Here is a 144,179-nt window from a genome sequence, read left to right as displayed (position 1 = left end):
CTTCAAGAGTCTCCCCAAGAACATGGTTGAACATATTGAACTTTTGACGGAGCATATCATGCCTGCTCTGTTTCATATCATCGTTTCCCTCATAAACTTCTATCAAGGCTTCCCAAAGAGCCTTTGCAGAGTGATATTCCCTGAATCATTGAGCAATGTCAGGAGACAATTGTGGTCAAACTTGCAAGTGCCTTTTCTTGTTCCTCAATCTTCTCAAAGTCATCATCAGTGTAGTTCTCCACTTCTTTGTCAATTATTATACCATTGTAACATCCCAAAATTTCGAGTCCAAAAAAAATTCATTTTTAATTAACTAATTATAAAAGCATTCATAAGAGAACCACATAAAAGATATCATTCCGTAAATCAATATATCATGTCTGAAAACCCAAGTCATAAAATAGCATCATGTCAGAGTACAATCCTAGAATATCTGAAGTGCGGAAAATCGATGCGAGTGTGTATGATGTGTTGCTACCGCGCCAGCTCCTTCCCCTATGAGGAAGAGGTACGTGAAACCAAAACTATAAACTGTAAGCATGAAGCTTAGTGAGTTCCCCCATCGTACCGCATACCATACAATCACATAACATACATATACTGTCAGGCATATTTGGGTGCCCGACCTACCCCTTCGGTCCTCTCGACCGGATACTGCCTAGCATATCTGGGTGCTAGCCTCCCCTTCGGTCCTCTGGACCGGATACTGCCTAGCATACCTGGGTGCTGGCCTCCCCTTCGGTCCTCTCGACCGGATACTGCCTAACATACCTGGGTGCTGGCCTCCCCTTCGGTCCTCTCGACCGGATACTGCCTAGCATATCTGGGTGCTGGCCTCCCCTTCGGTCCTCTCGACCGGATACTAGGGACTATTTCACTCCACTACTACTACCACATAACATGTAACAGATAATCATATTCTATCTAGCATGGCTGGGTATGACTACCCCCTTCGGCCCTATCGACCGGAAATCTTGGGGACTATCTCCCCTACTGCTAACATCATATCATACTAGCACATAACATATCAGGTAGTAGAAAACCTAGATGAATATCACAAAGACAATCATCTAACATACAACTCCTACTAGTGGGCCGGCATTGTGGCCGTAGACCCACCGCTACTGGAAGGTAACTCACCTCGTACGAGTAGCTGCTGATAACCTGCGCGGGAAATCTCTGTCTGCGGCTGCTCCGGAAATCCTCTGACTATAATCCCCACAAAACACTCAGTCAGAATCCGATATCTACTTTTAGGGTAAAATGATTGTTTTACCCCTGACCAAGTCCAAGTCAAGGCCAAAGTCAACTTCCAGTTGACCTGACTCGCCGAGTTGGGCCGCCAACTCGTCGAGTCCTTATGCTTTTAACTAACCTCCTCTATGACTCTACTCGTCGAGTTTAGGAATGACTCGACGAGTTCTCCTACCATATGAACCTCGAATGAACCTTCATCCGACTCGTCGAGTTGTATGAACAACTCGTCGAGTCCATCTCCCTCCTATGAACAAGTCTTGTCCTCGACTCGCCGAGTTGTATGAACAACTCGTCGAGTTCATCCTCAAGAGTTGGGAGATTGCCTTGGACTCGTCGAGTCTGTTCATGCACTCGCCGAGTCCTATGAACTCCACGACTTTGGATTATCCCAAAACGTTAGGTTACTCCTCCGGACCCTCTAACACCTTTCCAGCACTCCACTGGGTCTCCTTGACCCATAACAGGAAAGGGGAGTCTACCTTCGGACTCGCCGAGTCCCAAGAACGACTCGCCGAGTCGATACAGTCCAAGTCTTATTTCTTCGATTTCTGGCGTACAACTCTTGTCCAAATGGTAGATCTGAGTCCCTAAACTCGATCTAGCACATAAAGTTACGAACTTTACGTGCATGCATAGGACTTTGAGCCTAAAAGGCTCTAAAAGGGACTCTTGAGTTGCATGGGGGCTTCCATGGGTGCAAAAGCAGCCCCTTTCTGCCTTGTAATTCCTCCATGGACCTAGATCCGAAGCCTCAACCCCCAACCATGCTTGCAATCATGGTTGGTTACCAAGAATAGCTTATAAAAGCCCTAAATCTCCCCAAAAAGGGATCTAGCAAAAGAACAAGCAAGGTATTGACTTTATACCTTCTGTGAACTACAAATGGTGCATAAAATTGAACTCCCTTGGTCTCCTCTTGATTCCTCTAGGCTTTTCCTTCTCCTTTGAATTCAAAATCACCAAAAAGCACCACAAAAGCGTTAGCTCTTATACAAACGGCTAGGGTTTGCTATGGGGGTTTTCTGGATGCAATAGGGACGAAGGGTGGCTGAATGAGATGTTTAAATAGGGTGCAAACCCTTAGATTATGGTTTTGTCCAGTCAGAGCCTACTCGTCGAGTCTGCAACCGACTCGACGAGTCCGTCATTTAAATCCCGAATCAAATCTGTTTCTACTCGACGAGTTGGTCTTTCAACTTGCCGAGTCCCAGGCCAAAAATGCAAATTACTTAAATAAAATACGTACCAGGAACCAAATGCTACAAATCTCCCCCACTTATTTAAGACTTCGTCCTAGAAGTTTGCTGCTCGTTCCTGGAAAAGCTCTAGGTAATGCTCCATCATCTCATCCACCGGCTCCCAAGTCCATTCCGAGCCCTTCCGGTGCTGTCATTGCACCTTTACCAGCTCGACCCTCTTGTTCCTCAGATCCTTCGACTTCCGGTCGAGGATGGCTACAGGTCGCTCAATGTAATTCAGGCTGCCATCGACCTGAATATCCTCTAAGGGTACCACTGGTGAGTCGTCCACCAGACACTTCCGCAGCTGGGAGACGTGGAATGTGCTGTGGATCTGACTGAGCTCGGCTGGCAGGTCCATCCTATACGCCACTTTGCCCACCCAGGCTATAACCCTGAAGGGTCCAATATACATGGGGCCCAACTTGCCCTGCTTCCTGAATCGGATGACGCCCTTCCATGGCGACACCTTCAGGAGAACCATATCCCCGACCTGAAACTCCAGGTCTGATCGGCGCTTGTCGGCATAACTTTTCTGCCGACTCTGAGCAGTCTGAAGCCTGCTCCGAACCTGCTGAATCCTCTCTGTCGTATTGAGCACCACTTCGGTGCTCCCCATGACTCTCTGGCCAACCTCACCCCAACATATCGGGGTCCTGCACTTCCTCCCGTATAACATCTCGAAGGGAGGACGGTCAATACTCGCGTGGTAGCTGTTGTTGTACGAGAACTCAGCCAATGGGAGGTAAGTATCCCAACTACCACCGAAATCTAACATACACACCCGTAGCATATCCTCTAGAGTCTGGATGGTTCGCTCCCTCTAACCATCTGTCTGTGGATGAAATGCAGTGCTAAAGTGCAGACGAGTACCCAGCTCGTTGTGAAATTTCTTCCAAAATCTAGAAGTAAACGGAACATCCCTGTCAGAAATCACGGAGACTGGCACTCCATGCCGAGCCACCACCTCCCGAATGTAGATGTCGGCTAGCTTCTCGGCCGATATACCCTCCTGGATCGGTATGAAATGAGCACTCTTGGTCAATCGATCCACGATGACCCATATAGAATCTACTCCCCGCGCGGTCCTGGGAAGTTTGGTGATGAAATCCATGGTAATATCTTCCCACTTCCACATGGGAATATCCAACGGCTGCATCTTGCCGTGTGGTCCCTGATGCTTGGCCTTGACCTTCCTGCAGGTCAAGCACCGCTCCACGTACCATGCCACATCCCGCTTCATGCAGGGCCACCAATAGTCGACACGAAGATCCCTATACATCTTCGTCGCCCTGGGATGGATAGAAAATCTGGACTTGTGCGCCTCCTCCATCAACGTCTGACGCATGCCTCCATGATAGGGGACCCACACCCTATGGTGAAGGGTCAACAATCCCCGGCTATCATAGTCGAAGGAGGAAACCTGACCCACGATACGCTCACTCTTCCGATGTTCCTCCTTCATAGCCTCCTGATGGGCCTCTCGGATCTGCTCCAGCAACGGAGTCACCATGGTCATCCGCATTCAAATATCCCTGATCGGTGCTGCCTTGCGGCTAAGCGCGTCTGCCACCACATTGGCCTTCACCGAGTGGTAAAGTATCTCACAATCATAATCCTTCACCACGTCAACCACCGTCGCTGCCTCATGTTCAGATTCGGCTGATCCATGAGGTACCTCAAACTCTTGTGGTCCGTGTAAATGGTACAACGGACCCCATATAGGTAATGATGCCAAATCTTGAGGGCGAACACACAGCCCCCAACTCCAAATCATGCGTCGGATAGTTCGCCTCGTGAGGCTTCAGCTGCCTCGAAGCGTAGGCGATGACATGCCCCCTCTGCATCAACACCGCGCCCAAACCCGAAATAGAGGTGTCGCAGTACACAACAAAATCCTCTACGCCCTCTGGCAGGGCTAAGATCAGCGCCTCGCACAATCTCTGTCTCAGTGTCTCAAACGCTGCCTACTGCTCAGGCCCCCAACGAAAGACTATGGCCTTCTTCGTCAGCCGCGTCAAGGGTACGGCTATCTTGGATAAATCCTGGATGAATCTCCGATAGTAGCCGGCTAATCCCAGGAAACTCTGAATCTCAGATGGAGACTTCGGAACCTCCCATCTCATCACGGCCTCCACCTTGGTCGGGTCGACCAAAATACCGTTCTGGTTGACAAGGTGCCCAAGAAACTGCACCTCACGCAACCAGAACTCACACTTGGAGAACTTGGCGTACAAGCTCTCTCTCCTCAGAGTATCCAAACCCTCTCGCAGATGCTCCTCATGCTGCTCCTGCGTCTTGGAATGGACCAAGATGTTGTCAATGAAAACTATCACGGACCGATCCAACATCGTTCTACACACGCGGTTCATGAGGTCCATGAACGCGGCACGAGCATTGGTGAGCCCGAAAGGCATCACCACGAACTCGTAGTGGCCATAACGCGTCCGAAACGCAGTCTTCTGCACATCCTCCTCTCTAACCCTCATCTGATGATACCCCAAAACCAAATCAATCTTGGAGAACCAAGATGCTCCCTGTAGCTGGTCAAAGAGGTCATCAATCCTCGGGAATGGGTAACGGTTCTTCACCGTTACCTTATTCAGCTCCCTATAATCTATACACATCCGATGCGACCCGTCCTTCTTTTTCACGAACATAATCGGGGCTCCCCATGGTGAACTGCTCGGCCTGATGAACCCCTTGTCTAGCAGCTCCTGCAGCTGTGTAGACAACTCCTGCATCTCAGGAGGAGCCAACCGATATGGTGCCTTGGCTATCGGAGCCGCACCAGGGACTAGGTCGATCCTGAACTCCACCTGCCGCTCCGGGGGTATCCCAGGAAGCTCCTCTGGGAACACATCTGCGTAGTCTCGCACCACTGGAACATCGCTCAGTGTCGCCTTACCCACCTCCCGGGTATCCATAACATAGGCGACATACCCAGCACAACCCTGCTAAAGGTAGCGCCTAGCCCTTGCTGCTGAGCACACGGTGGGTCCACGCTGTGGTCTCTCGCTGTGGATCACCAACTCTCCCCCACCTGGGGTCCTGACTCGCACTAACTGTTGTTCACAATCTATCACCGCCCCATTAGGGCTCAACCAGTCCATGCCTATAATCACCTTGTTCCCACGCAACGGAATGGGAACCAAGTCTACTAGGTTACGCTCCTCGAATAACCTCAGCACACAATCTCGGAAAACTGCTGATGCTTGCACCGATCGATCATCGGCAATCTCTACCTCTAAAGGGCAATCCAACACGCCCGAAGACTCAGAAAACCTCTTGCTGAGCGCAAGAGAAAAAACTGATCGAGTGGCACCTGAATCAAACAACACCTGTACCGGAATACCATTCACATGGGACGATCCTAACATGTATATACAGAGCACATATCAATATCATAAACATCATATAAATAGATCAGAGGGAAAGAATCATACCCGTCACCACATCGGGTGCGGCGCGCGCCTCCTCAGTAGTCAACTGGAAAGCCCGGCTCCTCACCACTGGAGCCTCTGCCTTGCCCTGTCGGCCATCAGTAATCCGTAAGGTCGCTGGAGTTGGCGCCTTCACTGGCGCTGCTGCTGTCAACTGGGGACAATTGGCCTTCTTGTGGCCCCTTTGGTTGCAGTGGAAACACAGCAACTCAAATGTCTAAATAGTGGGTGCAGGGGCGGTACAATCCCTGCTGAAGTGCCCCGTCTTGCCGTACTTGTAGCAGCCCGACGATCCCAACCTGCATGCTCCCTCATGTGACTTGCCGCATTTCCTGCAGCGGCCTTGGCCCTGCTGGCCTTTTGGCCCAGCGTCTGATCCCTTAGGCTTCTTCCCCGAAGCCCCAGTCGTTTGTCCCTCCTCTACCTTCCTCTTCCGGATATGCTCCAGATCAATCTCCCTCTCCCTTGCCCTGGCAATCATGGAATCCAGGGTAGGGCAAGCTGTAAAACTAACATGCTCCCGAATGTCAGCTCGTAGCATGTCATGATAGCGGGTCCTCCTCATATCCTCATCTCCCGCATACTGGGGCACCAGTAACGCCCTCTCCCGGAACTTGGCGGTGATCTCCGCCACAGTCTCCGTAGTCTGTATCATATCCAAAAACTCCCTGGCCAGCTGCTGAAGCTCCACAGCTAGCGCGAACTCACTCCTGAATCGGGTCACAAAGTCCATCCATGTCATAGCCTCAACAGCCGAGGCTCCCAGAGAGTCACCAACCGACTCCCACCAATCCCTGGCCCTGTCTCTCAAGCACCCTGCTGCATATCTCACCTTCGACCCCTCGGGGCAGAAGTTGGTCAACTGTGCAGACTCAATGTCTGCAATCCACCGTCTGGCCACAATGGGGTCCTTCGCCACATGGAAATCCGGCGCACCGCTGCCCCTGAAGTCCTTAAAGGACAGTGTGCGTGATCCCGACTGGATGGTCGCCATGTCGCTCCTGAACGCCCGGAGGCAATCCTCCATCAGCTCGACAATCCCTTCCTTGATTGACCCAAAGATGATCGGGGTCGCATCAAGGATGCCTCTAGTGATCTCGGACGTGATGAACTCGCGTAGCCTCTCATCCACTGGTTCGGAACTTGAGCCCGAACCCGATCCCTCTCTTGAACTGCCAACTGTTGGCCTCGAATGTAGTACCACCATTCTGCAATACATAATGACAACCGTCAGTGATACTGATACATCTAGAGGGATCACACCCATCACAAGTTCCCTGGTCTTGCCTCAGCCTTCCTCGATTCAAGTACGGATCCTCTGCTTTCAGTAGTACGGGCCCATACTACCTTCCACATCTATCCGTACTTTCCTCAAGAACCGCCTCGACTCCACCAAGTCCCTTCTACTACTACTGATCTCTGCTACTCTCATCCTAGGCTTGCCCTAGGGAAATCTCTGACTCTACCCAAACCAGTCCTCGGCCGCTGAAGGCCTCCTCGTAATGCCAATTAGTCATCACCTGAATACCATCACATGTGACGAGGCTCAGATAATCCTTCGAGTAAAAGACTCGTCCCTACAATGGTTAGACTCAGACAAGAGCTGCGCAATAAGGCCAAATCCAGCACTCTGAGATTATTCAACCCTGATCACATGTGACGTGACGTATCCACCTAATGGCTAACTCCCATCACTCAGAGTCCCACATAGCACAAAGCGTGCAGCATTCAGACAAAGGGAACGATCTCAAGCAATCCTATTCTCATAACAGGAAACTGTACTAGCATACAATGCTAAGCTCATACTATCAGGTATAACCTAAACAGGCTATCCTACTGCTGTCTACTCAATACTAGCATGCAATTCTCATAAGCTGAAAAACATAACATAAACTTCTATGGGTACTTTGGGGAATACTTACTTGAGCTCGGCCGGTCGCGCACATCACACACTTCGTTCTTTCTCAAAACTCCTTTAACTTATCTTTTAGAAAACCATTTTCTTGTAAAAAGCTTTTAATCCCTCGATTTGAGTCCAGACACCCCCGAGGGTGTGTCCGAATCCCTCAAACCAGGGCTCTGATACCAACTTGTAACATCCCAAAATTTCGAGTCCAAAAAAAATTCATTTTTAATTAACTGATTATAAAAGCATTCATAAGAGAACCACCTAAAAGATATCATTCCGTAAATCAATATATCATGTCTGAAAACCCAAGTCATAAAATAGCATCATGTCAGAGTTCAATCCCATAATATCTCAAGTGCGGAAAATCAATGCGAGTGTGTATGATGTGTTGCTACCGCGCCAGCTCCTTCCCCTCCGCGGACAAGGTACGTGAAACCAAAACTATAAACTGTAAGCACGAAGCTTAGTGAGTTCCCCCATCGTACCGCATACCATACAATCACATAACATACATATACTGTCAGGCATATCTGGGTGCCCGACCTACCCCTTCGGTCCTCTCGACCGGATATTGCCTAGCATATCTGGGTGCTGCCCTCCCCTTCGGTCCTCTCGACCGGATACTGCCTAGCATACCTGGGTGCTGGCCTCCCCTTCGGTCCTCTCGACCGAATACTGCCTAGCATACCTAGGTGCTGGTCTCCCCTTCGGTCCTCTCGATCGGATACTGCCTAGCATATCTGGGTGCTGGCCTCCCCTTCGGTCCTCTCGACCGGATACTAGGGACTATTTCACTCCACTACTAATACCACATAACATGTAACAGATAATCATATTCTATCTAGCATGGCTGGGTATGACTACCCCCTTCAGCCCTATCGACCGGAAATCTTGGGGACTATCTCCCCTACTGCTAACATCATATCATACTAGCACATAACATATCAGTTAGTAGAAAACCTAGATGAATATCACAAAGACAATCATCTAACATACAACTCCTACTAGTGGGTCGGCATTGTGGTCGTAGACCCACCGCTACTGGAAGGTAACTCACCTCGTACGAGTAGCTGCTAATAACCTGCACGGGAAATCTCTGTCTGCGGCTGCTCTGGAAATCCTCCGACTATAATCCCCACAAAACACTCAGTCAGAATCTGATATCTACTTTTAGGGTAAAATGATTGTTTTACCCCTGACCAAGTCCAAGTCAAGGCCAAAGTCAACTTCCAGTTGACCTGACTCGATGAGTTGGGCCGCCAACTCGTCGAGTCCTTATCCTTTTAACTGACCTCATCTACGAGTCTACTCGTCGAGTTTAGGAATGACTCGACGAGTTCGCCTTCCATACAAACCTCGAATGAACCTTCATCCGACTAGCCGAGTTGTATGAACAACTCGTCGAGTCCATCTCCCTCCTATGAACAAGTCTTGTCCTCGACTCGCCGAGTTGTATGAACAACTCGTCGAGTTCATCCTCAAGAGTTGGGAGATTGCCTTGGAATCGCTGAGTCTGTTCATGCACTCGCCGAGTCCTATGAACTCCAGGACTATGGCTTATCCCAAAACGTTAGGTTACTCCTCCGGACCCTCTAACACCTTTTCAGCACTCCACTGGGTCTCCTTGACCCATAACAGGAAAGGGGAGTCTACCCTCGGACTCACCGAGTCCCAAGAACGACTCGCCGATTCGATACAGTCCAAGTCTTATTTCTTCGATTTCTGGTGTACAACTCTTGTCCAAATGGTAGATCTGGGTCCCTAAACTCGATCTAGCACGTAAAGTTACGAACTTTACATGTATGCATGGGACTTTGAGCCTAAAAGGCTCTAAAAGGGATTCTTGAGTTGCATGGGGGCTTCCATGGGTGCAAAAGCAGCCCCTTTTTGCCTTGTAATTCCTCCATGGACCTATATTCGAAGCCTCGACCCCCAACCATGCTTGCAATCATGGTTGGTTACCAAGAATGGCTTATAAAAGCCCTAAATCTCCCCTAAAAGGGATCTAGCAAAAGAACAAGCAAGGTATCGGCTTTATACCTTCTGTGAACTGCAAATGGAGCACAAACTTGAACTCCCTTGGTCTCCTCTTGATTCCTCTAGTCTTTTCCTTCTCCTTTGAGTTCAAAATCACCAAAAAGCACCACAAAAGCCTTAGCTCTTATACAAACGGCTAGGGTTTGCTATGGGGGTTTTCTGGAAGCAATAGGGACGAAGGGTGGCTGAATGAGATGTTTAAATAGGGTGCAAACCCTTAGATTATGGTTTTGTCCAGTCAGAGCCTACTCGTCGAGTCTGCAGCCGACTTGATGAGTTCGTCATTTAAATCCCGAATCAAATCCGTTTCTACTCGACGAGTTGGTCCTTCAACTCGCCGAGTCCCAGGCCAAAAATGCAAATTATTTAAATAAAATATGTACCAGGAACCAGGTGCTACAACCATTTTCCAGTGTTGTGGTAATTCTGACCGGACCTCTAAGGATGCTTCTCCATATCTTAAAGTCTTTCATCTTAATGTACTTTTCAATCCTATACTTCCATTCTGGAAACCCATCAGCAGATAAAACACGTGGAATTCTCGTAGTGGTTCCCATAATTGAATCCAGTTCTTGATGTAATGCACTGTGTTGAGGGTCCATTTTTTTAATTGATTAAAAGTAAAACTGTCCAAAAATCAAGGAGTGTCACACCGAAAACTGAGAAAATAAAACAGATGAGGTTGACCGAAAACAATAGATTTCGGTCGAAGACGTGATTTCTACCAAAAACGATGATTTCTGCCGAAAATGTGATTTCTGCTGAAAATGAGAAACGCGCCACCGAAAACACTGTCGAAAATAGTAGGTTTCGGCCGAAAATGTGATTTCTGCTGAGAAAGAGAAACGCGCCACTGCAATCACCTACCGAAAACGTCTACCGAAATCACCCAGTTCCACTGAAAATGACGATTTCAAACAGATTTTTGATTATTTTGCCTTGAATCCTCGATGAACACCAAGAAAACAGCAGCATCAGCGAATAATTTCTAACAATAAACTCAAACAGTTTTCGATCAAAGATTAAATCAAATAAAAACAGCCAAATTCGAGCTTCTTGAACACGGTTGACACTAGATTGGCTCTGATACCAATTGTAAGTCCCAAAACTATGAACCAACTAGTGATCAATCGAATAAGCTAAACAAAGGCGGAATCAATGCAAAGCAAATCAAGAAGAAGAAGCGAAATCAATCCAATGCACACGATTATATTCAAGAAATCGTCTAGTACAATGGAGCCTTCATAATGCTATGACTGAAAACGCTAGCTGAAATCCAGCTATACAAGTCTCCTTATATCGGGAACACAAATGAACAAGCAAACTCACAACCGAAAACACCAAGGGACCGAAATCAAGGCTGATTTCGGTCCAACCAACCAAAAACACAAAATAAGCCCTAACAAAGAATAATAAAGCCTACAAAATATATATGCCTAGCACAAACCAACAAAATAGGTCCTAACAGGTTTCATATCCAATGTAAACATATCACCCTTCCTTTTTTACTTTAACAAAACTTACTTTGTTGCTTTATTCGAAATTTAACTTCTTTCCTCATCAAAAAGCACTTGGTACCCAGTTCCTACTACAAGTTGACATACACTTATTAGGTTATTCTTTAACCCTTCGACATAAGAGACTCTTTTCACTATGAACTTTCCATTTGTAACTTTCTCATATCCTTTGACTTTGCACTTTTGGTTGTTTCCAAACTTTACTACTTCAACATTCTCTAACTTGCGAAAATCTCTTAAGTTCTCCTTTCATCCAATAATATGTCACGAGCATCCACTATCGATATACCAGTTTTCGTCATATTGCTCGTCACATAGTACCTGCGATCAATTAGAGAGATTTAGGTCCCAAGACCTTTTGGGTCCTTGGACATTAGCTTGGAATGTAGTGTTCAATGAAGAACTAAAAATCCAACTACGAACTTCGGTCTTAATTTTTTCAATTAAGTCAACTTCGTCAACTTTAAGCATTTATATGTAATCATTCAATGATGAAGTTTCAACTTTGTGCTTCATTTTTTCAACTTTCCCTTGAGAAACATCAACTTTCTTAGCTTTAACTTCGTTCCATTTTGACACTTTTGTCACTGATTCTTGAGAAGTGGTACTTCCATTCAAGAATTCATTTAATTAATTCTCATAAGCCTCTTGGATTTTTTCTTGAGAATATTTTTTCGACTAAAATTGTTTTCCTGTACCCTATAAACAACGATTTAGATTTTTTGTGTCATTTTTGCCTTTAGTAAATGATACTTTCGACTTTTGCTTCAAATCACGATGGAAAATGTGGATCATCAGGTTTGAATGGTACATTTTTCCTTATAAAGTCTTTCATTTTTGTAAAATCCATTTGAGATGATGGTTTTTGTGGTCGTTGTTGAAAATGATTTTGATATCGATGTTGATACCCAAAATGGGAATCCTTTTGAAAAACTTTCTGATTTTGTGAAAAATTCCTTTGTCCGTTGCTCTGAAAACGATTTGAGAAATTCATTTTATTGTTTTGAAAACCATTCGTCTTTTGAATATTTTTATGAACAGGAGTCAAAACTTTGACATCTGTTTTCTCATTCGCTTTTTAAACAACTTTCGCTTTTTGCGAAAAAACACTTTTATTGACATCATTTCTTTTTGATGTTTTTCAAATCAACTTTTGAGAAGTATTTTGAAGTATAAGTTTTTGATGTTTGAGAAAACTTCTTTTCAGGTATGTGTGAATTCTTTTGTTTCAAAAACTTTTCCTTTTGAATTTCCTTTTGTTTCTTCCAATAAGCCTTCTTTCGTGCTTTTATTTTAAAAAATTTACTTTTCAATTTGGATTTATCAACTCCTTTTTCAAGATTTTGACTCTTTTTCTCTTCAGTTTTGAAAGAAAATTCTTGTGAAACTGGGTTTTCTTCCTTTTTAAAAGAATAAACCTTCTCCTTTAGATTACTTGAATCTTTACGTAAAGGTTTTTCACACTTTTCATCAGGTTTGCTTTCGACATCTGGTTTATCTGTTTTCACAACCCAAATTTTATTTGTTTTCTTTTCAATTTCTTTGAAAAAAGGTGTTTGACTCTTTTGACGTTGAAAAACATGTGATCTTTTATTTAATTTGTTTTCCTTAATGTTCTTATTTGAGTAAAAACCTTTATCAGTCACAATTTCATTATCTTCTTTCAACAATACATTTATCTTAGGAACAAGATTATCTGCATTTCCTTTTGTTACAAAAACTTGATTGGGAAAACCTTTAATGCATTTTAGATAAAGGATTCTATTTGTTTCAAAATAATGTTTTCCTTTTTCTTTCAAAATTTTCGTGAATTCCTTTGTATCATCATACACTTGAGCTTCAACAACTCGAGGGATTTCCTTCTCATACGAATCATCATCACTATCACTTTCGTTGTTTGTTTTGTCCTCGACAATAACCATCTCCTTTTGAGAATCACATGTTTCAGTTGTCGAAGAAGACTCATCTTTTAACTTTGTTGTTGAGTCAACATTATCATTGCCTTTTGCTAATGTAGTGACATTAATGACAGACAATTTTGAGCAATCAATACATTCATCTTCCTTAATTTCACTGATATTATCATAATCATCTTCGACATCATCAAAATTTTGTTGAGTAATTTGTGTCAAATTCTCAGTCTTGTTCAAAATTTTAATTTGTTCATTTTTTTTTTGTCAAAGTCTCATTCACAGTATCAACAAGTTCATCAGGATTCAAACATGCATCTATGTTAAATACACCATAAGCATATGAATCATTAGGAATTGTGTCATAGTTAGCTACTTTACTCTCACAGTCGAAAGTAGTCTCATCAACTAAATCTCTTTTGAAAGTAATATAGGCAAGAAACTTCCTCTGTTGTTCAACAAAAATATCAGCAGAATGATATGGGTCTGTTAACTATCCACACAAGTGTTTCGCAGTATTACAATATATGTTTCGATGTTTAACTAACATACAGTTATCCATCCTAATTACATCCTTATCATACATGATATTAGTCATCTTAAGTTCTAAGCACTCAATCTTACTATTCTTCTCTTCCAACCTATTTTGTTGTACCGTCCCATTTTCACGGCCAAAAAATTTCACTTTTATTTAAGTAAAACTCCTCAATTATAAAACCATTTTAAAAAAAAAAACCATTTATACTCAATTACAATTTATTAAAATCAGAGTATTATAATGAACGCGAAATCCTCAATGTTGTTGATGAGTGTGTACAGTCCCGCATTCGCCTTCCCATAAACACTGATGATACCTGAAACAATAAACAACTGGATAACCATAAAGCTTAGTGAGTTTCCCCCAAAATACCACCACACAAACGGATAACATATACAATCAAACATGTCAGGTCCAATCAACCATTGGGTTGGAATACCCCAGGCCCAGTCAACCTCCGGGTCCAGTCATCCTCGGGATGGAATACCCTCGGGCCCAATCAGTCATCGGACTGAAATACCCAATTATACCGGGTTTATTGGCCTTACCGCCTCAACCCAACTGCTCATCCGAACCTCCGTGCCTATGGCTTACAGTTGGCCCGCACTGGGTATCTTGGCCTACAACACAAAGAAGGACCGCTTCAACCCAAACCAAACACAACATGTCGACATGTGAACAATCAAGGATAAAATAGGCACAAAATACAGGCAACATCAATCATATAGCTCACTACTGCCTACTAGTCCTCTCACAACATATAGTCTCGCTACTAGCTAAACTCCATGAAATGCATAACCATAAGTAACGAGAGGTGAGATAGCCACCCGAACAGATGATCCTACTCTAGAGCCACAACCAAACAAGGAACATGCAAGAGAGCCTAGATCAAGAGTTCTTAGGCTATCCTGCATGACCACAGTCAGTCCCTAAGGGCACTCCATAGATGATAACCAGCAATCAAAAATAACATACATTTCTATAGATTATTACGACAAAGCAACATACTCAATACCTGGAGACAGATCTAACAGATCACTAAAGCATAGTAGCATACTCGATACTAGAGCACAAATCTAACAGATCACTACAGCATAACAACATACTCGATACCATGACACAGATCTAACATATCACTACAGCATAGCAGCATACTAAATATCAACAATCTAAGGAATGCATGGTCGTATATAGTCAGAGGTGAGATAGTCACCCGGACAGGTGATCCTACTCTAGAACCAAAACCAAACAAGGAACAGATAAGAGAGCTTAGATCAAGAGTCTTCAGTCTATCATACATGACTATATACAGTCCCTAAGGCATCCCTCTACTAACAGATAACCAAACCTAGTGGGTCGGCATTGGTGCCTTCGACCCACGGGTACAGTGAGGCAAAACTCACCTCGATATGCGTATAGGAAACCACCATAGTAACGAAGAACTCTACGAGCTTCAACTCACTTCCAATCACCTACATGACGATACTTTAGTCAATACCCGATCACAGGTTATAGTCACTTGCAACAGTGACTACCTCACATGAAATAACGATTAGGGTTCCACATAAAATGACGATTAGGGTTAAGTAAGGACACTTAACCCATTAAGGACTTAATCACCAAAGGGTAGGATTGATTAAGGTTTGAACTAGTCATTCTCGAGTATAATAATGATCCAAGCAATAACCCAAATACGCGCCCGATCATTGTCCAAAATAGAGCTCCCCGATTCTAGGGTTTTCCACATAAAATCATAACTAGGGTTAATGTTCCACACTTAACCCCTTAAGGACTTAACTCATTAAGCCCAAGACTGCATTAAGTTAACCGCAGGGCATTAAAGAGTATAATTTTAAAGTTCAATTAATAGTTCAACGCAGGTCCCGACAAAACTCCAAAACTAGGGTTTTCTTGACATTAGGGTTTTCTAAACCCTAATTAGGATTTCCAACCCAAACACGTGCCAATCTGTCTAAGGTTAGATGCTCATGAAATTTAATGTTTAATAAGTCGGGCACCGCCCACTTCTACATCGGGCAGTGGTGGTCGGCGGTGGTCCATGGCGGCGGGAGGCGGCAGCCACCACTTTTAATGGCACGAGTTATAAATTTTTAAGCCAAAACACTATCCAAAACATCCCGGTTCACACAAAACGTTAATCCAACACCCACACACTCACACAACTGTCACACCCCAAACCGGAACGGCGGAAACGTTCGGGGGCAGAGGACGTCATGTCAAGTATCACAACACATGCATTATAGTAATCAAAGTACAACAACCATTGCCTTAATAAGGTATACGTTTTTACATAAGTGTTTAAATATTACATATTCAAACATCAAAAGTAGATATAGTAAACGACAAAAGACACAGCACGGTACTAGGCTGTCTTCTCAAAAGCTCTGGGAGTATACCTGTCTACAGGATTCCTGAGAATACAAGTTATTTTGAAAGAGAGGATCAACATTTAAGTTGGTGAGTTCATAAGTATTTTTTTATAAAAAGTACACTCTAAGTTCTTTGGAAAATTTCGCATGTTCCTCCAGAAAATCCTATATTTTCTGATGTGATGAATGACAAGTAAAAATGACTCTTACAATTCCTTCTATGAGTACATAATGAATACAAGTTATATACAATCCAAATCAAACAGACACTCGATTGTGTGAATCTGCCCTAATCCCAGAACCAAACAAGGAACAGGAAACGAGACGGAAGTCACACATCCCATTGTTTGTTAAATCCTTATTGTATATAACCCTAACGTATTCACCAGGTGCTTACGGAGTTAACTGTAATAGTTCTTTTATATTTGATGAAAATATTTCTTAAGAAAATCATATGTTTTCTTTAGTATAATGGTAACCACAATAGTTCCTTTTATAATCACTTAGTTTATACTAGCTATATATAATCTAATATCGAACAGACAGTTAAATGTGTGAATCTGCCCTAAGCCCACAACCAAACAAGGAACAGGAAGTATGGCGGAAGTCACACATTCCACTGCCTATCAGATAGTAGTTATATATAACTCTGATGTATAAACAAAGGAATTATAGAATTAACCATTTAATGTCCTTTATGTTATACTAGTTTAATAATACGTATTAAACCTTTTATAGATAAGTTTCTAGTTTCACTAACTCTATTGTGAAACATTGTTTTCGGTAATAAATGTTATTGTTTTCAGAAAGTTCTATCGAAAACTGTTTATCTTAAAAGAATGATGTTTACCATAGAAAAACCTATATTTTCTATAAAACCGACTGGTAGTCTATGTTGTTTCAAGATTGAAAAGCACAAGTTTAATCCATATACTTACTTCAATGATATCTAGATTTGTTGATATGTTAAACTGAATAAAGATTTGTTTACCCTGAAAACCTGATACGACGATACTACCCTCCTATGATCACTTAATACATACGAGTTGTATATAACCGAGATCGAACAGACAGTTGAATGGGTGAATCTGCCCTAAGCCCACAACCAAACAAGGAACAGGAAATGAGGCGGAAGTCACACATTCCACTGTTTATCGGATTTCAATTTTATCTAACCTTATTGTATATACTGATTATCATATAGTTAATATCCCTTGGGAAATTTTAGGAAAAGTATATTACTACGTAAATATATCGTTATTTTCTCCTTGTGAGTTATATGACGATACTGATTGATATGACGTGAATCGGACGTCGATATCGTTTATGACGTTTGTCACCCGCAGACCTGCCGGTCCAACTGTAGCTAACAGTAGAGGTGAGGGATTGTCGGTCCCATATAGATCTATACACAAACTCACGCTCTCCATCCAGGAGACTCTGGTTCAAAAAGGTGAACTTCCACTGGTATTTAAGTAAATACCAAAGATGCGTCTCACAAACTACATTAACGACTTTACAAGTAATAATGCGAAAACCTTTTATAAATAACTGGTAGTTTTGTAAAAAGATTTTTTTGTTCCATAAACTATATCTATCATAGTTTATAAGTTTGTTTCCATGTTTTGACAAGTTTCATGTTTTAAATACATTTTAAAGGTAAGAAAGACATAATAAGAAATTGATATTTTTCAACACAGGATTCCTTGTGTTATACTTGTATTCCCCCCCTTAAAAACATTAAAATGTTGGAAAAAGATATGGGGGTATGAACTCACTTGATAAAGTGGTGATTTGGGCAGCACTTCGCTACTAGAAATGAATTTCCTTGACGAAACCGTGAGTTTTTGATGAAAACCGGGCTTTACGCGGGCAGAGTTTTGACTGGAAAAGATTATTTTCTCGAGGACGTCGGGGCTCCAGGCTTTCTTCGGGTGTTAGGGGGTTCTGTGTGCTTTAGGGGTTTTAGAGAGGCTTAAAGTAACGTTTGTGGCTGTAAAAGTGATTCAGAATTCGTAACCTAAGTGAAGAGGTCGATCCCTCTATTTATAGGCTGTTCTGGCCTATTCCACGTCGTGGAATACATATGGCCACGTCGTGGACTTTCATGAGTCACCCCATAGCTTTAACACGTGTTTTCTAGCCCCGATTAGTGTCCCTGACAAATTCCACGTCGTGGACCTTATTTCCACGTCGTGGACTTAAGGCGGCTAGGGTTTCTGCCACGTGTCATGCCTGCAGACAGTTGTATCTTCGAAAGGCCATAACTTTTGCATACGAGCTCCGTTTTTGACGTTCTTTATATCCAAGCGTAGGTGGATACGTACTCTACAACTTTCATTTAGCTTATTAAGGCTAAAAACTAATCTATCGTAAACTCACTTTTTACGATTCCCGGTGTCGTGCCCGTTTTGTCGCGAAACTTCGACAGGTCATAACTTCTTCGTTATAACTCGGATTTCGGCGTTCTTTATATGTACGGAAACCTTGTGACATATACTACAACTAAGTTCAGATTATTTATTCTAAGTAATCTTGTATCAAAAAGTTATTTTTGACGTGAAATAATGGGTTGTTACAACAACCAAACGAGGTGGTGGTTGATGGTTGTAGAACGACAGCAACCACCATGGTCGGCTGCCATGGTGGGTTTTTCTTTGTTTTCCTACCAACAAACACACACACATTGCAGAATATACTGAAACACGCACGCACACACATGCAAAACACCCACAATGCAGCTGCAACCTCACTCATGGTGGAGGACGACGGCCGGAGGGACGACGAAAGGAATAGTAGCACGAAGCAGCGGGGGCGACGACGACGTAGCAACAGAAAAGAGACGGTGAAGAGAAGGTGTGCGGCCCCAACTGAGAACAGTCGTAGCAGCAACCAAAAGCCTCGTTCTTCCGGTCTCCCTGACTGATCTGACATCGGGTTTGTGACTCTCGTTTTCGTCGGCATCGGGAACAGCGACGATGGTTGCTTCGGTGGTTCACGATTGCGACGAGGAGGTGGCAGCGGCTGGAGGCTGGAGGGATAAGGGTGGTGGCTGAAGGTAGAGATTTAGGGTTAGCGTTTTGAGTTAGAAAATAGGAGGCAAGGGAGGGGGTGTCGAGTTTTAGTCCCGCCTCCACCTGTCAAACTTAATTCCATTTTTACACTTTTAATCCCTCCTTCTCAAATCATTTTCAAATTAACTCCATAATCTACTCTATAACCCCCTGATTCCAAAATTCCTTTTAATTCAAGTCTGAAAGTTACCAAACAGCCCCCAACTTCGACAAATCTATTCATAACTAATACGGAAGTTACACTTTAACCCCCGATTTCCAAAATTTATAACATTTAACTCCTTGTGCTAATACTTTAATAAATTATTACGGATCTAGGGATAATATAAAATATAAAACTACATCTCAGGGTTTTAGGGTTTATTATTTATTTATTTATCTTATTTTATTTATTTTATTTTAAACGAGATGTTACATTCGTGCTTCGTATAGAGATGCCTTAGATATTTCAGCTTCACTACTCATCGAAATCAGCATGTCATTCAAATAAGAACAAGTTTCATCAAATTTGCATAAAAATAGAATGATAAGAATTTAAAGGAATATTAAGAGAGATAAGAAGAACACGCACCTTTGTTGTCATTGGAGATTTATGCGCAGTCGAAAGAAGGCACTTCCCAGTAGTCTCCATATCTTATTTGTCACTCTCCTCTCCTTTCGCATGCTCCAACCTCTCATAATCACTAGCTTCTACATCACTCTCAAACCAGCACCTTCCTCCTGATCTATCTTCCTCCTGATCTATCTTCCTCCTGTTTTGCAAACAACACTCCTTGGGTGGGATGACGCATTTCCTCATCATCTAACTTAGAAGACCATATCTGATATGTACCATCATTTCCATCACCTCTTTTAGCCATCAATAAGAGATTCTTTGTTTCGACTCGAACTTCTTCAAGTCTTTTTGCATAGTAGGCTTCGGCCCCGTTTGATAGACATCTTTCTAGGTCCAAACAGATCTTTCTGTTTGAATGGACCGGAAAGATTGTTTGATTTGCACAAAAAATGGTATATCTCGATAAGATATTGTTGGTTTTTGTGCATAACATCATTCTTATGGTGTACATGCAACCCTAATTGCTTTGGATCTTGGTTTTTCTAATTTGAACATACAACTATGAATACCAAAGCAATAACCCTATGACTAACATACATATATCAAAAATCAGATATGATTAGGGTTAGAATCTTTACCTCTCCCATGCTTTCGATCCTTCAGGTAGATATGGAAGCTTCGTAACCAATTCCCCTTCTCTTGGCAGTAGAAGCAAACAGATTCTTTTGGGATAGCACATGGGACAATCTCAGATTCAGCCTTTCTCTTTACCATCCGGTCAAACGGTTTGACCATGGCCAATCCCTTTTCCATTGGGAATAATAAGTTTTTCTGGACTTCCAATGTTGCCATTGTCAATGTCCATGGAAGTTTGGGAGGTTGATCTACCATTCAAATTTGCTTGACCAGTGTGCCAAATCATTGCCGATTCACTAGCAATAAGCAAATAGGTGAGATCAATAAGGGTCACATCGTGGTCCATCATATAGTCATCTTTAATTAACTCACTATCTGAGTCAGGAAGTGATTGAAGAACCAAGTCAACAGCCAGCTTCCTTGAGACATCGACACCCAACATTCCAAGCTTGTCAATGTGCTTCATGTTTGCTTGCCAACAGGGCTTGAGTGACCTTGAACTTTTCAAGACTTCGAACATGTGGGTCAGGGAGAATTATTGGAGGAGGTGGAGCAAGTGAAGCATGATTTCCATTTCCACGATCTAATCGTGGAACATCATCTTCATGTGGAAAGCTTTTTCCAAAGGATTCAGGAAGACCATAGTTGTTAGAATTTGACATCTACAAAACGGGAGAAATTCAAGTTAGTTGATTTAAGTCCTTAATATATCACCCAAATGAAATATTAAGGCTAGGACCCAACACAATATTCTACAATTCGGAAGAGGGATGCCGTAATCCAATTGCAGAGTATTTGAAGGTAGGTAAATGACGATTTACCAAATTCCACTATGAAAAACAAAAAGGAAAATTAGGTTTTAAATGAATTTAAATTCCTAGATCTTTTGAGATTCATTGAACTTTTCAATGGCATGTTTAATCTTGATTATGCCCTTCAAGTTTGTGACTGGGATACCGAGGATCAGAAACAAGGTGTGAATAACCATGCAAATTAGCTTGGTACTCTCGAAGACGTTTATCACCTAATCAATATGCCGGTTAACCACACATGCTCCATTGATCTATGATAATCTACGAGCTACCCATTTCCATCCTTCATTAGTCCCATATTAGTGTGCCGGTTAACCACACACGCTCCACTAACGACCAACAAGGTGCAAAGTGCAATTTCATTGATTAGCACCAAATTCACATTTTTCCTAAAGTAACTAAGATTTGGAAATTTGTAAAAGCGTTTAGTTACTTCGTATTTCATTATGCTTATAATGGAAGGGTGTGTCCTATCCTACCTGTTCGGCTAACGACCCTCCACTAGTCAAGGGTGCGGTGGGTAAGAGTGGATACCCAATGACGGTCATTTTACAGGCCGCTTCCTTAAACACCCCTTATAGACCAGATTCGTGAATGATGCCTACTAACGGTAAGAATGACCTTTAACTTATACATATAATATATTAGACTTTTAATTTTATATAGTATAAGGGTGTATTTTACACTTTTAAAATACTAGGTGGTTTAAACTATAAATTATACTTTTAATTTAAACTATGTCATTATTGATTCATTAATTCTATCTATTAATCAAACACTTAATTAATTTAATAAAACCATAAGGGTGTAATTTGCACTTTTCAAAACACTAGGGTTTTAGAATTTAATATTTCAAAATTAAGATTTTTTAATTAAATTTTAAATCCCAAAACTTGAGGACAAATTTTGAAACTTTTTTAAACTATTTGGGTTTAACGGTATAAATTTCAAAAAAAAAAAAAAAAAAAAAAAAAAAAAAAAAACTAAAACTTTCAATTTCAAATTTCAACTATAAAACCTAAAGGGTGTAATTTAAAACTTTTTCAAAATACTAGGTCAAATATTTGAATCATAATAATCCTATATTATCCATATTTAACCAAATCCATCAATTTTTGATAAGGATATCTCATACCAATCATAAAATCGATTTTAGGCAATAAAAACAAGTTTTGGGTAATTATCCTAATCAAAATCTGGCCAAAAAATCGAAAATCTTGGCAACAGAACCCTGGACTCGTCGAGTCCACTATGGAACTCGTCGATTTCATGCAACTCGTCGAGTCCATACATGGACTCGTCGAGTAGACCTGTCAGACAGCAAAATTCTCGACTTTTTGATCTTTTGGCACTTCACTTTTGCTTCTATTGTAACAACGTAAAATTTCCAAAACAATTTTTCATTTTTAATTCATACTTTTAATCATCAAAAACAATATCCAACAAAATGTATCCAATGTTATCATCGCAGAACAAATCCCAGAATCTCAAAACATAATCTCTATGAGTGTGTACGGATCATGCCGGCGCCTTCCCGCGATCCTCGCTAGTACCTGAAACACATAACACAACAACTGTAAGCATAAATGCTTAGTGAGTTCCCCAGAATATCACATACAACACATACGCCACTCGAGGCTACAATACGACCCTCCGGTCGCTGTGTCTCAGCGGGACCCTCCAGTCCCATAGCTCGTTGGACCCTCTGGTCCGGTCATAGCTCGTCGGACCCTTCGGTCCAATCTGTGTCGTTGGACCCTTCGGTCCGGTCTATGTCGTTGGGCCCTCCGGCCCGGTCTGTTCCACACATAGCATACGTATAACACAAATACCACTCTAGGTAATGTATAGTGAGAAGACTCACCTCGACTATCTCGGATAATCTCGCACACGTATATACTGATCTAGCCTTCGTCTACACTTAAACAATTATCTCAAATCAATAACGGCTCTCCAGGCTAGACTAGTCTCTTCTATATCCTTTAAGAAGGCTAAAAGACCATTTTACCCTTCAAATGGTCCATAAGTCCAGTTGTTGACCAAACCCTAAAAGTCAACAAAAGTCAACGGTCAAACTTTTCAAGCCTAAAAAGGTCTAACACAACAAGGGACCATAAACTCAACTTTTCAAGCCCAAAAAGGTTATAGAAAACCCTAGATCATAGTTATTAACCCAAAACAGAAAGGAAGTTCGATTTGATACCTCAGTAGTGTAGATCTGAACTTGAAAACCCTGGATCCACAGCTCCCTTGACCTCCTCTTGCTGGAAACAACTTCTCCTTTGCTAAAACACACAAGAAATGGTGAATTAGCCTTCTTCTTGCACCACAAACGATCTCTCTGCTCTCTAGGGTTTCTCAGGGGTGAAGTGGCCGCAAATGACGGCCATAAGGGCCTTTAAATAGGGCTCAGGCCCTGAGATTTAGGGTTACACTTAACAGCGTGGACTCACTGAGTCCACTCATCGACTCGTCAAGTCCGGTCATTAATCCAGACAAGAACTCGCGGTCCTACTCGGCGAGTCTGATCGTCTACTCGCCGAGTCCCTCCATAAAACTCAAGATAATTGAACTTTATAGAATACCTGGAAATCCGGATGTTACAATTCTCCCCCACTTGAATCAGACTTCGCCCTCGAAGTCTTGCTCCGCAAACAACTTTGGATGCTGCTCCCGCATCTCCAACTCCGGCTCCCAAGTCAACTCGGACCCTCTCCGATGTTGCCACTGGACCTGCACCAGGGACACCTCCTTGTTTCTCAGAACCTTAATCTTCTGATCCCGGATTGCGATGGGCCTCTCAGCATAATTCAGGCTCGCATCCACCTGAATATCCTCCAGCGGTACCATCGCCGACTCGTCGGCTATACACTTCCTCAACTGAGACACGTGGAAGGTATCATGAATCTGGCTCAACTCCGCAGGTAGCTCCAACCGATATGCTACCCTGCCTACCCTCTCGATCACCCTGAATGGACCGATGTACCGGGGCCCCAGCTTCCCCCTCTTCCTAAATCGGATCACTCCCTTCCAAGGAGACACTTTCAGGAGTACGAAGTCTCCCACCTGGAACTCAAGCTCGGATCGTCGCCTATCCGCATAACTCTTCTGAAGACTCTGAGCCGTCGACAACCTCTGTCTAACCTGCTGTATCTGCTCGGTCGTCTGAAGCACTATCTCAGTGTTGCACATCACGCGCTGCCCTACCTCTCCCCAGCAAATAGGAGTCCGACATCTTCTCCCGTACAACAACTCGAAGGGAGGCATACCAATACTCGAATGGTGGCTGTTGTTATAAGAAACTCATCCAATGGTAGATACGTGTCCCAACTTCCCCCGAAGTCCAACACAGATGCTCGGAGCATGTCCTCGAGCGTCTGAATCGTCCGCTCACTCTGTCCGTCCGTCTGGGGGTGGTAAGCGGTACTGAAATGCAGCCTCGTGCCCAACTCCTCTTGGAGCTTCTTCCAGAACCTGGAAGTGAAACTTACATCCCGATCTGACACAATCGAGATCGGCACTCCATGCAGCGATACCACCTCCCTCACATACAACTCTGCCAACCTCTCAGCAAAAGAGCTCTCGCTGATAGCAAGAAAATGCGCGCTCTTCGTCAACCGGTCGACGATCACCCAAATTGCATCGACACCCCTCGCGGTCCTCGACAATTTGGTGATGAAATCCATAGAAATCTGTTCCCACTTCCATTGGGGAACCTCAAGTGACTGCAACTTGCCATGCGGACGCTGGTGCTCGGCCTTAACCCTGCGACAGGTCAAGCACCTCTCAACAAACCATGCTACATCCATCTTCATACAGGGCCACCAATAGTCCCTCTTCAAGTCCAAATACATCTTAGTGGCCCCGGGATGGATCGAGAACCTCGATCGGTGCGCCTCCTCCATCAAAGTGGTGCGCGTCCCGCCTGCATACGGCACCCAAATCCGACCCTGAAAGGTCATAAGCCCACGACTATCGGTAACGAACTCAGGTACCTGCCCAATCACCCGCTCTCTCTTGCGGTTCTCCGGTCTCACGGCCTCTGCCTGGGCCTCCCGAATGGTGTCCAACACCGGAGTCATCACTGTCAATTGCATACAAGTGCCGCGAATCGGGGCACTCTCTATCCTACGGCTCAGAGCATCAGCTACAACATTAGCCTTGCCCGGGTGGTACAGGATCTCACAATAGTAATCCTTTACCACATCCAACCATCTCCTCTGGCGCATATTCAGGTTGCGCTGATCCATCAAATACTTCAAGCTCTTGTGGTCCGTGTATATGGTACAACGAACCCCATACAGCTAGTGACGCCAGATCTTGAGGGCGAACACCATTGCCCCCAACTCCAGATTGTGGGTGGGATACCTCGTCTCATGAGGCTTCAGCTTCCTCGATGCATGCGCTATCACATGCCCTCTCTGCATAAGCACCGCACCCAACCCCGATATCGATGCGTCGCAGTACACCACAAAATCCTCCATTCCCTCTGGAAAGGATAACACCGGGACTTCGCACAACCTCTGGCGAAGAGTCTCAACCGAGGCCTGCTGTGCAGGACCCCAACTAAAAGCCACGCCCTTTCGGGTCAACCTGGTGAGAGGAACGGCAATTTGTAGAAATCCTTGATAAATCTCCGATAATAGCCGGCCAACCCCATAAAACTCCTGATCTCTGTGGGGGATCTCGGCACCTCCCAACTCATCGCAGCCTCAATCTTGGCCGGATCGACCAAAATCCCATTCTGGTTAACGAGGTGTCCCAAGAACTGGACCTCTCGTAACCAGAAATCACATTTGGAGAATTTGGCGTAAAGCCTCTCCGATCTCAAAACTCCGAGGATCTCCCTCAAATGCTCCTCATGCTGCTCTCTGGATCTCGAATACACCAATATGTCATCGATGAACACGATCAGCGATTGATCCAACATCGGCCTACACACCCTGTTCATGAGATCCATGAACGTTGTCGGTGCATTGGTGAGTCCGAAAGGCATCACCACGAACTCGTAATGTCCATAACGAGTCCTGAACGCCGTCTTCTGGATATCCTCATCACGCACCCTCATCTGATGATATCCAGACCACAGATCAATCTTGGAGAACCAAGACGCTCCCTGCAACTGATCGAATAGATCATCAATCCTCGGCAGTGGGTAACGGTTCTTGACCGTTAACTTGTTCAACTACCGGTAATCAATGCACATCCGGTGTGAACCATCCTTTTTCTTGACAAAAAGGATCGGCGCTCCCCACGGTGAGCTACTCGGCCGAATAAACCCCTTCCCCAGCAGCTCCTGCAGCTGTGAGGATAACTCCTGCATCTCTGGTGGCGCAAGGCGATAGGGCGCCTTGGCGATAGGCGCTTCCCCCGGAACCAAATCGATATGGAACTCTACCTGCCTCTCGGGAGGCACACCCGGCAACTCCTCGGGGAAAACATCTGGGAACTCTCGCAGTATCATGACCTCATCAACCGACCTCGGTTTCTCCGCATCTACTCTCGTATCCACCACATAAGCCACAAACCCACTACAGCCCTGCTGTAGACTCTGCCTCGCTCTAGCGGCCGAACAAAATGCTGACCCCGAACGGGTACCCTCACCATAAACCGTAAGAACTCCCCCACTAGGGTCTTGTATGGTCACCAACTATCGCTCGCAGTCGATAACCGCTCCAAACCTGCTCAAGCAGTCCATGCCCACGATGACACAGACATCTCCCATCGCAATCGGGACCAAATCAATCGGAAACTCAACGCCGAAGATCTCGAGTACACATCCTCGGATCACATCAGTAGCATACACCGCTCGCTCGTCGGCTATAGAAACTCGTAAAGGTCGACTCAACGCCTCTCGCTGAACACTGATGTGCTGACTAAATGCTAATGACACGAAAGATCGACTCACACCCGAGTCAAATAACACCAACGCAGGTACAGAACTCACAAGAAAAGTACCTAAGCATACCACAATATAAGCACAAAATCTCAAACTCAAAATAAGTAAGTAAAAGAATACATACCGGCCACGACATCGGGCGCTGCACGGACCTCTTCCGCTGTCAACTGGAAGGCTCTCCCGCAAGCCTTCGGTGCCTCGGCCTTCGCTGGTCGGACCTCGGTAGCTCTAGCAGCAGGTGCAGATCCCTGTGCTGATCCCTGTAGTAGCTGAGGGCACTCAGCCTTTCGATGGCCGGTCTAGTTGCAATGAAAGCAAACCGAGAATCCCTTGGGGCAATCCCTCACGTAATGCCCCTCCTTCCCACACTTGTAACACACCCCCAACTCTGCACACCCCCTCGTGCCTCTTGCCGCACTTCCCACAAGTGCGGCCCTTCGGACCCCCAGATCTCGAATCAGCTGGCTTTGCCCGCTTGGCTGCCGGCTGCGCCTGTGCCGATCGACTGTCCCTCCTCTGAGACTCGGCCTCCTCCCTGACCTGAGTCTCCAGCTCAATCTCTCTCTTCCGGGCATTTTCCTGGAGCTCGGCAAATGTCCGGTATGACGAGTTCGCCACGAACTCATAGATATCCCTCCTCAGTATGCTCAAGTACCGGCTCATACGTGCCTGCTCAGTCGACATGTGCTCAGGGAAAAACAACACCCTCTCATGAAACATCCTCGTAATCACCGTCACAGACTCGGTTCCCTGCTTGAGGGATAGGAACTCCTGGGCTAGACGTTCCCTCTCCACAGGGGGAACATACTCATCTCGAAACATCGTCGTGAACCCCTCCCAGGTCACCGCAGTAAGCTCTGCCGTACTGAAGTCTGTCGTCACAAACTTCCACCAGTCCTTCGCTCCCAAGCGAAGCTGGTTCAGCGCAGACCGAACCCTCAGATGCTCCGGACACGAGCAGGTGTAGAAGCACCCCTCGATATTAGAAATCTGTTGGATTAGTGTCTAAGCCCGTAACTATATTTGGTAAGTACTTGACCCGGTTGTGCATGGTCCTTTTGGGTTGCCTTCACCATAGCAACTTGACAGGTTGATTTATATAGAGAGAAGAGATATTATTATATTAATATGTTATAAGAATAATATATTAAAGGAATAATAATATTATTTAATTAATATTAGTAATAAATTAATTAGGAATTAATTTGGTGGCTAAAAGAGGCTAATTGAATAAAGGGGCTTAAACTGTCAAATGTGTGATAGTTGTGTTTTTGGGCTATGATTCCTTATGGATATTAGGGTGGCCGAATTTTAGGGTTAGGATATCTTAAATTCGTCCAAGCCTCGTATCTAGAAGGATCCTTGGATTGCTTAGGGCCTAAGTTATTCAATTAGGGTTAAGGATGTAACCCTAGTAGCTCATAGTATAAATAGACCCTATGTGTGAGGGAAATCGGACACTCTTCTTAGATTGAAACCCTAGAGCCGATTTTCTCATCTCTCCTCTCTCTCCAAATCATCCTGTTGCTAATCGGTGTTTGTAAGCCATTAGAGGAGTGACAATTGTGACTCTAAGCTCCAAGAACAAGAAGATTCAAGCAAGCAACTTAAGGTATTCTTCTAGATCTGATTTCATGTGTTATGATTCAATTGTTATCCCTAGATCTAGCATTGTAAGCCTTAGAAACATTGCATGTTCATTTAGAGAAACCTAGATCCAAGCATTAGGGTTTGCATGTGCACATAGGAAAGTTCTTATGGCTCAAACCCATCAGTGGTATCAGAGACTTGATTGATTTCTATTGAATTGATGCTTTGGTTGATTGCTTTTTGCATGAAAAAATCGTTTTTTGTGCCCCTGACTGATGAACTCGGCGAGTCCCATTGTGGACTCGGTGAGTAGCATGAACTCAGCGAGTCCATAGTGGAATTCGGCGAGTTCGAGCATCAGTTAGAGCAGATTTCGGGATTTCTTGTTGTTTTGCTTGAGGATACTTGCCTTAATTGCTTTGGGTCATTAATATCCGAATTTTATCATATATTTGAGTATATGCTTGACCAAACAAAAGATAATTACCATTTAATTGAATAATAATTTCCTTATATGATAATAATTGATTATTTGAATTAAATTGGTAACTTGTCTTGCAAGTAATATTGACTAGGTCAAATTTAGATAATCATTAAATTAATTAGTTGATTTATATTACTTGCTATTTGATCCTTTATGTTTTGAAAAGTTCAAAACTTGTCCTCAAGTTTTGAAATTTAAGTTTTGTGATTAAAAGTTTAATTTGAATAATTTAAATTTCAAACCTTAGAAATTTACAAGTTTTAAAATTCAACCCTATACTTATAATATTATAAGATTAATATATATATATATATATATATATATATATATATATATATATATATATATATGTAACTTAAATGCTAGTCTTACCGTTAGTAGGCCTCATTCACGAAGCCAATCTATAAGGGGGGTATAAGGTTATAGTCTATAAAATGGCCGTTTAATGGGTGTCCATTCTCACCCACCGCTTCCTTGATTGGTGGAGGGTCGTTAGCCGAACGGGTAGGATCGGGCAAACCTTTCCTCATTAAAAGTATAATGAATCTATATTAAGTAACTAAATGTTTTTACAAAATTCCCAATCTTAGTTACTTTAGTCAAAAGTGAATTGATGAAATTCCATGAAATTACACTTTGTACCCTTACTAAGACGTTAATGAAGCGCGTCTGGTTAACCGGCACATTAATTGGGTTCTAAGCAAAGGTGGCAAAGGGTGACTCGTTGTTTCTTATAGTTTAATGGAGTGTGTGTGGTTAACCAGCACATTGAATAGGTAACTGTATCAATGAGGGCACCATGTACATTTGCATGGTTATTCACACTCACTTTGTGATCCTCGGCGTCCCAGTCACAAACGAGAGCGGCATATCGAGATTTAAACATGTCATTGAAAAGTTCAATGTATCTCAAAAGATCTAGGAGTTTTCAATACATTTAAAACCTAATTTCTTTTCGTTTTTCATGGTGGAGAATTAGTGAATCGACATTCACTTGCCTTCAAGTTATTTACTTATTAGATTACGGCATCCCTCTTCTAATTAGTGAATAATGTTGTTGGTTCCTAGCCCTAATTTTTCATTTAGGTGATTAATTTGGGAAATTCATTTCTAATCAACTTTGTTCTTTTTCCATTTCAGATGTCAAACGCAAAGAACAACGCTTCTGGGTCAAACTCCTCTGGTTCATTCTCACTCATGAGCTTGTGTGGGAAAGTGATCTTCGATGGGACCAATTTCAGTAATTGGATCCGCAACATTCGCATGGTCACTCGCTACGAGGACAAAGAGTATGTCCTCGACGAGAAGCTTAATGAGATTGACATCGAAACTGCTACTGCCAATGAGATCGCGGCCTACGAGGCCCACGAGCGTGATGCCACGAAAGTCCATTGCATCATGCTCGCGACTATGACTGCTGAACTTCAAAAGTCCTATGAGGACAAGTACCCCTACGAGATGCATCAGGATCTGCTGGAACGCTACCACCAGAGCGCCAGGCAAGAAAGGTATGAGATCATCACTTCGATGATCACTACCAAAATAGGAAATGGAGAGTCTCTTACTGCCCATCTGCAAAAGATGCAGAGATATGTTGATCGCCTGCTGAAGTTGAATGTGAACTTCAATGAAGAGCTAGCAATTGACATTATCCTTCACTCATTGCCTTCCTGCTATAGCCAGTTCCGCATGACCTATCACATGAATAAGGAAGAAGTATCCTTGAGCAAGCTTCAGGGCTTGTTGAGGACAGCTGAGAGCAACCTCAAGGATAAATCTGTTGCATCACCTCCCACTCCAGCTGCTGCCCCTGTCTTGGCAATAGGGCAAGGGAAGGGTAAGAAGAGGAAGGCCTCCTCAAGGGGCCACCACAATGGAAAGTCTCAAGATGGCACCTCTTCTAGTTGAACCAAAGTTGGTTCTGCTAAACCCAACTCAAACCCCAAGGAGGCATAGTGCCACCACTGCCACACGATAGGGCATTGGAAGAGAAGCTGCCCAGAATATCTGCAGGCCATCAAGGATGGAAAGATCAAGCCATCTTTCGCACGTATTTACACAATTAAATCTAATAGTTTGTCACATGCTACTTCTTGGGTTCTTGATACAGGATGTGGTTTTCACATATGTTCTGATTTGAAGGGACTAAGAAGAAATAGGAATGTGGAGCGTGGAAGGATGAATCTGATCATGGGAAACAGAAGATCGTCGCCTGTGACCAAGACTGGAGTTTATTCCTTAGTGCTTAGTAATGGTTTAGATTTAAATTTCAATAATTGTTTCTATTCGCCAGATATGGCTAGAAACATCATTTCATTTCATGGTTTATATAAACAAGGCTTTAGATATTCATTTGATAATGAAAAGGGTTCTATTTATGCTTATTTTAATAATGTTTTATATTTTGAAGCATTGCCTTGTAATGGAATATATGAAACCTGATGGTTGTAGACAACTTAGGAAATGATGTATTATGTGTGGATTCTTCCAATATTATGGATAGAGCATGCTTGTGGCATTTTCGTATTGGACATGTCAATAAGAAATGCATAGCCCAACTCCAAAAGGATGGAGTGTTGGAGTCATTCGACCTTAGGGACGATGACGTATGCGAGTCTTGTTTACTTGGAAAGATGACCAAGTCACCCTTCACTGGCACTTGTGCGAGGGGTGAGGGTTTATTGGATCTCATACATACAGATGTATGTGGACCCTTTAGATCCACCACAAGGGATGCAAATCGCTTCTATGTGACTTTCACAGATGATTATAGCAGATATGGGTATATCTACTTGATCAAGCAGAAGTCAGAAACCTTTGAAAAGTTCAAAGAGTTTAAACAAGAAGTGGAGAATCAATTGGGCAGGAAAATCAAGATGCTTCGATCTGATCGAGGTGGAGAGTACCTAAGTCTTGAATTCCACGACTACCTCAAGGAATGTGGAATAGTTTCACAATTGACGCCACCTAGGACACCACAATTGAATGGTGTAGCTGAGAGGCGTAATCGAACCTTGCTAGACATGGTTCGTTCCATGATGAGTCGTGCTTCACTATCTATTTCTTTCTGGGGGTATGCCTTAGAGACTGTCGGCCATATCCTTAACTTAGTACCTACGAAGAAGGTTGCCAAAACACCTCACGAGATGTGGACAGGGAAGGCTCCCTCGTTAGCACATATCAAGGTTTGGGGTTGCGAGGTTTTCGTAAGACGGGAAACTCACGACAAGCTCGAACCTCGTAGTGAGCGATGTATTTTCATCGGCTACCCACAGAAATCCTTTGGATATCTCTTCTACAGACCGAGTGACAATGTTGTCTTCGTTGCGAGGAGAGGGGTTTTCCTAGAGCGAGAACTCATAAGCCAAGGAGACAGTGGGAGGCAGATCGATCTTGAAGAGCTTCAAGAATCGAGCGATGAAGGAACCTCTAACACTGGCGCTCAACCCAAGGAGGAAACTCCAGTTGAATCGATTGACGAATCCTTACCTCTTAGACGTTCCGAAAGAGTTAGTGTTCCACCCCAGTTTTATGGTTTTCATATTACTATGGAAGGGGATACGTTCATTAGTGATAGTACACTAGTGAATATAGACGAACCTAACAGCTATAAGGAAGCCATGGCAGGCCCAGAGTCTGCAAAGTGGAAAGAGGCTATGGATAGCGAGATCCAATCCATGTATGACAACCAAGTTTGGAATGTGGTTGACAGTGTACCAAGTCGTAAGACGGTCGGGTGCAAGTGGATCTTCAAGAAGAAGACTGAAATAGATGGAAACGTGCACACTTATAAGGCGCAATTGGTTGCGAAGGTTTTCACTCAAACTCCTGGAGTTGACTACGACGAAACCTTCTCACCAGTTGCGAAGATAAAGTCTATCAGGGTGATGCTGGCCATTGCTGCATTTCATGACTATGAAATATGGCAAATGGATGTCAAAACCGCTTTCCTTAATGGGAAGTTGGCTGAGGATGTTTACATGGTTCAGCCAGAGGGTTTTGTCAATGTGAAGCATCCCAATAGAGTGTGTAAGCTTGAGAAGTCTATTTATGGACTTAAGCAAGCGTCTCGCAGATGGAATCTTTGTTTCGACGAGAAGGTCAAAGAGTTTGGTTTTCTGCGAAGCGAAGATGAGTCTTGTGTATATGTCAAAGCCAGTGGGAGTGTAGTAAGCTTCCTCGTATTGTATGTCGATGACATACTACTCATAGGAAACGACATCCCGACACTGCAGGAGGTTAAGTCCTTGCTCGGGAAGTGCTTCGCTATGAAGGACCTCGGAGAGGCTTCCTATATTCTGGCAATAAGGATAGTGAGAGACAGAAGTAAGAGACTAATAGGACTTAGTCAGAACACTTACTTGGACAAGGTACTAAAACGTTTTAGTATGGAGAATTCAAAGAAAGGGTAGTTACCAATCCAAAGTAATGCCAAGTTGAGTAAGACTCAGAGTCCAAGTACAGAAGTCGAGATAGCAGAAATGAGTCGAGTACCTTACGCTTCCGCAGTCGGCTCGATCATGTACGCTATGACTTACACTCGCCCTGATGTGGCCTTCGCTTTGAGCATGGTCAGCAGATATCAAGGGAACCCTGGCAGAGCGCATTGGATCGCAGTCAAGAACATTCTTAAGTACCTTCGGAGGACCAAGGAATGGTTTCTAGTCCTCGGTGGGAGTGATGACTTAAAGGTGCGAGGGTACAGTAACTTGGAAGAGTTCCAAGCAGGAAACTGTAGTTGATTCAACGTGTGAATCAGAGTACATTGCAGCAAGTGAAGCGTCAAAGGAGGCAATATGGTTGAAAAACTTCATTGGAGACCTTGGAGTTGTGCCAGCCATAAAGGAGCCCATGGAGATTTTCTGTGATAATGAAGGAGCGGTTGCCTTGACCAAGGAACCAAGAGATCACGGTAGATCTCGACATATCGACAGAAAATATCACTTTATTCGACATCGGGTGGAAGAAGGACTCCTCGTAGTGAAGAGGGTATCGTCAGAAGATAACCCAGCAGATCCGCTTACGAAGGGACTGAGCAGAGTTAAGCATTTGCAGCACGCTAGGAGCATTGGGCTAAAGGACGATATTAGTTTAGATTAGATAGTTTGGAAACATGTAATAGATAAGTTGTTATTAACATTTGATGATTAAATAAAGGAGTATTATTTATTAGCAATGTTACTGTCTTATGTTAATATTTTACCTATTGTTTCATTTTGCATGTTTTGACTTCCTGAATAATTAAGTTATTTGATAATAACCGAATTATTCGAACGGTCCACAGTCGTTCATATGTTGGAAGTAGATATGAATGAGGACTGTCATGAATTGGTGTGTAGATTGTCTAAAGTGTATTAGACATAGCAAAGGTTTGCTACAACGTTCATGAGTGCTTATGAACTTGATTTGAGCATTGGAATAAACCCACACTTGCTGGAATTACTTCATGGAATTTATCACGAGTGATCGCAAGATGGTAATATCATATGGTCTTAAAACCTAGATATATGGTTTATTGTTTGTTAATTGGTTATGCATTGATAATGCGCAAACGCATCAGTAACTTGATGTTATAAAACGCATTGTTGTGTGTGATTTGATTAGTGGATAGTAGATGCATATAAGTCGAAGTTTATCTGTTCCTTTTATCCTAAGAGGGTAAAAGCGATATCAGGGCCCCTCGATGATTTGATTTGACTTATGTGCCGGGCCCGGTCAGGACTGAATTGATGTGTTCAATTAAGTTCTATGTCAAATGAATCTGAGATCGAGAAACCAATTGCAGGACAATAAGTATGACCATGTTCCATGTAATTGTCCGTATGATATGTAGAACAGAGGATTATACGATCCTTTATCTGAAGGACAGGATACTTATAAGATCAGAGTTTGACAGCGTCTTTGAGAGCTACGATTGCTAATCGGATTGTGTTTGCATTTATAGTTACTAGACTTATCCAAGTGGGAGACTGTTGGATTAGTGTCTAAGCCCGTAACTATATTTGGTAAGTACTTGACCCGGTGGTGCTTGGTCCTTTTGGGTTGCCTTCACCATAGCAACTTGACAGGTTGATTTATATAGAGAGAAGAGATATTATTATATTAATATGTTATAAGAATAATATATTAAAGGAATAATAATATTATTTAATTAATATTAGTCATAAATTAATTAGGAATTAATTTGGTGACTAAAAGAGGTTAATTGAATAAAGGGGCTTAAACTGTCAAATGTGTGATAGTTGTGTTTTTGGGCTATGAATCCTTATGGATATTAGGGTGGCCGAATTTTAGGGTTAGCATATCTTAAATTCGTCCAAGCCTCATATCTAGAAGGATCATTGGATTGCTTAGGGCCTAAGTTATTCAATTAGGGTTAAGGATGTAACCCTAGTAGCTCATAGTATAAATAGACCCTATGTGTGAGGGAAATCGGCCACTCTTCTTAGATTAAAACCCTAGAGCCGATTTTCTCATCTCTCCTCTCTCTCCAAATCATCCTCTTGCTAGTTCGTGTTTGTAAGCCATTAGAGGAGTGACAATTGTGACTCTAAGCTCCAAGAACAAGAAGATTCAAGCAAGCAACTTAAGGTATTCTTCTAGATCTGATTTCATGTGTTATGATTCAATTGTTATCTCTAGATCTAGCATTGTAAGCCTTGGAAACATTGCATGTTCAATTAGAGAAACCAGAATCCAAGCATTAGGGTTTGCATGTGCACATAGGAAAGTTCTTATGGCTCAAACCCATCAAAATCCACCTCATCGCAGCAATCGGGTCATGCGTCCCATCAAACTCTGGTGGCATCGTGTTGCGGAACTCTCGGTACAACAACGAGTCACCCCCTGTAGCCTGGCAGCAGCAACGGCTGCGGTGACCGCAGCAACAGCAACATCAGTAAGAGCAGCGTACTGCTCATCAAAAGTCTCAATCAGCGTGGTCATGATAGACCCGAACATCTCTGGTATCTCAGCTCGAATGGCCGCATCCACCTCCTCGTGAATCAACCTACGGATCTCCTCATCACTGGTACCACTGCCTCCTGGGTGGTGGCGCGTCCCAACCATGATTTCTCTAAAATACTACACAAAAGAAATCAGAGACTCACTCGAGTATACTCGCACTCGATACCCAACCCTACTTGCTCTTTAGTACCCTGAGGATTCTTACTTGGACTGCTCACCGATCCGGTGTTTCCAGTAGTACGGGCCCTTATACTACCTTCCACAGCGCATCGGTATTCACCCCAAGTCCTCCTCCTAGGATCCCAGATCACAAGTACTCTATATCTCACTAAACTCAGGCTACTCTCTGGTAGACCACTCATAAGTTCCTCGTTGCTACCTACTTACTCTCGAAGTATCTCATAGTAGAAGTAACTCCTAGGCTAAGGCATCACAAATCAGGCCCACTCTAGTCCTAACCATTAATACCTAGCCTACCCTAGCATGCATAACATATCACATAATATCTCATAACACATAATGTAAGGGTATTTTGGGAAATCACCATTCGGGCACTGGCTGATCGTACACACTGCTCCGTTTCGTTTTTCTCAAAAGTCCTTTACTCTTTTGGAAAAATTGTTTCTTTTATGAAAAATTCTCTCAAAATCCTCAGTTTGAGTTCAGATACGCCCGGAGGTGTATCCCAGTCTCTCAAACCAAGGCTCTGATACCAACTTGTAACAACGTAAAATTTCCAAAACAATTTTTCATTTTTAATTCATACTTTTAATCATCAAAAAAAATATCCAACAAAATGTATCCAATGTTATCATCGTAGAACAAATCCCAGAATCTCAAAACATAATCTCTATGAGTGTGTACGGATCATGCCGACGCCTTCCCGCGATCCTCGCTAGTACCTGAAACACATAACACAACAACTGTAAGCATAAATGCTTAGTGAGTTCCCCAGAATACCACATACAACACATACGCCACTCGAGGCTACAATACGACCCTCCGGTCGATGTGTCTCAGCGGGACCCACCAGTCCCGTAGCTCGTTAGACCCTCTGGTCCGGTCATAGCTCGTCGGACCCTTCGGTCCAGTCTGTGTCGTTGGACCCTTCGGTCCGGTCTATGTCGTTGGGCCTTCCGGCCCGGTCTGTTCCACACATAGCATACATATAACACAATGCACATAAACTCATTTATACACATAGCATACAAGACCCTCGGGTCTACACACAAATACCACTCTAGGTAATGTATAGTGAGACGACTCACCTCGGCTATCTCGGATAATCTCGCACACGTATATACTGATCTAGTCTCCGTCTACACATAAACAATTATCTCAAATCAATAACGGCTCTCCAGGCTAGAATAGTCTCTTCTATATCCTTTAAGAAGGCTAAAAGACCATTTTACCCTTCAAATGGTCCATAAGTCTAGTTGTTGCCCAAACCCTAAAAGTCAACAAAAGTCAACGGTCAAACTTTGACCAGACTCGTCGAGTGCACTCGGGCGACTCGGCGAGTTCACATTGGTCCTCTGAATTTTTCTAAGCCCCACTTGGCACGACGAGTTCCCTCCCTACTCACCGGGTTTCTCAGCAACAAATCGTGGGGCAGCCCCGACTCGACTCGTCGAGTCCACTTATGGACTCGGCGAGTTGCTCCCATAACAACTCTCAAATGACCTTCTAGGGTCAGATCTACTTCTCTAAACTATAGATCTGACTTCCCCACGACCAATAACCACGTAAAGGTCGAAACTTGACTCACATGCAATGCACCCAAGGCTTTCCTTGATGAAATGGTTCCTAAAATGGCAACCTAGTCTCCTTTCCTCCATAAACCAACATAAAGCAGAATGGGGAAGGCTCTCTGGACCTCTATGGGTCCAGATCCGAGGTCTAACACAACAAGGGACCATAAACTCAACTTTTCAAGCCCAAAAAGGTTATAGAAAACCCTAGATCATAGTTCTTAACCCAAAACAGAAAGGAAGTTCGATTTGATACCTCAATAGTGTAGATCTGAACTTGAAAACCCTGGATCCACAGCTCCCTTGACCTCCTCTTGCTGGAAACAACTTCTCATTTGCGAAAACACACAAGAAATGGTGAATTAGCCTTCCTCTTGCACCACAAACGATCTCTCTGCTCTCTAGGGTTTCCCAGGGGTGAAGTGGCCGCAAATGACAGCCATAAGGGCCTTTAAATAGGGCTCAGGCCCTTAGATTTAGGGTTTCACTTAACAGCGCGGACTCGCCGAGTCCACTCATCGACTCGTCGAGTCCGGTCATTAATCTAGACAAGAACTCGCGGTCCTACTCGGCGAGCCTGATCGTCTACTTGTCGAGTCCCTCCATAAAACTCAAGATAAATGAACTTTATAGAATACCTGGAAATCCGGATGTTACATCTATTCAATAGAAAAACAACCTAGGCTCTGATACCATTGTTGGTTTTTGTGCATAACATCATTCCTATGGTGTACATGCAACCTTAATTGCTTTGGATCTAGGTTTTTCTAATTTGAACATACAACTATGAATACCAAAGCAATAACCCTATGACTAGCATACATATATCGAAAATCACATATGATTAGGGTTAGAATGTTTACATCTCTTGTTATGTAGCAATAACAAGTTTAATCCTTCTTGATCTTGATATTCTGAAAGCCTAGTGCCCCAAGTGTTGCACCTCTAATGGAGTCACAAACAGCCAATGCAAGGAGATGACTTAGGAGGGAGGTGAAATCGGCTAGGGCAACTCAAAGAAGACATAGGTCGATTTCCTCATGTATCAGGGTCTATTTATAGTTCATGTTATTAGGGTTTTAAGGTGGAAACCCTAATTTCCTTGCTTGAGCCTTAAGCAATCCATGGAACCCTTCTAGAAGGCCCCTTAGACGAAATCTTTATGGGCTTCCAATAGATTTCGTCTAATCCCTTCTATTAGGAATCCATAGCCCAACTAGCAACTATCAGATAATTGCAATATCAGTCCCCTTTATTTAATCAGTCTCTTTTGATCACCAAATTAATTTCTGATCAATACTAATTAAATAATATGATTTCCAAATAATATATTAATCTTATAATATATTAATAAAACCATTTTGAGTACGAATTTATTATTTACATAATAAATTCTACTTTCTCTCCTCTTGTCATCCTATCAAGTTGCATTAGTGAAGGCAACCCAAAAGGACCATGCTCATAATCAAATAAAGTACATATCAAAAATAGTTATGGGCTTAGACACCTAATCCAACAGATATGTCTTTCCCACAAAGCTACAAAACCATATATTTCTTGTTGGATGGGCTCGAAAGACAATTGTACCCCAAAACCTCATTTCTTTCTTTCTTGGATTTTTAATTTTTTTTTAAATAATTTTTTAATTTTTTTTTAAATAATTTTTTAATTTTTTTCTCGAATTATTACTTTTTTACCGGATTATTATATATTAATAAATATGACTTTATTGAATTATTAATTTCTTTTAGTTAATTTTTTTAATTCATTTTTAATGGAATAATTCTTTTTTTTTGGACAACACCACTACCACCCTAATTTATTTTAAAAAAATATCATCCATCCCATCACTATCGGACATAAACCGAGTCAAAAACCACACGTTGGGTTATAAAAAAAAACTAAAATTTCTAGAAACAATAACAACGAAACATCAACTTGAAAAACAATAAATTAAAAACAACGAAATCAATATTCTATTGGGATTTTAATTGATTTGTGTTTAATTACTTTGTGTGACAATTTGTATTTGGATTTATAATGATTATTGTGTAATTTTGATTTTTTATGACAATTTGTATGTTTTTATAATTATTCAGCAACTTCATCCATCACAGTATAAAACAACGGGGTAATATGGTCATTTTTTATCATTCAACACAGTAGATCAAATGTATAATCAAATAGCATGGTTTCTTTCCCAGTTAGAAAACTTTCACAGGCAACACTTTCCTAAATAGCACTTTCCCAGACAGAAACTATCAAACGGAACCTTCATCCTTCACTTTCTCTTTATTTTCTTCCTTTTTCTTAACATACAAGCTTTAGCCAAATGATTGCGATTGTTGCATTAGTTGCAGTTGTACCCCGAATCACCTTTCAATTTCACTTCAGTCTTATTCTCTTCTTCTTACTTCTCAAATTTTGTAACTCCTTTATGACCTTCACCATCATTGGACATTGGCTTCTTCTCCATGTTGTTCTTGAAATTTCCACTTATCGGCTTCTTGAAGAACTTTTTCACCCTATTATTCGAATAATAGGCAACAGCTTCGTCGTCAGAATTAAGGAGAAAACCTTTTTCATCTTCTTTCACATCTACTTCGGTCTCATCTTCTTTCACATTTCTTTTAGACACCAACTCTAAAGGACCTCCAAAATTCAATTTGTTTTCTTCAACTGTATCCATCACCTCTGATTCGTGTGCTTTCAGAATGTTGTAATGATTCGACAAGTAGTATGTGTCGAAATTCTCGTGTGTGTTTATCATCAAACAAATGTTTCTCCACTCCTTTATGACTCCAAAAACAAAAGTGAGATTAAACTCCAGAGTTGTACGACTTAGTCCATATCGATTGCATTTGAAGATCAACTCGTTCAGCCTATCATAGTATGCCTCGATACTTTCATTTTCCTTATGCTTAAGATCTGCTAGTTCAGACAAACACTTAGTTACCAAACTCTTATTTGTTCTTTCATTTCCTTAATATTTTTCTTTCAAAGTATCCTAGATTTCATTAGCATTCTTGCATCCACGAACGAAATTGTAAACTACAAGAGGAAGAGCTCCTCGCAGTTCACAAAGACACTTTTTCTCGTTTGCTTTCTTCTTATTCCCTTATGCAATCATATCCTTAGCTTCTCCGGCATTACCAACGGGTTGAACCAAATATGCATGATAAGGTCCAGTCTCGATCGATCTCCAGAGATCCTCATCGATACCGTTAAGGTAATCCTCTATGTGATCAACCCACTGATCATAGTACTATGGATTTAGCATCGGGATCTTGGTTCCAGATCCAAGTAGATTCGTGAAGTTCATCATTGTGTTTGCATTGAGATTTTCCATCAGAATCCATGAAAAGAAGAATTCCTTGATGAGAAATGTAATGATTACTAGATCGAATGACAAAAATGGAAGCAAAATCGATTAATCACACTTGATTAAACGAATAATTATTCTTTTATCTTGCATAAAATTGAATCAAAAAGATCGACTCAAAAAGATGAAAAACGTGAATAGATTCTTCAATCAAAGTAATGAATCCTATTCTGATACCAATTGAAAAGAGTTAAGAAATGAGTTTAAGTCAATCGATTAAGGAAAGCAAGTAAGAACACATATATCTAAATAAGATATGGTTTTCAGCTCAATATATGTCTGGAAGGTACAAAGAGAATGAGAGTACAAATGACAAAGACGTATGTGAAAGTTCTTACCCACCTTCTACGTACTTACCCTATTTATAGGGTACTCACGAACCAAGATATACAAGGACTAATCTTGAAAATACGAAACATACAAATGCCTTGTAAATACAATAAGATAACGAAAGTCTCGTGGACTTTTGCTATTTACAGACAGTTTTTACTAAAGACATTACAATTCGACTCTCACAATAACTTTCGACCTAAAAATAAAAACAATGTACTTTTTTTAGTAATAGCAACATACTTGGATTCAATACTGACATGGGCAATGTACTTTTCTTGTTGCATGTTGTTATTACTGGTAAAAAAAAATGTAAGTAAATTTTAATAATGGGTAAGTAATTCTATGTATCTTGCTATTATATTATTATGTAGAGAAATGTAAGTATATTGCTAGTATGTGTAGAGAAATTAAGTACATTCCCTTATGTGGTTAAAAAGTAAACTACATTGCTATTTCCTACAACTTTTTCTTTTCAAATATTATGATATTTCATCCAACTAAAATAGTTAGCAACTTGCCTTGAAATTGTCCCTGTCTTCCTAGAGCTCTTAGATCTTTTACCAAGCTAACCATTTTTTTTAACTCCATGATCATCAAATAAAGCTTCATATAATTCACCACATTAACTAACAAAGGCCCATTGAATAAACTAATTCCCATTTTGAAAGTATTTTATAGTAGAAATAGCAATATTACCGTTTTGACATCCAGTATCTCAGTGCCAACAAATGTTTTTTGTAATAATATTTGATTTTTGCTGATTTGGGTATTGTTGTTATTGTTGTAATAAATAAACTAGAAATAAAATAAATTAAAGAAAAATAAACGTGAAAGAATGTTCATAAGTACCTTTCAAGTTTGGATTCCTTTGACTCACATTCTAAACTCTGAAACAATGTTGACAGTGATTCCCAGCTCTTACTATTGTTGTCTGCCTGAGGCTTTGTGCTTAAACATGTAGTAAAATGGAATGCTAATTAATTATCTAGATATCCCACTAAATATTTTTCAATATTAAGAATGTCATCTATTTTCCATAATTTCTCCACACATTCACCTACTCACAAACCAAGAGAATTTTTTTACTCAAAACAATCGTATTTTCCAACCAAGAATTGAATGTTACTGAAAAAATCAACTTTCATTTGCGATAAGTAAGTTAATAGATTTCTTTTTTGAATCACTTTAAGTCAAATGCTTATGCTTATGACTAACATATTCAATATTATCATGGTATGATGGTATCAAGGAGGCTAGTCAGTTGTACCAAACCAATTATGAGCTAGGGTATGAGGACATGACAGAGGGAAGTCATTTTCCTCATACCAAATTATCAGTGAGGTTCTAATTTTTAGTACATGTAATACCCAGATTACAACAAAGAAACATACATTTGGTTTAAGGGTTTGAACATCAGTATCTCCATAGTAAGTCAATCGAAAAAAATCTAACTGGATGAAATAGACAAATCAGAACATAAAAATAGGCCGAAAAAAATTCCAAACGTACCTCATCAAATGGAATTCAAAGGGATAATGGTTTGATTTCTTTAGCTTCTTATAAACAAAAATTAAGTTGAAATGAGACCGGTGAAAATTTATATAAACCTTTCAAAAATTAAACAAAAATAAAAAAGAACAGAGGGAAAAATGGTTTATAGAGAGAGACCTCACCTCATATCTGTGTTTTCATCTTCCGACAGAAAGAGAAAGCTAGCCCCCAGCAAGCAATCGAGCATTATCCAAATCAATAATTAAACAAAAATTTAAATTTAGACATTGTAGCAAAACAAAGGCGAAGAACCCAAACAAATGAAATCCAAATTACCTTCCATCTCTTCACAACAGTAAAATCCATTTTCAGAAAATCAATTGCATAATCCAATTTCAGACATTTTAGCATAAATTTGCCCCCAACTTTGATCAAGCTAAATCACATGACTTAGAAAATACCCAAGCCGGTGCTGAAAGGCCTCAAATTTTAAACCAAATTTTTCGTTTTTAATTTACCAAAATATTGTTCATAAACCAAGTCAACAAAGTTTAAGTGTCAAATACAAATCACCATCACAAAATATCAGAGTATCTCAAACTGCCCCAATAACAAATCTCCCAGCGAATGTGTACAATCAAACCTTCGCCTTCCAGCGATCGTCAGAAGTACTTGAAACCCATAAAACAACAACTGTAAGCACGAAGCTAAGTGAGTTTCCCTAAGATACCACATACAACGCAACATAAATAAACAACTATGGGTTATCAGCAATCATGGGGACTATTAGCAGTCCCAACGGGCAACAACACGCCCTATGGGTTATCCGCAACCCTGGAGACTATCTGCAGTCTCAGTCACACATAACCAACATCATACAAAATAACAATTAGACCCAACTAGTCATCACAAATACAACTATTCTACTACACATGTTCGAATAAGTGAGGAGACTCACCTGATACTGATGATAGATAAATCTTACACACGAACTGTCGGAACTAGACTCCGCCTAATATCTCAATAATTAACCCTATGTAGAAATTAAGGTCCATAAATCAACTCCCAAGTCCAAATTCCACAACTAAGCCTCTTAAGGGCAAAATATCATTTTGCCCCTTCAATGGTTCAAAACCCTAAACTATTGACCAAAAGTCAAAGTCAACCGTACTCCTTCTTACGCGAGGCGTACAATTCAAATCAGCGACCAACGGGAACGCACCTGGCTACACGGGGCATAGCTAGGAGTATGCCCGGCGTACTCTTCCTGATCCATATTCATCAACTTTTATGTCTTAATCCGTTAAGACACCTATCCTAACTTCAGATCTGGCCATAATAGGATGTCTTAGCCCATAAATTCATCGACTTTGAGCCTTTGCATGGCTAGGAAGGGCCCTATACACAAAACTCTAACTTCCATCACACTCTAAGTCACTTAACTCATGCATGGGCTAAGGGAAATGATCAAGCAACCATTTTTATGAATCTACAAGACCTAGAACACATAAAAGGACAGCTAATATGCTATGGAGTACTCCATACTCACAAAGGTCCAAGATTTGGGACAACAAGATCATAAAAACTCATCTATGGAGATCTAAAAGAAAACACATTAGGGTATAAACTTTATACCTTCAAAAGATACACAAGATGAAGTAATTTCTAGATCCACAATCTTGCTAGCAACACCATCTTCTTCACTAGTCTTCTTGTTCAACACCATCAAAATCACTACCAAGCTTCAAGATCTTCACTCACAAGCAATATACTCTAGATTAGGTTTAGAAGGAGTGAGGCTGATTATGGGAGGTCCAAGGGTGAGTTAATGTCTTTAAATAGGGGTGAAACCATAAAATTTAGGGTTTTGAACCATTGAAGGGGCAAAATGGTTTCCTCGATCTCGGGCTTCTCTCGAGTATGTTGCACGTACCCTTACGTATGCCCAGCGTACAGGCTAAAATGTCAAACTTAAACCCAAGGGACCAAATGTGCACACTTTGATTAGGTCAAGGGCTAAAAATGAAAATACATGTTAATCGGATGTTACAGGTGCTCATTACACCCAAAAGCAATGCAACACATTCAATAACCAAACAATTGAAGATTTGATCAGAAAATGAACAATTTGAAGCATTAATCAAGAATTACAAATAAATCACTAAACGTGCTCACAGTGCTCATTCACAAGTAGGTTCCTGCATATGCTTACAAATAAAGCTTTAATCAGAGGGTGAAAAATAAGGATGAAAAACAAAAATATAAATCAAAATCAAACCCACCCAAACGCTTGCAAAAAACCTGCAACAAAAATAAGGTCAGATTAAAATTCAGATAAAAAAAGTCTATGTGTGTACATATATAGAATCCTGTGTCCCTTTGACATTGGTTCGTCGTCGTTAGTCTCTTTCAGGAAAAAATTAACACATACAAACAATATTTTAGATAAAAAAAAATAAAGAAACATACCCATATCGTGCGTGTCAGTATTTCGTAGGTCTAGGGTTTTTCAATGAGAACAATAGGGATAGTTAGTTGGAAGCGGAGAAGCAACCGTCTAAAATTTTTAAACAACCCAAACGTGATTCAGCCGAAGCCAATAATCTCGGTCTCAAGGTCTTTAAAGTCCAGGGTTTTCGGTTGTGCAATGGAGGTACGATATAGAGTATGTGTGGTCCACTGGAGCTTCGGTGGTTCCACACTGCCAAACAATTTCCGAAAAATCAGACAAAACATCGATGTCGAGATTAGGATATATGAAACAAAGTTGATTTTGTATTGCAATTGATATTAGGGCTTATGTTGGGCATCATCGATGGTAGCAGAAGACGACCAAACACACGGAAGGGAAATGAAGGTATATGAGCAGAAGCGTGGAGACGGTGGACATCTGGCTTACATCTGTGTACTTATTTGATTGGAAAGCCGGTGACAGTGGAGGGAGTAAATTTAGCCGGCTCCAAAATTTAGTCACAAACCAATAAATAGTAAACGGCTATTCCTAAACATGCTCCTTTTTACTGTATATATAATGAAAAACAATATAACAACTTTTAATAAAGTACATTTCTCTATTATTATAATTATATAATATAACATTGTTTCTCTAGTTCAAATCAAGTAAACAAAACTAACTAATGAGGCGTGTGGGACAGTTTTAGTTCACTTTTAGAAGCACATTCGTATAATTTTATGACTCCAATGGTGGATTTTAGCTCACCAAAAACACTGCTTGCATTTAGCCCAAACCCTTATAATGATCTATTTTTCCTCACTCGAATCAATAAAACCTTCTGCCCGCCATTTTTTTTTCTGTTTCCATTTTTTTAAAGCTTTCGATATTCGATCATTATTTATACTGATCAACAATTATATAGTAAAATGATTACTCCACCCAAAAAACATATAGTAGGAATTAGATTTCGTTTTATGAACCAAAACTGAAACATCAAAACTCATAATTTAAATTGGTTTTTTTATCAAAACATAATTATTCAATTTAAACATACAATATGAATACATGAACACAAAAGAACTAACTGTTGGTACTAGATCCTAGATTTTAACTTTAAAAACTATCCAATAAACACTTTAAAGTGTTTAGATGGAATAGAATATATATATATATATATATATATATATATATATATATATATATATATATATATATATATATATATATATAAAGGTTCAAATGAGAACCACTAAAAGTTAAGAACCATTAAGAACCATTTTCATTAATGGTATTTTTGTCCATTTCAAAATCACCATTAGAAAAACAAACCCACTTTTTTTTACTCATTCATATTATCTTTCTCATATTTCAGAATCTAATAATATCTTTCACCTTTTCTAAAAGCTCCAAGACCACAACCACCACCAAAGATCGAGACCATTGTCGGAGATCGCTACCACCACCTGAAGCCGCCACTACCACCGAAGACCATTGTCTCTCTCGTTGCACCAGATCTGAAGTCCTCCTACTCCACATTTTCCGCTTCTTCCCTTTCTGTCAAACACCTCCGTCAGACACTGTTGTATCACCGTCGCTGCTTCAGATTTGCTTCGGCAAGGATCCACCAAAAACCGCCGGATTTTCACTCAGATCTGGAATCTATTAGCTTACTCAGATCTGGTTCACTTCCACTCTTCGCCTCCAGATCTAAGCTTAAACTAACGTCTTTGTCTCAACCGACTGCAGATCGTCTCTAGCTACCGACCGTCGCTGCCTCTGAAGTCAACAAATCCCTATATTTTAACTTAGATTTGGTATGATCTGATTTGTGATGCTCATGGATCAGAAGCTAATGTAAATGACACTCTAAGATCTACTCTACCACCACTGATAACCTTGATCTTCATCATGCATATTAAAAATCTCAGATCTGATGTTTTTTGTGCGATTTCTTCATATATGATACTGCCTCCATATCCATCAATGACGGCTCCACTACCACCGCCTTCCTCCCTGTTGTTGCCTTCTACCGCTAGAGAAAAAAAACACTAACCTTATTGCCCCACATCACGATCTTCACATCTACATTTTTCGGTGACAGATCTATGATTTGCGCTTCTAGATCTACGATGTATGCTTACAACTCTATGAGCGCCAGTAACAGGTCTATGATTTATGCCTCTATATTTATGATTTACACCTTCAATCTATGAGTTTCGACGAGATTGGGGGACCACAACTGATATCACCTTCAACCGCCACCATCGCTTCTGCCTCGTTGTTCCAGTGAACCACCGATAACTCGCCTCTAGCTCTTTCTATCTGATCTCTAGTGAAACACCACCATATCTACATCAGGTATGTCAATTTTTGTGTTGATTGTTTTCCTTCTGTTAAGGTGTGAATTCAATAAGTTAATCTCTCATTTGTTGTTATTTTTTCTAATCGTAGTTTTACATGCTATTAAGTTGTGAATCAAAATTTGTTTTCTTATTTGTTAAGGTATGAATTTAATGTTTTAAAAAATTTATATTTTATGGTTGTTTACTTGTTATGGTGCGAATGAATTCAAACTATGTGTTATTATGTTAATTTTTTTCTCAAATAATGTGAATTTAGGTCTTTTTAAGTTGTGAATTGTGATGTTTTAATTATTGTTTAGTTGTGTTAATGTTAGTTTTAACTGTTATGAAATAGAAAAATATCAGTTTTAAGTTGTGAATTCATGAGTTTTTATATGTTTTAAGTTGTGAATTAGTCTTTGAACTAGCCTATTAAGCTGAGAATATGACTGTGAATTTATAATTGTTATGTATTAAATTGTTCATTTATTACATTAAGGTGTGAATTTTATGTATGAAACTGTGAATTAACTGTTAGGATGTGAATTGATTGTATTAAGCTATTAATTAACTATATTAAGTTGTGAATTTTGTATATTAAGTTGTGAATTTATTATCTTAAACGATGAATGTTTTATATTAAATTGTGAATTGGCTGTATTAAGTTGTGAATTGATTGTATTAAGCTGTGAGTTGACTAAGCTGTGCTTTTTTAAGAATTTTGTGTTTGGTTCTGAAATATGAGAAGAAACAATCATTATACACATATATGATTTTCTCTAATCTTAACTAAATTATATAAAATTTAAACTGTGAATATTATGTAAATTTAAATTTAAAAGAAACACTCTACCATATCAAAAGGTATAAATGTAAGTTTTAAGTTAAGAATGAGAGGTTTCTGTTTGTTAAACTTTGAACTTATTGTATTAAGTTGTGGATTTTGTGTATTAATATATGAATGTGACTATATTAAACTATGAATTGACTGTATTAAGCTATGATTTTTTTTATATAAATTTTGTGTTCAGATATGAATTATTTATGCTTGAATGTTTGTATTAACTTTCTTGTAAATATATTTATTTTTTGTGTTGTATAAATATGTAAGAATGTAGTAGTTTTCATAATTGTTTTGCATTAAACTCTAAATTAGTGAATTAATAGGTTTCTTAAATTGTGAACGTCGTATTTAAACTCTCAATACATGATTTTATATACAGATCTAATTTGGATAGTAGGATGATTGTGAAGGTGACACATATGGTTGATGGTGACGTGTGGTAGTTGGTGGTGGTGGTAGTAGAGTTTGGGTTTAACTTCTTTAATTATGTGAATTACTATATAATTAACTGTATTATGTTATGTTGTAAAATTTTATATATTAAACTAAAAATAGATTGTATTAAGTTATATATTTTATATAAATTTTGTGTTAAAATATGATTGAATGTATGCATGAATATATTAAACTGTGTATCAGTGAATTAATGTGTTTATTACATTGTGAATATGATTTTTATATACTATGAAAATGTCTTATACACAATATTTATTTTAAAGAAATCTACAATCTAGAAAAAAGAGAAAATTAAATATGTCAAGGCATATATATATATTTTTTTATTAAAATTTTGTATATTTGGCTGCAAAAATAAAATTTTATTTATTAAAAAATATTACCAATGAAATGAGAACTACAATCTTTGTTCTATTAAGTTGTGAATACGATCAGAAAAAACGATTAAATTTAGTGTTAGTCCAGCGGTGGTCCGACGACGGTCTGGCGGCGGTCCGATGATGGTCCGACGACTTTCCAACAACAAGTGGCAACTAGTTGTAAACTAGGGAATGAAAAAAGCTTTCTTAACATAATATTAATTTTTGATTTGTCCAAAATACACTTAATAAAACATTTTAAAAAAATGGTTCTTAGGGTTCTTAACATTTTTAGGTTCTCATTTGAACCACTCCCTATATTTTTTTTCAATTTTTTTAAGGTGTCCTCACGAGTCCTCACCCGATCATGTTATATATATATATATATATATATATATATATATATATATATATATATATATATATATATATAGTTTTCGAAAAACTATATTCTTCTAACTTATATTAGTGTTAATGACTAATTTGAAAATGTTTATTATACATGTAAACCATTTTTGCTATTGTAAAGGTCCAATCAACCATCGGGTTGGAATACCCCAGGCCCGATCAACCACGGGGTTGGAATGCCAATATACTATGGGTCCAGTCAACCATTGGGTTAGAATACCCCAGACACAATCAACCATCGAGTTGGAATGCCAATATATAATGGGTACTGTCGTCCTTAGGATGAAATACCCTCGTGCCCAATCAACCATTGGGTTGGTATGCCCCGGCCTGTTGACTTACGCACAAAGCAGAAAAGCCTCAACCACCAACCAAATATGTGCACATATAACAGATAAAAATATAAACAGTCTACAGACAGTCAGCCAGATCTACATATCACTAAGCATAGCATCATCCTATATACCAGGATACCGATCTAATAGATCACTACAACACGATAACATACTATCACATAACAGTATATTGAATCCAAAGGGTCGGCCTTGATTCCTTCGAGTCGCAAGTACAGTGAGGAAAACTCACATCACAGACTGAACAAAATTTGATGAGGTATCGACTCCGAATCTCAGCTCTAACCGTCACCTATCCCAGCAAATGACCAATCACAATCAAAATCCCAAAATACCCTTAGGTCAAACTTGGTCAAAGTCAAAGTCAACTCACCTCACGTCGTGGCCAAGGATTGGTCACGTCGTGACAGTGTACCCAGTCCCATTCCCACTCGACTCGACCCAAACGAGTCAACTCAGTCAAAAAAACCAACTGAACTGTCATTACGACGTGAGCACCCATTCTCACATCGTGAGCTCTAAGGGTTCTAACAGAAGACGGGGATGCTCTGAATCTCACGTCATGAGATCTTACATCATCATGTCATGAGCGATGTCTGAGGCTAAGGGTCAACATCTTAAGTCCTTATGCCATTAAGTATTCAAGTCTACTTCATTCAGAAGTTAAAGGGGACCCCTAAGTTCCATAAAAATGTTTCCTTTATGGTCATGCGTGCACCAAACATGATCATTCACTTTCTAGGTCAAAAGTGGAAGAAATGAGATTCAATCTTTCATGCATGCCTCAAATCCATACCAACTTCCTGATCTGATCAATATAATGCTCTAGGGACTCTTAGAATCCATAAAGTAGCCAACTTTATGGATTTACTCCACTCAAGCATGCAATAACATCAATAATCTAGATAAAAAAAACTCAAGATCCATCCATGATAAGCAATAGAGTTGGAGCCTTTGATACTTATAAGAGTCCAAAAGCAGTAAAAGATGGTGATGATGATGATACTTTTCCCACACCGCCACTAGAGCACTTCCTTCCTCTTTGTTTCTTCTTCTTCAAGCTAGAAATGCACCCAAATGACAAAGGATCTTGGGAGGACTGATATTAAGGTTTCTGAAGGTTTACAGAGTGAGAGAGGTTGAGGGTTAGAAACCCTAGCCCTCTCATTCCTTTAAATACCAAAAACTTAGGGTTTTTAGTCATCAGCCGCCCTCACGTCGTGAGCACTAGACTGCCCACGTCGTGAGCCTTAAAATGTTGCACAGGTCTAAATCACTCCTCACGACGTGAGAAGGCATTCCTCACATCATGATAAGGGATAATATTGAAACTTTTAACTTGACAATATTAAAGATAATGTGCACCTGATCCAGGTGTTACATAATTGGTTATGTTTATAATATCGTCCCTTGCCCATCACCACTGATTGAACAATCATCCTCATCAGACAAAGATGCTTCCATAAAATCCCAACTGAATCCTAACTATGTGAGATGGGTCGCTAGTGATGCCCATGTCAGAATGTTGATCATTTCTACAATCTCAAAGGCTGTCTTTCATCATGTTCGAGGTACTACTACATCTCGTGAAGTCTGGATGAACTTAGTGTTGGATTAATGTCTAAGTCCATAACTATAATTGGTAAGACTTGACCCGACCCGGCATGGTCCATTTGGGTTGCATGGCATCATGCATTTGGATAGACTATAATGAGAGAAATAACACTTAAGGTTGGTTAATATATTATAAGTTCTAATATATTAATAAGGTTATTTAATTAGTATTGATCAAGAATTAATTTGAAATTAATTAAGTGATCAAAAGGAGACTAATTAAATCTATGGGTTGATTGTGTAAATCATTCATTCTTATATATGTGGGCTTGTGATCCAAGATTCCTTATGTTGGACTAAGTCCATGGGGTGACCCATGGATACTCCATGGAGGTTAAAATCCATGGAGCATAAGGAATGGGTAAAGTTATGAGTTACATGGTGTAACCCTAATAGCCACCATATAAAAGAATCCCATGGCTCAAGAAATGGTGCACTAATGTGTGAGTGTGAGGGCTAGACGATTTCAAGGAGTGTTCAAGTTTCTCTCAAGTTATTCCAAGTGTATTTGGTGTTGTGTGAACCATTTGAGGTGTCACACTTGGGGCACTAGGCACTCAAGCTTCATGAAGACATTCTACATCAAAGAGGTATGTATTCTATCTTGTTATATTTATTATTTTGTATGCTAGATTAGGATAATACCTTGGATGTTCATAATTGTATGTATAATAGAGAAAACATAGATCCAACGTATTTAGGGTTGCATGTACACTTAGGAGTGTTAGAATGCTTATAACCCAACAGTGGTATCAGAGCCAGGTTTGTTTTCTTGTTATACTTGCAAAAGTAGCTGAAAAATCGAGTTGGATGCATATATTCGATTGTTTTGGCTGGAATTGGACTAGGAACATTACCCTAAGATGTTTTTGGACTTATAAACTTGTTTTTGATGTGGTAATGTTCATGCTAATCCAATTTCTAAGATAATTGTCATAATTTCAAGATTTGTATTAGTTTGTATGTTCATGCTAATTTCTTGAAGATTGATGATTTGAATTATCTTGTTCTTATGAGGTTCTTAGATTAATAGAAAAGTTGTGTGAAATAGTTGTTTTCAATCCATTTTAATCTAAGAGTTGATTCCAAAGTGTGTTTTTGTAACTTGTCCTCAAGCTATATGAAAAGTCACATTTAAGAATCATAAAACTCATAAAAGTTGGCAAAGGTTACAAAAATGAAGAGTCTTGTCCTCATTAAATGGTTTTATGACTCCATAACTTGTCCTCAAGTTATGGAGGTTCAAGAGTCACTTCATTAAATGATAAAATGTGTAACATTAATTAGTTCCATAAGTTACAAAAATAAAGAAAAGTTACATTCTTTTATTAGTTTAAAGTCTTCCATAACTTGTCCTCAAGTTATGGACCTTGAAGAGTTTTTTTTTAATTAAAACTACTTTAAACACATAAGTTATAGAATTAATTAGTTTTGAATGGTTTCAAAACTTGCGCTCAAGTTTTGGAATTTGAAAAGTTTTCACTTATGAATACTTTAATTCCAAGTTAGCCCTTAGAATTTTAAAAGTTAAAATTCAACCCTTATACTTTATAATATTATAAGTTAATAATATTTAAATATATGTATAAGAGCAAGTCAGTCTTACCGTTAGTAGGCCTCATTCACGAAGTCGGTCTATAAGGGGGGTATAAGGTTACTGCCTATAAAATGGCAGTTTAATGGGTGTCCACTCTCACCCACCGCTTCCTTGACTGGTGGAGGGTCGTTAGCCGAACGGGTAGGACAAGGACTATAATTCTCCCTTCATTAAAAGTACTAATGATAAATACTAAGTAACTAAACACTTATAAATTCCCAATCTTAGTTACTTAGGAAAATGTGAATAAGGTGCTAATCCATGAAATTACACTTTGCACTTTGTTTAAACCGTTAGTGGAGCGTGTGTGGTTAACCGGCACACTAACCTGGACTTAACAAGGTAGGCAAAGGGTAACTTAATATTTATCATAGTATCGGTGGAGCGTGTGTGGTTAACCGGCACACGGATTAAGGGGTAAATATTAAGGGTACCAAGTATATTTGCATGGTTATTCACACCTTGTTTTGTGATCCTCGGCATCCCAGTCACAAAACCTGAAGGGCACACTCGAGATTGAAACATGCCTTTGAACAGTTCAATGAATCTCAAAGATCTAGGACTTTCAAATCCAATTAAAACCTAATAGATTATTTCGTTTTTCATGGTGGAAATTGGTGAATCGTCATTCACCTACCTTCAAATATTTTATAGCTTGGATTACGGCATCCCTCTTCTAAGTTATAAAATAGTTTGTTGGGTCTTAGCCTTAATATTTCATATTGGGTGTCATGTTAAGGACTTTAAATCAACTATCTTGAATATCTCCCAAAAAGATGTCTGGTCTAGACATTTATGATCTTCCCAAATCTCTTGAAACAAGCTTTCCTAAATGAAGATGATGTCCCATGGATATCATACTTCTTTCACCTCCTCCAATTATTCTCCCTAACCCACAAGTTCCTAAAAAGTTTAAGGTCACTCAAGCCCTATTGGCAAGGCAAGGTCTAGGTGTGATCACATCTTGGAGATGTAGTCACATATTGACAAGCCGGGAGAGTTGGGTGTCAAAGTCTTGAGAAAGTTGGTGGCTCAACTACTTTCTAAGTCACATAGTGAGTTCTTCTGGGAATCCTATGAAACAGACTAAGACAAGACCCTTAATGATCTTATCTATTTGCTAAGATCAACTTCCTAAAACGCTACGGACATTGACAATGATGACATTGGATATCCAGTAAAGCTCTCTCTTCCCAATGGAAAGGGATCGGCCATAGTCAACTCGGTTGACCCAATGGTAAAGAGAGAGGCAAAGTCTGAGATAGTCCCATTATCAAGGGTCCATAGGTAACTATTGCCAAAGGAAGGGGCATTGGTTACGAAGCTGCCAAATTTACCTAAGGATGTTAAAGTCAATAAGTTTGGCTCTACTTCAGGTAAAGTCCATTGTCTAACTCTATTAAGTACATGCTGATTCTGATCGCGAAGATGGATTTCAATCGCATGGTTCGGTGATCAGAATTTTGGGCTATTACTTAAGAGTTATGATATTTATATTGCTTAGGAATAGATAACAACAAGGTTTTCATATGGATTGTAAGGATAAGTTTTTCCGCAAAGTTTTAAAATAAAAGAAAAAGGTTTTGATTTTATTTATTTTAAGTATCCTTACAATGGCATTTGTGAAAAGTTGTTGCTTATAAGATTCCATTGATAGCAATATTGGAAAAATGTATTTGATTCTTTCGGTTGTGGTAGTGTCTAATATTACCAAATAAGGAAAGATTCTCATCACCCAAGGTTCAATTGGACCGAAACATGGAATCATGCAAGTTGTATAGTATGATGAATGAGAACTTGCAGCTTGGAAAATTAAGACTAATTCCTTATGTGAATAAGGAAAGGACTAAGGGATCGAGTACACATTCTTGTGCACTGGTTAAGTCCACCACAAAAGATCAAGAAGACTATTCGTCATGATTTACTTAAGTTCAGTAAATATGGTTATACTTATAAGTTTAAGTATAAGTCTGTAGCATTGGAGAAGTTTCAATGTGAGACAGAACGAATAAGCAGAATCAAAGTATGGCAGAAAGATAAAAGTTTCTCAAATCTGAAAAGATGGGAGAGTACTTTAGTATCATGTTTATGATCATCTTAATGATTAAGATGCCATATCACAATTGGTCCTCTAAAGTCATCTTAGTGTATTCTTATGACTAAGAAGAGGAGTCATGAATTGTTGAAATGGTTAAATCAAAAAGATGAGTCATACTTCGTTCCAAAACAATTCTTAGAGTCATACTCCAAGATTGTAACTTGAGTGACACATCTTAAAGAGGGTTTGTTAACACTAGTCAAATGTAAGAGTAAAAGGTTATCTACTCTTGTACATTTGAAATTGATAAGTTGTGATGTTTTGGATAAAACAGAGACCAACTTAGGCCAATTGTGTAAAGTGTTAGTCTTGATAAAGAATCTGCACTATCTCTTGAATATTTGACAAGGGAGTCTTATATGTCAAGAGGAAAGTGGGAGTCTTAAAGCTCTTGAAAGTTTCAATACTTAATCAAGAATAAAACCTAAAGTCCTTCACTAGCACATGACTTGAGGTTTATAACCTATCGTGTTGAAATTTTTGTGCCTATTCAAGTTGGCTTTGCATAGGAGTTCTGAGAGTTCTCAATTGGTTGCACAACTACTTGGAAGCAATGGCAGGCACCTGAGCTGCCAAATGGCAAGAATTTAAGATTGCACAAGTTTAATCAATATGAGTTTGGATTTGTCACTAACCTTGTCTTGTGATTATGGTTTTGACAAATTCACATGGATAAGAACACATACACTATTAAATCTAAGTGTCATAAGGTTTCTCTCCGATTCATGAAAATGATGGTGAGGAAACACTTTCACTAAGTAGATTTTAGCTAGATAGCAATTGTGATATTTGCATTCTCAAAGTCGTTAGTGGAGCGTGTGTGGTTTAGCGGCACACTAACATGGACTTGTGAGAAGTGGCAAAGGTCTAAACAATTGAGACTATGATTACGGCATCCCTTTTCATAGTTCTAAAATTGTTTAGACACACATGTGAGCTATCTAAGAGAGGTGTATGATTTTGATAAAGTTTTATAAAAACAATCTAGTATCAGAAATCTGAACTTTGGTAAGAAAGTCAGCTGATTTATGAGTACATGTCAAAGCTAGTGGGAGCATAAGTGTTATGCTAATAATCATCATGTTAGTGGGAGCATGATAATTATGACAAAGGTTGCAAGTTAGCAATGTTAATTATAGAAAACAAAAGTTTCAATTCGTGAGGTTGAAGGGGTTGAAAAAGTTGTTTTGCTATAATTAAGGGAGAGGAAATTATACTTCATTTCAATTCTAAAAGCTTAGATTGAGATTTTAATCGTATTTAATCAAGGATATATATATGAATTTCATGTTGGAATGGCTCAACATAAAGAAATTCTATATATGGGTCCATTATTTGCGTTCTAAAATTCGATTATGATTACGGCATCCCTTTTCATAATCTGAATTTTGAGAACTTAGCAAAGTCAGTCTTACCGTTAGTAGGCCTCATTCACGAAGCCGGTCTATAAGGGGGGTATAAGGTTACTGGCTATAAAATGGCAGTTTAATGGGTGTCCACTCTCACCCACCGCTTCCTTGACTGGTGGAGGGTCGTTAGCCGAACGGGTAGGACAAGGACTATAATTCTCCTTTCATTAAAAGTATTAATGATAAATATTAAGTAACTAAACTCTTATTAATACCCAATCTTAGTTACTTAGGAAAATGTGAATTTGGTGCTAACCCATGAAATTACACTTTACACTTTGCTTAAGTCGTTAGTGGAGCGTGTGTGGTTAACCGGCACACTAACCTGGACTTAACAAGGTAGGCAAAGGGTAACTTAATATTTATCATAGTATCGGTGGAGCGTGTGTGGTTAACCGGCACACTGATTAAGGGGTAAATATTAAGGGTACCAAGTATATTTGCATGGTTATTCACACCTTGTTTTGTGATCCTCGGCATCCCAGTCACAAAACCTGAAGGGCACACTCGAGACTGAAACATGCCTTTGAACAGTTCAAGGAATCTCAAAGATCTAGGACTTTCAAATCCAATTAAAACCTAATAAATTGTTTCGTTTTTCATGGTGGAAATTGGTGAATCGTCATTCACCTACCTTCAAATATTTTATAGCTTGGATTACGGCATCCCTTTTCTAAGTTATAAAATAGTTTGTTGGGTCCTAGCCTTAATATTTCATATTGGGTGTCATATTAAGGACTTTAAATCAACTATCTTGAATATCTCCCAAAAAGATGTCTGGTCTAAACATTTATGATCTTCCCAAATCTCTTGAAACAAGCTTTCCTAAATGAAGATGATGTCCCATGGATATCATACTTCTTTCACCTCCTCCAATTATTCTCACTAACCCACAAGTTCCTAAAAAGTTTAAGGTCACTCAAGCCCTATTGGCAAGGCAAGGTCTAGGTGTGATCACATCTTGGAGATGTAGTCACATATTGACAAGCCGGGAGAGTTGGGTGTCAAAGTCTTGAGAAAGTTGGTGGCTCAACTACTTTCTAAGTCACATAGTGAGTTCTTTTGGGAATCCTATGAAACAGACTAAGACAAGACCCTTAATGATCTTATCTATTTGCTAAGATCAACTTCCTAAAACGCTATGGACATTGACAATGATGACATTGGATATCCAGTAAAGCTCTCTCTTCCCAATGGAAAGGGATCGGCCATAGTCAACTCGGTTGACCCAATGGTAAAGAGAGAGGCGAAGTCTAAGATAGTCCCATTATCAAGGGTCCATAGGTAACTATTGCCAAAGGAAGGGGCATTGGTTACGAAGCTGCCAAATTTACCTAAGGATGTTAAAGTCAATAAGTTTGGCTCTACTTCAGGTAAGTCCATTGTCTAACTCTATTAAGTACATGCTGATTCTGATCGCGAAGATGGATTTCAATCGCATGGTTCGGTGATCAGAATTTTGGGCTATTACTTAAGAGTTATGATATTTATATTGCTTAGGAATAGATAGCAACAAGGTTTTCATATAGATTGTAAGGATAAGTTTTTCCGCAAAGTTTTAAAATAAAAGAAAAAGGTTTTGATTTTATTTATTTTAAGTATCCTTACAATGGCATTTGTGAAAAGTTGTTGCTTATAAGATTCCATTGATAGCAATATTGAAAAAATGGATTTGATTCTTTCGGTTGTGGTAGTGTCTAATATTACCAAATAAGGAAAGATTCTCATCACCCAAGGTTCAATTGGACCGAAACTTGGAATCATGCAAGTTGTATAGTATGATGAATGAGAACTTTCAGCTTGGAAAATTAAGACTAATTCCTTATGTGAATAAGGAAAGGACTAAGGGATCGAGTACACATTCTTGTGCACTGGTCAAGTCCACCACAAAAGATCAAGAAGACTATTCGTCATGATTTACTTAAGTTCAGTAAATATGGTTATACTTATAAGTTTAAGTATAAGTCTGTAGCATTGGAGAAGTTTCAATGTGAGACACAACGAATAAGAAGAATCAAAGTATGGCAGAAAGATAAAAGTTTCTCGAATCTGAAAAGATGGGAGAGTACTTTAGTATCATGTTTATGATCATCTTAATGATTAAGATACCATATCACAATTGGTCCTCTAAAGTCATCTTAGTGTATTCTTATGACTAAGAAGAGGAGTCATGAATTGTTGAAATGGTTAAATCAAAAAGATGAGTCATACTTCGTTCCAAAACAATTCTTAGAGTCATACTCCAAGATTGTAACTTGAGTGACACATCTTAAAGAGGGTTTGTTAACACTAGTCAAATGTAAGAGTAAAAGGTTATCTACTCTTGTACATTTGAAATTGGTAAGTTGTGATGTTTTGGATAAAACAGAGACCAACTTAGGCCAATTGTGTAAAGTGTTAGTCTTGATAAAGAATCCGCACTATCTCTTGAATATTTGACAAGGGAGTCTTATATGTCAAGAGGACAGTGGGAGTCTTAAAGCTCTTGAAAGCTTCAAGACTTAATCAAAAATAAAACCTAAAGTCCTTCACTAGCACACGACTTGAGGTTTATAACCTATCGTGTTGAAATTTTTGTGCCTATTCAAGTTGGCTTTGCATAGGAGTTCTGAGAGTTCTCAATTGGTTGCACAACTACTTAGAAGCAATGGCAGGCACCTGAGCTGCCAAATGGCAAGAATTTAAGATTGCACAAGTTTAATCAATATGAGTTTGGATTTGTCACTAACCTTGTCTTGTGATTATGGTTTTGACAAATTCACATGGATAAGAACACATACACTATTAAATCTAAGTGTCATAAGGTTTCTCTCCGATTCATGAAAATGATGGTGAGGAAACACTTTCACTTAGTAGATTTTAGCTAGATAGCAATTGTGATATTTGCATTCTCAAAGTCGTTAGTGGAGCGTGTGTGGTTTACCGGCACACTAACATGGACTTGTGAGAAGTGGCAAAGGTCTAAAAAATTGAGACTATGATTATGACATCCCTTTTCATAGTTCTAAAATTGTTTAGACACACATGTGAGCTATCTAAGAAAGGTGTATGATTTTGATAAAGTTTTATAAAAACAATCTAGTATCAGAAATCTGAACTTTGGTAAGAAAGTCAGTTGATTTCTGAGTACATGTCAAAGCTAGTGGGAGCATAAGTGTTATGCTAATAATCATCATGTTAGTGGGAGCATGATAATTATGACAAAGGTTGCAAGTTAGCAATGTTAATTATAAAAAACAAAAGTTTCAATTCGTGAGGTTGCAGGGGTTGAAAAAGTTGTTTTGCTATAATTAAGGGAGAGGAAATTATACTTCATTTCAATTCTAAAAGCTTAGATTGAGATTTTAATCGTATTTAATCAAGGATATATATATGAATTTCATGTTGGAATGGCTCAACATAAGGAAATTCTATATATGGGTCCATTATTTGCGTTCTAAAATTCGATTATGATTACGGCATCCCTTTTCATAATCTGAATTTTGAGAACTTGGCAAATTGAAATGGAAATATTATAGCAAAAGACTGGTTTAGTCTTTATGTGAGACATCATGAATCGTGTCCCATATGCTTCGGATATAGGATCGATTACATGTGCTATATTCATCCTTTCTAAAATTTTCCAAATGCCTGGGGCATTATGAAGGGAAAAGGTCTAGAATTGGATTTGACTAAAATGATTAAGCAATTGTCGAGGACAATCTAAGGGTTACCAAAGATTGGTTGCTCAAGGACAGTTGGAAGTATAATGTTAATTCTGGAAGGACCATATTGACATAATCTGTAAGGAGGCAACTCTTGTTCAGAAGTGATAGTCAAAATGGAATATGGAATTGTTTCAAAGTTAGAAATTATTCAATCTGTGTAAGATTAGGAAACTTAATGAAAGAAGGATGTTTCCAAGGAGCTGATCTCCTTTGAAATGCTTTGTCATGATTGTTGTCAAGTCTTTCTGACTTCGTGCATAATCATTAAGAGGATCAATGCATATAAGTTTAGAATCTAATAGATTTCAGTAAATGGCATGAATTTGGAATTCTTGCATTTGCAGTAAGGATTTGGGACTGTGAAAAGAGGATCATTGGAGTGATGTTCAATTGACCTATTTTACAAAGTAAAGATCATAGACAAACATAGTATGCATACTTGGTGTATGGCATGACTAGTGTTTAGAAAACATAGTGTACATGCTTGGAGCATGGGACAACTATTGTTTTAAATTCAAGTATAAAGTTGATAAAACCGAAACAATGAATAATGAGTAATCAGTATGGTGATAAATAAAAGTGTTTATTTATATTCATAGGGTTTGATACCATATTTGATTCATTTATTCTTGTGTTTCACTTTGCATGTTTTGACTTCCAGAATAACTAAGTCGCTCTTCCTGAATGATTAAGTTATTCAAACCATCCACAGTCGGTCATATGTTGGAAGTAGATATGAATCAAGACTGTCATGGGTTGGTTTGTAGAGGTCCAAGTTGGTGGACAAAGTGGTGCTACAACACTCATGAGTGCTCATAAGTTCTGAGTATTGGATTCAACCCATGCTCATTTGAATCACTTCATGGATTTTATCACGAGTGATCATGAGACGATAATATCTTATATTCTTCAAACCTAGAGATATGAGTTGTTACTATGAGTTGGTTATACATTGATTGCACGAAAACGCATTGGTAACTCGATGTTATAAAACGTGCCTTTGTGTATGATTCAACAAGTAGTAGAACAAGCCATATGAGTCGAAGTTTATCCATTCCTTTTACCTTCGGGATAAAAGCGATATCTGTGGGCCCCTCGATGATTTAAAGATGATACATGTGAGTGCTTGGCCAAGCCAGGACTGATTTGATTTGTTCAATCAGTCAGTCATCATGAATCGGAAATCGGGAAACAACAAATGGACAGAGAGAATGATTTATAATCCATGTCTCAGTCCATATGATATCGAGAATGGAGAAATATATGATCCCTTATCTAATGGACAAGACATTGACAAAGGTCAGAGATCATCGGCAAGGTCAGAGTTCGACGGAAGCTTTTGAGAGCTACGATTGCCAATCGGTTCTTGAAGTCATACGCAAGAATAGTTTTAGACTTATCCAAGTGGGAGACTGTTGGATTAATGTCTAAGTCCATAACTATAATTGGTAAGACTTGACCCGACCCGGCATGGTCCATTTGGGTTGCATGGCATCATGCATTTGGATAGACTATAATGAGAGAAATAACACTTAAGGTTGGTTAATATATTATAAGTTCTAATATATTAATAAGGTTATTTAATTAGTATTGATCAAGAATTAATTTGGAATTAATTAAGTGATCAAAAGGAGACTAATTAAATATATGGGTTGATTGTGTAAATCATTCATTCTTATATATGTGGGCTTGTGATCCAAGATTCCTTATGTTGGACTAAGTCCATGGGGTGACCCATGGATACTCCATGGAGGTTAAAATCCATGGAGCATAAGGAATGGGTAAAGTTATGAGTTACATGGTGTAACCCTAATAGCCACCATATAAAAGAATCCCATGGCTCAAGAAATGGTGCACTAATGTGTGAGTGTGAGGGCTAGACGATTTCAAGGAGTGTTCAAGTTTCTCTCAAGTTATTCCAAGTGTATTTGGTGTTGTGTGAACCATTTGAGGTGTCACACTTGGGGCACTAGGAACTCAAGCTTCATGAAGACATTCTACATCAAAGAGGTATGTATTCTATCTTGTTATATTTATTATTTTGTATGCTAGATTAGGATAATACCTTGGATGTTCATAATTGTATGTATAATAGAGAAAACATAGATCCAAGGTATTTAGGGTTGCATGTACACTTAGGAGTGTTAGAATGCTTATAACCCAACACTTAGAACGTGTGTACGCCCTACATATGTCTTCTAGGGATTATACCCTAAAAACACAATTGCTAAAGATCCAGAGGAAATGAGAGGAAACATCTCTTGCATATCTCTATAGAAAAAGAGTATGTGATGCTTTGGTTGATATTGGTGAATCCTTTAAAGTAAAAGATTGCCATTCTAGTGATTGTAGGTCTTCGTGATGACTATAAAGGCTTGAAATCTATTCTTCTTACTTGACAGGTTCCCACAACCTTCAACGAGTTGCACGGGCTTCTTTTAGGTAATGGTTACATGATAAAATAATTAGTCACTGTTCTCCCATTACCATAGGTCTTTCATATTGCTGACATTGGAATGTCTCATAAGATGGGGTCCTCACAACAGGATTCCATGCAAGCTCTCAGTTAGCTTGATTCACAACTTGGCTTCAACCAACAACCAATTACTCAACATTCACAAGCATTTATCACTTCTTACTCTCACAACAATCGAGGTCATGGTCGGACTACAAAAAACCGTAGTCATGGTCGTGGTCCAAACAATCGAAGCAATATACGACAATCCAGTTGGGCATTTAATCAGAGTACATTTTATTGGACATGCAACCGGTGTGGCATTGGTCATATTCCCTCAGATGCCCTAACCATAATCCTACTACTTTTTGGACTATGCAACAACGTTGAACCTTACTATGGTGCGGATTTTCTCCAGGTTGGCAATAGTAAGTGTTTACCTATTTTACGCATTGGCTCAACTCACTTTCACTCTCCAAACAAAATTTTTTCCTTAACCAATAGTCTTCATGTTCCACAAATCAAACGACGCCTTCTTTCTGTTCAGCAGTTTTGTCATGGTAACAATGTTTTCTTTGAGTTTCATGATAACTTTTATGTGGTGAAGGACGAGATTTCATGCACTACCCTCCCTATAGATCTAAGTGAACATGGGTTCTGCTCATTTGATCTTCCATCTTTTCAACCGGTCTCCAGAAGTGTCTTCACAACTATTCGTTCTCCTATCCATACATGGTATCAACGACTTGGTCATACATATCCATAACTTTTACATTTCGTGTTATCAAAATAATCTCTTCATGTTTTGCATAAGAATTCAAATTTTTTCCTTATAATTCTTGTCGTATATGGAAATAATCAAAACTATCATTGGCATTATCCAATTTTAAGACTCAAGTATTCTAGATTTGATCTTTTTTGATATGTGTGGGCCTAACTCCTGTTACATATTTGGATGGACACGATTATTTATTACTTTGTGTTGATCAATTTACTCGTTATATGTGGTTATTTCATTTAAAACAAAAATATGATGTTTATACCACCTTTAAACACTTTCTTGCTATTTTTAAACGACATTTTAACACCAAACTCAAATTTGTTCAAATAGATTGGGGTGAAGAATTCTTAAACCTTCCTATTTTCTTTTCTCCACTCAACATCATTCATCGTCGCTTATACCCACACACAAGTGAGCAAAACGGTTTTGTTAAGCGTGGTCATATACAAACCCCACCCACCCTACTCAATCATCCCCTTTCATTCTCCCATCATCCTCTTTCTCTCTTACTAGAAAAACACCACCAACTTCATCATTGTTCTAGCCACCGCCACACCGGAAAATCCAACTACCGCCTTCTACCAGTCTATAACCATTGACAAAATAAAAAAAATCCCACCCACACCTTCCACTACAACTCGGACATCACAGAAAATCCAGTAACCTAATTTATAGAAAAACATAAAAGCCATACACTAGAAACAATAAACTACCACCACAACCATCAGAGAAATCTGATGTCTAAATCTATTTACAAATCTCAGTTATCAATCTATTTATAAATCAAGTCTCAATTTATTTACAAATCAAATCTCAATATATTTACAACTCTGAAGTCTCAATTTATTTACAATCCCGCAAAGTCCAAATCAGATGTATACATGATGAAACCCAAATGCAAAAACACAATCAAAGTTAAAGAACATAGAGCAACAAAATTAGATGAACGTGGAACAACCAAATTGGGGGGGAGGGGATTATATTTTCCATAAAATAGGTTAGTTGGTGTTGCTACAAAATCAACATGAAGAGTACGACCCAATAATAGACGCTTGAAGATGAACTTTGTGATTGAATCTTTAACCACAATATTTGTGCAAAAAGCGTCATCTTTTCTTTCTCTCAGGAAATCACTTCATTGTGTGGTTCTATGCAAATATAGTCACATGTCCTTCCACCCATTGATGACGTCGTGTGGTTCTGATCCGTTGTCATGTCGAGCGATAACTGTTGGATTAGGTGTCTAAGCCCATAACTATAATTGGTATATACTTGAATTGATAGTAGCACAGTCCTTTTAGGTTGCCCTCGAGACTAGCAACTAGACATGATGATATCTGGAGAGTGAGTTTTGATTAATTATTGAAATAAATAATTTGTTAATATATTATGAAAATAATATATTAAGTAGAAATAGTAATATTTAATTAATATTTAATCAGAAATTAATTGGAATTAATTTTAGGATTAAAGGAAGTAATTAAAAGTGCAGGGACTGAAGTGTAATTGTTCAATAGTTGATAAAGAGGAAATCTAAAACCATCCATATGGGTTGGACGGTTTCCTGAAGCTTAAGGGCTTCTAGAATTGTCCTAGGTGGATAATTACCCGTTTTAAGTTGATCATGGATTTGGGTTTATCTAGGGTTTTCTAGACTGCACTATAAATAGGGTTTTCACCCTAGAATTTTTGGCCACTGGTTTTTGGAAGACTAGCTGAATTGTTGGAGCCTCTCTTCTCTCTTCTCAATCATCTTCCTTTGCTAGTGTTGGGTTTGAACCATTAGAGGTGTGACATTTGTGACGCTTGCTCTCAAGGCTTCAACAACACAAGGATTTTCATTGTTATTACTAAATAGCAATCAATGTATGTTTCTCCTAACCCTAATTAGTTCAAATTAAAATATGCTAGTGTTCTAGGATTTCTATTTTGTTGTTCAAGTTGTATGTTCAATTAGAGAAAAAATAGATCAATTTTTAGGGTTGCATGCACACATAGGATTTATGTGTTTTGCATAATACCCATCAGTGGTATCAGAGCGTAGGTTCAGTTTTCTATTGAATTGATACAATGGTTGAACTTGAACAAGAAGAAGAAAACAAAATTGTCATCCTGTTACGCTAACACGGCGTGGTGTTCTTCCACCACGGCGTAGTGTTCTTCCACCACGGCGTGGTGATTGTTTACCACAGCGTGTTAGACAGTCAGATCCACAAAATTCGGATTTTCTGCTTATCTCATGATTTGATTAGGATAACTACCTTGAATAATGTTTTAAATATGTAAAACTGAATAATTATCTAAGTAATTAGATATCCTTATCTTGAATTCATGATTGGTTTATTTTTAAATTAAAATTAATTTTTGAATTTTCGAAATTTAAAAATAAACCCTTGTATTTTGAAAAGTTTAAAATACATCCTTATGGATCTTATTATTAATTTAATTAAAAGATAATCAATAAATCCATAAAATGGTTTAAATTTAATTAAATTAAAAGTTTAATTTATTAGAAGATTAAACTCTTGCTATTTTAAAACGTTTTAAAATACACCTTATATTATGTATATAATTAAAAGTTTAATATATATTATATGTATAAAAGTTAGTCGAACCACTAGTACGCCTCATTCACGAAGCCATGCTATAAGCAGAGTTTAAGGAAGCGGCCTATAAAATGACCGTCATTAGGTATTCATTCTTACACACCGCTCTCTTATATGGTGGAGGGTCGTTAGCCGAACGGTTTTGATAGGACATTTAATTCTCATTAATAAGTATAATGCGATTTAAAAGTAACTAAACTTTTTTTTAAATCCCACTCTTAATTACTTTAGAAAAAATGTGACTTTGTATCCTAATCCATGAAATTGCACATTACACTTTATAAGTCGTTAGTGGAGCGTGGGCGGTTAACCGACACACTAATGGGGGACTAATAAAGAGTCATAATGGGTGTCTCGAAAATTATCGTTGATTAATGGAGCGTGTGGTTAACCGGCACATTAAAACGAGATGATAAATGACATCGAGAGTACCAAGCTAATTTGCATGGTTATGCACATCTCGTTTGTGATCCTCGGCATTCCAGTCACAAAAGTGAGAGCATAATCGAGATTAAACATGCCATTGATTAAATTCAATGAATATCAAAAGATATAGGAGTTTCATAAGATTGAAATTAGTAAAAGCTTTACCTACCTAAAATAGATTTGAATTTGATTACGACATCCCTCTTCAAAGTTCGAATCGAAAATATGGAACCTAGCCTTAATTTAAATTTATGGGTTAATAATTAAGGATTAAAATCACTAACTTGAATTATCTTTTTCTCCTATTATAGATGTCAAGTCCAGACAACAATGGTCTTTCTAATCCTTTTGGAAATGTTTTTCCTCTACCATATGAAGATGATCTTCCACATTCTGATCAAGGTCAAAGTGAAGGGTTTTGAGCATTCTAACACTCCTATGGTGTACATGCAACCCTAGATGCTTTGGATCTATGTTTTCTCTATTATACATGAAAACTTTCAATTTTCCAAAGCATCACCCTAACTAGCATATTATGGAGTATATACAATACAAAAATCTAGTTGGAAGACATACCTTTTGATGTAGCTTGTAACCTTGAGCCTTTAAAAACTTAGTGGCCCAAGTGTTGCACCTCAAATGGAATCACACAACACCACCAACAAATGGAGGAACTTGAGAATATGTCACTTGCACTCATAAAGCCGGATTACCCTCTTGTGTTTCCACTCTCTTAGGTCTAGGTACCGATTTCATAGCCTTGGGGTTTCTTATATAGTGTGGCAAACTAGGGTTACACCATGTAAACCCTAATGAATTTCCATATCCCTCATGCTCCATGGGTTAAAACCTCCATGGAGTATCCATGGTTCACCACATGGGTTTAGCCCAACATGAAGAAATATGGATCATAAGCCCACATTATAAGAATGAATGATTTACATAATCAATCCCCATATATTTAATTAGTCTCTTTTGATCACAAAATTAATTCCAAATTAATTCTTGATCAATACTAATTAAATAATATGATTTCATATTAATATATTAGAACTTATAATATATTAATAAACCATAAATAACCTCTTCTCAATTATCCATCCTTCAGATTGTTCAGGTGTCATGCAACCCAAATGGACCATGCTACTCTCGGGTCAAGTACATACCAATTATAGTTATGAACTTAGACACTAATCCAACAGTCTCCCACTTGGATAAGTCTAATAACTATTATTGCAAAGTACGACTCCACAACCCGACTAGCAATCGTAGCTCTTAAAAGCCGTTGTCGAACTCTGATCTAGTCAATGATGCGTCCATTAGATAAGGGATCATATATTCCTCCATTCTAGATATCATATGGACTGAGACATGGATTATAATCATTCTTTCTGTCCATCTGTTGTTTCCCGATTTCCCATTTATGACGACCAACTAATTGAACAAATCAAATCAGTCCAGGCCTGATGGCATCACTAAATCATCGAGGGACCCACAGATATCGCTTTTATCCACATGGGGTAAAAGGAATGGATAAACTTCGACCCAAATGCTTGCTTGTACTTACTCATCGAATTACACACAACGATATGTTTTATAACACCAAGTTACTGATGTGTTTACATATGTCAATGTGCAACCGACTTGAAACTACAACTCACACGTCTTGGTTTCAAGAATATAAGATATTATCATCTCACAATCACTCGTGATAAAATCCATGAAGTGATTCAGATGAGCGTGCGTTGAATCCAATACTCGAATCTTATTCCAGGAGCACTCATGAACACTGTAGCAAACTTGAGCTATGACTAACACACCTCAACAAACTCATTCATGATAGTCTTGCCTCAATACCTACTTCCAAAGTATGATCGACTGTGGATGGTTTGAATAACCTAGTTATTCAGGAAGTCAAAACATGCAAAGTGAAACACAAGAATAATACAAATCCTATATGGACCAAAGCTTTTTAGCCCCATATTGATTACTCATTATTCATTGTATAATGTTTCGAATAATCAACTTAATACTTGAATTAAAACAACAGTTATGCCATGCTCCAAGCATGCACACTATGTTTGTCTAAACAATAGTTATGCCATGCACCAAGCATGCACACTATGTTTGACTAAGGTCCTTACTTTATGAAATAGATCAATTGAAAAACATTTCAATGATGCTCATTTCAAAATTCCAAATCCTTATTGCAAGTGTAAGAATTCCAAATTCTTGTCACTACTAGAAAGTGTTAGATTCTAAACAATCATGCAAAGATTCTTTTGTAATGTCTAGGTGCCAAAAGTCACAGAGACTTGACCAATGATATTACAAAATATTCCTATGGAGATTGTTACAAGACAATTCCATGGGAATGAAGTCTCAAATTCAAAGTACATTCCTTTGAACATCCTTCTTGCATAAAAGTTTCTAACTTTTTCATCTATTCTTCAACTCCCAATATGGAAACATTCCATATTTTCCATACGACAACTCATTATTAATAAACTCCTGTCTATTCATCATAATGTCAATATGGTCCTTCCATTATTATACTTCCAACTGTCCTTAAGCGACAAATCGTTGGCGAACCTTAGATTGTCCTTAACAGTTGTTTAACCACTTTAGTCATATCCGGTTCTATTATTTTTTCCCTCTTAATGCCCTAGGCATTTGGAAAATTAGAACACGAGAATATTATAGCATATGCAATCGATCCTATACCCGAAGCATATGGGATACGATTCATAATGTCTAACATAAATACATGATACTTAATCAGTCTTTTGCTATAATATTTGTAAGTCCCCAAAATGCTTGTGTATCAATCAGATCCAATTGATGGTGCGGAATCCCAATCAATTGGATGATGTCAGATCAAATAGAAGAGAAGGAAAAGAAGAAGATGATGAATCTTGAATGTATTGATTAGAATGAAGTTCCCTTACACAAGATTCACACACTTACACACACTAAAACTCCTCTCTCTCTCTCTCTCTTGGCCGTACACTCCTTTTTTTGTTCGTCAATCCCTCCTCAACCACCTAACACCTATATATATATATATATATATATATATATATATATATATATATATATATATATATATATATATACTTGGGGAATATGGGCCATAAAGGGGTTTACGGTCGTAAACACCCATTGGGTCGTAAACAGGGTTTACGGCCGTAAACATGTTTACGGCTGTAAACATCCCCTTGGCCATAAACCTGACCGTAAACTCATAAAACATTACAGAATAATATAATCAACTAGAAAAGCAAAGTATAAACCAATATTTTCACCCAAAAATCTCCCCCTTGGTTTATAGCTTTCTTTTCTTAATTGACCCAACAAGCTCCCCCTAAAAAGTAGCTGGCTTTTCTTGTTAATCTTCATCGAGAGTTTGGCTTCAACATTTATCTTCAATGAATGACTTCATCTTGAGCACTTGAGCTTTTCATCAGAATTTGGCATTGAACGCACATTGGGTGAGGAGGCTTGATGTACTGATTCTTGAAAGATAGCACTTTCAGCTTGAGAATCTTCTGAGAGAACATCAGAGAGAACAAATCTTCTGGATCACTTCAGCAGGTTCAAGTCATCAGCAGACTGATTGAGGAGGCTTCAATGCAATCCGCCACATAATCTTCAACTTCAGCTTCACCTTGCTTCTGGGGTTGAAAGATTGAATGTCGAAAGAATAATCTTCATTTCTTGCTCCTTCGAATGAGAATTCTTCGATGATCACGGATGAAGCCTTGGCTCAGAAATCTTCAATACAAACTCCATGAGTTTCATCTTCACCTGAATTCACTTTTCAAGACAAAACAAAACTAAAAGAAAATTTAGCACACAATATTTTTGGGTTTTTCATATTTTCTAAAAAAAAATAAAACAGAAACAACACTATTTTTGGATTTTTAATTTTTTGATTTTTGTTTGGTTTTCAAAATTTTTAATTCTCTCCTAATATTTAAATTAGAAGAAAACTATGAACAAATTTAACAAAAATAAAAAGATATCTAACTTTAAGAGTGATTTGGGATCAAAGTTTTTAGACAGCCTTTATCCGTTTATCAGTACCTCTCCCTTCATGAATAGATCTGGTCAATCACCGGTATTGTGGTCCACTTAAACAAGAGAGATTGTGACAAAATTAGGACATACTATAAGTGACAAGACAATGTGATCCTATGTTCCTAGATAATATTCCTTAAGGACCATTCAGCTGACGACGACCAAAGATATTGTTGTCCACCTAAATTGAGCAGCGAGATCTACAGACAACCTAGTAATTGTTCAATTTTAAATGTACTAGAACATGTTTCCGGCTTCCTGACATACCCCAATAATCAGGAACTTCCAAAGTACTCCTTACTTTAGGTGAGCAGACAATTATTATGAGAGAAGTCAGATTTAGAGTGCATATGCTATACACCCAGGTCGGATCTCTTCCAATCTCACAGAGGGTGAAACATATGACTAACCAGATTTAGAGGGATTGAGAAGTAGAATGGTGCATATGTTGTGTACCAGGTCGGATGTATTTCAATCACGCAAAGGAGACAACATATGACTAACAGACAGGAAGAATTGCATAGATAGAAGATGCAGAGAAATAGAATTGCATATGTTGCAGTCCAGGTCGGATGTATTTCAATCACGCAGAGGAGGCAACATATGACTAACAGAAAGAAAGCAAGAAAATAATTTCCGACAGACCTACTTTATCGGAATTCCCCAGTCGCCCCATCAATACCGGAATTAAGGACAGAGTCCGTACATCGAGGAAGAGTTAAGCCACGGTTCTAGATACAGATTATTTTAGTGTGACCGGTGGATTATCATGTATATCTCCCTGCTCAACCTATCCGGGCGTCGTATTGTCAGGCTAAATGGATCTATCTAGGTCAAGATTTTTCAAGTCTCTAGATTCCTTAAGTTCATTAATTCCTAGTCAAGTCCATTTTAATCTCTCGTGCCTACCAGCGCATCGAACACAGAGCCTAGACAATTCAGATTCAGTCCCTTACACAGATTCAGATTGCCTGTTATCACATGATTATATCACTTCCCAAAACATCTCCCTCAAGCACATTTCATTAACACCATATTTGTTTTTTAAAATATTCTAATTTTTGTTTTGTTTTTATTTCTCCCCCTAAATTTGTGCATAGGAGAGAAACGAAAGTAAATGCGCAAATTTAAACTATCCTAAAACAAAAATTAGTCTTTAAAGCGAATCAGCTTAAGGAAAACTCAGGAGTATAGAGAAGAAAACTCAAACCGTAAGTCACCGATTGAATTTGCATCCAGAAGGTCTGTGAACAGCACGCGTAATCTCAGAACAGATTCGAAAATTCTTCATGTCATTAAGCACTAACCTCGTTTGTGATCTCTTCCTTTCTTCCTTTCCCGCAAAAGGACACATACTCTCAAACAAAGGTCTGAATGTTGTACAGTTGAGAGATGTCCCCTATCATGTGCCTGTAACAGCCACTACCAACAAACCGAAGTATCATGATATGCCTCCATGGCTGCTCCGACACAGATCGGGATTAGTTGGTTTTTGGAACCCAGTCCATTTTGAAACTGGGTTGACCTTTTTCATCCTTGCACGATACTCTCTCCCATGACATATCCTATTTATCACAAACAGAAGATGAAGAAATATTAGAATCGTTAGAAGATTTGGGAGAGTGAGCCTTTGGAACCCATTTGTAGTTGGGTTTAACCCATTTCTTTTTCGATCTGATGGGTGGCTCAGTACTTGCTTTTGATCTTGATGTCGGCCGTTGAGATGACTTTGACCTAACTGGTCTTTGTTTCACTGGCGCATCTCTTGGATTGGGCTTCTTGGCCGACATTCCCTTCTTGCCCTTGGGATTCGGATTCTTGGCCTTGTAGGTTTGATTCTTGACCTTCTGCGCGTTCCAATCACCATTGTCTGAACGTGACCTTGAGGGGTTCCTTTTGGAGTATCTCCCTCTTGGCGCGTTCTGCCACCCTTGTGTATAGTAGGGAACGTATGCGCGATTAGGATAATTTTTGGCAATGTGTCCAGGTGTTCCACAGTGAAAACATGCATTTTTCTTCATTGTGAAGTTGTTTCTTCCTGCCCCTGGTGGTGTATCCTTGCCTTGTCGCTTGTTGTTCCTACAAGCACACTTACAACAGGCACCCTGTTTCACTGGAATTGGTGGCCTGTATTTCTCAACAGCAGGTTGATCAGAAGCAGCTGAGTTCGAAGCAACAGATTCAGAGCTCAAGGAGATGTTGGTTTGTTCAATGGTGTTCTCCTTGTTCTCATCCTCTGCTACTTTACCTGCACATGAAGTAGATGTGCTAGAAACAGGAACATCAGTATTTTCAAACAAATAATCAAATATGTTAAAAAAATTTAACTCAACATGATCCGATGCAGAAGCATCACAAGATGTATCATCAATTTTAACATCAGAAACAAAAGAGTTATCATTTGAAACAGAAACATCAGGTTCAGAAACATTTCCTTCAGCTTCTTGCTTTGACTGATTTATGAATTGATCTGCAGGGGAAGTAGAAACGTTAGTACTTTCAACATTAATAAATCATCCTGAAACAAAACCAGATGGCTTGCCATAAACCATGAATGGTTCGTTGGCAATCTCCTCTTTAGACAAGGGTTGATACTGATATGTATGATTAAAAGGAGGAGGTACATTATCGTATCCTAAACCCTTTTGATGGTTTCGTTTGAACTGCATGCAATGGTCAATCATGTTGGCAACCACCTCGCTTGATACATCAAATCTTCTAAAATCAAAATTTGTAGTTTCAAATTGTCTCTTTAATGTATCAAGCTCAGTAGTTAACTCATCATTCAGTCTTTTGATATAATCATAATTTTCACATTTTTCACTGTATTCTGTCTGAATTCTCTTAAAGTCCTTTATTTTTGTCTCTAACTGGGCCTTTAGGGGTTTCTGTCCTTTCCTGAGTTGATATCCTTCATATCTCAGGTCCTCAACTTCTCTTTTTAATAAATCAATTTGTTCCCGAAGAAACTTAATCGTAGTTTTACAAGATGGATTACATGAAACTTCATTGACTGGAACGTTTGAAGAACTCATTTTTTTTTTAAATATGCCATTTGACTAAAAACTCAAAAGTAAACCTCAAAAGTCAAATTTAAAAAGTCAAACTCAAAAGTCAAACTTTAAAAGTCAAACTTAAAAGTCAAACCGAAAAGTTAAATTTAAAAATTTAAAAGTTAAACGAGAAAGTCAAAGGTCAAACTTTAAAAGTCAAAGTCAAAATTTTAAGTAAAAAGTCAAAAATAAAAGTCAAAAATTAAAAACTAAAATTTTTTTGGTTTTTTATTATTATTTTTTTTTGGTTGAAAATGGAATTTAAAAATAAAAGAAAATTTGAATTTTGGGCTAAAAATGTCAAATTAGCGAAATTAGAATCGAAGAAAGACGCCTTTTGAATTAGATTTCGAAGAAATGAACCAAGAGGTCCGCTAGTCGAGTTGGTAAAACGTTGTGTTGCTCAACCAGAGGTCCCGGGTTCGATCCCCGGCATCCTCAAATCTGTTTCTCCCCCCCCCCCTTTATTTTAGTGTATGCGAGGCGAAGATGTTGCTGCGAGGACGAGGACGAGGCCGATGACGCGATGCGAGGACGTGCGAGGATCAACTCCGAAGCGAAGACCGAGGCTGCTGGACCGCAAACTCCGAGGACCGGCCGCAAACTGCCGGCCGTAAACTCCGAGGACCGGCCGTAAACTCCGGCCGCAAACCGCTGGCCGTAAATTGTTTCCGGCCGTAAACTCCGGCGGAACCCTAGCCGTAAACGCCGCCGCCGCCTCGCTGGTTACAACCAAAAACAACGATTTTGCCCCTTTTTGCTCCAAAACTCGATCAAAAACCCGTTTTTATGAAAAACGCGAAGAACAAACCCCCCTAATTTTCAGAGATCTATCCAAAAACGCAGGAATTTTTCAAAAATAAGATCAAATATGTTCCAGATCTGACAAAATTGACTGATACAATCTAAACTCTTATACCAATTGTAAGTCCCCAAAATGCTTGTGTATCAATCAGATCCAATTGATGGTGCGGAATCCCAATCAATTTGATGATGTCAGATCAAATAGAAGAGAAGGAAAAGAAGAAGATGATGAATCTTGAATGTATTGATTAGAATGAAGTTCCCTTACACAAGATTCACACACTTACACACACTAAAACTCCTCTCTCTCTCTCTTGGCCGTACACTCCTTTTTTTGTTCGTCAATCCCTCCTCAACCACCTAACACCTATATATATATATATATATATATATATATATATATATATATATATATATATATATATATATATATATATATATATATATATATATATATATATATATATATATATATATACTTGGGGAATATGGGCCATAAATGGGTTTACGGCCGTAAACACCCATTGGGTCGTAAACAGGGTTTACGGCCATAAACCTGTTTACGGCCGTAAACACCCCCTTGGCCATAAACCTGACCGTAAACTCATAAAACATTACAAAATAATACAATCAACTAGAAAAGCAAAGTATAAACCAATATTTTGACCCAACAATATTTCTATTTGTTCTCAAAATTTTGATTATGAAGAGGGATGCCGTAATCATAGTCAAATTTTTTGAGAACGCAATTAACATTTCCTATAGAATTTCCTTAAGTTGAACCATTCCAACATAACATTCATATATATGACTAAATTTGATTAAAACTCAATCTAAGCTTTTAGAATTTGAAATGAAGTATGAATTCATCTCCCTTAATTATAACAAAACAACTTTTCAAACCCTGTAACTTTGTGAATTGAAACCTTTGTTTTGTATAATTAACATTGCTAACTTGCAACACTTACCATAATAATTATGCTCTCACTAGCATAAAAATTATTATTAGCATAACACTTATGCTCCCACTAGGTTGACATGTATTCAGAAATCAGCTGGACTTCTAGAAATCAATACTTATTGACTTTCATTACCAAAGTTCAGATTTATGATACGAGATACTTCGATAAGACTTTATCTAGGCTTCTCAAAATCATACACCTTTCCTTAGATAGCTCACATGTGTGTCTTAACAATTTTAGAACTTACAGCCATAAGTCTGAAATGTTTAGACCTTTGCCATTTTTCTTAATTCGAATTATGAAGAGGGTTGTCGTAATCATAATCGAGTTTGAGAATGCAAATATCACAACTGCTATCTCCTTAAAATCTACTTAGTGAAAGAGTTTCCTCACAATCATTTTCATGAATCGGAGAGAGACCTTATGACACTTAGATTTTATGGTGTATGTGTTCCTATCCATGTGAATTTGTCATGACCATAATCACAAGACATGGTTAATGACAAATCCAAACCCATATGGACTGAACTTGTTCAATCTTAATTTCTTGCCACATGGCAGCACAAGGGCCTACCATTGTTTCCTAGGTTGTTATGCAAACAACTGAAAACTCATAGAACTCACATGCATAGTCAACTTTAACTGGAATGGGCACATAAATATGAATATGTGAACACGATAGGTCACGAACCTCAAGTCGTGTGCTAGTGTTTAACAATAGGTTTTATTCTTGATTAGTTCTTGAAACTTGTCAAGATCCTTAAGACTCCCACTGACCTCTTGACATATAAGATCTTGACAAACAAATATTCAAGAGTCAGTGCGGATTCTAATCAAGAGAAACACTTCACACAATTGGTCTTAGTTGGTCTTTGTTTTATCCAAAACATCACAACTTACCAATTTCAAATGTACAAGAGTAGAAAACTTTTACTCTACATTTGATAAGTGTTTTAAACCTTTCTTAAGATCATGTCACTCAAGTTTACAATCTTGGAGTATGACTCTAAGACTTGTTTTGGGAACGAAGTATGACTCATCTTCTTGATTTAAACTATTTCAACAATTCATGATTCCTCTTCTTAGCCATACAAATGCACTAAGATGTCTTTAGAGGATCAACTGTGATATGGTTTTTCCATAAACACTAAGATGATCATAAAACACGATACTAAAGTACTCTCCCATCTTTTCAGATTGAAGAAACTTTTATCTTTCTGCATAATTTGATTCTTCTCATTTGTTCTGCCATACATTGAACCTTTTTCCAATGTTTCAGAATTATACTTAAACTTGTAAGCATAACCATGTTTACTAAACTTTAGTAAATCATGACGAATAGTCTTATTGATCTTTGTGGTGGATTTTGACCAGCACACACCCAGTGTACCCGATCCCCTAGTCCTTCACTTAACTCACATATACATGTGAACAAGGAATTAGTCTTAGTTTACCAAAGATGAAAATTCTCATTCATCATACAATACAACTTGTATGATTCCAAGTTTCTATCCAATTGAAACTTGGGTGATGAGAATCTTTCCTTTTTTGGCAAATACTCGACACTACCACAAACGAAAGAATCAAATTCATATTGCTAACATAGAAACATATAAACATCAATTTTCACAAATGTCATTGCAAGGAGATATAATAAAAATAAAAACAAAATTTTATTTATTTATAAAATGCGGAAAAACTTTTCTTTACAATGCAATTACAAGTGAAAACTATGTTATTACATATTTCCTAGCAATCTATCATAACTCCTAAGTAGCAGCTCAAAAATCTGATCTTCGAACCATGCGACTGACATCCATCTTCACGACCAGATTCAGCATACTCTTCCTTTAATCTTCCGTCCCTTTGCATGATCCTACAAAACATCAAAATGTAACCTTGTCACATCATGTATTAAGAATCAACAATTAGGAACTTAATAGAGTTAGACAGTAGACTTACCTGAAGCAGAATCAAACTTTTTGACTCTACCTTTTCTCAGATCTTTCAGGTAGTCAGGGCAGCTTCGCAACCAATTCCCCTTCTCTTGGCAATAGAAACATATAGACTTTTTGGGAATGGTACACGGGACAATGTCAGACTTAGCCTTTCTCTTTCCCTTGGAAAGAGAAATCTTTTTTGGACTTCCAATGTTTCCATTGTCAATGTCCATGGAAGTTTGGGGAGTAGATCTTCTAATCAAATTTGCTTTTCCAGTGTGCCAAATAATTGTTGATTCAGCAGCAAGAAGCAAATAGGTAAGATCAATAAGGGTCATGTCGTGGTCTGTCACATAGTAGTCCTTAATGAACTCACTATATGACTCGGGAAGTGATTGAAGAACCCATTCAACCGCCAATAGTCTTATCGTTCTTTGTGGTGGACCTGACCAGCGCACAACCAAGTGTACCCAATCTCCTAGTCCTTCACTTGACTCACATATACATGTGAACAAGGAATTAGTCTTAATTTCCCAAAGATGAAGGTTCTCATTCATCACACAATACAAGTTGCGTGATTCTGAGTTTCTATCCAATTGAAACTTGGGTGATGAGAATCTTTCCTTATTTGGTTAATATTGACTCTACCACAAACGAAAGAATCAAATCCATTTTCCAATATTGCTATCAATGAAAACATATAAACAACAATTTTCACAAATGCCATTGTAAGGAAACTTAAAATAAAATCAAAATTTATTTACTAAATTGCGGAAAACTTTTCCTTACAATGCAAATACATATGAAAACTATGTTGTTATCTATTCCTAAGCAATCTATCATAACTCTAAAGCAACAGCTCAAAAATTTTGATCACCGAACCATGCGATCGAAATCCATCTCTTCATGATCGGAATCAACTTACTCTTCCTTTAAGCTTCCTTTCAATCCTTTAAAACATCAAAATGTAATTACATTACATCATGTATTAAGAATCTCCAAAATAGGAACTTAATAGAGTTAGATATTGGACTTACCTGAAGTAGAGTCAAACTTTTTAACGTTACCATCCTTATAATCTTTCAGGTAAATAAAGCAGCTTCGCAACCAATGCCCATTCTTTTTGCAATAGGAACATATGGACCTTTTGGGAATAGTATATCGGACTATCATAGACTTAGCCTTTCTCTTTACCATTTGGTCAATTGAGTTGACTATGGCCGATCCCTTTCCATTGGGAAGAGAAAGCTTTTCTGGACTTCCAATGTTACCATTGTCAATGTCCATGGAAGTTTGGGGTGTAGACCTTCCAATCAAATTTGCTTTACTAGTGCACCAAATCATTGCTGATTTAGCAGCAACAAGTAAATAGGTAAGATCGATAAGGTTCATGTCGTGGTCTGTCATATAGTAGTTCTTAATGAACCCGCTATATGACTCAGAAAGTGATTGAAGAACCCAGTCAACAGCCAACTTCTTTGAGACAACGACACCCAATACTCTCAGCCTGTCAATATGTGACTTCATCTCCAAGACGTGAGTGCACACTGGCCTTCCATCTTAATGTTTCATTGCAAGTAGGGCTTGAGTGACCTTGAATTTTTCAAGTCTTTGAACTTGTGGGTTAGGGAGAATTATTGGAGGAGGTGGAGGAACTGAAGTATGAGTTCCACGATCCAACCACGTGACATCATCTTCAAGAAGAAAGCTTGTTCCAAAAGATTTGGGAAGACCATAGTTGTACAATGGGAGAAATTCAAGTTAGTTGATTTAAGTCCTTAATATAACATCCAAATGAAATATTAAGGCTAAGACCCAACACAATATTTTACAATTTGGAAAAGGGATGCCGTAATCCAATTGCAAAATATTTGAAGGTAGGTAAATGACGATTTACCAATTTCCATCACAAAAAACGAAAAAGAATTTTAGGTTTTAAGTGAATTTAAATTCCTAGATCCTTTAAGATTCATTGAAACTTTCAATGGCATGTTTAAATCTCGATTGTACCCTTCAATTTTGTGACTGGGATGTCGAGGATCACAAACAAGGTGTGAATAACCATGCAAATTAGCTTGGTACACCCAATGTTACAACCACCTAATCAATTTTGTCGGTTAACCACACACGCTCCACACACGCTCCTAATCAATTCTGGAGCACCAACTCGTCGAGTGCAAGAACAAACTCGACGAGTTGGTCAGATTTGTGTTGGGACTCGGCGAGTCCATAGTCTAGAACAGCAGAACATTGATTTTTCAAGCTTAAACAACAAGTAGCATCAAGTATAATTGAAAACAACCCTAGGCTCTGATATCACTGAAGGGTTTTGAGCATTCTAACACTCCTATGGTGTACATGCAACCCTAGATGCTTTGGATCTATGTTTTCTCTATTATACATGCAAACTTTCAATTTTCCAAAGCATCACCCTAACTAGCAGATTATGGAGTATATACAATACAAAAATCTAGTTGGATGACATACCTTTTGATGTAGCTTGTAACCTTGAGCCTTTAAGAACTTAGTACCCCAAGTGTTGGACCTCAAATGGAATCACACAACACTACCAACAAATGGAGGAACTTGAGAAGATGTCACTTGCACTCATAAAGTCGGCTTGCCCTCTTGTGTTTCCACTCTCTTAGGTCTAGGTGTCGATTTCATAGCCTTGGGGTTTCTTATATAGTGTGGCAAACCAGGGTTACACCATGTAAACCCAAATGACTTTCCATATCCCTCATGCTCCATGGGTTAAAACCTCCATGGAGTATCCATGGGTCACCACATGGGTTTATCCCAACATGAAGAACTATGGATCATAAGCCCACATTATAATAATGAATGATTTACATAATCAATCCCCATATATTTAACTAGTCTCTTTTGGTCACAAAATTAATTCCAAATTAATTCTTGATCAATACTAATTAAATAATATGATTTCATATTAATATATTAGACCTTATAATATATTAATAAACCATAAATAACCTCTTCTCAATTATCCATCCTTCAGATTGTTCCGGTGCCATGCAACCCAAATGGACCATCCTACTCTCGGGTAAATTACATACCAATTATAGTTATGGACTTAGACACTAATCCAACAGAAAGTATGTTCCCTACTTTGAGAAATGGTGGTAATGGATATCATGCTTCTCCAACTCTATCTCTTCCTCCTCCAATAACTCTCCCCATGTCACGAGTTGAAAGATACGAAACTACTCAAGCCCTATTGGCATACAAGCATGGAGATGGATATTCTGTGTGTACGCATGTTCTAAAAATGAAATCGTACATTGACAAATTGGACAGAATGGGTGTCGTTTTCCTAAGGGAGCAAGTCATTTATTTGGTTCTACTTTCGCTTCCTAAGTCATATAGTCAGTTCATTGAGAACTTTTATATGAGTGACCACGACGTGACCCTAATTGATCTAACACGTATGTTGATTCTTGTTGAAGCAGAAATGCTTAAGAGCACAAGTGAAGCAAAAGTGTTTGAAGGATCTAATTCCAAAGTTTCCATGGACATTGACGATGGTGACAATGGTGGTCCAGAACAGATTTCTTTTCCCAATGGAAAGGGAACGACCAAGGTCAAACCGTTTGATCGTATGGTAAACAAAAAGGCTAGTTCTGAGATAGTTGCATGTGCTAATCCTAAAAAGTCTATATGTTTCTATTGTCAATTGAAGGGACATTGGTTGCGAAATTGCCCTGACTACCTGAAAGATCTCAGAGACGGTAAAGTCAAGTTACGTTACTCTACTCCAGGTACATCCATTATCTAACTCCATTAACTTAACAAGTTCCTATTCATAATACATGATGTGATGATCACATTTTGATGGTATTGCAGGATCTAACAGAAAGAAGGAAGTTTAAGAATAGTGAGTTATTTCTGATCATGACAAATTGATTTCGATCGCATGGTTCGACTGTTAGAATTTGGAGGTGCTGCTTGGAAGTTAGGATAATTTAATAGATTGCTTACGAAATATCTGGGAACATAGTTTTCATTTTATGCATTGTAAGAACAAGTTCCAAATTTTCGTTTACTATCAACAAAAGTGAAATTTTGGTTTATATATATAGTTGGTTTACTTTATATTTCCTTGCAATGACATTTATGAAAATGTTGGTTACATTTCTATTATTAGCAATATTAATTGTGGATTATGATTCTTATTATTTCACTTGTGGTAAATGTCATAATTGACTAAGTGATAAAGGATTCTCATCACCCAAGTTTCAATTGGATAGAAACTTGGAGTCATGGAATTCGAATTGTGTGATGTATGAGAATCTTGATCCTTGGAAGATTATGACTAATTCATTGATCAAATGTTTTATGTGAGTCAAAGTGAAGGACTAATGAATCTAGTCCATTGATATGGACGATTCAAATCTGCCACAGACGATGAAAATTCTATTCGTCATGATTTACTGATGATACAGTAAATATGGGTGTGTTTCTAAGATTTAGATTCTAACATTTTGAAAAGGGTTTTTCAAAGGGTGATAGAACGAATACGAAGAATTTGTTAGACAGAAAGATAAAGGTTTCTCCAATTTCAAAGGAAAGGATAGTACTTTAGTATCGTGTTTTGTGATCATCTTAATGATTGTGGAACTATATCTCAATTGATTCTTGAAGAACATCTTAGTGCAATTGTTTGACTAAGAAGAGGAATCAGATATTGTTAAAATGTTTCAAATAAAAAGCTGAGTCACACTTGAACTATATCTCAATCGAACCGAAACAGAAAAATAAAATGAGAATTAGCTGAAGGATTCTAAATGAAAGTTGTAGTAATCATTGATAGATACTAGGGATGTTCGTTTGGATGGATCGGTTTGATCCGATCCAATCAAGTGAATCCAGATTGATTTCGGTTTTCAAAACCTGGATCCGAATTGTCCAAACTAAATTCAAATCCGATCCGATTACAATTCGGTTGGATCGGTTTTTATAATTCGGTTTTCAAAAACCAAAACATTTTAAAACGACATATAATTATAATATTATCCAACTTTACACAATAAATGAAAACAAATTATTTAGTTGTGATTTAAAATTTATAAACAACTACTAAGAAGATATATTGTAGTTAAATATTTTTATAGATAGAAAACTTTTGAGAGAAAATGAATATTAATGTTTTTTTATCGGGTGAAACGTTTTGAACCTTTTTGAAAAAATAAATTACAAAATTAATAAATAACTATAGATATATATTATCAATAAATAAATAATAAATATTTATTCGGTTTTTTTTGGACTATTCGGTTCTTATTTTATAAACCAAAACCAATCCAAAATAATAATTCGGTTTTGTTGAAAACCAATCCAAAAATCCGAATATCCGAACCAAATTGTCCAATTGGACAATTCGGTTTTATCCAATTAGTGAACAGCCCTAATAGATACACATCAATATAAATACCATAAAAACGGAGCTTGTATGTGAAAATTATGAATTTTAGAAAAATAACAAATTCGGACCGTTGAGATCGCGACATGTGGCACCACAGATGAGAGACACGTGGTACGATCTGCTTGAACTCTTAGCCCCCAAGCCTTCCGCCAGATAAATGACATGTGGCCTAAGGAGAGGCTGCCACGTCACTAAGTGTGGTGCCTCCTCTTGAATCCTTATAAATACCTCATTTTTTTGTTCATTCCTTGCCAACTTCTTCCAAATCTTTCCTTTCTCAAATTGTTCCCGAGGTCCCGAGGACCGGTACTAGTACTTCTTAGGTGTTGGTAGAGAATATAAACAGTGTTAAAGAGCCCCATGAAATAGAGCTTTCGGTTTTGAAGTTTTGTTCGCGTAATGTCCGGTTTTTCGTCACGCAACCTGTCATTTTAAAAGGGAATCTGAAGTGTCAGTCAAATATCTGATTTTCCCGCGGGTCTTCCACATATATTCAGGTGAGTGCATCGTTACTTTCAAGAACATAATTTTAATACAAAGTATTTATTTAAAAGTATTAATTATTTATTGAAATTTTATACGTGAATTAATTGCTTATTATCTAGAATATTCGTTAAACGTATATTTGATAACATAGACTGTGTGAACCAGATATGGTTAATTACGTGTTAAGTGAATATATGGTAATCTTAAGAAAAGTCTTATTACTTAAAAAGATTAATGTGTATTAAATAGCTGATATTTTGTGTTAGATATATACACTGAATTATGACAGTGTTGTATGAATATGGTTAGTATTGGAAATTGATTTAAGGGATTATAGACTCGTCTACTTTTAAACTAAGACGTATAAAGGATTTTTAGATCCAGTTAATTTGGATAAAAGTATAGTCCTATATTGTATTGCGATAGTATGGTATAAAACAGGAAAACAGTTTTGAAATTTGATTATAAGCATTATATTCATGTCTACAAATAATAAGACTTATAAAGAATGTTTAGTTTGAGTTATGTTGGAAGAGTATTAGTTATACTATGTATTGTAAAGATATTACATAGGCAGGAGATTTGTCTTGATTATCGATATTGTAATCTTGTTTAGTTATACCCTAAGACCTAAACGAGAATACTTAGTTCAATTAAGTTTGGATATTGGGTAGCATAATAATGAGTGTATGTGTGTGAGCTTGGAACGGAGAGTAGAACTTTGTTCTCAGGTGCTACTTGTGTTGGGGTACTATTATGTGCCAGAAGTACTATTTTGTATAAAGTCTTTTTTGACACTATTACGTGTCGAGGTATGGAAGCATACCAGAGTACTATATTAGTACCCCACCCCCCCCCCCCTTATTTTCTTTTCGACTGCTGGATAGGGTGCCCCTAAGGGTGGAAATATGTATAATAACACTTGGGATCGTACCACTTCTAGGCACGTCTAAGTCATCTAGTGAAGTATAGATGACCACCCCTGACTTAATTGTCTTGTGGTGTTAATGAATTATACTAATCCGAGGAGAGTGGATCGTATGTTCATTCGAGTACTCACTTCCCATCAATCATTGTCTTTCTTCATCCTCGTTGGTTGTCAGGGAATCCCCAAAGCAGTATAGTCAACTCATTATTTATAGTGATCCATCTAGATAAGTCTTAAGATCACTGTATAGGATTAGTATGTGAGGATCGAGGGGATGATGTAAATTGTTTTATAGATATTAGATATATCTGTGTTGTTTAATAACAGTTGGTTTTGCCGGTATGAGATATATGATTTATTATCATTAAATTATTGTGGGATTGAAAACCCTATGTGTCTCACCAGGTGTAACATCCCGAACTTCGCCGGTATATTTCGAATCCCTTCTCTTTATTTAATTGCCATTGTAGTCCCTGGAGTTGGTTGAGTTGGGCAATGAGGAGTATAAGTAGTAAAGTAACAACTTTAAGTCATGAAGGAGTACGCTGAGCGTACATAAGGGTATATTGAGCGTACTAGGCGCGCCCTAGTACGCTAGGCGTACACTCATGTACGCTGGGCGTACTCATGTCAGGAGAAAACCCTAATATTTAGGGTTTGGGGACTATATAAACACCCTTATGGATCATTTCCTCTGATTATTCTCAGCCTCCACTGCCTACATTCGTCCTCCCCAAAACCCTAGTTCTTCCTTGTGGGTGTAAGCTTATTTGGTGTGTTTTAGAGTGTTTCAAGAGGAAGGCATTGCATCCACGTGTTGGAGAAGAAGACCAAGTTCATAGATCTGAAGATAGTTTGTGCTCAAGAAGCTCCAGAAGGTATAAAGTTCCAAACTTTATGCATATATGCTTAGGTCTCATCATTTTACTTATTAGAAGCATTTTTGTCCCAAAAGCCATAAAATAGTAAATAAGATGTTATGGGTCAACTAGTGGTAGTGGATCATGGGTTTAGGTCCAATAAGGAGATTGGGCCCAATTTAGTAAATTAGGCCAATAGTGGGCCTATATATATAGACTTCCAAGTTGAGGGCTTGGTGTGGGACTTTGGCCAACAAAAGGGAATGGACTTAATGAGTTATGAGGACACCTAGTCAAGGGAGCAATGTTGGGTATTAACCTAGTATTTATTATTATGTGACAGTTCGCGATTCCCGGTGAGACAGCAGTCAGAGAATTACAGTGTTTCAGCACTACTTGCGAGGTGAGTTACCTCACTATACTAAGGGGTCTAAGGCACCAAGGCCGGCCCATTGGATATGTTATCCTAGCAGTGTTAGAATGTTGAGTATGAGTTAGTGTTGCATGTCAGTTAGGTAGATCTATAGGACTACCTGTGTTGTTATATGATTATCTGCATGCTCAGTAGTTATGTTATATGTTTATATGTTATATGGGATGGGTTGAGGATGTACTGCTTCGTGCGGTGACCAACAAACCCTAGGATCATTCCAGATACGAGTTGTGGGCCCGGTAGGCAATCCAGACTCGTACTGTGGGCTCGATGGCAATCCAGATGTGAGCTGTGGGCTCGGTAGGCAATCCAGACTCACACTGTGGGCCCAGGGGTATTCCAGTCTGTAAAGCTATGGATCCAGTACATGCTGTTATTTTTCATATGTATTATGTGCACTGTATCGGTATTTTGGGGAATCCACTAAGCCTCGGGCTTACAGTTTCAGTTTATTGTTTCAGGTACATCAGGGGATCGCGGCCAGGCGAAGGCGTGATCGTACAGCTCCTCATATCTATGTTTATGTTTCTGGGATACTCTGATATTATACCTTTTGAAAACAAGTTTTGTAATAACTAATGGTTTTTGGATTGTTTAAAAAGTTTTAAATTGGCTTAAATTTTATGGGTGTTACAAGTTGGTATCAGAGCCTTGGTTTGAGTGAATTAGAGGAACACTCGTGTAACTCCAGTCTCAAATCAAGTAAAGGATTTTCAAAATGATTTTTTCAAAAGGTTTTCAAAATAAGTAAAGGAGGATGCAGGGTGTACGATCAGCCGGAGCCAGTAAGTAGATCCCAAAATACCATACAGTTATTTGATATTGCAATGTGTTAGAACAACATGCTAGTACTAGGCTAGGGATCTTCAGGAATTGCATGATAGAATTGGATTGTATGATGCCTGATAGCCTAGGGTTTTCCTTATATGAAATTGACATCATTATTGTAGTTGCTTATTGTATGCATCTCGGCCGTACATAATTAAGATCTTGTAGCCTGAGAATGTTTGCTTTAGCCTTAAGTTCTCTTCTTATTGATTAGGGCTTAGGGTAGGATTGGATATTCGAAAATCTATAGGGTCCAGCGTTATATATTGCTAGCATACACTAGTGCTGCAGGGTTGGTGAAAGTTTCAAGGATGGGTGAGTTGTGTGAGGCCGGGAGGCCAGTTATGAGATATTAAGTATTGCTCTAGGAGTGAGGATTGAGCGCTTGCCAGATTATGTATGCAGTTAGGGCGTTGTGGTGATACTTGAGACAAATATGGGTAGGTGTGGAAGGTAGTATGGGCCCGTACTACTGAAAGCACATGACCCATACGCGTATCAAGGAAGTCACAACCCCTAGGGTTTAGTCGGGAGTTGGTTCCTAGTTCTTATATGGATTATCTGATATCTTGTGGTATGTTTCAGAATGGTGATGACGAGACGCTTTGTGACTGGATCCGATTCGGGATCAGGATCAGGAGACAGAGGCCAGGAGGTTCCAACAGCACCGGAGCCTGTGGTGCAGATGGGTATAGAGGAGTTGGATGCCAGGATTCGAGAAATCCTGCATGATGAGGTTGCTGCCATGTTCCGGGTACAGCTACCAGAGATGTGTGGGTCTATTAAGACCGCTATGGTTGAGTACTTTGACGAGCGTTACGCAGCCCTTGCAGAGAAGGCTGCCGCTGCAGCTGCATCGGCTGTAACAGCGGCAGGAGGAGGTGGAGCCAGTCGGGAATTCCAGTACCGGGACTTCGATAACACGAAGCCCCCGACATTCGATGGTACCCATGATCCGATTAGAGCTATGAGGTGGTTATCCGACGTGGAGGGCTGTTTCTTCATGTGTTCATGTCCTACTGACCAGAAGGTCAGATGTGCCCTGAACCTGCTGAGGCTCGGGGCCAAGGACTGGTGGAGATTGACGACAGGGTCGTACACTGATGATCAGAGAGCTTTTGTTACTTGGGAGCAGTTCAGGGATATGTTCCGCGCTCGATACATTCCTCGGGTTAAGCGGGAACGATTGGCTCATGAGTTTTTGAGTTTGAGACAGGAGGGAGAGTCGGTGACGGAGATCACCCGGGTGTTCACGGAGAGGGCGAAGTTCTGCCCAGAGTTTGCATCGGAGCAGGCTCAGATGACACGTTATCTGAGCATGCTCAAGACTGACATTCGTCAGTTTGTTGCCACACAGCGATGCGATACTCTACTGGAGTTACAGGAGGCCGCTAGGCGGTGTGTGAGTTGGAGATTGAGATGCAAATAAGGGAGAAGCGATAGGCCCCGGCACAGTCTCAGCCGGCGCCAAAGCGGTCTAAGACCGTTGATTCTAGGGTTGGGAGCCAGCAGAGCCGCACTTGTGGAAAGTGCGGCAATGGTCATTCTGGGGTTTGTCGAGCTGGTAGTGGGTGCCACAAGTGTGGCAAGGAAGGGCATTATGCGAAGGATTGTCGCCAGCCCGCCCCAGTTCTGAGTATGAGGTTGTGTTATCACTGTGATCAGGTTGGCCATATGAAGGCCAACTGTCTGTTGCTTGCCGCTAAGCCGGCACAGACTTCCGCTCCAGCTACCTTGAGGATTGCAGATGGGAGGCCAGCTAAGGCAGAGCCTCCGAAGGCTCAGGGGCGTGCCTTCCAGCTTACAGCGGAGGAGGCCAGAGCAGCACCAGATGTGGTTGCTGGTATGTTTCTATCCTCTATCTTATTTATTATATATGTTTTATGCTTATCTGTTGTACCTGTGATTAGGTACGTTTTTAGTGAACTCCTTGCCTGCTTTGGTTTTATTTGACTCGGGGGGCGAGTCGATCTTTCGTATCTCAGACTTTTAGTATGGAGTTTGATGTGCCAGTGGGCGAGCTAGAGTGTCCGTTGCGAGTCTCTATCGCCAACGAACACGACGTTTCTGCTTCTTTGGTCTACCGAGGATGCGAGTTGGAGATCTTCGGAGTGTCCTTTCCGATAGATTTGATACCGATTCCCATGGGGGAGGTGTGTGTGATCGTAGGAATGGATTGACTTAGCCGTTTTGGTGTCATGATAGATTGCGAGGGTCAGCGAGTTGTAGTTCGAACCCCAAGTGGGGGAGAACTGATTGTTTATGGCGAGGGCACAAGGTTGGGTTCAGGGTTCTGTTTAGCTGCCAGGGCTCGACAGTACATTCAGCACGGATGTGCGGTTTATCTAGCGTACGTGGTAGATACGCGGACCAGAGAACAGGTTTCAGTTTCAGAGGTTCCAGTGGTCAGGGAGTTTGCTGATATGTTCCCAGAGGAGTTACCCGGAGTACCTCCGGAGAGGAAAGTCGAGTTCAGGATCGACCTAGTGCCAGGTGCGGCCCCTATCGCCAAGGTGTCGTACCGGTTAGAACCACCAGAGATGCAGGAGCTGTCATCACAGTTGCAGGAGCTGCTGGGAAAGCAGTTCATTCGTCTGAGCAGTTCTCCATGGGGAGCACCGATCCTCTTCGTCAGGAAGAAGGACGGTTCGCACCGTATGTGCATTGATTATAGGGAGTTGAACAAGTTGACGGTGAAGAACCGTTATCCACTTCCGAGGATAGACGACCTCTTTGATCAGTTGCAGGGGGCATCTTGGTTCTCCAAGATAGATTTGAGGTCGGGGTATCATCAGGTCTGGGTCAGAGAGGACGACGTGGAGAAGACCGCGTTCCGGACTAGTTATTGTCATTACGAGTTTGTGGTGATGCCGTTTGGGCTCACCAATGCGCCGACAGTATTTATGGACCTGATGAATCGGGTCTGCAGACCGATGCCGGATCGCTCAGTCATCGTGTTTATAGATGATATATTGGTGTATTCCAAGACTCGAGAGCAGCACGAGGAGCATCTCAGGGAGTTGTTGGGAGTTCTGAGACGATAGCGGCTATATGCCAAGTTCTTAAAGTGCGATTTTTGGTTACGGGAGGTCCAGTTCCTCGGGCACGTCGTTAACCAGGATGGGATTTTGGTCGACCCGGCCAAAAGGGAGGCAGTCATGCAGTGGGACGTTCTGAAATCTCCCTCAGATATCAGGAGTTTTCTGGGATGGGTAGGGTACTACCGGAGATTCATACAGGATTTCTCCAAGATTACAGTACCCCTCACTCGTCTGACGAGGAAGGGGGTGGATTTCCGGTGGGGCCCTGAGCAGCAGAGGGCGTTTGAGACCCTCCGTCAGCGTTTGTGTGAGGCTCCAGTTTTGACACTCCCGGAGGGAGTTGAGGATTTTATGGTATTCTGTGATGCGTCCATCACGGTACTAGGAGCGGTCCTCATGCAGAGGGGACGAGTGATAGCTTATGTGTCGCGGCAGTTGAAGCCGCATGAGACGAGATACCCTACACATGATTTAGAGCTGGGAGCGGTGGTGTTCGCTCTCAAGATATGGAGACATTACCTATATGGAGTTTGTTGTACCATTTACACGGATCACAAGATCTTGAGACATATCATGGATCAGCCGAACTTGAACCTGAACATGGATTCTCCGCTTGTGAGTCTGATCAGAGATGCTCAGGCTAAGGGCATGCGGCTAGAGAATTAGAAGCTGGAGAGGATCAGGGGTGAAAACACTCGGTTTGTGCAGGATAGCCGGGGATTATAAACCCGATGCGGTCGGGTATGGGTTCCGATGTCTAGTGGGGTCAGACAGACAGCCATGGAGGAGACTCATAAGTCTCATTTCTCTATTCACACGGGGGCCACCAAGATGTACCAGGATTTGAGCTTGAGCTACTGGTGGCCATGGATGAAGCGAGAAATCGCTTGGTACATCGAGAGGTGCTTGACCTGTAGGATGGTCAAGGCTGAGCATCAGAGGCCGCATGGCAAGCTGCAGCCCCTGGAGATCCCCATGTAGAAATGGGAGCAGATCATGACGGATTTTATTACCAAGTTGCCGAGAATGGCGAAGGGGTTTGATGTTATATGGGTCATCGTGGATCGATTGACCAAGAGTGCCCATTTTTTGGCCATACGAGAGAGTTCATCGGCCGAGAAGTTGGCCGACGTGTACGTCCGCGAGATCGTGGTTCGCCATGGGGTTCCGGTCTCCATCGTCTCCGAACGGGATGTTAGGTTTACCTCCCGTTTCTGGCAGAAGTTCCACGAGGAACTGGGCATGCGGCTGCACTTTCGTACAACATTCCATCCGCAGACCGATGGTCAGAGCGAGCGGACCATACAGACCCTCGAGGACATGTTGAGGGCTTGTGTTATTGACTTCGGTGGGAGCTGGCATTCCCACCTACCCCTTGCAGATTTCGCCTACAACAACAGCTACCATTCCAGAATTGACGCTCCGCCTTTTGAGCTGTTGTACGCTCCGCCACAGAGTGATCGTACGGACAGAGGTAGTTTTGCAAACTACCGAGAAGATTCAGCAGATTAGACAGCGACTACAGACCGCTCAGAGTCGGCAGAAGAGTTACGCCGACAGACGCCGATCTGAGTTGGAGTTCCAGTTAGGTGACATGGTGCTACGGAAGGTTTCACCCTGGAAGGGTGTGATTCGCTTCAGAAAGAGGGGAAAGTTGGTTCCCCGATACATCGGACCATTTCGGGTTATCGCCAGGGTTGGCAAGGTTGCATACAGATTAGATCTTTCGGAGGAACTCCGTCAGATACACAGCACATTTCACATTTCGCAGTTGCGAAAATGCATTATGGATCAGGAGGCAGTAGTACCGTTGGATGATATTCAGGTCGAAGAGTGCCTAAATTATGTGGAGAGGCCCGTGGCTATTCTGGAGAGGAAGATGAAGGTTCTACAGAACAAGGAGATACCTTTGGTAAAGGTACAGGTGGAGCATCAGAGAGGATCCGAGTGGACTTGGGAGCCCGAGTCCGAGATGCGGGAGCATTACCCGGATCTATTTGTTGCAGCAGACTTCGGGAATGAAGTCTAAGTCAAGTGGGGGAGAATTGTAACATCCCGAACTTCGCCAGTATATTTCGAATCCCTTCTCTTTATTTAATTGCCATTATAGTCCCTGGAGTTGGTTGAGTTGGGCCATGAGGAGTATAAGTACTAAAGTTGCAACTTTAAGTCAAGAAGGAGTACGCTGAGCGTACATAAGGGTACGCTGAGTGTACTAGGCGCGCCCTAGTACGCTGGGTATTCACTCATGTACGCTGGGCGTACTCATGTCAGGAGAAAACCTTAATATTTAGGGTTTGGGGACTATATAAACACCCTTATGGATCATTTCCTCTGATTATCCTCAGCCTCCACTGCCTACATTCGTCCTCCCCCAAACCCTAGCTCTTCCTTGTGGGTGTAAGCTTATTTGGTGTGTTTTAGAGTGTTTCAAGAGGAAGGCATTGCATCCAAGGGTTGGAGAGGAAGATCAAGTTCATAGATCTGAAGATAGTTTGTGCTCAAGAAGCTCCAGAAAGTTCCAAACTTTATGCATATATGCTTAGATCTCATCATTTTACTTTATTAGAAGCATTTCTTGTCCCAAAAGCCATAACTTGGTGCATGTTGTGTTGTGAACGAAAAGAGTTATCCTTCCAGGCTCTTGAAGGGATCTTGAGTGATAAGAATAAGGTCTCATAGGTTGTACGTGTCCCATGCAAGAGAAATAAGGTCTTAATGGATTAAGACCAAGCATTTAGGACTTTATGGACGTCCAAAGTGATAAAGTTTGTGACTTTATGGACCCTGGGCATGTTAGGCCTCTGGATCTGAGATTAGGACTTAAGTGTTTAATCTATTAAGCACTTAATATGGTTTTAGCTAGTTATGGAGTACGCCCAGCGTAAATCCAGTACGCCCAGCGTACTGGGTCAACCAACCCGATGGTGGTCAACATCAGGTTGCGTACGCCCCACATACCAGAGGAGTACGCCCCGGGTACGTCCTCTGTTGGGCCATTGACATTTGGGCTTTGGGTATTGGGCTGTTTATGGACTAAAGGGACTTGGGCCTTTGTTGGACTTAGTAAATAAGATGTTATGGGTCAGCTAGTGGTAGTGGATCATGGGTTTAGGTCCAATAAGGAGATTGGGCCCAATTTAGTAAATTGGGCCAATAGTGGGCCTATGTATATAGACTTCCAAGTTGAGTGCTTGGTGTGGGACTTTGGCCAACAAAAGGGAATGGACTTAATGAGTTATGAGGACACCTAGTCAAGGGAGCAATGCTGGGTATTAACCTAGTATTTATTATTATATGACAGTTCGGGATTCCCGGTGAGACAGCAGTCAGAGAATTACAGTGTTTCAGCACTACTTGCGAGGTGAGTTACCTCACTATACTAAGGGGTCTAAGGCACCAAGGTCGGCCCATTGGATATGTTATCCTAGCAGTGTTAGAATGTTGAGTATGAGTTAGTGTTGCATGCCAGTTAGGTAGATCTGTAGGACTACCTGTGTTGTTATATGATTATCTGCATGCTCAGTAGTTATGTTATATGTTGATATGTTATGTGGGATGGGTTGAGGATGTACTGCTTCGTGCGGTGACCAACAAACCCTAGGAGCATTCCAGATACGAGCTGTGGGCCCGGTAGGCAATCCAGACTCGTATTGTGGGCTCGATGGCAATCTAGATGTGAGCTGTGGGCTCGGTAGGCAATCCAGACTCACACTGTGGGCCCAGGGGTATTCCAGTCTGTAAAGTTGTGGATCTAGTACATGTTATTATTTGTATATGTATTATGTGCAGTGTATCGGTATTTTGGGGAACTCACTAAGCCTCGGGCTTATAGTTTCAGTTTATTGTTTCAGGTACATCAGGGGATCGCGGCAAGGCAAAGGCGTGATCGTACAGCTCCTCATATCTATGTTTATGTTTCTGGGATACTCTGATATTATACCTTTTGAAAACAAGTTTTGTAATAACTAATGGTTTTTGGATTGTTTAAAAAGTTTTAAATTGGCTTAAATTTTATGGGTGTTACACCAGGTTTCCCAACTTGACCCACTCCATTTTTATGAATCACAAGTAGCGGTATTAAGATTGTTGGAGATTTGAATAGGATGCTGAGTGATTAAAGAGAAGACATGCACTAGTGTTCAAGACCGTTAGGTCTTCACGTTGTAACTATGTTGTGTATTGATTATGACATCCTTAGAGTTTTATTATTTTGACACAAACATCTGTACTCAAAATGTTTTACTACACCGAGATTTTCCACAAATAAAGATGTTATGGTTTTTAAAGTATAAAGAAAAAGTTTTTTCGGTTCTGAAAAATAGAGGATGTCATAGTTGGTATAAGAGGATTAGTTTTAGCGAACTAGGAATAGTAATTATTTCTACACTTAAACTAAGAGATTAAGCGATGATGGTGAGAATGTATCTAGAATATTTTAGGTTGTATACCTAAATTAAAAATAAAGACACAAGCACTAGAATATTTTAGGGTATAAGCCTTAATTAATATTATGTGCTAATAAAGTTATTGTATAGCATGCCTTAAGTTGTATACCTTACTTGCTAATAGGTGCACTAGCATACTTTAGGATTAATGTCTTATGTGCTAATATGTGGTTAATGTTATGTGTTATAGCATTCTTTAGGTTGCCTACTGTAACATCCCGTTATTTTTCTATATGTAAAGTCAACTATAGTCAACCAAAGTTAAACAAAGGTCAACTAAAGTCCTTTTTATTGTTTGGGTTTTGATTTAGGTTATGAAAATAACCTTTATTTGCTAAAATCCTTAAAATATCTATAATTGAATTTGGAAGGAAAAGGCTTAAAAACCGAGAAACTTCGCATACAATTCATTCGCCTCGGACCGTAAACACTTCGGGCCGCAAAGAGTTTACGGTCGTACACTCTTCGGACCGTAAACCCCTCGCAGCCGTAAACGAGGCTTCGGCCGTAAACATCAAACCGACTTCAGACCGTAAACGAGGTTCACGGTCGTAAACCCTCGGACCGTGCACCCTCGCACATATATATAGATTTCCTTCATTTTTTCACCATTTCTCACATTTACAACCCAAGAAACTTGATTTTTCTCTCAACTATCATCATTATTTACACCTTGATCTTCAAATAAGTAAGTGTTTCTCCTATTTTATTAGTTAATACCTTGCTTAATCTAGTGAAACCCTATGATTTCATCCATAAAATCATCTATTTTGCTTAGATCTTCAAGAACACCAAGAACACACACTAGTTCTTTAGGCCGGGAATACCCAATTCAAGCTTCAAAACGTAAGTATTCATCCATATACTAGTTATTCTATAGAAGCTCATAACATACACCCTTGAAAACAACCATTTCCCAAGAACATAAGAGTTTACGGCCATGAGCATCTCCCTTGGCCGTAAACTCAAGATCTTTTATGGCCGTGAACATCGTTGGACGTAAACTCCATGGCCGTGAACACATTGTATGGCCGTAAACCCCTTTAGAGCAATCACTTGTGATTGTAACACTTAAATTCAAGTGTTTCCTAGTCCCTAAAGTGGTTTTCTATCATAATTAGTTGTTACAAACACTAATTATATCCATATATGTATCATTATATGCTTAATAGGATCCGTTGTGTTCAAGACTACACTTGACACTTAGCATCCTACACCAATCTTACATTTGAATAACTACAACATGTGAGTTCATACCCCCCGTATTTTCATAGTTTTTACTGTTTTACGGGGGGGGGGGGGGGAATACAAGTCAAACACAAAGTTTTTGTGTTATAAACAAGTGATTATCAAATATCTTATTAAAAAGGATTTTAGTTATCATTAAATCAAATACTTTTAAATGATTGTTTCAAAATGACATCAAGTCACCAAAATGGATTTCAAAATATCAAACTTCTTTTAAATGTTTTATAAACTTATATTTTTCCCCAAAAATCATACTAGTATACATATATTTATATAAATAAGATTTAAAAGATTTAGGACTGATAACCCACTTTGGTTCCTTTTCCTTGTTTGGATGTGGGATTACAAGTATCAGTTATTTGTCCGAGTGTCATTTAAATGTTACTTATATATATTTGTATATGTATAAAAGTATAAAAGTTTGTTCAATTAGTTTCAATTACCCTTTGTAACAAGTTGAGCAAGGGGTTGCATTCATACTAACTATCAATACAAAAAGTACTTATAAATTATAATAGGTATAATTTATGATTCACAGAACATTAATTCACGATTCAAGTATACTAGAATACATTGTTTTACAAGAACAAAGGTTTGATTCAAAACTAGTCAAGTGTATACATTCTTTCAGATACATGTTAAGAATACTAATTCAAGAACATACTATCAGTTATTTATTTCAGAATGATTGGATTTTTCATAACTATTATACATGTAACGTTTATATGCTTTTATGAGTCAAGTAGTACAGGTTGTTAATTTATTTAAACAATATAGTAAAGTCCTGACATTATAACCAGAATCTCCACCCGGGGATCGAAACAATGTGTGTATAGATCTATATTGGGATTGACAACCCCGCACTCGGACTGCTAGCTACAGTCAAGCATACACGCCTGTGAGTGACAAATTGTTATCAATATGTTTTCAGCGCACTCATAGCGTTGGGTCAGGCCATCTAGTCAGTATGGTTATCATAACTCATTAAAAGATATTAGCAATACGTTAGTGTATAATTAACTAAACTTATGTACCATTTCAAAGTACTAGTTTACAAGATACAGTTTACAATAATACTTTACAATTTACAATAACAGTTGGTGAAACCAGATATACTCTCATATACAAGTTTACAAAAGGATTACAAATACAGAACATTGGTTTACAAATAGAGCAGTTTTATGCAACTAAAACTACTTTTCATATACAGCAGAAAATATAGGATTTTCTGGAAACAGTTTACATATTTAAGAATCAGAAAACATTCTTTCAAACATAAATACTTATGCACTCACTCAACTTTATGTTGATACTCTCTTTTCAAATTACTTGTATTCTCAGGGAACCAGTAGACAGGTACACCCCGAGCTTTTGAGAAGATGGAGCGATCTATGTCTTGTCTTCTTCTTTTGTACAACTATTTACTTTCAGTATACATTGATGAAACATATGTAAATATTATACTTTTTAAATAAAGTGGTTGTTTGTACTCTGATTACTATAATGCATGTGTTGTGATACTACAAATGAAGTCCTCCACCCCCGGACGTTTCCGCCGTCTGGTTTGGGGGTGTGACAGATTGGTATCAGAGCATTGTTTATAGTGAACACAGTATATCAATCCATAAAAGATATACAAACTATAAATACATTTGGGGCTGAGAGCTCTGACTACAAGTATACTTTTAAAAATTTAAGTATTTTTACAAGAAGTATACTAACATTCATATCTATAAGTACAATATCACAATCATAAGAACTTAAAAGTATTTGGATGTTGAACATTACAGTCAAACCTGGACAGTTATGTAATCATATCTGCGATTAATATAGCCTGATCAACTATATTGATTTGAGATATGACCAACATGTGTTTGGGAGTGATAGTGGTGTTGCGACATGTCTAAAACTTACCATACATATTCAGAAGAACTCTAGAACAGAACATAAATATTAAAATACTATATGAATATTTTAGGCACTACATACTAATAACAAATATTTTAAGAGTATATTACAATTATATATAATTAAGGTTATATAGACTTAGAATATGTGATCTAGCTTCATTTCCTGTTCCTTGTTTGGTTGTGGATTTAGAGCCAGGTCATTTAATCGAAGGTCGATTATACCCAAGTTATATATAATTAGTATACAATTTATAGTTATAGTAAGACCTAGAACAAGTCATAAATAATACCTTATTTGATAAGTGTAGGTCTTTCTCGTAAAAACTTATATCCTTAATCAATCGTTACTAACTATATTCTATATCTCTTATCCCTATTCTCGCTTAGATAACAATGGTTGGATTTCACTTACGTGGAGACCCGTACTTCCCCGATCAAGGACAAGATGTAGAGCCAGAAGAAAATCACGAAATTCCCTTAGATGATGATTTTGCAGAACATTCTCCTCAAGACAATGATTCTGAATCAGAAGCTTATAATCCACCACCAGTAGCTCAAAATCCTAACCCTCGTCCAGCTTTCCAAGGTCCGACGCCTCTGTGGGTAGAAAGTTTGGAAACATGGATGTGACATCCCCTAATTTCTCGTCCAGAAAAGACCGATTTATTTCATGCTTTTTAAAATAAAATCAGAGTAATCCTTTTTAAAAGATGTTGCGGAATTTGTTCCCAAAACAAAACATGATAAAAATTTATCAAAACTCTTCTTTAAGAAATATATATTTTCATTTCATATCAAAACCTCGGGATGTCATGTTCCGATACAGATCAAAAGCATAAACAAGACATTATAAGCCTTACAACAGTTATTTACAACTACTGGCCTATAATCCAAAAATCACTCATCATCATCCGACTATGCTCGGGGTCCACTACCTGTAATATAAAAAGCTGAGTGGGTCAGGCTTGGGAGCTTGGTGAGCATATAGGGTTTTCAACCCACAATAAATAATAAACTTATTAAGTTCATCAATTAACAATAATTTTATTAATTTCATCAACCAAAATAACCCTAATTACCCATTCCCATTATCCTCACTTTACGTCCCTAAAACAACTATCACAAGGGACCTAGCCTAAGGATTTTCATTAGGGGGACAACATTGCTTCGGAGGTTCCTCAGCAATTTATGTCAAATAAGGCAACCATCGGGGTGACAACACTGCTTTCCTCAGCAATTTATGTCAAATAAGACAACCAATGGGGTGACAACATTGCTTTCCTCAACAATTTATGTCAAACAAGACAACCAATAAGGTGACAACATTGCTTTCCTCAACAATTTATGTCAAACAAGACAACCTGACATAAAACAACCAATAAGGTGACAACATTGCTTTCCTAAGCAATTTATGTCAAACAAGACAAACATCGCGGTGACAACACTGCTTTTCCTCAGCAATTTATGTCAAACAGACACGAAGTCACATCGTCGCCAAGGTTTATACAACAGGCACTAAGTGCATAGCTCCCAACGTACTAAATCCATAGCTACCAGCGTATATCTATATTGTACTAAATTCATAGCTATCATCGTACATCTATACTGTACTTTTATCCCTCATTCTTTATCTACCCATGTTTTACCCAACATATTTGAAGATTATATATATATATATATATATATATATATTAAATTATTTTAATCATGTATAAAACATCCATTCAACATCTATTTCAAATAAATAAACAGCATATATACACATAGCACGTATTTTATATAAAATACTTTATATCTATGTGTAAGATGAAAGTGACTATACACTCACCTGATTTAATGATAATCGGGCAGCACTTCGTTTCCTAAAACGATCGTTTCTAATAAAACCAGGAGTTTTATTGAGAAACCGGGCTCTGCGAGGGTGGGACTTCAAAACCGAAAAGATAAAGTTTTCTGGGTCTTCGGGTACTTCAGGGCGTGTTCCGGGTGTTTGGTATAGTACCGGGGCTTTGGGGGAAGTAAAAATAGCTAAAATATTGAAAAAGGGGTGAAAAATGGCAATTTCCTAAAATTATCCGAGAAGGCTCGCAAGCCTTGTATTTATAGGGCGAGAATGCGAGGGTTCGGCCGAGAAGGGGACACGCGGCTGCTGGAGTGAAGGCCACGAAGCGAGAGGAGCTGGCGCGCATGCGAGACTCGGACGCGACACGGGTCGAGGTGCGTCGGACGGGGATAGGCTTCGGCTTCGGTCCAATCAGAAGGCAACACGCATCGGACGTTCGGACGCACAGTGCATCAGGTGACTAAGGTGCTTCGGACACGCGGCCTACTCGGATAGAGGGTGACGTGGTCGGTTCCGGATAAGGCTTATCCATGCGAGATTCCTCGGAAAATGAGCCCAATTCTTCTAAAATCCATAACTTTCGCATACGGGCTCCATTTTTGACATTATTTATATGCACGTGTAGGCGGGAATATATTCTACAACTTTCGTTTAGACTTCGTCGGCTAATTTTGACTTTATTTTTAATATTATTATTTTTAACAGACCGGGACTGGAAATCCGTTAAAAATTCATAACTTCTTCATCCGACGTCCGTTTTCGTCTATCATTTTACCGTTGTACTACTATTGACGAGACCTTCGATTCTCGTTTAGGTTGTGTCGGCTAAAAATCACTCGATATAAAATCCGAGTTTTTAGCTGTCTACTGCTAAGCTGAAACTTAGAAAAATCATAACTTCCTCATACGAAGTCAGATTTGGACGTTCTTTTTATACATACTCTCGGTTTAACGAACACTACGACTTTCGTTTAGATCACTAAGGCTAAAAAGTAGTTTATCAAAAACTCACTTTTTACGTCATTCGGCATCGTGCCGGTTTTGTCGCGAAACTTCGACAGGTCATAACTTCTTCGTTATAACTCGGATTTCGGCATTCTTTATATATTTGTAATCCTTATCACCACCACTACATCTTTCTTAATAGATATCGGCTTTATCTAATATTTATTTTCGACGCTCATTTTTATTCTTATTTAATTAAATCCTAGTAATTAAGCATAAAACACATAATATTCACATAATTCCTTTTCATTTCTTCAAAATGAGTTTCAAAGGTTAACCTAGACTATTATGTCAATATTAATGCCTAGCCTAGAAACACGGGCGTTACAATTCTCTCCCTCTTAGGATGATTCCGTCCCCGGAATCACACATCAGCAAACAAATGCGGGTAGCGACTCATCATGTCACTCTCCGTTTCCCAGGTGAGATTTGGCCCATTCGTATGTTTCCAACGCACAAGCAGTAAATCAACCATCTTGCGTCGCAACTTCTTAGTCTTATGGTCAACGATTGCCTCAGGTTCTTCAATTAGCCTCTTGTTTTCATCCAACCTTAATTCAGGGATTGGAATTATGTCGGGTACATCTCCCGTGGACTTCCTCAAATAACACACATGAAAGGTGTTATGAATACCCTCTAGTTCTTCTGGTAATTCTAGCTTGTAAGCTTGATTCCCAATCCTCTGAAGAACTTTAAACGGTCCAATAAACCTTGGACTCAACTTTCCCGAACCACATAACATACCTATCTTAGTCGGACTCAATTTGATATGACCTCTAGGGTCAGAATAACAATCATCTTCTTAGTCATTACCGAAACGAAGGTAATGAAATACTCGAACAATAACAGAATCAATTTCTAGCTTCTTGGTAACCTTGTGACTTTCCTTGATCCAAGTACGAGTCCTGTGCTTCTGGTAGTATAGGCCTCTACTACCATTCACACCTACTCATACTCGTCCCAAGTATTGTCTCGCAGATCTCCAAGTCACCATACAAGAATTTCACATAGTCATTCAATTCATCAGATGACAAAACCAGGGTTTATATTATTTCTTGAAATAATTACACAGAGGTTCAAGTTTACCCTATACTACGCCTCTAATAGGCTACACCACAAGTTACTAACTGCATTGCTACTTTATGTCTTAGTTTCGGGAATATAAGGTCCTTACTCCTGATCCCTTGTATTTTCATCTGCTTCATTAAGGATCATTTGGAATGCCTATCATTTTGGTTTTGGTGGAACATTGGGCCTTGCTGCCTCTTTCTTCTTTGGGTAGTCTTTCAAAATGTGCCCTTCCTCGTTACATCCATAGCACATCCTCTTGTTGGACGGACACTGGTTGGCATAATGCACAGTCTTCCCACACTTGTAGCAGGTCACCTCTTCGCTACATTTCCTGAAGTGCTTCTTTTTGCACTTCTCGCACCATTTTGCTTCACCTCCTCCTCCTCCAGACTTCGAGATTTTTCTTTTCTCGTTGGAACCTGAAGTCCCTTCAAACTTTCTTTTCTGGCCAACTTCAATCTTGTTGGAGGCTCTTCCCTTAATCATATCTTCTACAGACTTGGCAGCCCAGATAGCCGCCTCTAAAGTAAGTGCTTGACGCACTGGCACTGCATACTCCCATGGAAGTCCCTTTGCGTACCTGTCTATTTTCGTCAGCTCATCTGGGACAATACGCAAAGCAAACTCCATTTTGTCTGTGAAGTTATTGGTATATTCATCAATGGTCATACTTCCCTTCTTCAATGTCAAGAAATGGTTTTCTAGCTCAAGCACATTTTGGGCCGAGCAGTACTTACGCTTGAAGTGCACCAAGAACTCTGCCCAAGTCAGTTGTAGTGGCTCATTAGGGCTTAGGGTTTTCCACAGAGTGTTCCACCAACGAGCAGCACTACCCCTGAACTAACGTACTGCAAATGTGGTTTGTAACTTGCCTTGGCAACTACACGTCATGAAAGCCAATTTCATTTCCGAGATCCAATCCATTACTCCGACAGGATCTTCCTTTCCAGTGAAGGTTGATGGCTTGCAAGTCAAAAAGTCTTTATACTTGCACCCATTTCTCTCCACTCTATCCTCGTAGTTATTTCTCCCAACCACAAGCGGTTCACTATGACCAACAGATCTATTTTTGTTTCCTTCTTCAGATCGATCGTCATTTAATTCACGTTGTTCAACAGGAATTGAGGGTTCACTCCTGTTGTTCAGCAATATTTGCCTCATTTCCTCCCTTTGTTCAGCCATCATTGTCTGAATCATGGCTTGTACTCCAGCCATGGTGATGGGTTCTGGTGCAGCTCCTGCTATAGGCACCTGTTCCATCACTTGGGGTTGAGGTTGCTGATTTCTATTTACATTTCCAGCTCCACTTCGGGTTCTTGCCATTATGATCTATACGCCAAATTAGGTGAATTTAAACCTTTATCCACGACAGGTATTTAAATTCTCCTTATCACTCCGAAACGTTACATGTTAGTTCTAATATCGTAATCGTACGCTTAGAAACCTACACACATAAAGTTTCCAGATCCAGTCGGCAACATACCATAGATCCGAACAAATAATATCATATATGGCAAACATATAGCATTTAGCACTTAAAAGCATTTTAGGCATCTTTCCTAAAATATACTAGTGCTCGTGTCTAAAATATGGTAGACATTCATCTCACAATCATCACTTAGCATTCTAAGTTTAAGTCTAGAAATCCTACAAATTCCTAGTTCGCTTAAACTAATGCTCTGATACCAACTGTGACATCCACTAATTTCTCGGCCAGAAAAGACCGATTTATTTTATGCTTTTTAAAATAAAATCAGAGTAATCCTTTTTAAAAGATGTTGCCGAATTTGTTCCCAAAACAAAACATGATAAAAATTTATCAAAACCCTTCTTTAAGAAATATATATTTTCATTTCATATCAAAACCTCGGAATGTCATGCTCCGATACAGATCAAAAGCATAAACAAGACATTTATAAGCCTTACAACAGTTATTTACAACTACTGGCCTATAATCCAAAAATCACTCATCATCATCCGACTATGCTCGGGGTCCACTACCTGTAATATAAAAAGCTGAGTGGGTCAAGCTTGGGAGCCTGGTGAGCATATAGGGTTTTCAACCCACAATAAATAATAAACTTATTAAGTTCATCAATCAACAATAATTTTATTAATTTCTTCAACCAAAATAACCCTAATTACCCATTCCCATTATCCTCACTTTACGTCCCTAAAACAACCATCACAAGGGACCTAGCCTAAGGATTTTCATTAGGGGGACAACATTGCTTCGGAGGTTCCTCAGCAATTTATGTCAAATAAGGCAACCATCGGGGTGACAACACTGCTTTCCTCAGCAATTTATGTCAAATAAGACAACCAATGGGGTGACAACATTGCTTTCCTCAACAATTTATGTCAAACAAGACAACCAATAAGGTGACAACATTGCTTTCCTCAACAATTTATGTCAAACAAGACAACCTGACATAAAATAACCAATAAGGTGACAACATTGCTTTCCTCAGCAATTTATTCAAACAAGACAAACATCGCGGTGACAACACTGCTTTTCCTCAGCAATTTATGTCAAACAGGCACGAAGTCACATCGTCGCCAAGGTTTATACAACAGGCACTAAGTCCATAGCTGCCAACGTACTAAATCCGTAGCTACCAGCGTACACCTATATTGTACTAAATTCATAGCTACCATCGTACATCTATACTGTACTTTTATCCCTCATTCTTTATCTACCCATGTTTTACCCAACATATTTGAAGATAAAATATATATATACATTTTAAATTATTTTAAACATGTATAAAACATACATTCAACATCCATTTCAAATAAATAAACAGCATATATACACATAGCACGTATTTTATATAAAATACTTCATATCTATGTGTAAGATGAAAGTGACTATACACTCACCTGATTTAATGATAATCGGGCAGCACTTCGTTTCCTAAAACGATCGTTTCTAATAAAACCGAGAGTTTTATTGAGAAAACGGGCTCTGCGAGGGTCGGGCTTCAAAACCGAAAAGATAAAGTTTTCCGGGTCTTCGGGTACTTCGGAGCGTGTTCCGGGTGTTTGGTAGAGTACCGGGGCTTTGGGGGAAGTGAAAATAGCTAAAATATTGAAAAAGGGGTGAAAAATGGCAATTTCCTAAAATTATCCGAGAAGGCTCGCAAGCCTTGTATTTATAGGGCGAGAATGCGAGGGTTCGGCCGAGAAGGGGACACGCGGCTGCTGGAGCGAAGGCCACGAAGCGAGAGGAGCTGGTGCGCTTGCGAGACTCGGACGCGACACGGGGCGAGGCACGTCGGACGGGGATAGGCTTCGGCTTCGGTCCAATCAGAAAGCAACACGCGTCGGACGTTCGGACGCACAGCGCATCGGGTGACTAAGGTGCTTCGGACACGCGGCCTACTCGGAGAGAGGGTGACGTGGTCGGTTCCGGATAAGTCTTATCCATGCCAGATTCCTCGGAAAATGAGCCCAAATCTTCTAAAATCCATAACTTTCGCATACAGGCTCCGTTTTTTACGTTCTTTATATGCGCACGTAGGCGGGAATATATTCTACAACTTTCGTTTAGACTTCGTCGGCTAATTTTGACATTATTTTTAATATTATTATTTTTAACAGACCGGGACTGGAAATCCGTTAAAAATTCATAACTTCTTCATCTGACGTCCGTTTTCGTCTGTCTTTTTACCGTTGTACTACTATTGACGAGACCTTCGATTCTCGTTTAGGTTGTGTCGGCTAAAAATCGTTCGATCTAAAATTCGAGTTTTTAGCTGTCTACTGCTAAGCTGAAACTTAGAAAAATCATAACTTCCTCATACGAAGTCAGATTTGGACGTTCTTTTTATACATACTCTCGGTTTAACGAACACTATGACTTTCGTTTAGATCACTAAGGCTAAAAAGTAGTTTATCAAAAACTCACTTTTTACGTCATTCGGCACCGTGCCGGTTTTGTCGCGAAACTTCGACAGGTCATAACTTCTTCATTATAACTCGGATTTCGGCATTCTTTATATATCTGTAATCCTTGTCACGACCACTACAACTTTCTTAATAGATATCGGCTTCATCTAATATTTATTTTCGACGCTCATTTTTATTCTTAATTAATTAAATCCTAGTAATTAAGCATAAAACACATAATATTCACATAATTCCTTTTCATTTCTTCAAAATGAGTTTCAAAGGTTAACCTAGACTATTATGTCACTATTAATGCCTAGCCTAGAAACACGGGTGTTACAATGGAGTCAAGAACAGGGTCAACCCATGCCATACAACGGAGACAGAAGCTTTTACAACCTGAGCGAAGGAGGTTCAGCAGACAGAGTCCTGCCAATTCTAGTTCACAGGGTTGCTCGAAATGAAATTCAGAGCAGGACAGCCATTAACCGAATCATGGAAGTTGATGCCAATGCATGAGTTAATACAGTCCGCATTCGTCATCTTGAAGATACTTGTGATAGAACAATGAGAGACAATGAAGCCTTACTTCAAGAGTTAGCTGTAACTCGAGCTGAAGTCATAGAACTCTGAGCACGTCTGACAGTGTATGAAAGACATTTGCTTGCTGTGGAGCGTCAACTGGCTGAGTTGAGGTTTTGTTCAAGAGATAACCGTCGCCAGTAGGAAATGTTCTACTCGTTTCCTATTCACTCTTTTGGTTATAGTTAAGTCTACGGATAGGTCTAGTGTTATTTTTCATGATTTTCAGTAAGACCACGAAAATTGTATTTTCGGTAGGTCTGTATGATGTCGATATTTTCCAGAATTTGGTGTATTGTAGACCTGTTAAAGGTCAAATTTTCCAGACTTTATGTACTCAATATGCTAATTTAATCGACATGCATTTTCATAGTCTTTGAAAAATAACCATTCAATTTCATATCATTCTGTTACAAGTTGTACTTGTCGTAGACTTCTATTTCCAATTCATTTCAAGATTTATGTTGAACTATATGTTTTAGTTCAAGAGATATCAAAATTCATATTCACTCTTGATATCTTACCATCATTGTAAGACCAAGCTTCTCACCCTGGGGAGCAGCGGTTTTGTTCGTGAAGAAGAGGATGGATCATTCCGTATGTGCATAGACTACCGTGAGCTGAATAAAGTTACCATTAAGAATCGATACCCTCTGCCTCGTATTTACAATCTGTTCGACCAACTTCAAGGTGCGAGCTACTTTTCCAAAATAGACTTAAGATCTGGGTATCACCAGTTATGGATTTTGGAGGATGACATTCCCAAAACCGCGTTCAGAACTCGTTATGGTCATTATGAGTTTGTAGTGATGCCATTCGGATTAACGAATGCACCTGCTGTGTTCATGGATCTAATGAACAGAGTGTGTCATCCATTTCTGGACAAATTCATCATAGTTTTCATTGATGACATCCTTATCTACTCAAGAAGTGAAGAGGAACATGGCCAACATCTTCGTCAAGTTTTGCAAACTTTTAGAACAGAGAAACTCTATGCGAAGTTTTCAAAGTGTGAATTTTGGATCAGGAAGGTTCAATTCCTAGGTCACGTGGTTAGTTCAGAAGGAATACACGTCGACCCTTCCAAAATCAAGGCAATTGAAAACTGGTCAGCACCCAAAACACCTACAGATATCCGTCAATTCTTAGGTCTTGCTGGCTATTATCGCAGATTCATCCAGAATTTCTCTCGAATAGCTAAACCTCATACCACCCTGACACAAAAGGGTGTAACTTTTAGTTGGAGAGAAAAACAAGAAACAACGTTCCAAACGTTGAAACGAGTCTTCTTTAGGGACAGAGGATTTTGTAGTGTACTGTGATGCTTCTAATCAAGGGCTTGGATGTGTTCTTATGCAGAGAGGAAAGGTTATATCCTATGCCTCAAGACAGCTAAAGACACATGAAGTCAATTATACAACACCTGACCTTGAACTAGGAGCAGTAGTATTTGCTCTGAAGATCTGGAGACATTATTTATATGGCACGAAATGCACAGTATTCACGGACCATAAAAGTCTCCAACATATCTTCAATCAGAAAGAGCTGAACATGAGATAAAGACGATGGGTGGAGCTACTGAACGACTATGATTGTGAGATTCTTTATCACCCTGGTAAAGCTAACATAGTAGTTGAAGCCCTTAGTAGAAAAGAATACTCGGGACGTGTCACACCCCGGCCGTCGGCGGAAACACCGGGCAGTGTAACGTCATTTCTCGTATCATAGTTATCAACTTCCTGAAAACACATGCAATTTAAAATATGTCAACATAAAGTTGGTGAGTCCACAGGTTTTGACTCCATAAAAATAATACATTTTCCAAGTTCAAAAGTATAGTTTTGAAAGTATCATTTTGACTCTCCAACGTTTAGTATATATATCCTAGGTATAAAAGTTTACTTACCAAATAAGTAGTTATCTATAAGTCTCATATACTATGAATATAAGTGTTTGTAATTCCATACAAACGAAAGCTGCTACGTATAAATCTTATTTCAATTCTATACGAGTAAAACCGCTACGTATAAATCTATTTCAATTCTATACGAGTATGTGTGTTAGGTATAATTATCTACTTAATATACAAGTAGTACCTAAGGTATAAGTAAGGGGAAACTTATACTTACCATTCATACTTGTATACGACAAAGTATAATGTTTCTAACAAGTTGCTACCATGAGTCTGTAACCGCTGCTTGACAACAAAACCTCTGACAAAACATACTCATGATTTACCATGAGAAACAATACACTCATGATTTACCATGAGAGACAATACACTCATGATTTACCATGAAAAACAATACCGCGCGCTTCATCGACGCCGGAACAATAACAAATAAAAGGAACGGATCGTCACTCGCTTGTCTTGGGTTGTAATTAACAACCATGAGTGGGGTCGTCAACCCGTATCTTATTTATACACGACTTCCTCGCTCACACGGGATTAACGGTTACAGGTCAGAGGACTTCCACTAAGATCCCCAATCTTAGTTGATGAATGAGGTAGCTCATGTAGACTTTGACGGCGTTCTATAGTCCTAACAACAAAAGCATTTTCATGTTTAAAACCCTAAGTTACTAGATTATGCTTTTAAACAGTACTCCTAACTTTATTACATTTAGGCAGTATAACAGGTATAACTTGAAGTAAAACCATGTTTTATCTTGACATAAAACCAATAACAACAACAACATATAACATACCAAGTTTTATCTTGTCATAAAACTAACAATAACAACATACTTTATAATTTAACATATAGAACTTCCGAATATAACTTCGGAACTATATCGCACACAACATATATATATAGAATCGTAAGTATAACTCAAGATCTACATTAGTATACTACTATAACAATAACATGCTAACAACTTTACGATAGTTGTATACTTTCAGATACGAAATAACTATATTCCGGTTATTATAACTATCTACGTTCATACTAATATACTATCATATAGACCATGGTTGCAGAAATTGGGATTAATCGCTTGGCGTTCTCCAGCCGTCGAGGATTAGGGCATTAATCAGAAATTTAGGATTAATCGGGTTTGGCGGGATTAATCGGCCTTGGCGGGATTAATCGGTCAACAAAAGTCAACAAAAGTCGAAAAAGTCGAAAAAAGTTAAAAAAATGTCAAAAAAATTAAAAACATTTAAAAAAAATTCAAAAAACCAACTTTTTTTTTACTCCAAAATTTTCAAATTTTCAAAATTTCGAATATTATACCAAAATGTTCATATTTTCGTATTTCTAATTTTCCAAATTACAATTTTTCTTATTTTCTAATTTTGAAGTACATGTTTTTCTTAAGATATATTAATATTTAATTAATTTTAATATTTTATTAATAATCTATGGTCCCCGATTAATCCCCGCCAAGACCGATTAATCCCTTAACACTAGTCGACCGTCGAGCTACCGTCGAATGATTTTTACAACCTTGATATAAACATAATAATAACGTATATATAATATTTAGCATGCGTTTTCCCCCGAAATATTAAAAAGTGGGGCCGTGAAACTCACCTTAATAACGTGATTTTATGTAATCTAAGCAGAAACGGTCAGCGTACGAGGTCGTCGGGGCTCGGGATGCAAGAGGGCTTCAGCAAAGGAGAGAGGAGAAAGGGAAATGGTGTAAGGAATAGCTGAAGTCGGACCTGCTATTTATAGTAAGGATTTTGGACCCTCACGACGTGAGAAACTCATTGTTCACGTCGTGAGTTTCGAGCTTATCTCTTCGTAGACTTGTCATCCGTCTTCTAGCTTTCGAAGGTAGCCATATGACTCCTCACGTCGTGAAATCTCAATGTTCACGTCGTGAGTTTGGATCTTATCACTTCGTAGCCTCATCATGCACCTTCTAGATCCGAAATGTGGCAAAATGACTCCTCACGTCGTGAAATATCAATGTTCACGTCGTGAGTTCAGTCAAATTAGGGTTTCTGACAGTTGAATCTTCGGAAGGTCGTAACTTTCGCATACGAACTTTGTTTTTGACGTTCTTTATATCAACGCGTAGGTATTCACGAGTACTACAACTCTATTTAGGACTCCAATAGCTAATTATAAGTCTATTTTTAATTCCTCTTATTATAGAGATTTATAGTGTTCGGTTTATCATAACTTCTTCACGCGAAGTCAGATTTAGACGTTCTCTACATTTTTGGAATCGTATGGACGTATTCTTTGAGTTGTATCATAAATTATGTATGAAAGTTCATATTTTAACATGAATTACATAGTAAGTTTATCACCTTACTAGTTTAACAAAATCACATTACATGATTGGCATAATCACATGTGATTGTTATTGGCCCATTTTAACTGGTGTTACAGGACGCCAAGTAAAGTAGTTGACCATGACAATCCATTCACATCTGTCCACACAGATCAGAGAGGCTCAAATTAAGGCCTTAAAACCTAAAAACGTGGCAGGTGAAGCCTTGAGAGGAATGGATAAAAACTTCAAAGTCAGGGATGATGGAGTCTATTGTTTCATGAACCGAATATGGACACCAAAGTTCGGTGGTTACAGAGACGTAGTCATGAACGAAGCACACGAAACCCGATACTCCATTCGTCCAGGTTCAGAAAATATGTACCTGGACCTCAAGAAATTATATTGGTGGCCTAACATGAAGGCCGAAATTGCTACCTTTGTGGGCAAGTGCCTTACTTGTGCCAAAGTCAAGGTAGAATATCAGAAACCTTCAGGTTTATTGCAACAACCTGAAATCCCTGAATGGAAGTGGGAGCAGATTACAATGGATTTCATAACCAAGTTACCCAAAACATCGGGTGGTTATGATACTATTTGGGTAATCGTCGATAGATTAACCAAATCCACACACTTCTTACCAATCAAAGAGACGGACAAGATGGAGAAGCTAACAAGAACCTACCTCAAAGAAATCGTTAGACTGCATGGTGTGCCAATATCTATTATTTCTGACCAAGATAGTAGATTCACTTCTCGTTTCTGGCAGTCTTTACAAAAATCTTTGGGAACTAGGTTGGACATGAGTACAGCTTACCATCCACAAACTGATGGACAAAGTGAGAGGACGATTCAAACTTTAGAAGATATGTTACGAGCTTGCGTGATAGACTTTGGTAAGGCATGGGATACTCATTTACCCCTTGTCGAATTCTCTTACAACAATAGTTATCACACTAGCATAAAGGCTGCTCCTTTCGAATCTCTCTATGGCCGCAAGTGCAGATCACCTCTGTGCTGGGCTGAAGTGGGCGATACGCAGCTAGCTAGAAGTCAAGTTCCTGACGGTGCTCTCACTGGTCTGGAAATCATTCGCGAAGCCACAGAGAAAATCGTACAAATCTGGGAGCGGCTTAAAGCTTCCAGAGATAGACAGAAAAGCTACGTTGACAAAAGAAGAAAGCCTTTGGAGTTCCAGGTTGGTGACAGTGTCATGCTGAAGGTCTCCCCCTGGAAGGGCATGATACGCTTTGGAAAGCATGGCAAGTTGAATCCAAGGTATATAGGACCATTCAAGATTCTTGCTAGAATCGGTCCCGTAGCTTACAAAATCCGACTACCTCAAGAACTAAGTAACATACATCCTGTTTTCCACATCTCAAACTTGAAAAAGTGTCTGTCCGATGAGACTCTTGTTATCCCACTCGACAAAATCAAGATTGACGAGAGCCTCAACTTCGTGGAAGAAACAGTAGAAATCATGGACCGAGAGGTCAAACAAACAAAGCAAAGCCGTATTCCTATAGTGAAGGTTCGCTAGAATGCCAAGCGGGGACCTGAATTTACTTGGGAGCGCGAGGATCAAATGAAATTGAAATATCCTCATCTTTTTGCTTAGTTGTTTGTAATTGCTTAATTGCTTAAACTTTAATTTCGGGACGAAATTCTCTCTAGCGCGGGGATAAGGTAACATCCCGTTATTTTTCTATATGTAAAGTCAACTATAGTCAACCAAAGTCAAACAAAGGTCAACTAAAGTCCTTTTTATTGTTTGGGTTTTGATTTAGGTTACGAAAATAACCTTTATTTGCTAAAATCCTTAAAATATCTATAATTGAATTTGGAAGGAAAAGGCTTAAAAACCGAGAAACTTCGCATACAATTCATTCGCCTCGGACCGCAAACACTTCGGGCCGCAAAGAGTTTACGGTCGTACACTCTTCGGACCATAAACCCCTCGCAGCCGTAAATGATGCTTCGGCCGTAAACGTCAAACCGACTTCGGACCGTAAACGAGGTTCACGGCCGTAAACCCTCGGACCGTGAACCCTCGCACATATATATAGATTTCCTTCATTTTTTCACCATTTCTCACATTTACAACCCAAGAAACTTGATTTTCTCTCAACTATCATCAATATTTACACCTTGATCTTCAAATAAGTAAGTGTTTCTCCTATTTTATTAGTTGATACCTTGCTTAATCTAGTGAAACCCTATGATTTCATCCATGAAATCATCTCTTTTGCTTAGATCTTCAAGAACACCAAGAACATACACTAGTTCTTAAGGCCGGGAATAACCAATTCAAGCTTCAAAACGTAAGTATTCATCCATATACTAGTTATTCTATAGAAGCTCATAACATACTGTGACACCAGTCAAATTTTGGTCAAAAATAAATTGATCAATAATCGTAATTGGGATTAACCAAGTGGTAGAGTTTGTAACAAGGTTTCCAAAAATATAAATAACACTGAAATCCGAGTTATAACGAAGAAGTTATGACCAATCGAAAATTCGCGACAAAACCGGTAAAACACTGTTCAGTGTAAAAAGTGAATTTTCGATAAAAGGCTTTTTAGCCTTAACAATCTAAATGAAAGTTGTAGAATATGTTAAACCGAGAACGTTCATAAAAAGAACGTCAAAATCTGACTTCGTATGAGGAAGTTATGATTTTTCTAAGTTTCGGTTTAGCAGTAGACAGCTAAAAATTCGAAATATAAATTGATCGATATTTAGCCGACACAACTTAAACGAGAATCGAAGGTCTCGTCAAAAGTAGCACTACAGTAAAAAGACAAACGAAAACGAACGTCGGATGAAGAAGTTATGAATTTTTAACGGAATTCCTGTCCCGGTCAGTTAAAAATAATAATATTAAAAATAAATTCAAAATCAGCCGACAAAATCTAAACGAAAGTCGTAGAGTATAATTTTACCTACGTGTGCATATAAAGAACGCCGAAAACGGAGCTCGTATGCGAAAGTTATGATTTTCGCAAGTTTTTGGCACAAAAATCAAGAAAATGTTGAAAACCGGGAAATTTCGCATGAGTCACTCCTCGGACACGTCATCCTCGCATGCGAGGCTTCCACGTATCAGACACGTGTTCGCTTCTCATTGGACCACAGCCTCGTGTGCTATCTCCTGATTGGTCCGAAGTCATCATCCTCCTTCCCCATTGGACCGAAGTTCGGTCCACTTAGAAGCCTCCATCTGTCCGAAGCACGTGCCTCGCACCGGGTCCGAACTCCGCACCGCCTTAGACTTCGGCCTCGTGGCCTTCGCAGGAGCTGCCACGTAGCTGCTGACTCTTCCTCGCCTTCGCCAGTTGTCCTCCTCGGCCTAACCCTCGCACCTCTACATAAAGGGTGCGAGCCTTCTCGGATTTGAAGGATTTTTCACCCCAAATTTCCCCATTTTTCACATTTTCACCCCGTAAACTTTCTCACGACCCCCCAAGGCCCCGGTATCATGTCTAAAGCCCGAAGCAAGCCCCGAAGCCCTGAAATTCTCGAGTAGTTATCCTCTCTCCAGTCGAAACTCTGCCCGATTTGAGCCGGTTTCTCGTTAAATAAACTTCGTTCCAGGAAACGAAACACTGCCCGAATCACCGCTTATCAAAGTGAGTTCATACCCCTATAATATACCTTTTTAAATGGTTTTATATGCTTTTTAGGGGGGAATATAAGTTTAACACAATAATAAATTGTGTTAATAACTGTATGTGATAATAATCACACAAAAAGTTTCCGTATGCTTTTAAGAATTACCAAATACTTCCAAAATGACTTAAAGTCATGTTAAATCTTTAAAGTCATGTAAACTCCATTAAATTCTTTGAAAAATGTTTTATAAACTATTTCAAATTATAAATGCCAAAATCATGTTTATATATGTATAAATATATAAATAAGATTTGAAGGGCTTAGGACTAATGAATTATCTTATTTCCTTTTCCTTGTTTGGATGTGGAATTAAGGTTGTGTTATTTGTCCGAAGGTCGTTTCCTTCTTAATTATATATATTAAACATATATAAGTATAAAAGGTTACCCCTTTTGGTATCATTACCTTTGTATCAGGCTGAGCAAAGGTGTTCATCCATGAGAAATCATGCTAATCAGATAGAACTTATAAATTATAATAGGTATAATTTATGATTCAAAACTAAATATACAAGTATGATTCACGACTGTATATTTTCCAAGGAAATTACCAAAATTCATTCAACTATACCAAGATATGTATAATACCTTTAATATACGAACAACATAGTAAATAAGTAAAGATACATCATACCGGGTTTGCATTAACAAAAGTACTATACAGAGTACCAGAGTTAGCAAACACGAGGTAATAATACATCATACCGGGTTTGCATTAACAAAGGTACTATACAGAGTACTGGAGTTAGCAAACAAGAGGTAATAATACATCATACCAGGTTTGCATTAACAAAGGTACTATACAGAGTACCAGAGTTAGCAAACACGAGGTAATAATACATCATACCGGGTTTGCATTAACAAACGTACTATACAGAGTACCAGAGTTAGCAAACACGAGGTAATAATACATCATACCGGGTTTGCATTAACAAAGGTACTATACAGAGTACTGGACTTAGCAAACACGAGGTAATAATACATCATACCGGGTTTGCATTAACCAAAGGTACGATACAGAGTACCAGAGTTAGCAATCACAGGGTAATAATAATACATCGTAAATCTCCTTGAAACAATAAATTTGTGAGACCCTTCACGGTGTACTTATCTAATTACGACTTTTAAGTCCTGACCTATTAACCATAATCTCTTGTAGGGAGAGCGTGAATTTGTGTATAGATCTATATGGGACTGACAATCCCGCACCTCTAGTGTTCGCTACAGTTTGGCCGGCAGGCCTAGGGTGTCAAATATCATACCATTCCGACGCCTGAAGAACGTCGCAGCAGGCATATCAGTCATATTAGTATGGTTAATAGAACTCACATGGATAAAACAACGAGTGAATTACTAAGTAATATACTTTTCTTAAAAGAGTAAGAAAAGATAATTACATCCCAACCAAATATACCTTCTGTAGCTTTTACTTACAGTAAAAGCTACGTATCATGAAATCAAGTATTGTACTTCTGGTTTTGAACATTAAAAACCACAAGGCAGTATTATGGATAATACAATATTTTCCAGGATTAATACTAAGGTTTTTACTATAGAACAGATATAATTAAGAACACTTTTACAAATGAAATGGTTTATAAGATTAAACCACTTTTACAAATGAAACGGTTTATGGAATTAAACTACTTATCAAATGGAACTTAGTCATTCAATCTCTATAAACTAGTATAACATAAAAGACCTTTAGTGGTTAATTCTATAATTCCTTTGTTATTACATCAGAGTTGTACATAAGTAATGTCCGATTGACAGTGAAATGTGTGACTTCCGCCTTACTTCATGTTCCTTGTTTGGTTGTGGGCTTAGGGCAGATACACCCATTTAACTGTCCATTCGATATTAGGTTATATATAATCAGTATGAACTAAATAATTACAGAGGGAAACTATTGAGGTTATCAGTTAATCACCTCAGGAAATATAGGATTTCCTGGAGAAACAGTGAACTTATCCAAGGAACGTAGGGTATACTTAACAGAACTAAAATACTTATGAACTCACCAGCTTAAATGTTGATCTACTCTTTCCAAATAACTTGTATTCTCAGGAATCCAGTAGACAGGTACACTCCTGAAGCTTTTGAGGAGACTACCTAGTACCGTACCGCGACTCTTGTCTTCTATTGTACCTACTTTGGTGTTTGAATATGTAATGTTTAAACACTTATGTAAAACTTATACTTATTAATGCAATGGTTGTTTGTACTTTGATTACTATATTGCATGTGTTGTGATACTTACCTAAAGTTCTCTGCCCCCGAACGTTTCCGCCATTCCGGTTTGGGGTGTGACAGATTGGTATCAGAGCAGTGTTTATAGTGAACTCAGTATATCAGTCATAAAAGATATACAACTATAAACCCATTGGGATAAAAACACTCTGACCAAGAGTTATACTTTAAAAATATAACAATATTTTATAAAAGTATAAGTACATACAGAGTATATATACCAGAATAAGTATCACAAGAAGAACAAAACTAAAGTATTTGGATGTTGGACATTGCAGTTAAACCTAGACAGTGACGTAATCATATCTGGGATAAATATAGCCTGATCAACTATATTCATCCGAGATATGACCAACATGTGTTTGGGGAGTGATTGTAGTGTTGCAACTGGTCTAAAACTTACCTAAATACCAGAAGAATTCTAGAACCAAACATAAGGATTAAAATACTATGGGAGTATTTTAGAATGCTATAACAAGAAAACTGAAAACTTGTCAGATTCTTATATCTAGAAGTCCAAGAATCAAACTCATAACTAAAATAACATGGAGGTATTTTACATACCTTTGGTGAAATGTTAAAAAGATCCTTTCTGATAAGTCTATAATTACTAAGTGGATACGTTAAGGTTATATATAGTCGAGATTTTATAGACTTAGAATATGTGATTTTCACTCTACTTCCTTTTCCTTGTTTGGATGTGGTTTTAGAGTAGGATTACTTATTCAAAGGTCTATTTGATCTGGATTATATATAATCGGTACACACCGTGTGATTATAGAAGAACCAGAAAGGATCACCTTAGTAAAAATTCAAATTTTCTCATAGATTCTTTAGACATTCCCATTCTCGTATAAACCCGTTAGATAACATAATTACTCCAGCAATCAATAGAAGAGTCAAGGAGGATCCAACAGAATTTCATTAGGAGAATCCCAAGAAAGAAACAGATGACAAGTAAATAAACTATAGAAATCATTTAGTGCCCTTACCCTATTAAGGACACCAATGAGAGATTCGCATGAACTTCCGAGATTCAAAATCTTCATTACAAAGTAATGGGGATCAGTGTCAGAATCGGAAGTAAGACAGCCCGGGAATTCAATATACCTACAGAGGAGAAGGACACCCTATAGATACTAGGAGAGAACAAATCATTACCACCAAGAATAGAACAAAGAACAAAGGAAAACCACGCATGATTCATGAGAAGTATTTGAGCGCCTTTTCATTTAAGTAATAACTAATAAATGATACAACCTAGTGAGCTAGTATTTATACCACTCACATTAGGTTTTGAGCTTATCCTCTTTTCCTGTCACGGCTAATAACAATAAATCAGATCACGAAATCTTAATTGATAGTGATTACTTCTCAAATTCATAAGTCTATTTTATGTAGACACTGTTATGAATTGTTTTCGAATATTTTCGAAAATTGGGAAACGATATCCACCAAACGAAGGTAACTTAGTTCGGATGATACTCGGTTCATAACCATTCTAGAAACTTATTTATGTTCCTTACCAGGACTGCATCATAGGGATGCAGGTCGAATCATTGAGAACAATATAACAAAACAAAAGATTTATACATAGATACAAATGGTTAGAATACATCTAGAGACAACGATAGTCGCTCACGAGCTCATTTTCTTATCATGAAACAGAATCATGCCTTCGAAGGAATGTACCCAACCCACCGGCAAAACACCAATCCTTCACATATATGCGGCTACGTTTCAAGCTGCGGTCACAGCAGCTGTAGCAGCTGTCATGGCACACCTTAATGCTAACAATGCAAATGTTAGTAGTAATGTTATCGGTAACCCCGATCGTGGTGATGGCCAAGTACATCAACGAGCACCTACTTGTAAGGACACTTTGAACCTTAAGCCTAATATCCTGAAACGAAAGTTCGAGAACAAGAAAGGGAGTTGTTCAACTCAAGAACCTAACAGAGGGCAACGAACTGGGGCAGTCAATACCCCCATCAGCCCTGTTATTCTAGCACCAACCAAGCCGTACTTAGGAAACCTCCCACACTGCAGCAAGTGCAACTACCATCATCATGGAGTTTGCCGAGAGCTGCATTGCAATAAATGCAACATAAAGGGACATACCACCCGCATCTGTAGAACTCCGATTGAGTTCATCACTTCAACTGCCAATGTTGGAACCATTCCCATATGTCACCTTTGTAGTGAAATAGGACATTACAAGAGGGACTGTCCAACAGAGAAGAACGACGAGGGAGCAGGAGGATTTTGACCCCAATACACGGGAAAGCATCAAAGAATCCTCCTATATTTTGGTACGCTTCCAAACCCCGATAACTATCTATAATTATGATTACTCTTCCGTTCAAATTAAATCACAACAATTATATAAAATTTGAAACCCTAACAGGTAAGCTATGATGACTTAGTGTATACATAGGGGTCATTTATAATTAAGATTTGTAGACTTAGAGTGAGTAATCCCGCCTCATTTCCTGTTCCTTGTTTGGTTGTGGATTTAGGGCAGGGTTGCTCAGTCAAAGGTCTTACCAATCTTAATTATACATGACTTGTATACACCAAGCGATTATGGAGAGACCTAGTAAGGATCGTTTCATGAAAGTTCATAATTTCAAATTATCTGAACCCTCGTATTGGTAGTACCCGCCAATTTCGAATCAAAAAGGGGTTCGTAGCGATAATAACAGAATAAAACCAGAAGCGCTGAAAACTTAGTTACATAGGATATCATCCTAGTAATCATTCCTCCCAGAACGACTTAATATCTATTTCGTCGAGAAAATTCTGACATCCTCATTCGACATGCTTTGGCCTGGCCCTTACCATGTGAAAATTCTTATGCTGTATAAGAGAACTTGTGACAACCCGAAATTTCAATCTTGTACAAACCATTCAATCCAATCAAAGTTAGACTTGTTCCTGCTAACTTCTAGCACTATTTTGAGTCTATTTGAGCATTCCGAGCCTAGTATATCCAAGGAATAAGTGAATGGAAGTGCCAATTGAAGTTGTAACCCATCAAACATGCCATAAACCCTCAAAAGAGGAGTTTACCGCCAAGGGTCATGGGTTTACGGCCGTAAACACATGGTGGCCGTAAAATCCATGATATATATATGGCCCTTAGTCATTTTTCAGCCACTTTTCACTTTTCCAAGCCTAGAACTCGAATTCTCTCCCAAGGATCTTGAGACTTTTGCTCCCAATCTTCAAAAATGTAAGTAAATCCTTCTATATATGAGTTAATACATCTCTTCTCCTTGATTCACTCTTGATTTCATCCATGAAATCTCTTCTTTTGGGTAGATCTTCAAGTGTTCTTCATTTCACCAAGAACACCAAGAACACACACTAGTGTTTTTGGACTCTAACCACCCTTTCAAGCTTCCACTATGTAAGTACACTATCCTTAGCTTGTTGGATACTAGAATCACTTGTTAAACATCTAGAAATCGTGACCAGAAGGGTATTTATGGCCAAGGCAATCTCCCTTGGCCGTAAACTCTATTTAACTGGTGCAAAGTTGCCACAACACCCTCCTAAGCCTAGAAACAAAGCCTAGAACACTTCCAATATGATTATAGGACCTTAAACACACGAAATGGTACAAGACACCATGAGTTTACGGCTGTAAACACCATGGGCCGTAAACCCATGGGCAGTAAACTTATGGGGGTTTACACTTGGGCCATAAACTCCAATGTGAGGCTCTACAACCCTTAGATGCAACCCCTTTGTACTTCTAGCACTTGAATCAAGTGTTTTCCTTGTCCTAAGGTGTCTTTACTTGTTTAATTAGTTGTTTAATCACCAATTAGATACATATATGTGTCATTATATGTTAAATAGGATCCGTGTGTGCTCAAGTCCTCACTTGACACTTAGCATCCTACCCAGCACTTCCATCCAAACCACTCACTACAGGTGAGTTCATACCCCTTAATCAACATTTGAAATGATTTTAAATGCTTTTATGGGGGGGCGAATACAAGTTGAAACATTCTAGTTATTATATTAATCACATGTGATTAATAACTAGAACAAACAAAAAGATTTTCTATTACTTTCAAATTGTTATCAAACTTATGGATTTCAAACACTTCAAAACATTTTAAACTCTTTTATATGCTAATCCTTTATAAAACTCTTTTTAACTTATATTATTGTCAAACTCATGTCTATACGGATATATTTATATAAGTAAGATTAGAAGGGCTTAGGACTGATAGCTCACTTTATTTCCTGTTCCTTGTTTGGTTGTGGACTTAGAGTATCCTGTTATTTGTCCGAATGTCGTTGAAACCTTAGTTATATATCATGTATATGTGTTTAGATATAAAGACTTTTATTTCAGTTCAGTACCTTTGGGTAGCAAAGGCATACAAACAACATTACTAGTAAACTATAATAGGTATAGTTTAAGGGATTACTACTCACTATTACTAGTATAACGAAGTATACAAGAGTCAGTACGTTTACAAGTCATCACAAACATCTATACACTATATAAGAGAGCATACTATATACTAGTATAGAGAGAACATTACTATACTATGATATATACTATACAAACATACGAATACGATAACTAGAATGTGACATACTATTTTCGGATACAACAAGACCGTGTTGTATCATTTTTGTAACCAGAGTCTCCTGGAGGGAGAGCGGGCATTTTGTGTATAGATCTATACGGGACAGACACTCCCACACCCCGACTGCTAGCTACAGTCCCAGCCGATAAGGCCAAGGGGTGACAAAATGTCACTTCACTACATATGACACCGGAGGGTCATCATTTATTCAGTCGTCGATCAGCATGGTTACATACGAGTTCACATTCAAACCTTTAATTAACCGACTAGGGATTAAAGGCAAAAAGACTCCCCAAGGTGTATTGTACATTTAATACTACCTGGAGTCTGTATTTTATTACTTTACAGCCAGCAGTGTTACTGCTGAGGTAAAACATTATTTTCCCTATTACATTTACTTTGTGATCTTCTCACATATTCATAAATGTTTAAATTATATTTCGTTAATGATAGACATACTTGGGAAAATACACACTTTTACGCGGAACAAACATACAGAACATTGGTGCCTTGGTAGAAGGCCCCATTTAGTAGAAAATATAGGATTTTCTAGGAGATACTATTACTCACTACAAACATTTACATTGAGAACTTACAAACATTTTCTTCGAACTTACAAGCGTTTTCATACAAACAATGACACTAAATACTTATGAACTCACCAGCTTTAATGCTGATAAACTCTTTCAAAATAACTTGTATTCTCAGGTCATCAGTAGACAGGTACCGATGAAGCTTTTGAGAAGATGGAGCACATTCAAGACTCATCTCTTATTTTGATTCATATTTTTGGTGTCTTATAAACTATACAGAACACGCTTGTATTAAAAATTATTTTATTAATGCAATGGATGTTGTTCCTTGTTTACTATTATGCATTGTTATGATACTGTACATGACGTCCTCCGCCCCAGAACGTTTCCGCTATTTCGGTTTTGGGGTGGGACAGAACTTTTTCCTTAATCAGCCGTAAGATAAAATTCTTCCAATCCATAACGCAAAACCCTTAGGTTGTCTCTCATTTCAAAACTTCAGAAGTACCCATACAAAGGGTACCATGCCACTCTAGCCTACTCAGTAGACAGGAAACTTCAAACGAAAAGCATCTAAGTAGTTATAAAAGTCAGTAACTACCGAAGTACCTCAATAGATCTCGTAGGAAAAATCATTGTACCGCAGGTCAAGTTCAAGAATAGAGACTAAGAACTCATTAAGTTAATCTATCGCTGCTAAGTGTATACACGAGAGTGGTATATAATTTAGACATAAAAAAATTAAGGATGTGTAATTCCGCCCTATCTCCTGTTCCTTGTTTGGTTGTGGACCTGGGGCAAAGTCACCCATCCGAACGTTTTGTGAAATCTAAATTATATATGACTTGTATACACGAGGTGATAGTGGATGAGCCAAGCATGAGTCTGATCATGAACTACGGAGCAAAAGCCTGCATCATGTATTCTACCAGGTGGAATTCAACATGAGACCACGACAATGGGTCGAGCTACTAAATGACTATGAATTCGAAATTCGTTATCATCTCGACAAATCCAATATAGTAGCTGACACCCTAAGTCGGAAAGAGTACCCAGGTCATAGTGCCAATCATTGACTATGATAACCCATTCAAATCTCTCCACACAAAGTAAGGAGGCTCAACAGGAAGCCTTGAAACCTGAAAATGTGGCAAGTAGAGAAGATAACTAGAATGTGTGAGTGCACGGTATTCCAATATCTGTTATCGCCACTGAGATAATAGAATCATCTCCCAATTCAGGCAGTCACTTCAAAAATCTTTGGGAACTAGAGTAGTCATGAGCTTATGTGATCGACTATGGTAAAGAATGGGATACCCATTTACCAATTAGTCGAGTCCTTTATCATGCTAGCATTCAAGTTGCTCCATTCGAAACCTTCTGTGGTCACAAGTGCAGATTCTATCTGCACTGGACTAAATTAGGTAATACGCAACTAGCTAGAGATCCAATTTCCACACAGCACCTTCGCTGATCTGGAATTCATCTGAGAAACTACCAAAAACAAAATACGAATCAGGAAGCGACATAAAGCTTCCAGAGGTAATCAGAGAAGCTACGGCTTCGATAAAAGAAAACCCTTGGAATTCCACGATTGATGACCTTGTCATAGGAAGGTCTCACCTTGGAAGGACAAGATACGCTTGAGAAAGTGTGGAATACAAAATTCAAGGTACATAGGATCATTTGAGATTCTTACCAGAATCGGTCTTGTACTTATAAACTTAAACTACCACAAAAACTTAATAACATTCATCCCATCTTTCACATATCTAATCTAAAGAGGTGTCTATCCGATAAAACACTTGTTATTTCACTCGATGAAATCAAGTTAAATAAAAGTCTACACTCTGTAGAAGAACCAATAAAAACCATGGATAGGGAAATCTAAAGAACCAAGCAAAGTCTTATCCCGTTAGTGAAGGTTCGTTGGATTACAAACCGGGGACCTGAATTCACTTGGGAAAGGAAGATTAGACCTAGTCCATGAGTATCACTTTAGACTTAATTTCGGGATGAAATTCCCTCTAACGGGGATAATGTGACACCAGTCAAATTTTGGTCAAAAATAAATTGATCAATAATCGTAATTGGGATGAACCAAGTGGTAGATTTTGTAACAAGGTTTCCAAAAATATAAATAACACTGAAATCCTAGTTATAACGAAGAAGTTATGACCAATCGAAAATCTGCGACAAAACCGGTAAAACATTGTTCAGTGTAAAAAGTGAATTTTCGATAAAAGGCTTTTTAGCCTTAACAATCTAAGTGAAAGTTGTAGAATATGTTAAACCGAGAACGTTCATAAAAAGAACGTCAAAATCTGACTTCGTATGAGGAAGTTATGATTTTTCTAAGTTTCGGTTTAGCAGTAGACAGCTAAAAATTCGAAATATAAATCGATCGATATTTAGCCGACACAACTTAAACGAGAATCGAAGGTCTCGTCAAAATTAGCACAACGGTAAAAAGACAGACGAAAACGGACGTCGGATGAAGAAGTTATGAATTTTTAACGGATTTCCTGCCCCGGTCTGTTAAAAATAATAATATTAAAAATAAAGTCAAAATCAACCGACGAAGTCTAAACAAAAGTCGTAGAGTATAATTTTACCTACGTGTGCATATAAAGAACGCCGAAAACGGAGCTCGTATGCGAAAGTTATGATTTTCGCAAGTTTTTGGCACAAAAATCAAGAAAATGTTGAAAACCGGGAAATTTCGCATGAGTCACTCCTCGGACACGTCATCCTCGCATGCGAGGCTTCCACGTATCAGACACGTGTTCACTTCTCATTGGACCGCAGCCTCCCGTGGCAACTCCTGATTGGTCCGAAGTCATCATCCTCCTTCCCCATTGGACCGAAGTTTGGTCCACTTAGAAGCCTCCATCTGTCCGAAGCATGTGCCTCGCACCGGGTCCGAACTCCGCACCGCCTTAGACTTCGGCCTCGTGGCCTTCGCAGGAGATGCCACATAGCTACTGACTCTTCCTCGCCTTCGCCAGCTGTCCTCCTCGGCCGAACCCTCGCACCCCTATATAAAGGGTGCGAGCCTTCTCGGATTTGAAGGATTTTTCACCCCAAATTTCCCCATTTTTCACATTTTCACCCCGTAAACTTTTTCACGAACCCCCAAGGCCCCGGTATCGTGTCTAAAGCCCGAAGCAAGCCCCGGAGCCCCGGAATTCTCGAGAAGTTATCCTCTCTCCAGTCGAAACTCTGCCCGATTTGAGCCGGTTTCTCGTCAAATAAACTTCTTTCCAGGAAACAAAACGCTGCCCGAATCACCGCTTATCAAAGTGAGTTCATACCCCTATAATATACCTTTTTAAATGGTTTTATATGCTTTTTAGGGGGGGAATACAAGTTTAACACAATAATAAATTGTGTTAATAACTGTATGTGATAATAATCACACAAAAAGTTTTTGTATGCTTTTAAGAATTACCAAATACTTCCAAAATAACTTAAAGCCATGTTAAATCTTTAAAGTCATGTAAACTCCGTTAAATTCTTTGAAAAATGTTTTATAAACTATTTCAAATTATAAATGCCAAAATCATGTTTATATATGTATAAATATATAAATAAGATTTGAAGGGCTTAGGACTAATGAATTATCTTATTTCCTTTTCCTTGTTTGGATGTGGAATTATGGTTGTGTTATTTGTCCGAAGGTCGTTTCCTTCTTAATTATATATATATATATATATATATATATATATATATATATATATATATATATATATATATATATATATATATATATATATATATATATAAAAGTATAAAAGGTTACTCCTTTTGGTATCATTACCTTTATATCAGACTGAGCAAAGGTGTTCATCCATGAGAAATCATGCTAATCAGATAGAACATATAAATTATAATAGGTATAATATATGATTCAAAACTAAATATACAAGTATGATTCACGACTGTATACTTTCCAAGGAAATTACCAAAATTCATTCAACTATACCAAGATATGTATAATACCTTTAATATACAAACAACATATTAAAGAATAAAGATACATCATACCGGGTTTGCATTAACAAAGGTACTATATAGAGTACCAGAGTTAGCAAACACGAGGTAATAATACATCATACCGGGTTTGCATTAACAAAGGTACTACACAGAGTACCGGAGTTAGCAAACACGAGGTAATAATACATCATACCGGGTTTGCATTAACAAAGGTACTATACAGAATACCGGAGTTAGCAAACACGAGGTAATAATACATCATACCGGGTTTGCATTAACAAAGGTACTATACAGAGTACCAGAGTTAGCAAACACGAGGTAATAATACATCATACCGGGTTTGCATTAACAAAGGTACTATACAGAGTACCAGAGTTAGCAAACACGAGGTAATAATACATCATACCGGGTTTGCATTAACCAAAGGTACGATACAGAGTACCAGAGTTAGCAATCACAGGGTAATAATAATACATCGTAAATCTCCTTGAAACAATAAATTTGTGAGACCCATAACGGTGTACTTATCTAAGTACGACTTTTAAGTCCTGACCTATTAACCAGAATCTCTTGTAGGGAGAGCGTGAATTTGTGTATAGATCTATATGGAACTGACAATCCCGCACCTCTACTGTTCGCTACAGTTTGGCCGGCAGGCCTAGGGTGTCAAATATCATACCATTCCGACGCCTGAAGAACGTCGCAGCAGGCATATCAGTCATATTAGTATGGTTAATAGAACTCACATGGATAAAACAACGAGTGAATTACTAAGTAATATACTTTTCTTAAAAGAGTAAGAAAAGATAATTACATCCCAACCAAATATATCTTTTGTAGCTTTTACTTACAGTAAAAGCTACGTATCATGAAATCAAGTATTGTACTTCTGGTTTGAACATTTAAAACCACAAGGCAGTATTATGGATAATACAATATTTTCCAGGATTAATACTAAGGTTTTTACTATAGAACAGATATAACTAAGAACACTTTTACAAATGAAACGGTTTATAGGATTAAACCACTTTTACAAATGAAACGGTTTATGGAATTAAACTACTTATCAAATGGAACTTAGTCATTCAATCTCTGTAAACTAGTATAACATAAAAGACCTTTAGTGGTTAATTCTATAATTCCTTAGTTATTACATCAGAGTTGTACATAAGTAATGTCCGATTGACAGTGAAATGTGTGACTTCCGCCTTACTTCCTGTTCCTTGTTTGGTTGTGGGCTTAGGGCAGATACACCCATTTAACTGTCCATTCGATATTAGGTTATATATAATAAGTGTGTATGTTGAGAAGGATGAGTGAAAAGAAGGAAACAAAGAAGGATGAAGCTTACTATCTTCAAAAGATAGAGGAGCTTATGAAGAAGAGTGTTGCGAACACAAAGCCTGCTTTGAATGTGCAGGAAGGTAGTGACGAAGATGGACGTGTCGAAGTATGGTCCGTAGATTTAGAAGATGAGGAGGTTCAGAAGCCCACACATGGTGGGTGTTGTGTAGGAAAGTCTGATTTGCAGGAATATGAAGGGAAATATCTAATGGTTCAGAGAGGGTATGCGACTGATAGCGGACAGGCCTCTGAAAATTGTTTTGTTGCGAAGCCTATTTCTGAACAGGTGAACGAATGCGAGAAGGTCATCGACAAGGTACATTCTATACTTAAATCTCTTAATATTTCGGTCACTCGTTATGAATCTGAATTAGATGATTTAAATTACATTGTCTCTAATTTTAGTGATAGTTTAAAGAGAACACGTCTAAGCAATTCTAACCTAAATGATCAAATCAGCAGGGTAACAAATAAAAGTGAATAGAGAAGAATGTGGATAGAGAAGTTGGAATTAGAGCTCAATAGGTCAAAGGATGATGTTATTTATCTTAAGAGAGACAATTTGGCACTTTTGAAACAAAGAAATATTTTTGGTTTAATTGCTAAGCGTTTATATTTCAATATTACTCAATTGCATCTTGATTGTGAAATAGGTAAAAATATACACAAAATGATTTTACCCTTTCTTGAATTGAAAGAGGATGAAATCGATGCAGAGTGTTATAAGTGTGAATCTATTGTATCGTCTGATGATGTTTTCGGTTCTTACAAATTGGGTTTGACAAAATAGAAGCATACATTCAGTCCAAAGAACACAGGAATATGTTAAAACAAATGTTGGATGATAAGGATAAAGAAAAAATTCAATCTAAAACTGTGAAAAAATTTGACTCGTTGTGCACAAAATTAAGTTCATAAAATACATTTGATGTTGAAAACGTTTCTGAATTTGATGAAAGCGACATGAGTGAAATTTCTGTAGAGGATGAGATTGATTGTTCTACATTTGTACAAAATGAGGCTGAACTAAAGAAAACTCGGTTTCTAAAAATTCTATTGAATTCGTCCATATTGTTGAAAATAAAGGTTCGTGAGTTTTAAAAGCAAAAGCCACAGTTTTTCCGAACGTACAAACAGTTCCGAATCAAGTTTTCCTAAAAACAGGACTGAAAAAAAAACGACACTTTAGAACTAACATCCCTAGTAGATAATGATAATGGAGAAGGGTGCGACAAATTCTTTTGGTCAAGTCCTATTGACAATGCAGATGAAACCAAAGGTCTTTCCGAAATGACCTCATGGAAAACAAAAGGGATATATGTTGTAGAACCACTGAATTGTGTTAACCCTTGTTACGATAAAGCTGGTCCGAGTGGCACTAAAAATGTCCCAAGTGAAACGTCTTCCGAACAGACTGACACACCGGTGAGAAAAGAGAAACCTATAACTAACATTCATAAGTCATTTGAGGAACTTATTGCTAAGAAACGACAACTGAATGCTAGATATAGGAAGAACTTGCAAGAAAGAAAACGTTTCTGGAAAATAAGAACTCCAATCAAAATTCTGTTAATTCAGAAAGATCTTCAACTCAAAATGCGAATTCTTCTCCTATTCAGAAACCGAAATCTAAACTTTTTTCAAAACCACAGGTTTCAATACCATAAGTTTCTAATCCGATTAAAAAGCCTAAAACTAATTTTTCTCCAAAAACAACTGTTTCAAAATCTGTCAACACATCAAAAGATGCTAAAGGCATAAGTAAAGTTGTTTCTGAACCATAGATTTCTCTCCAGGAATTCGAAGCGAACTTGAAAAAGGATGAAAAGGCATTTGCAAAAAAGATGGCCCAAAAACACAAAGAATTTGTTCAAAGAAAATCAATTCCAGTTGAGATTAATCTTTGTAATGATAAAATGAAGGTTTTTAAAATATATAAAGGGGAGAATATTGTTTTGTTAAAAATATCCTTTTGGGTTGATACGAATAAAACTTTTCATGTTCTTAAGAAATCCTCACAAGGACCCAAGAAGGTTTGGGTTCATAAATCTCTCTTAATTTTGTAGGTAATGCGTGATGAACAGTACGACTCTGAATGGTACATCGACAGTGGCTGTTCGCGTCACATGACTGGAAGGAGAAAAGAACTGAGAGAATTCTGATCGTCAAAGGATGGTGGCAGAGTCAAGTTTGGAAACAACGCCAAAGGAGAAACTAAAGGATACGACATGATTATGAATGCCGGATTCTCCATTCGGAAAGTCGCATATGTGGAAGGCCTGCAACATAATATAATAAATGTGTCTCAATTGGTTGTAGGTACCTGAAAGACCCAAACTTTCGTACTAAAGACATTGTCACTCCAAAACATGCTACATGCATATTCATAAATAATATCTTACATTGATAGTGTGATTACAAAAGACTGGATACAAACCGACTAAGTTTTAGTATATTACATAACTACCCACGATATTAAAGTTTTATACAAACGTAAACCCAAGCACAAAAGTAATAGTATAAACTATTCTAAATCTTCCAACAGTATAAGACTATACTAGATTCTCATTACCTGTAATTGTTAAACACTGAGAGGGGTAATCGGTGACGCTTAGTGAGTTCAATAATAGATACAATATAACGTTATGCCATATATATACTTCAATATGGCAGAAGCAACGAGGAACAAGGAACAACAAAGGCATATGTGAATCATGCGACAAACTTTCCATATCAATCGATGATTTGATTCAAAGATATACAATCAACGAGACATAACAATTTCAATACTTGATATACATCAATAACACTTCGGCCCAAATGGCACAGACAACATACAATTTCTGATTATAATTTTGCTAGAATATACAGGCTTTCAGCCCTACATAGCCCTATGCCAATACCAGAAGTTATACGAGTCATGCTCTACATGGCCAAAGGCACAAAGCCAATACCAAAAGTGATACGAGACATGCTCTACATGGCCAAAGGCATAAATCCGATACCAGAATAATACGAGACATGCTCTACATGGCCAGAGGCTCAAAGCCAATACCAGAAGTGATACGAGACATGCTCTACATGATCAACAGTATAAAACCAAAATAACTCAGGAAAGAATATAGCACATATAACACATAACATACAATTGTTCCTATATATTGAACTCACCATGAATTAACCAAATAATGATATGACGATTCAGGCAGCACTTCGTTTCTATATATGACTTTCTTTGACGAAACCGAGAATTTTAGTTAAAATCCGGACTTTACGCGGGCAGAGTTTCGACTGGAAAGATGATTTTCTCGGGAACTTCGGGGCGTCGGGACTTCCTTCGGGTTTTAGGGATGATACCGGGACTTTAGGGGGGTTAAACGTAGCTTGGAAGAGAGTAAAAAGTGAGAGAGAGTGAGAAATTGTAACCTAAACCCGGAGGGATTCGCTTCCCATTTATAGGCTGGATTTTGAGATTCACGACGTGAACCATGCTTGTTCACGTCGTGAGGTTTGATCCCGGTCATCCCCTAGGCTTGTCGTGTGTCTTCTAGGCTCAAAACGTGTCGTTCACTGAGTTCACGTCGTGAATGCAGTCAGGTCTCGAAGTTTGTGCTCTGAACTTCAAAAATTTATATTTTTCGCATACGAACTCCGTTTTGGGCGTTCTTTATATCCATGCGTAGGTGAGATTATGCTCTATAACTTTCATTCAGACTCTGTCGGCTAATTTTAAATTCATTTTTAATATTATATTTTTAACGGGCCGGGACAGGAAAAGTCCGTTAAAAACTCATAACTTCTTCATCCGACGTCCGTTTTTGTCTGTCTTTTTACCGTTGTACTACTATTGACGAGACCTTCGATTCTCGTTTAGGTTGCGTCGGCTAAAAATCACTCGATCTTTATTTCGAGTTTTTAGCTGTCTACCGCTATTCAGAAACTTAGAAAAATCATAACATCCTCATAAGAAGTCATATTTGGACGTTCTTTTTATGATAATTCTCGTTTTAACGAATACTACGACTTTCTTTTAGATCTCTAAATCTAAAAAGTAGTATATCGATAACTCACTTTTTACGTCATAAGGCGTTGTGCCGATTCTGTCGCGAAACTTCAATAAGTCATAACTTCTTCGTTATAACTCGGATTTCGATGAAGTTTTCGCCTAAATGTTTCTAACGAGATTCTTTACAACTTTCATTAATATAATTTTACTTATTTTCAACTTTATATTTTCGTTAATTTTCAATATTTGACTTTTGATTGGAATCTCATAAGACTTCCAATATTTTCCTAGTGATTCTAAACATAGTTTTACTTCATTTCTAGTAAAAACTATCTGTTAGAACTGAACGCTCAATTTCATATAATATTTCATTATATTTTTCACTTTTAAAATTACATAACACGATAACTGAACGTGTATGTTACAAATACCTCATCCTTTCGAGGATTTCGTCCCCGAAATCACATCGATATAAATAACTGGGGATATTTCGATCTTATCTGATTCTTATTTTCCCAATTATAATTTGGGCCTCGATGGTGTTTCCGCTTGAAGCGTACCAACTTCAAGACATATGCACAAAGCATATCTTCTACCGTTTGGATTGTTCTCTCCGTCTGACCATCTCCTTCTTTAATTCTCTGACTGAAATTCTGTCACTACACGAGACATGGTTCTCTGAACCAATCAATTCACTTCGCATATCTATATTAGTCGGACTCGATTCTTTACAACCATTTAGGTCTGAACGAAAATCATCTTCTTAGTCATCACCGAAACGAAGGTAATGACATACTCGAACAAAAACGGAATCAATTTTCTAGTTTCTTGGTAACCTTGTGACTTTCCCTGATCCAAGTGTGAGTCATGTGCTTCCGGTAGTATAGGCCTCTACTACCATTCACACACCTACTCATACTCGTCCCAAGTATTGTCTCGCAGTCCCCAAGTTCTTATCTCCTAAAATCACAAAACGATTTAACACATACGAATGTGTCCAAATAATCTTAAAATTTCCCTAGACTCTACTAGGACTTATTCCATGCATATCTTCAACATAATTGTGCTTCAACTCGGTTGGTGATGGAAACGCCAGACGATAAGACAACTTCAGAAATTACACCAACCGTTCTATCATCCCATCAATCAAATGTGTACATTCGGATGTACCGTACTCCTCTATACGTACTGTTATTTTATTAGACGCATTCTAAAGGCAAGATACCATTCTTACGATATCTTCCGACAGGTATCATTCACTATCGTAAGCCTTCTCATTTCCTCTATTTACTCAGTTCACTATGAGTCTTCACCATGACGTTATGTTCACAAAAGCAGGCGTTTAGCATATCGGAACGAGAATATAGATAGAGGAAGGTTTTGACGTGTATTCCTCCTTATTACTCTGAAAAGTTACATGCCAGTTCTAATATCGTAATTAAACGTTTAGAATCCTGAGCACATAAAATTTCTAGATCCGGTCGGCAACAGACCATAGATCCAATCAAATAATAGCATATAAGGCATATAATTCTATAACATAAATCATTTAGCACATAAAAGCAATTTAGGCATCTAATCCTAAAGTAAGCTACTGCTTGTGTCAGTTCAGGTGTACTACCTAAAATATATTAGACACTCATCTCACAATCATCGCTTAGCATTCTAAGTTTAAGTCTAGAAATCCTACAAATTCCTAGTTCACTTAGACTAATTCTCTAAAAATTTTGAAGTAACTTAATATTTAGAAAAAAATACTAGGGTATATCACTACCCAATACCCCACTTCAATCTTTCCTATGGTTTGTATCCATATACTTACAAATGACTCCGTTCATATATTGAACGTTAGACAGTTTAAGTCTAAATATCAATATGTGATATTTAGTTCACTTAAACTAGTGCTCTGATACCATGATTGAAAGACCCTAACTTTCGTACTAAAGACATTGTCACTCCAAAACATGCTACATGCATATTCATAAATAATATCTTACATTGATAGTGTGATTACAAAAGACTGGATACAAACCGACTAAGTTTTAGTATATTACATAACTACCCACGATATTAAAGTTTTATACAAACGTAAACCCAAGCACAAAAGTAATAGTATAAACTATTCTAAATCTTCCAACAGTATAAGACTATACTGGATTCTCATTACCTGCAATTGTTAAACACTGAGAGGGGTAAGCGGTGACGCTTAGTGATTTCAATAATAGATACAATATAACGTTATGTCATATATATACTTCAATATGGCAGAAGCAAAGAGGAACAAGGAACAACAAAGGCATATGTGAATCACGCGACAAACTTTCCATATCAATCGATGATTTGATTCAAAGATATACAATCAACGAGACATAACAATTTCAATACTTGATATACATCAATAACACTTCGGCCCAAATGGCACAGAAAACATACAATTTCTTATTATAATTTTGCTAAAATATACAGGCTTTCAGCCCTACATAGCCATATGCCAATACCAGAAGTTATACGAGTCATGCTCTACATGTCCAAAGGCACAAAGCCAATACCAGAAGTGATACGAGACATGCTCTACATGGCCAAAGGCATAAATCTGATACCAGAATAATACGAGACATGCTCTACATGGCCAGAGGCTCAAAGCCAATACCAGAAGTGATACGAGACATGCTTTACATGATCAATAGTATAAAAACCAAAATAACTCAGGAAAGCATATAGCACATATAACACATAACATACAATTGTTCCTATATATTGAACTCACCGTGAATTAACCGAATATTGATATGACGATTCAGGCAGCACTTCGTTTCTATATATGACTTTCTTTGACGAAACCGAGGATTTTAGTTAAAATCCGGACTTTACGCGGGCAGAGTTTCGACTGGAAATATGATTTTCTCGGGAACTTCGGGGCGTCGGGACTTGCTTCGGGTTTTAGGGATGATATCGGGACTTTAGAGGGGTTAAAAGTAGCTTGGAAGAGAGTAAAAAGTGAGAGAGAGTGAGAAATTGTAACCTAAACCCGGAGGGCTTCGATTCCTATTTATAGGCTGGATTTCGAGATTCACGACGTGAACCATGCATGTTCACGTCGTGAGGTTTGATCCCGGTCATCCCCTAGGCTTTCCGTGTGTCTTCTAGGCTCGAAACGTGTCGTTCACTGAGTTCACGTCGTGAATGCAGTCAGGTCTCGAAGTTTGTGCTCCGAACTTCAAAAATTCATATCTTTCGCATACGAACTCCGTTTTTGACGTTCTTTATATCCACGCATAGATGAGATTATGCTCTATAAGTTTCATTTAGACTCCGTCGGCTAATTTTGACTTCATTTTTAATATTATATTTTTAACGGGCCGGGCCAGGAAAAGTCCGTTAAAAATTCATAACTTCTTCACCCGACGTCCGTTTTCGTCTGTCTTTTTACCGTTGTACTACTATTGACGAGACCTTCGATTCTCGTTTAGGTTGCGTCGGCTAAAAATCACTCGATCTTTATTTCGAGTTTTTAGCTGTCTACCGCTATTCCGAAACTTAGAAAAATCATAACTTCCTCATACGAAGTCAGATTTGAACGTTCTTTTTATGAAAATTCTCGGTTTAACGAATACTATGACTTTCGTTTAGATCACTAAAGCTAAAAAGTAGTCTATTGAAAACTCACTTTTTACGTCATAAGGCGTTGTGCCGGTTCTGTCGCGAAACTTCAATAAGTCATAACTTCTTCGTTATAACTCGGATTTTGATGAGGTTTTCGCCTAAATGTTTCTAACGAGATTCTTTACAACTTTCATTAATATAATTTTATTTATTTTCAACTTTATATTTTCGTTAATTTTCAATATTTGACTTTTGATTGGAATCTCATAAGACTTCCTATATTTTCCGAGTGATTCTAAACATAGTTTTACTTCATTTCTAGTAAAAACTATCTGTTAGAACTCAACGCTCAATTTCATATAATATTTCATTATATTTTTCACTTTTAAAATTACATAACACGATAACTGAACGTGTATGTTACAGTACCGGGATGAAAGTATCATTCGATGATGAGGGTTCAGAGATTATTGAGAAGAAAACAAAAGCAGTGCTTCTGAAATCTAAAAGAAAAGGCGAAATGTATCCTTTGAATCTGAAACCGATCAAAGGAAAGCCAGCCATTTGCCTTCTTACGAAAGCATCTTCGGATGACAGTTGGCTATGGCACCGAAGGCTCTCCCATCTAAATTTCAAGGATATAAACAAACTCATACTTGGCGATCTAGTACGTGGCTTACCTCTTCTGAAGTTTGAGAAGGAACATATGTGTGGTGCTTGTGAGCTAGGAAATCAAAGTCGTAAAAGTCACTCGACTATTATCAATACCAAAGTAATCGGGCCACTAGAACTGTTACACATTGATCTTTGTGGCCCATCTGTCATCGAGAGCATTAGTGGTAATAAGTATATTCTAGTTATAGTTGATGATTTTTCAAGATTTACTTGGGTCTACTTTCTTAGATAGAAATCAGATGCCACTTCGAATCTAAAGGTTTTTATCAAGCAGATCGAGCTTCAATTGCGAAAGCCCGTTCGGAAAGTACGCAGTGATAATGGTTCTGAATTCAAAAACCAAGTGTTTGAAGAATTTTTTACAGAAAGAGGGGTTGCTTACAAATTCTCTGCTCCTTACACTCCAAAGCAGAACGGTGTTGTTGAAAGACGAAACCGCTCTCTCTGCGAAGCTGCAAGGACAATGTTATCCTTTGCGAATATTCCACTTTACTTTTGGGCTGATGCTATCGGAACTACCTATTTCACTCAGAATCGCTCTATAATCAATAAAAGATTCTTAATCACACCTTATGAGATTCTGAATAAACGAAAAGCTAACGTTAAGTTCTTTCATGTCTTTGGTTCCAGGTGTTTCATATTCAATTCCAAAGAGCAACGGAACAAATTTGATGTGAAACAAATGAAGGAATCTTTTTGGGGTACTCTCTTACTTCGAAGGCATATAGGTTTCTGAACAAAAAGTCAAAAAAGATTGAGGAAACCTATTATGTCACCTTTGACGATAATTATCTGAAGAAGTATCAGAAAGTTGATTGTCCATCTGAGAAGATTTTTCCTTTGACAAATCCAATGACAATTCCTCTTTCAAATCTTTATGAGGAATTCATGAATTTGTTTGATGAGCCCGAAAAAGTTATTTCTTCATAATCAAATGCAATAGATAATAAGGAGGATGAACTGAAGAAAATCATTGATGATGCTGCCAAAGATCTTGGAAAGGAGCCACCCATTCCGAATGCTTCTGAAATTCCACCTCACCTACAAGCTTCTAATCCTCCAGTTCAGGGGGAGGGTTCTACTTCAACCTCCACAACCGATACACATGTTCAGGGGGAGAATTCAAATCCAGAAGTCAACACTGATATTCCAATCCATGGGGAGAATCTGATTCCGAACGTAGAGTCACATGCAAACTTCCAGTGGGAGAATGAGAATGAAAATAATGAGTCCAACTCTCAATCGGAATTAGAAGACGTGAATGAAGAAATAGATCCAACCTATGATCCAAACTACCCTCCATTGGCCAAATGGACCAAAGATCATCCTAAATCTTAAATAATCGGAGCAGTCTTCTTTTGGCGTAGGATCTTCTTTTTCTTTAATTCGGAATCAAACTGCATTATTTTCAAAAATAGAATTTTTCATGTTTAATTCGTTCATCTCCAAAATTGAGCCTAAAACTGTGAAGATTGCTCTTGATCATTCAGATTGGGTGCAAGCTATGTAGGAAGAGCTTAATGAGTTTGAGCGTAACAAAGTATGGAGATTGATCCCAACTCCAAAGGATGCTTCTGTGGTCGAATTAAAATGGGTATTTCGGAATAAGCTTGACAAAGAAGGCAATGTAATTCGAAACAAGGCACAATTAGTTGTGAAGGGATACTGCCAGGAGGAAGGCATAGACTATGAAGATACATTCGCACCAGTTGCAAGGCGAGAATATGTTCGGATTTTCCTTGCCTATGCAGCTCATAAAAATTTTGAAGTCTATCAAATGAACGTGAAACGTGCGTTTCTGAATGGTGAATTAGAGGAAACGGTCTATGTGGAACAGCCACCAGTTTTCGTAAATGAGAAATATCCAAATCATTGCTACATTTTGGATAAGGTTGTGTATGGTCTAAAACAAGCACCTCATGCATGGTATGAACCTCTAACTCGATTTCTGAAACAATCAAAATTTAAACAAGGTTCGGTCGACCCAACCTTCTTTCACAAGAAAGATGGTGACCATCTAATGATCGTCCAGATTTACGTTGATGATATCATTTTCGGATCCACTAATCCTAGATTAACAGCTGAATTACGAAAACTGTTGGAAACTAAATTTGAGATGAGCTCAATGGGTCCTATTAACTTTTTCCTTGGTTTAAATATTAGATAAAGTTCAAAGGGTATATTCATCAACTAGGAAGCCTACACGAAGACCTTTCTTGCGAAATTCGGAAAGGTGAGAGATTCAAAGGTCAAGGTTCCAATGGCGTTCGAAACGAAGCTTACACCATCCTTGGACAAGCCAGCAGCTGATATGACTCTATATCGACAAAGGATTTGATATTTAATGTATCTAACATCTAGTCGTCCAGATATAGTGTTTGTTGTTTGCTATTGTGCCAGGTTTCAGGCGAATCCACATAAACCACATGTGACTGATGTAAAGAATATTCTCCGATACCTCAAAAGAGTTACCTCTCTCAGAATCTGGTACCCTTCTAACTCTGGATTCTTCGTGCTAGCATATTCTGATGCTGATCTTGGTGGATGCGGTCTTGATCGTGAAAGTACAACCGGAGGATGTCAGTTTCTGGATGGGAAACTAGTTAGTTGGCAATCTAAGAAGCAAACATGCTTCTCCTTATCCACTGTTGAAGTTGATTATATCGCAGATGCATCATGCACTTCTCAAATAGTATGGATACAAATTCAACTTAGAGATTACGGGATAAATATGAAGAGGATTCCTTTATACTGTGATTCAGAAAGCGCAATTCGGATATGCCATAATCCAGTGCAACACTCTAAGACAAAACATATTGCACTGAGATATCATTTCATTAACTATCACGTTGAGGATGGAAACATTGAAGTATGCTTTGTTAGATCCTCTAATCAGTTAGATGATATCTTAACAAAGGCTTTACCATAAATGACGTTCAATCGTATATTACAAGGTCTCAGAATTATAGAAGCTGACTCGGTTCTGAAATACCTTTCATAATCGGATTTTTCTGTTCACGATCCGAGCTTCGGAATGATTCGGATTTTACTGTTCACGATCCGAGCTTCGGAATGCTTCGAATTTTACTGTTCATGATCCGAGATTCGGAATGGTTCGGATTATACTGTTCATCAAGGTTTCGGAATGCCTCTATATACTTTGTATATTAACTATCTTCCGATTGATTCCGAGCTTCGGAATGCTTCGGAAGCCACTGTTCATTTATGCTTTTGAATTTATTTTTCTTAATATTTTTATTTTTTGTTTTTTCTTTTCTTTTTCGGAAAAATCAAAAATCAAAAATATTTTCTTTATTTCTGTTTTATCTTTTTCAGAAAAATCAAAAATCACAAAAATATTTTCTTTATTTCTGTTTTATCTTTGAAGAAAATCCAATATTAAAAAAATATTTTTCTTTATTTGTGTGTTATTTTCAGAATACGTTTTTGCTTCAGGTACAAATTCTTGTTTCCTCAATTCAGAACAATGGGGCAGGTATATAATTATGAATCTTTGTACTAGCTAAGTGTCCCTAGAAGCATGATGTTGCATGTTGTCCTAAGCCTCTGAGACTCTATGGTTGAAGCCTTAATGAAACTTTTATTCCGATCGTTTCTTCCCAATCAGGCTGATATTCACATAAGTCATTAAGCTACCTTACTCTTCTCATATTGAGTTAAGAGCTGACTGTTTGGTCAATCTTTATAGCAGAGGTACACTTTTCTCTTCGGAACCAATCTCATATTTCTCCATCAACCTCACTTTCACACAATGTAACCCTTGAGACTCTCAACTTTTACCACTGAGGTTTATGGCTACACAACATCTGTGTTTGTGATCTTTAAATCGTTATCACCACGATTTAAGTGAAACCCAAAATCCGAAACCTATTTCTGAATTGACGGTAAACAATTAATATGTTCTAGATTTTTCACCAAGGAATTGACGTATATAACCTTTTTTGTTGGTGCCTTAAAAGTTTGAAATCTCATTATTTTTTTAGTGATCTTTCTAAAAAGCTCTCGACCCAAGACTTTTCTTCCCAAAAGATCCAGTTTTATTTTTTTTGAGATTTTAAGAAATATCTTGCCATTTAAAATAAATCCAAAGCTTACTTGTTGTTATGACTACACTAGTCAGACAAGTACTTCTTCCAGACTTTCAAACTTATATTAAGTTTCGGAATTTGGTTGAAGCTAAAGCCACCCTTGAAGCCTACTTAAAAAGAAGCCTTTCACTATTTCTTAATAAATAGATGATCGTAATTCAACGGGAAGCCACACAAGCACTTCCGAATCTCTCTTGATTCAGAAGGAAGAGATCGTTGCCCGGGATCAATCTGAATTTCATTTCACTTTTAGTTGACATCACTAAATCCCAAAAATTTATTTTGCTTTATTTCTTTTTCTTTGGCACACTCTTGCACAAAAATCTTTATGATTTTTCCAAGTCTTGTACTAATTAATGTGGATTATTGTTATTCCGAGAACAAGATATGGTGTATTGGCTTTCACTACGAATGATAGGAACTGAAATGACGGTTTCTTGGGGGATAAGGATTCAAATTAAGGTGCGTCCTTTTTCACAGCCTGACATCACGCGTGTCAGTTGTATCGTCGCCTAATACATACAACTATCTTGTTTTTCTAGGCAACTTTACCGGGATATGGGAATGTCAAACGACGGATTTTTCTCTCTCCACTTATCACAGACGTATAAAAGGGTTTTGACAGTTTGGTTTCTCTCACCGCTCATAAAGAATTCGAACTCTCAAAGCAAATAACCATTTTCTCTCTACTGTTCATCATCGTCTTCATCTACTCCAATGGCTGGTTCATCTGATATGACTTCTTTTGCTGATCAATCAACCTCTGTCCTACTGTTGAACGTGAATCCGGGTCAAAATCTGATTCTCAATATCACTGCCTCACGCTATAATGAAGCCCTAAATCCTATGATTGAATGTCTGCGTTTCTCGCCAGTAGCTCAAGCTTTGACCATGGCAGAATCCATTCCCCTCCTCAATCTTTCAAAGGCGTATACCTCTGCGACTTATGTTTTAGCAGATGATGTGATTAACTTTGAAGTTGATTCTCGAAAGACCTCAATCTCCAAGTCTCGATTCTGAAGAATTCTAGGGTTTGATTCGACTGAAGGGCTTGTCAATCCAAACTCTATTTCTTCCATGCATCTAATTCACATGTTCTATCAGATGGGTTACCTTGAGGATCTCACATTTCTATCCAAGTTCAGGAAGCCTAATCTTCCTACTATGTGGAATAGTTTGTTTACTTTGCTGTTCAAGAGCCTTTCAAAATGCGTGGCTGGCTCTGACAGTGCAAGTAAGCTCTTTTATACCATTGTATTTGGTCTTTATCACAGTATCAAGTTGGATTATGGATCGATTCCCTGGACGCAACTTATTCAGAGCACATCTTCATCGACTCGCAACATTGAAATTTCTTGCGCTCGTTTTTGGTCGTTAATTGTCCATATAGCCTTAGTACACTTCAAGATTCCTTTTGCGGATGATATTGTGGTTGCTGTGATTCCCATTCTATAGATGTCATCATTCATGATGTCGAATCTGACCAAGTTTACTTTTGTTGGATCAATTCCGGAGGTGATGCTCACAAAGGTGCCTCAAGACAATGTCATCATCAATGAATATATGAAGTTACCTTCCTCAGGCCCTCATCCTATGTCTGATGATTTACGAACGACGATTGAGGAGGCCAACAAACCAAAAAGGGGAGCAAAGCGAAAGGGCAAAGTTGGTCCTTTCGAAGTCATCGAGACTCCGAAAAAGAAAGTCAAGAAGGCTGCTCGGAAACCAAGATCACCATCCCCAGTGATACAGGAGCCTTCGGGGTCTAGGACTCATACCAATTTCTGTGAGGGTGAACCCGTTCATAATGAGGTTGAAGATACCGTAGCTACTTCGAAACCACCAACTTCAACTCCAATTCAGAAAGTATCTACTCCACCTACCTCATCTACACCTGATTATGATTTCTTTCACGTGCCCACTCCTCCACCTTCTCCGATCACCACTTCATCTCTAATAACCACCACTGTACCCATCACCATCGCTCCACTACCAAACATTTATGTGGGTGTTTCTCAACCACAAATTTATGTTTCTCTATCAACTCCATTCTATACCGACTCAACTGCAACCACAACTTCCATAGTTAGTACTCTAATGTCAACTATCAACGTATCTGATACAGGGGCACATGTTGATTTCGAGTTTACTATGGGTCCTAGCGCATCAACAGCTTCACCATTAGGAGAAGATGATCCAAATCTTATGTTTGGGGATGATCAGGATGATTTTCAGAATTTTATATTTAGCCCATTCACAGTCCATCAAGCAAGCGATGATGAGGATGCCCCTATGACGAAAGGGCAATTTAAACATCTCAACGCTAAGTTGGATTCGCTTTTGGAGTCATCTATTTCCTCATCTAATTATGAGTTTCTGCTTAAGTCTCATTGAGTAACGGTTGAGATGCTCACAAAATCCAATGCAAAAGTTCTTGAAGACTCAACCTAGGCAATACAGGCATCAGAGAAGAACATTACTCAGACGACCGAAAAAGTCGAAAAACTACATGTTGAAGTCACCAAGTTTATGGTTGATTTTCGAAGCTCTGCTGATCAGAACACTACAGCAGCAAACAAGGTCATTACGAGTCTCGACACCACTTTACAAACCAAACAAGAAGCCCTTTCCCGGGTTCATGGTGAAATCAAGGTTGACAACTACGAAATGAATGCTTCCATTGTTTTGAAAATAGAGAAGCTTCAACAGGATCTTGCTGCAGATAATGCAATCATGGATAAATTGGTTGTAAAGACTGAAAAAGCCAAGGTTCTTTCTCTCAAGCTCAATTATGCGAATAAACATCTGGATGATCTGGAAACTGAGAAAGTAGTCATCAAAAGTTGTGTTTCAGAAATTAATCAGTATTTGCATCGTATGCTGGAAACTCGAGATTCTATTCTTACTGTTTCGGTTCGCCAACACCTCTCTGAAAAGCTCAAGCCAGTCTTTGCGATGTTAAACAGCATTGAAGGTGTTTTGGAAGGTGATGCTCTTCCAAAAAAAGGGGGAGAAAAAGTTAAAGAAAAAGAAGAACCTAAGCCCCATGATAAGAAGTCCACTAGACCATAAGGCGTGACCTTACACATAAGGTATGGATTAGCTCGCACTCAACTAGACCAGGATTGTGTGACCAAAATAGACAAAACTTAAGAACTAACAAGATCTATTGAAGCACTCATCAAGTTTAGAACTTTATACCTTCTGGAGGTTTCTTGAGAGGTGTAAATCCTAGATCTACAGTGCTTGAAGCTTTCCAAGTGCACTCCAATGATCTTCTTCCTTCAAAGATTAACACAAAACACTACAAAAGCTCAAAAACTCTCAAATTAATATTAGGGTTTGTAAGGGGTTGTTTGGGAGGATGGAGGCTGAAGGTGGAAGGCATTTATGAGGGTTAAAGTGTTTAAATAGGGCTCAAAACCCCAGATTTAGGGTTTGCATAACAGTCGAGTACGCCCTGCGTACCCTTTGAGTATGACATGTGTACTCATAAACACTCGTGTCCCTATTTAACTACTTACTCTCGGCGTACGCCCCAAGTATGCCCGACATAAGGACCATTTTTGAAACAAATTTTATATCTTAGCTAAGAATGGAAATATCTGATTGGTTGGGTGTTACACCACCACAGTCTCAGTCGTCTAGCGAAGGTCCTGAAACTCCCTCGCTAACTGTTGCACCTCGATAGCAGGTACAAACTCTGCTATGAATCTCACAACAAAATCAGTCTAGATTATATACTTAATGACCTCTACTCCCAAAGCATGTCCAACCACCTCCCACCACTCTAGAGCTCGATCCCTCAGAAGTCACGATGCAAACCTCACCCTCGATCCCTTATGACAAAAACTCGTCTGTTGAGCACTCTTCATGCCTCCAATCCATTGTCTACTAGCAATAGGGTCCTTCTTCCCTAAAAACTTCAGGGCCCTACAAGTCTTTAACTCCTAAAAGGAGAGCCTTCATGACCCAAACTGACCCACTGCCAATTCTGCATGAAAGGCCCCTAGGCACTAATCAATTAACTCCAAAATCCCCTCCTTGATCGTATCAAACATCACAAGTGTCGCATCCAAGATACCGTGCATGATCTCTGATGTGATAAACTTATGTATCCTCTCATGAATTGGCTTAGCATCCGCACCTGAACCGAAACCGGAACCAAAACCTCAGGTAGTCACCACCATACTGAAAGGAAACAATGCAATAGATCGGAAGATATCCGAAGAATCTCACGTTATAAGCTTCTTAGAATTTACGTGACTTTCCTTGATTTGAGTATGGATCATGTGCTTCCAGTAGTATAGGCCCAACACTACGTTCCACATCTATCCGTACTTTCCCTAAGAATCATCTTAAATCCTCTAAGTCGTTCCATTATGGAAACTCTCATAAGTCCTATGTTAAGCAACATATACAATGTACTACAAAACTTCATAGTTCTTCTAGGAATCCTCTCCTCACTCGCTCCCGCATTGCTAGAAATATCTACCAACACCATTGGTTGCCTCGTGCATGAAAGTTATACACAATATAGTATCAAATAGATTGTCGAATATGTGATTCTACCCTAAGCCCACAACCAAACAAAGAACAAATAATAAGGCAAAATCAATCATTCTAAGGCTATATAATCCTAATTGTGCACAACTCTAAAACATACACTTAGCAGTTAATGTTATCAATCTAGACTTCAAGTAGCACATAACAAACGGTTCCCTAGGCTATAAGGCATCAAACATGTCAGGCAATTCTATCATGCAATTCCTTAAGGGATCCTTAACCCTATTCAAGAATACAGCTCACATAATAACATACTAAAGCATAACATCCATGTATAGGTATTGTGGGAATCACTTACTTAAGCTCAGCTGATTGCAAGCATAACACCCCTTTTTCTTTATAAAAATCTTTTCTTTTTAGAAAACATTTACAAATTCTCAGTTTGAGTATAGAAACACCCGAAAGAGTGTCTGAATCCCTCAAACCAAGGCTCTAATACAAACTTGTAACATCCCGAAAATACTAAGTAAAAAATGATTTTAAATCACCAAGCCATACAACCTTTTAATTAAAACCAACCAATGTATATAAAATTCTCAAAAATCATCAGAGTGTATCAAATAAATAGTGCGGAATAATTCTTTGGGGATACAGTGCG

Source organism: Lactuca virosa, chromosome 4, assembly GCF_052849685.1.
Source record: "Lactuca virosa cultivar CGN04683 chromosome 4, Lactuca_virosa_CGN04683_v6, whole genome shotgun sequence".
In the NCBI taxonomy this organism is placed as follows: domain Eukaryota; kingdom Viridiplantae; phylum Streptophyta; class Magnoliopsida; order Asterales; family Asteraceae; genus Lactuca; species Lactuca virosa.
The sequence above is the reverse complement of the archived record's forward strand: the minus strand, read 5'-3'. Positions refer to the sequence as shown.